The sequence below is a fragment of the Crocodylus siamensis genome, chromosome 6, assembly GCF_052110815.1.
Source record: "Crocodylus siamensis isolate JL-2025a chromosome 6, ASM5211081v1, whole genome shotgun sequence".
NCBI lineage: Eukaryota > Metazoa > Chordata > Crocodylia > Crocodylidae > Crocodylus > Crocodylus siamensis.
This window is the reverse complement of record NC_143400.1, coordinates 13,048,845-13,189,245: the sequence shown is the minus strand read 5'-3', so window position 1 is coordinate 13,189,245 and position 140,401 is coordinate 13,048,845. Positions and strand designations below refer to the sequence as shown.

General features: G+C 51.5%; 4 protein-coding genes across 7 annotated transcripts; 2 read left to right on the top strand and 2 right to left on the bottom strand.

The window, feature by feature from the left end:
- Positions 1 to 47,518: 47,518 nt before the first annotated feature.
- RHBG (Rh family B glycoprotein) lies at positions 47,519 to 61,057 on the bottom strand. The gene is made up of 10 exons (XM_090053481.1): positions 60,829 to 61,057; positions 55,052 to 55,238; positions 53,908 to 54,058; positions 52,285 to 52,432; positions 51,930 to 52,096; positions 51,366 to 51,503; positions 50,844 to 50,977; positions 49,981 to 50,102; positions 48,197 to 48,270; positions 47,519 to 48,068 (listed from the first exon to the last, which is right to left on the bottom strand). Exons 1-10 carry the CDS (start codon positions 61,016 to 61,018, stop codon positions 47,988 to 47,990), a joined length of 1,392 nt encoding a protein of 463 aa, XP_089909607.1. The 5' UTR covers positions 61,019 to 61,057; the 3' UTR covers positions 47,519 to 47,987.
- Positions 58,299 to 72,160, top strand: HAPLN2 (hyaluronan and proteoglycan link protein 2). 2 transcript variants are annotated; one of them, XM_090053484.1, is made up of 6 exons: positions 58,299 to 58,369; positions 68,153 to 68,252; positions 68,969 to 69,322; positions 69,563 to 69,679; positions 70,857 to 71,042; positions 71,478 to 72,160. In XM_090053484.1, the coding sequence occupies exons 2-6, from the start codon at positions 68,165 to 68,167 to the stop codon at positions 71,759 to 71,761; spliced, it is 1,029 nt and encodes a 342-aa protein (XP_089909610.1). In that variant the 5' UTR covers positions 58,299 to 58,369; positions 68,153 to 68,164; the 3' UTR covers positions 71,762 to 72,160. The 2 variants fall into 2 exon arrangements, with proteins under 2 accessions (XP_089909610.1, XP_089909609.1); XM_090053483.1 differs by lacking the exon at positions 58,299 to 58,369 and adding an exon at positions 67,284 to 67,499.
- A 4,262-nt stretch (positions 72,161 to 76,422) lies between these two features.
- Positions 76,423 to 111,027, bottom strand: BCAN (brevican). 3 transcript variants are annotated; one of them, XM_090054200.1, is made up of 14 exons: positions 110,815 to 111,027; positions 101,149 to 101,238; positions 99,913 to 100,305; positions 98,915 to 99,089; positions 98,405 to 98,532; positions 94,146 to 94,439; positions 88,913 to 89,344; positions 85,816 to 86,943; positions 81,510 to 81,617; positions 81,162 to 81,320; positions 80,365 to 80,447; positions 78,927 to 79,071; positions 78,013 to 78,195; positions 76,423 to 76,668 (listed from the first exon to the last, which is right to left on the bottom strand). In XM_090054200.1, the coding sequence occupies exons 2-14, from the start codon at positions 101,228 to 101,230 to the stop codon at positions 76,643 to 76,645; spliced, it is 3,336 nt and encodes a 1,111-aa protein (XP_089910326.1). In that variant the 5' UTR covers positions 101,231 to 101,238; positions 110,815 to 111,027; the 3' UTR covers positions 76,423 to 76,642. The 3 variants fall into 3 exon arrangements, with proteins under 3 accessions (XP_089910326.1, XP_089910328.1, XP_089910327.1); XM_090054202.1 differs by lacking the exon at positions 88,913 to 89,344; XM_090054201.1 differs by lacking the exon at positions 94,146 to 94,439.
- A 10,455-nt stretch (positions 111,028 to 121,482) lies between these two features.
- NES (nestin) lies at positions 121,483 to 134,347 on the top strand. The gene is made up of 4 exons (XM_090053174.1): positions 121,483 to 122,521; positions 125,252 to 125,376; positions 126,497 to 126,570; positions 127,822 to 134,347. The coding sequence occupies exons 1-4, from the start codon at positions 121,709 to 121,711 to the stop codon at positions 132,093 to 132,095; spliced, it is 5,286 nt and encodes a 1,761-aa protein (XP_089909300.1). The 5' UTR covers positions 121,483 to 121,708; the 3' UTR covers positions 132,096 to 134,347.
- Positions 134,348 to 140,401: the final 6,054 nt, after the last annotated feature.

Genomic DNA, 140,401 nt, shown 5'->3' with positions numbered 1-140,401 from the left:
CTGGTGACACCGTTAATGTACTTTCAGCTAAACAGGGTTTCTATGGCAGCCGGGGGGTGGTGGAAGGGGGAGTCGGGCAAGCCCCGCGTGGCATGTCTATGTGCCGCTTCTCCTGGCATCCATGTCGAGGGGCATAGGTGCCAGACAGGGGACGGCGCAGACCCACTAATCAAGGGTCTGACAGACAGGGGAGGGGAATGGGACCCCCCAAAGTGGATGGTTGTTGTGTTGCATAAAACAAAAGGGGCGGTGGAGTTTGCGCAGGCACTAGGCTGGCACTGGGGAGCTGTGTCTGGGAATCTGTTGTCTTAGAAAAATGGGCTGGGGAGGAAGGGCCCAGGTAGCAGCAATGATTTAGCCTGTCCTAGCAGGGGGGGGTCTGGCTATGGGGCAGGGTCAGGACTCCTCCGTTCTATTCCCAGGGCTGCGGTGAACTCCCGTGGTTTGCCTGTGTCTCCATTCCCCCCGTCCCTGGTGAGGAAGGAAGAGCAGAGGAAAACTCACAAAGGGGGAGAGGGGTTGAAAGGGGAGCCCTCAACGCCAGCTCCAGGGCAGTGGAGAATCCGCGAGGGTGCAGCCCGCAGCAGTGGTCTGTTTTGTTGGTGCATGGTGCCCTTGCTCTGGAGCCCCTTTATGCCCCTGGGCTGCCTAAAGGGGCTGGGTGGAGATGAAGGCTTTGGCTTCAGCGCAGAATGGATACACCAGGGCTGATCAGTCTCTTTAAGATACTTTCACGGCTTTGGCTGTCCCACTCTCTGAGCCCCCTGGGAAGCAATGGATTTATCCTCTGGCTTTACGGAGGGGAAACTGAGGCCCAGAGAAATTGGGTTGCAAGGGGCTCACTTGGTTTGGGGTCAGAGTAGTATCTGGACCTCCCACCCCATCTTTCCTCCTGAGAGCAAGGTCTGCACCCCGGCATGAGACCTGACAGAGAAGCTGGCATCAGGGGCTGTACCTGTCCCTCCTCTGCTCCCATCAAAGGCATGCTGAGACCCTGGGGAGCTGCAGTCAGTCTTCAAGTATGCAAAAGGTTGACCTGTAGTGGAAGGATCTCCTGTCCCCTGCGGACTGCGTGAAGAGGCATGGGCCTGAGTTGCAGCTGGGGAGATGTTGGTTAGAAAATAGGAAAACCTTTTTAGCTGGAAGCACTGGGTGAGGGCCCGGAGCGGGTGAGGCACGTGTTCATCAGGGATGGTCCAGACACCAGGGCCCAGGAAGGGCTGTGGTGGCTTCAGGAGGCTCCTTCCAGGGGCTGCTAGCAGCATCTGTGCAGCTGTCCCATCACGAGGACACTCCATGATATTTCCTTCTGGCTCCTGAATGACCCAAACAGCCCCTGGGCAGGGCAGGGAAAAGTCCTCATTCTTCTCCCAGCAACAGAGCTGAGCTCCACGAGACCTTGACCAAGGCGTATTCAGAAGGGGGAGGTGGCTTGAGGAAGGGCAAGACCATAACCCTGAGGATGAGAGTGATATTGGAGCCAGGGGCTGGACTGGCATCTCCTATTCCAGCCTAGCTGGAGGTATAGTGCTGCCTTAAAAAAAAAAAAAAAAAAAAAAAAAAGGAAAAAATTGCAAATTTCCCTTGCAGAAATTGGAAAAATGGCTACTTTATAGTGCAGTGCAGTTTTTTAAAAATTATTTTAAAATGGGAATGACCTGGTTTGAAACAGCAACCCTGCATTTCCCTCCTGAAAGGGCCAGACCCCAAGGTTTTGATGGTCGTTTTATGCTGGAGACCATCAGACACCACTCTGCAACTTCACTTTTATGCTGGGACAGTGCAGTCATTTAAAGAGTGCCAGATCCTGGGCTAGGCTTTGATTTTTCTGAGCTGCTTGGAAACCTAGTTTAGTTTCTGAGCCGGGGGTCTGGCCCATATCACCTAACAATTTATAGCATATAATCTGGGCCCATGTCTCTGTTCTCCTTGCATCACGGTTTGCACCGGAGGAGCGTGACTGCACAAAGGCTCCCGATTCAGTTTATACTCTCTCTGCAATGATATAAATGGTTTCATGAGGATCAGGACAAGCAGTTTGATTGGGACACCTGGAAGGTGCCATAAATTCATCACACCCGCAGTAAGCATCAGACAATGGGTAATCTGGCTTGGGGACTTCCTTTCTGTTCTAGCAAGAAAATTGTGTGTCAGTTCTTGGAAGAGGTGATCTCTTTTATAAGACCAACTAGATATTTGCAAACTGGTTAGCTTATTATTAATAAATAGTTTGTTTGCAAATATTTAGTTGGTCTAATAAAAAAGATCACCTCTTCCATGAATTGTTTTGATTCCTTTTGCCTTTATATTAAGATACCTGAGCCCAAGATGTGTCACTTGTATAGTGGGGGAAAGCCGGAAACATGCCAGATCCAAAAATCTCTCGCAGCGGAGCAGCAGATCTGAAAGGAGAGCTCTAAGGTGGCATGAAAGATTATTGCCAAACATTTGACTTCTTTTCCAGGACTAAGGGGGTGGGTATTATTATTATTATCTGAGTAGATAAAGTACCTACTGACCTGCATGTAGGTCTAATAAAGCCTGTCTCCCACCTCCCCCAGGTGGGCAGTTCAAAGTGTGGCTAGGAGCCTTTTCAGATGCCGGGACATGAAAATACATGAATGTCGGGCAACTGCGGCTGGCAGAAAGAGCGGATGTGACAGCCTCTGCTGGTACGAGCCTTAGAACTGCACTCCCGCCTGGCTTCCCCAGGCACAATGTGCAGGGAAGAGAGAGAAACAGCCAGCTGGTTTGTGGAAAATGCGAGAAAAATGAATGCCAGCCGCACGTGACCGAGGATGGCAGTGGGCCAGGCTTTCATTTAGGTGCGGGCCCCTCTCCACCCCTCCAGCAGCATTGGGAGGCCATAAAGCGGATGGGTATAGCATTGATGTGCTCTCTCAAAGGCATTGCCATCCTCCGAGCACTGTTGGGAGGCGGGTGGACAGTCACAGTTTGCAAAGTGAATCGGGCCAGGTAGATCCAATCCTTCTCATGCGGTGGCCTGGTGAACTCCATTGATGTCAATGGAGCTTCCTTCTGATTTACACCCAGCTCTCATTCACATTATAGCGCCTTTTGTATAGCCGGGGCAGGGCATAGGGGCTTGAAAGCAGATGTAAATGATAGCTACCCTTGCTCTCAAAACCTTTTTGCTGCCTGAGTGGGGTAAAGGAGGTGGCTTCTTAGTTTGTGCTCGCTGCCAGGGTTGTCTGCAGATTGTGGGGCTTTTTTTTTTAGCATGTTCCTAATGTTGATTGCTGATATTTCCTAGCGATGCCCTATTCAGATGAGAGGAATCTGTGCGTTTGGGGGCTGATCATCCACTCATGGATTTCTCCCTCAAAAGGGACTGGGTAAATGCTTCTGCAACAGAAGTAGCTGCAAGTTAAAACAGCAGGAAAACTGAGTCCTTATCTCATCTGTAGTGTCCAGTTCTGCTCCACAAAAAGATGGAGCCTCTTGGTGTGGACTGGCACATCAGCTCCATGGGTTTCCATACAGCTGGGTGGATTTGGCGCTAGTTAAAAAGGGGAACATTTTGCAGCATTGGACTTAGTATTTTGTTTATCTTGTTTTTATAATGAACTGATCAATGTAAGCGAGGCAGAGCTGTTTCGGACGGCAGCAGAAAGGTGGCTGGATTGGGTGGAGGAGGCGAATGCAGTGATGTTAACTACAGGAGGAGCAGCCCATTTTCACCGTGAAACAGGCAGATATTTTGTCTGAACTGGTTAGGAAAGACAGGGTTATTTCCCATGAGACTTTTTGCCTGGTTCTGCAAAAATTTTCCTTAAATATTCTTCATTTGGTGTGCATTTCCTACTGAAAAAATAATCCCTCTTTCCCTCCCCCTTCACCTCCACATTGGCAGTAAAAAGTCCACTATTTTGCTCGTTTGCTATCTTTCAATTGCAAACACTCTTTTTTTTTTTTTTCCATGAAAATACCCACTTGTGGTAGCTATTATTCAACAGAAAAACTTCACTACTTTCTGACCAGCCCATCAATCTCTCCTCTACCCAAGCACCAAAGCATTTCCAATACTAAATTTGTGAATGAGTCTTTGAAATTACACCTCGGTAGATGGATTCCTGTTCACAATAATTCATATAGAGCTAATAAATGCCTGGATATTTTTAATCAGTGGTCAGAACCAAGTATCACAGGGTTCAGCAAAATTTTGATTGACTCTAATCCCAGTGTATAACCATCTATAATGCTTTCTACTGATGTGCATGTTCATGGCATATGCCTGTAGCATGTTTTTGACATGAAACAAACCTTCTCTAAACTCTTTAACATGCCTGTCATATAAAGTATGATCAAAAGGGGGTGGGGGGGGGATGCAAACTGTTACCTAATGAGAACTAACCCACTTGCATGTTTAGAAATACTGATAATTAGGACAGACCAGCATTCTGCGGATCTAAAGTCCAGCTGTGAAGGGACCGCATCCACTTTTGATTTATTTATCGGATATCGGTGATCCAAAAGCTGAGGGCAGCAGCACTAATTGAGCTGGAAAGACAGAAGTCCATTGTGTAATGTTGGATGCCCCAGCGCAGCTGTATGGTGCTCTGACTGCTTTGCAGTTCACCTGGGCGAACATCTTCTGACCAACTGCATTCTGCTAAGAAAAGGGGGAGTTTTCCCACTGAATTCAAAAGGCTGGATCCTTATACTGGCATCCCCTCTAAAGCAGTCCGCTCCAGTGTAAACAGATTTTTATGCTCCCTTTTAAAGCCCCTCTTGGGTAAAGCAGCATAAAGGAGTCTAAGCTATAAAGACAAATCAGGCGTCACTCTTTCGGTAGCACTTTGCACTGATGATGAAGGCTTGCACAAAAGGGAGTGAGTGAGTGTGTGTAAAGGCAAATTGGGTGTTCCTCTTTTGGGAGCACTTTGCACTGATGATGAAGGCTTGCACAAAATGGGGGGGGTGTAAAGGCAAATCAGGTATCAGTCCTTTGAAAGCACTTTGCACTGATGATGGCTTGCATAAAGGGTGTGTGTGTGTGTGTGTACAGGCAAATCGGGTGTCACTTTTGATAGCACTTTGCACTGATGATGAAGGCTTGCACAAAGGTGTGTGTGTGTGTGTTTACCAAGTGTAAACTGGGGTGGGAGGAAATGAACCACAGAACGAATCTTTCTGAAGGAGAAATGGTTGGAGGGTAGTGGGGACTTTGGCTGTTATTCATAATAAAATATCAGTCAGATCGACCCCCGATCATTCAGATTCACTTCCTTTTGAGGAGTCCACCATCCTTTCTGTTGCTGCAGAAACTGGGATGAGTGATACAATGATTATGATTATAAATAGACTGGGGGGGGGAGGGTGGTTCTTTTTTAGCTCATTTCAGTAGGTCCTTTGCTTGATCTCTTTCTCTCTGAAAGCTGTTTTGTGCCTGTCCTTTTGTTCTTTGTTAATCATAACAATCTTACTTAAAGGGAGATTAATTAAAATACAGCAGCAAGCCAAAAAAAAAAAAAAAAGTTGTATTGCTTCAGAGTCATCTGACACCTGCTGACCTTTCGTCTTCATGATGCGTGCCAGAGGAGGTCCTTCTGCTTAAAGGGATGTGTCGATTTTGAAATCTGGCAAAAACAGAAGAAGACCTGAAACCACGTTTAAAGCCCTTTCACCCGCTTCTAGTCTGCTTGCCAATTTTTTTTTTTTTTTTTTGGCTTTGCAATCCCTTTTTTTAGCTTATAAAAAGAGTCTGTTTCCCCTGCTGCAGCCTGAAAAATCTACTGACATTTGGGGAAACTGATTAGCCCTCAAAACGGTGGAATTGACCCGGAGTATGAGAGAGAAATCTCATGGCAGCAACATCTCCTCGCTGTGCTCTGTCGGGCAAAAGGGGCCGCTGTGTAAAAGAGAATTGAGCCAAAAATGCATATTGCAGCAATCCAGGGGTTGTTGCATCTGCAGGAAGTGGGTTAAAGTGTGACCTGGATGGTCTGGTTCAGTTCCCTGTTCTGCTACCAGATTTTTCCCGCTTGCCCCCCCGATCTACCCATGTCAGGTCAGGTTGTGCAACAGGAGTGTGTACTTCTAGTAATATGTTAGGCAAGGATGTGTATGGGATGGTTGGATAGGGATGACCTTGCTTCAGGCAGGGGGCTGGACTCGATGACTCCAAAGGTCTTTTCTGGTCCTACGTGTCTATGATTCAGTGACCCTGGTTGAGTCACTTAACATCCCTGTGTTTTGGTTCCTTCTACAACCCTGGGGTGCCCAAATTGGGGCCACAGAAGTACCTATGTTATCCAGATTTTTCCCCCCATGTAAAAGGCAACCAAATCAAAATGACAGCACATTGTGCTCCTAAGGTTTTACCTGGTGTGAAACGCGGGGCAAAGGCAATGGGAAACCTTGCTGTAATTTTTTTTCTCTGCCACAGTTTGCACTCATGGCTTGATTCTCCTTCACACTGCACCTCTTTACACCCCAGCATCAGTACACAGATGCCTTAAAATGGGCACAGAGGCCATTTCCTCCTGCTTTGCAGCCCCACTCTGCTGCCGGAGTAGTGTAAAGAGGACTTAACTAAAGATCTCCCCTAGATCTGGCGTGCTAGCGTAAATAGGCATAACGCTATTGAATTCAGGGCCCATGCATACATACATAATTTTTCCAAGGATTTGGGGTCATTGCTGTTCTTTAGAGGATTTCCCTCTTGCCCCTCCCATGCTGGAAGTCCAGTGGCTATTACCCTGTATGTTTGTAGAAGTATAATAGGATTAGCCATCTTAGAGAACCTTGTATGCTAAATCTCATAACCACTGCTGGAATTGGGGAAGAAGGAGGAATACGGAGAGACAAATGGAGTGATCCATATTGCAGCGGGATATGGAAGATCGGGCCATTTTATTGTGAAAATTGGGTGCAAATTGTTATACCTCAAGCTGGAGGGATTTGGCCCACTGAGGTCAAGGGAGCTAGGCAGATTCACACCACCTGAGTATCCGTCTCTGCAGTGATACAGGCAAAATAGTCTGGCTGCATCTCCTGAAACGAGCCTCTTTTGCATCACTGAAGTGGTGCACAAGATAAGACTCGGGTTTGCCACTAGGCTGAATCCGAGCACAAAAATTCATGACCGATCTGGCTTCCCCCAGGGCCGCGGGCAGCCGATTCTAAGATGGGAGGATCGGGCCCTCCTGTTCCTAAGATGCAATACAATCCCCCTAGATAAAGGTTGAATAAAAGTTATCGGGATTAGGAAGAAGAGAAACGAAAAGCCCGGGCACTGTTATCACAAATTGTTTATATATAATTAAAGGGTATGTATGTGCGACTCTGTCATCTTCCGAATGATAACGTTTTTATTTTCTTCCTAATGGGGGATTAGGAAGAAATGATGTATGGAATACATAAAGAGCAATAGCAAGAAAAAAAAATAGACAATGCTTCTTTCTTTTTTTTATGTTGGCAGTTGCTTTTTGTTTCATAGGAAACAACAAAGATTCTCGTGAATCCTTTTTTTTGATTCCGCTTTTGGGGACAGGAGCTGACTTCTCCCTTTTTTGTGCTGTGTTTGAGCAGTGCCCAGGACAGCCAGGCATGGCTTAGTGTCCTTAGCCCAAGTGCAGAGGAAACATCAAATAAGCATCATTTACCAGTTGGAGCTGGACAAATGGCTGAAAGCGCTTTCATTTTTTTTCGTTTCTAGGTTTGGTGCTGAAGTGGTTTGTAAGTGTGTGCATTTGACTTCTGGAGAATTGTTTCGGCAGGGAGAGAAATTCTGAATGGTTTCATTCGGGTATTTCTCGAAAGATATTCAAACATTTCATCCTGATATTTTCTTTCCCCTTCCTCCTTTCTAAGGGATGTTCGATTTTTATTGCTGACTTTGTTCTTGCCATGTTTTAACCTACTATATTGCATATAAAAAAAGGGTAAAAATAACCCACCTGCCTGGACCCCAAACTGTTTTTTTTTTCAGTTTTCAGAAAAATTTTTTGAAACCGCTTCCTCTCAAGCCGATCGCAAATAAATTCATTATTTTTTCCATCTTTTTCACTTTGAGCGGTGGCCTGGGGAATCGGGCTTTCACACCGCGCTTGAGTTAGGCTCTCTTAAGGAATAAAACTCGTTGGCTTCAGGGTTTCATCTGATGAATTGGCTTCCCCTTTGTTCTGGGGAGACTTGGCGGGGTATAGGCATGTTGAGTCTTGGCTAGATGCTGGTGATAGCAGCACGGCTGGATCTGTGCTGGCTGCTCCGCCACCCCGGGATGGAGATTCAGTGTACGGGAAAAAGTTTCTGTTTTTTTTTTTTTCTGGTATAGTGCGAACCAGTGCCCTCAGCAGAGTAGACAGCCCTCGCAAAAGGATCCTGGCATGGATAGCATGGGCAAGACGAGAGGGTGGAATCCAGGGCCCTGCCTAACCTAGCTACGCCAGCAGATATCTTAAAAAGAGACCAAGCTTTCGTAATAATGAGAATCATGCCTGAAGCCCTCGGCTTATTCTAGGGGCTAACTTCATTTGTGGTGCAAACATCCTTGAGCCTGCTGTGCTGGCGAATGGACATGGGCCTGGTTCTCCACCGCTGAGCCTCGACTGTAATTTGGGCCCACTTTAAGGCTTGGTACGAATGAGGATTGGACTCGGTGCGCTTGCAGCCTGTGCGGTCACCGCATTACAGCCTCCCGCACTGAGATGCATTTGCACATCCCCTGCTGTGTTGCAGCACCCCAGACCCTCTGGGCAATCCCTGCTGAGCAGGCTAAATTCCCTGGATCTGACTTTGTGCTTTGCTTGTGATGAGAGGCTGCTCGTACAAACAGGGCGCGTGTAGGAGCAGCACCGCTAGGACACTTGGTGTTCCTGTTCACACTCAAATTGTAGAGAAACAGGGCAGGAAGGGATCACTTTTTACCATATGGGCAAAACCAAGTGTCATTGCAGGGCCAGCATGGTACAAAAGGGACTTCATGGAAACAAGACTCAGATTCCAGGTAGCTCCCTTTGTTGGGGGACGTGCTGGAGTGTTTAAAGAACAAATTTCACTAGCATAGGCTTATGAGGCATGTCTGATCCCAAACTGAGCCAGGATCTAGATTGTGAACCTGGATCTGGACCAGAATTTGACAGCCAATCGCTTCTGCAAATGGCCAGCCAGAAATCAGGACTCCGAATAGCTCAGCTTTTGGGGTCCATGCTGTAGGGCTTGAAAAATAAATAATACCATGGTGTTTCATATCGGGGGAGTGCTAATACAAATGCAGACGCTTGGATGTGAAGCTGGGTTCTTCTTCCAAGTAATATGTGGTGTTGGCAGTGGGACTGCTGTTAAAAAAAAATTAATATTCTTTAAAACTTTCAATATCTTCACACGACGGTATGAAAAATTAATGCATGACATACATATTAACACTCTTAACTGCAATACGTGGGATTTGCTGTGCCTTTATTCAAGCATCTTAGGCAGTTCGTTCCATCTGAGGTCCAATTGCTTGACTGTATCTATTGACTTTGCTTGATATTGTGCATTTCAATGTGTTCAGAAGTCCCCTGGAGCGGGTACTTGCTATGGCAAGAAATTGCAGGAACTCCAAGGCTACATTCTTGCTATGCCAAAGCTGGTTTACACCATTTGAAAGAGAAGACCTGGTCCAAGAGCCCCATGAATAACAAACATTTGATTGTGCCCTCACCAGTCGATAGCCAAATGCCCAGTGACCTCAAGGAGACTCGGGCTTTATAGTTTAGCAAATAAAGGGTTGCATTCTCAGCGGGTGGGAATCCAGTAGAGCTTTGCAGGTAATGGAGTTATATCACTGCAGACTGAGCAGTACAGAGTATCACAGTATTGCCCATGTTGGCCAGGTCAAGGGGCCAGGAGCTGGGAGAAAACAACTCTCTGCATCCATTTTCAGGCCTTGCTATTTTGTCAGAGGGGTCTGTGCCCACATGCCAGGAAAAGGTACTTTCCCACACTCGAGGTACAGCTGATACGCATGCACAGAAATCACTGGGACTTCTTGAGCAGTCAGGTACTGGCCCAGGCTTTAATTAACTCATGTTAGTAGTCCTAGACGATTCAATGAGGTGCCTCAACTTGGCTTCTTGGGGGACTGATGCTTGCTATATAGCAAGTTTTTGGGGAAGCAAAATCTATAGGGCTTAATTCTCCTTTGCAGTGAAACTGGGATGGTGGGAAAACGCTGTAATTTAAATGAGAATCAGATGTTATAATATGGGCCAGTCTTATCTGTTGTAAACCAATGTAGCTTCATTCACTTCAGGGTATGAAAGCAAGTGTGTGTGTGTTTGTGTGTGATGCAGAGAAATCTCCTTTGCCATGGTGCATTAAAAAGCACGCCAGCGGCTAACCTATTGCCAAATTGGGACAAGTGCTGCTTCTCCTATCCTATTTGGTTTCACTGCTTTCTAGTTCTCTCTATCCACCTGAACTGTCTGATTTTTATTCATTTATTTTAGAATATGGAGCAGGGACCTTCTTTTTGTCTGGTGTTTGTGCCACACTTGGTATAATGTGATCCTGGGTCTTGCCAGACTAGGACTTCACAATTCAAGTCAGTAATAAAAATAATTGGTGTGTGCGGGAATTTATATATCTGCATGTATATTCACACGCGTGGTGTTTTATTATGTGACACAAATGCCATCATTAGTTTCAAGAAGAGGCTAGCTATCTTAATGCATGTTTAGCTTTACTATTCTATACCATGAAATGCATTCACTTGTCTGTTTAAACCCCCCCCCATTTTAAGTTCATATGACAGCTGAAGATCCACAGAAAAAAAGAAAAGAAAAATCAACCTTTTTTTCTTTAAATATCTAACTGAAGGTACTTGATAGAAGCTGAAGTGTAAAGCAATTAATTTCACGGCTAAACATGCAGGAAGGTTGCTTGATAGGAAAGACAAGGGTTCTTTCCCGCATTATTGCTTCCCCCCAGTTTAAAAATAATAAAATAAAGTTAATATCGAGGAGAAACGTAGATGCTATTATTCAACTGTATTCACTTTCAGGATTACAGTACTACTGTGCGACTTTGGTTTCCCAGTATAACCAACCTGCTTGGCTTCAATTTTAAGAGAAGCTGCAGGTTTACTGCTGTTTTGGGGCTGAACTTTGGCTGTGAATATCAATGGATGAGTGGGTTGACTGACACAATTACTATAATGGAGAGTTTTTGTGTCATGGACTAAAAGCTGAAAATGATCAGGGTATCTATCTATCTATCTATCTATCTAAAATGTACAAGACACCTTTCTCTTTCATGCAGAGGGTTGTCTGTTAACTCTGAATATAAATATTATTTTTGTAAGAAAAATCCATCTATCGTGCTTAATATATCTTATGGGTAGCACCTTCTCCAACTTCTTTAGCTGTTGCAAACCATTGTTTTCCTGTGCAGCAGTCATATTGTCATTCACTAAAATAAATGTTTCTAGGCTGAAAAAACTCATTTGTGGGCAGCTAGTCCTTCAGATTGCTCTCTTGTTTGGGGATTTGCTTTTGTCACTTTTTTCCTGCTATGGATATACCAACAGAATGATTCAGAAAGTCAAATGTAAAAAGCTGGCTAGCTGGAATTTGATAGAAGCTGAATTTAGCTAGTTTGAATTTGGGGGACCCTGCTGGGATAATTGACTAGTTGGAATTTCTTCCTTCGCTGTAATAGCTGATGCTCCAAACCCACCATTTCACACTCCGGGTATTTTTCCTATTGCAATTTATTTCCAATAAGCCCAAAATTTGGAAGAGATGCCAGATTAAAAAAAATAATTATATAAAAGCAATTCAATTAATTTGTAATCTTATGTTTCATTACGAAATGCAAGAATAATGTTCACATCTAGCAGGTGGGGGGGAATCATAATCTGATTTTTGGAGGGGGAAGAAATCATCATTTACAAACTAAGCTTTTTGTTTTAATTCAATTAAATGATGCACGGTTAAATCCGAACAACCTGGGATTATGAGCGCTTTCAAATGAATAAAACTGGAAATGACAAAGGATTAAAAAAAAAAAATACATCTCTCTCTGTCTCTTTTAAAAAAAGAAACTTTGAATTCTCTAGAATTTTTCCCCCCAGCTCCATAAAGTGTGCAAGAAGCAAGTAGGTTGCTGTTCAGAATAATTTGTAAAAGAGACCTCCACCTCCTCAAGGTACAAGGGGAGCGACTGTCGCAACAGGGACGGCGGAACAAAATATTCGTTTACAAACATGACTCTCTGTTGCAATAGAAAAGAGCCTTTGTTTAACTTTTCAGGCGCTGAATTGCTTTACATTCTGCCATCGCCGTCTCCTCCCCCTGATCCGAAACAAGCAAAGTGACCAGGAATTGCGGGAGCGCAGCACGGCTATTTCTGATCATTAGCTCGAGCAGAAAAGCATCCCAAAGCAGAGCTTTAAAAACCCCCCAACATTTGTTATACAATAAAACACCTCTTGCCTTTCCACATTTTTTTTTTTTTTGAATAATTCAAAGGGAAAATATTTATCTCCGATCACAACTTCAGTTTCCATGTGGTTGCTTTTCTTCTGGCTCTAAATAAAACCCTGGCCACCTATATGAAAGTCTCTGTGAATTAAGGTTCTTTTTTTTCCCTCGGCTATCACTTCTGGCCGTTTTAGTTTTTCTTTCCAACTGTGGATCTGAAATAATCCAATAATACTAGCAGAATTGGGAAGTGTGAGAATGAAAAGGAGGTGGATTTTTTTTTTTTTAAATTTTAAATTGATCCTTGTTTCTTTTTTGCCAAGCCTTTCTAGTTTCGTTTTCTAAAGTTTCCAGGATCATTTTGTATAAATGCACAAGCCTGGAAATGACAAAGGATTAAAAAAAATAATACTTCTCTTTCTTTCGTAAATGGAAAAGTTTTATTTCAATAGAATTTTTTCCCCGCTCCATAAAGTGCAAAAGAAGCAAACTTGTTCATTTTGTATAAATCTACAAATTTTCTGGAGTCCCGTCCCCCCCCCCAAAATTTTGTTGCAATACAATTTTTTACCTGCATGAAGGAAAGTCAGGGTTAATATTTCATGTTTCCATATTGGAATTTACTTAAGTGAATATAAACTCCTGTGTGTCAGGATTTTAGAAGATGCCCTTTTTTTGGCAATGATTTTTTTTCCTAGATCAGGGTCCTGTTTAAGCTACTTAACGAACGTAATTCTCCCACTTCTATCCCTTGAACAAATGGAGGGGAGGGGAAAAATTTTTTTTTTGCTTGAAGCAATCTTAGCAGTGACGTGTTTGCAAAAATTAGTAGCTGAGATGCATTTAAAAATGTATATATTTGTATTGCCGGAGCACAGGATGTATTGGAAATCTGTTACTTTAAAATAGCTGCTTTATATATTTGTTTGGAAATGTAGCAATTTTAGAACCTAAAGCCAAGGTCAGGAGAGTTTCTGCTGGTATAAATCAGGTTAGTGCCACTGATTTACACCAGTTTATAATTTAATGAATGGTTCTAACCGTTCTGGTTTAACTTCCTTAAAGTGTGCATCAGATTTACTTTGTGTTTTTGCTTCTTTTAGTCTTGCAAGTGTCAACATTAAGAAAGAAAAAAAGTAACCTGCAGAATAAGACCACATATTAATATATCTATACGCACACAAACAGGTTGGTAACCGCGATCTTCAAAAACACAAGTCTTGATGATAAAAATAAAAAAGAGAAACATTTTCCCTGACCAGCTGTAAAGATGTTGGGCATTTTTCTGACTTCCTAGGTTTTTTTGTTTTGTTTTTGCCAATAATTTAATTGAACATTTTCTCTTTTTTTCCACCTCTTCTTGACAGTTGCATAGACGGTAGCATTCAAAACGATCCAACGTCTTGATAAAGCAATTGTCATTTTAGGGCTGCCTGAATTGCAGACAGTTTCTAGGAAAAGCTTGGAGCAGAGGAAGTCCCGGGGGGTCCAACGCTGTGTTTGACCAGCCTGTTCAGGGTGACATTTAGCTTTTTGGAAGTGTTCGGTTATCTGTGAATTCAGGATGCGCCTCCAATAAATTTGGTCCTTAAAGTCAAGGCAGAACTTAGCCTTTTGAGAGAGGAGATTTGAGTTGTATCTTAGTTTAGATTAGGAGCCGAATCCATCACTCTGGCACTCTTTAGGGCTTTTTAAGTGGACCCCTGGTTAAGGTGGGTTTATTCTGCCAGAATAATGTAAGAGGATCCTTGATTTCAGTGAGAATTGGGTTGTTGCTTAGAAGTGCCAGCTGAAAAGCATTCACTTGCGGGGCAGAATCCAGCAGCCATGATCCGTGTTAGGTGCGGGGAGACCTGGGCATGGAAGCTGGCATAGGAATATGTTATATTATTATCCTAAACCTTTCTAATATGATCCGTAGGTGCCGTCTGGGAGGGGATCTGGATAGAAATGGGTGTTGGGCTATTTCTTTTAGGTGGATTACATCAGGAATGAGCATGGAGCTTTTAGATGCTCTCCCCTTCCAGTTTCAGTGCCATAGGGAGTACTGGGTTAAATATTTTTTTTGAATACCCTGCCCTCCACCTTTCCATTTCTCTTAAGTAGCGTTTCTTCATTTGGGCTGGTCTGTTCCCAGAATGGAAATGGTCTAACTCAATAAGCACATTTTAAAAACTGATCCACTCAATTCCAGGTAAAAGGCTGAGTTATTTTTTTTAATACCAGTTTGAACCCCTCTTAGTTTAGTGTCAGCCGAGTTAGGATGCTAGTAGTAATACTATGGCTAGTTGTTGTTAAACCTCCTTCATCAATAGACCCCCACGGTATGATTCAAAGAGATCAGCAGGGATCCTGGTTTTCTCTGATAATTGCCCCCGCTTTTCAGATGTAAAAAAGTAACCCCAAATCCACATTTTTCCACAATTAAACTATCTATAGGTATAAATATCAGTGGCATTTCATTTTAATCGTGGAAAAATGTGGGTTTGGGGTTACTTTTTTAAATCCAAAAATTGGGGGGGTTGTTTTTTTTGTTTTTTTTACCAGAGAAAAGCAGCATCCCTGGAGATCAGTGTCCTTTCCCCCACCCCATCAATTTTCCAGTGATAAAATAAGCCATTCTTAAACCAAAATAACTGCACCCGTGCAATTGCTGTGCCTTGGTGTAAAGAAAAAAATCGGTTTTAAAGCCCATTGCCAGCTAAACGGGTTCAACGTGGCATGCAGACATTGCCCAACCTGATTTTAAGTAGGTGGGAACACGCAGGTTGAAATTTGAGTTTATGGGACTCTGTGCTCAGCACTGCACAGGTTTGACTAGATTGGTTTTAAATATAGTTAAATGAGGATTGTGCATCTGCGGAGAATCACCAAGGGAAGGTGAGGTGATGTTTTTGTCAGAGTTAAAAGCGGAGGGGATGATCTTGTTTTGGCTTGGTTTGGAAACCAGACTCAACCAATTTGAGCCGAGTCGCTTAGGGACAGGTGTAAGTTAAATGGAAATAATCTGTTTTAACTCAGTACTAGAGTGCCCATGGGTGGGGGTGGGTTGCCCATCTGCGTGTAGCTTGGCACTCTGGACCCGGAGGGATCTTTATATGTATTGCTGTAAATTATTTAAAACATAATGAATTACGGCTGTGTAGTTAACCGTACTGCAATATCCTGGTTTAACCTGATAAGATAAGAGTCCAGTTCTGTCATCCGTTGGCTTGGATTTTCCGCACCGTAAGTCCATAAACTCATCTCTGTGACTTCTCAGTTAAGACCTGCAGAACGCAGGACAGCCTTTAAATTGAGGGGGAAGTGTTTGCCTCTGGGTACTGTGAATGCAGGGCCCCGATCCTGGCACACTCCCAGTATCTGGTCAGATTGTTCATTAGTTAGGGCAGAGATTCTCAACCAGGGCACCCTGGGGTGCCATGAGATCCTTTCAAGGGTGCCATGCACTGCTAGCATTTATGCACACATGATTCACAAGATACGCCCGTAGGTGGCAAATAGGAATTTGTAGTGTTAAAAACCTCCTGACCTGCTTTGAGTTCTTTGCGACAGCAGAATTGCTGGGGGGTTTTTTCTCCCGTGGTCAAAAAACAAGTGAAAACAGAGCTGGCATTCTCCCAAGGGTCACTTGAGTCTAAAAAGATCAAAGATGCTGACTCAGAGGCTGGATTGTATCAAGGTAGAGAGTTTCCCTCAATACAGGGCAATAAAAGATGGGTGCAAGTACACACATGCTCACAGAAGTACCTAAATCACTTATCACTCTGCATCTCTTATTGCCCCATGATACAGGGCAATAAGAGATGGGTCCAGGTACACACACGCACATAGAAGTACCTAAATAAGTCACTTCTCCTTCTGCATCTCTTATTGCATCCCTCTACATTTCTTATTGGCTTGTATCCCCCGTGATACAGGGGCAATACGAGAGAGGTCCAAGTACACACATGCTCACAGAAGTACCTAAATCACTTCTCCCTCTGCATCTCTGTCAGCACTGGCCGGGGCAGCTGTGCATTCAGAAGTGCCCTTTCCAAAGTCTCCTGCATGACGGTCTGCCTCCCGACTGCTCTGAAGCCGGCTCTGCTGGGATCAGTCCGTTCCTAGCAGGAGTCTGTTGCATTGAACAGGAGCGAAATTGGCCTGTTTTACGTTCAAGAAAAAGCCAGGAGAGCTGCGGACAACTTTTTAGTGCTTGGACAGCGAAAGCACAAGCAGCAACTTTGGGAGATGTTTGGAGATCAAAAAGATGCGGAGAGATCCCTCGAGCCGAGTCTCACCGAGCTCAATCTTTGCTGGCAGAACAGAATTGGGGCCTGGGCCTGGATGCTGGAGACCTTTGCACCTGCTTGGCTTGTGGGGGCTGAAAGCTCTTGGGAAAGACTTCAGTCTCCCTCCTGTTTTTTGGGGGGGGCTCTGGGCAGCCCCCCACCAAAGCCTCCCCCTTAACGAGATGAAAGGGGGCTCGTCTCTTAGCAACTTCTTCCCCCAATTTGCTTCACCCTCTAATGTCTGCCCTTCTCTTTCAAGCGGCGGCTTGAGGATGCCGCTTGCTGCTTCCCAGGGCTCATCTGAATTCCCCCCTCCCCACGAGGTCCAGCAGCCTTTGTGTCATGGGAGGGGGTTCGCTGGCATCCGTAGACCCCGACCACCGCGGAGGCTACCGTCCCCCGTTGTGCCCCTCGGGCAGCGCCAAGGGGCCTTTCTCCCGCCAACGTGGCAAAAGCGCGCACAAAATGGCACCGGGACGTAGCAGATGCTAATACACCGAGGAGGCCCCTTTTGTGAAGGGCGGTGGGCATCGTGCCAAAGAGGGGACGGGTGAGGGGGACCGGGAGGAACAGACAAGCCACTGCTGTTCAGCGGGCACAATGACTGGCACGTAGCGGCTCCCCCCGCCCCTTCCACCGGCCTCCGCTGTGCCAGCTGTAACCCTCCTTCCCCCTCCCCGCACGTTGGCACGGAAAACCGGCCCCGCCATGCCTGCCGCTCTGAGAAGGATTAAGGCCTCAGTGTGTCTCTCTCCCTTTCTTTCCCCCTCAGTGGCTGAGAACAGGAAACAGCCAACCTATCTGAGACTAATTGACTTGCAAATTAATCGTTTGTCCCTGCGCCTGATAATTAGTGCTAACGATTTTTACACCCCCCCACCCCTTCTTTCTCCTCCTCTTTATTTTAAAGGGGCTGGTTTTTTTTTTTTTCCTTCTTCTTCGTCGTCCTCGTCGTCATCTTCTTCTCTCTCTTTTTAATCTAAGCCTTCCAGCTGCCCTCACATCGCTGCGTTTTTGAGGGCCGGGGGTGGCATTGGGGGGCTGGCAGAGGTAACAGCCTGACATTAGGACCCACAACTGTTTGTTTGCTTCCCACGACTCGGTGCCAGCTTTTGTATGCGTGTGTTTGTGTGTGCAAAGAAAATAAATGAGGATGGAGGGACGGGAGAGGTAAAAGGGCACAATGCATTGGCAGATCGCGCGGCTCTGTGAAGTAGTGTCTCTTCCGACGATCCTTATGCCTTGGGATGAACCAGGGGCATCGGGTCTGGGTGAAGGCCAGGAAAATGCGCATTGTTTCTTTGTGGTCAGTGCAGCATGGTCAAGTCCTCGGTGTTTAAAGGTCTGGCTTTGGGTCCATTCTTTGACTTGTCCAAGTTTGACCTAAAGAAATCATGAGATTAAAAAATAACCAACACCTTACCTTTGAGGCTGCATTTTGGTTTCCTTCCATGTCCCGAGCCCCCCTGACACTCAAAGTCAATTTTTTCAGGCTATTTCTTGCAGTTGAAAAAGCTAAAAATCCTTTTTTTTTCTTTTCTTTTGAAGTCTTTAACAAAAGCTGAGATCCCCGCCTATTCACTGGATTCGTGGAGCTGGGGCTTGGATAGATTTGCAGGAGAAATGTGGGCTCAGCGCCTTGAGTGAAATTGGTGCTGTGCTACGTGCTGTACACATACTTAGTAAAAGAGTCCTTAGTCTAAAATTAAATGAGAGGTGGGAGGCAAAGTGACTTGGCCAAGACTACATGGCGGGTCAGTGGCAGAGCTGGGAATAGCGCCCACTTGTCCTGAGCTGCAGTTGAATGGGGTTGTTGGTGTTGCAGCAAATTGTAAGTTGGATTAAAGAGCATGTGTGTGCATGTGTAGGTGTCCACGTGTGTGTACAATGCTCATGCGTTTGGCCAATTTTATGTGCGACCTGAGAAGGAAGTAGGTTAATCATACCATTTTGGGCAGAAGGATGTTTCCCTTGGAAAATGCAGTTTTGCCCAAATCTAAACGTTTTGTGGGGAAAGGAATCAAAACTCATGGCAGAGGTGATATCTTTTATTAGACCAACTAGATCTTTGCAAAAACCAATTCTTTATTTGGGGGAGCACATTTTAAGATGAGGACATCCACATAACTGCCTGTGACATCCGGGTAGTCTCGGCAACGGCAACGTCTACCTTTCGGTCGGGCGGAAATGTTTTGTTCCCAGCGCCCGGTTTCACTGCAGCTGTTATATGTTTTAAGGCATGTTTGAACATGATCGAGTCAAATGCCATTCACGATATTTTACATTCTGTTTCAACGTTATTGAAACAGCGCTGCTGGGTTTTGGAGCAGGGCTTTTTTACAAATCTTCCTTCTGTACAAAACTTCAGCTGCTTTTATTTTTTCCCCCCCTCATCAGAATAGAAACCAAGGCCTTCAAAATGTCAGAACTACTTGTGCAAAGAAAATATGTGAGGATGGAGGGATGGAAGAGGTAAAAGCATGTGATGTATTGGCAAACCGTGGGGCTTTACAAAATAGTGTCCTTTCAAATGATTCTCATGTCCTGGGATGAACCAGTCATTTTTTTTCTTGGGACCTGGACAGTCACCATCATAAAGCAAAATGTAAAATGATTAGACCAGATTTGGCTTTTTGCAATGGCAGGAGAATTTTATATTTCTCTCATTTTTCATTGTCCCCTCCCAACCAAAGTCCAGCCCCGCCTGGAAGTCCATGGGGATTTTAGTGCTGACTTTAGTGGAGCCAGAATTTCCCCCACTGATGTTAAGGCCAGGAGGGATCATTGATCTTTGATTGATTTTGATCCAGGAAGTCTACCTGCCTTGTCCAGTGTCAATGGGCATTGGGAGCTCCCAGTCTGTGGCTCTAAACCTGCTAGAGCTCATGCTGTTACAGGGCTGGGAACAGGACCCCAGCATGTCAGCCTTTGCTGTAGTGCATGGACTTAACCCCCTCCCTAGAGCTAGCAGGCAGAACCCAGGTGTCCTGCAGCCTCGAGCTCAGTGAATCTCGAGCAGGGCGCCCCGAGATTGTTCAGGGGTCGCCACAAGCTGTAACACACTCCGGACATGTCTCCGCATGCACTTTAATGCACATTAGCCTATTTTAATGAGCATTAAAGTGTCACTAAAAGAATCGTCCTCATTAGATAATGCCTATATTAAGACAGGCTAATGCACATTTTCCTAATACCTCACAATGGCGGGTGTCTATACACATGCTCTGGGGGGGCATTTTAATTGGAGAGGCTGTGAGAGCTGCCCGAAGTAAAGCGCCTTTGGCATCACATGTATCTGGTACCTCCAGGCACCTACATGGGATGGACCTCTGCTCCAACATGTGCTAATTAGCATGCATCAGAGCAGACTTGATTAATTGAGCCTGGTGGAGTGTGCTAATTAGCGTGCTGCAGCAGTTTCCACGTCACGTGTATTCAGTGCTCCTCGCTTTAAAAAGGCAGCGGGGGCACTCTAACTAAAGCTCTTTAACTAAAGCTCATTTGAACTTTAACTAAAGTGCCCCCGCCGCCATTTTAAAATGCAGGAACACTGAATACACATGATGCAAAGGCTGCTGGGGTGCACTAATTGGCACGCTCCAGCAGATTTGCAGCAGATTCAATTAATCTAGTCTGCTCCAATGCATGCTAATTAGCATGTGTTGAACCAGAGGTCTGTTCTGTTTAAGTGCCTGGCAGTACTAGATTTAATACGCATTAACTAAAGCACTTTAATGTTTGTGTAGACATGCCCTATTAATACCGTTAAGTGTGTGAACACGATTCACAAAATAATCCCAGAGATCTTAAATAGCGTTAAACACATTCTGACTTCTCGTGGCCTCTGTGAGGTCTTTCCATTAGAAGAATTCCTCCATTTTTCTGTAGTTAAAACTGAGTGAAAACCAAGTTGGCATTTTCCAAGGAGCGCCTTGAGTCTGAAAGGGTTGATTTAGGGTAGCCTCGGGCTTGGAGCTAACCCAGGCATCCTTGCTTCTGTTACCGCGCTCCCTTTTGTACCTTGCCCCGTTTGTAATTCAGGTCTTTCTTTGCGGCTCTTCTCCCTCCCGGTGTGTCCAACACTGCAATTTGTCAGCAATTCCTCTGCCCTAATCCCGCGCTGCGCTCTGCATCAGCATTTGCAGTCCTCATCGGTTTTCGGCTCCCGGGGCTTGGACATCTTCCCTCCTGCTGGCTCCTACCCCGGGTGAGGCAGGCGACAATATAAAACGACACTCTTAATGCCGGAGCTCATGAACTGAGTCTGTTTGGTTTGACCAGAGTTAATTGCTCACAAACTCCTGCCCATCAGCGCGCCAGGCTTTTTGTTCCAGGAAGAATCACTTGACCCCCGGGGTCGCTGCGGCTATGACCCCTTGTCCCCAGAGGGTCATGCCTCCTACATGCATGTCAATTTAAGTCACGCACCATGGCAGAGGGTGGGGAGGTGCTGGTTGTCATGGTGAGAAAGCCTTAATGGTAGAAGCCGTTGGAGCCTTTTGGACCCGAATCGTTGGAGGAACGCACTGATTAGCAGGCGTTATATTGTTCTGGGGCCAGGGGGTGGGGGAGTTAGGGAGTGAAAGAGATGTTAGGGTGGATTAACCCCAGTCAGGACCATAGAAGATGTTTCCTGGATTAAGTCATAGTTCACTGGTCTGCAAATGCACTTCTTGGCCACGGGAACAGGAGTTCATCAAAGTCTTCAGCCCACGCTCCAGTGCTGGAGAAGGAGAGCTCCATTACCCTCTGCTTCAGACACCAAAGCCTCTGATGCTTTTTTGGCTCCTGTTGCCCCCCCCAAAGTGAGGTGCCTTTAAGAACTGGGGCCCTAAATGGCCAAGTAACCAAAACTCTGGGCCCCCGGATGACGCTCTGTGGGACACCGGAGGCCAGATTTTTGGAGGCCACAATGCATTTTACCCCAGTGGCAAGCTCTTGGTGCAGACGCTCTCTCTTGTTCTGGGTTGTACAGCCCCTAGCACCACAACTGGCAGTGCTGGGGTGGTTGTGCCGTTCATTTGGGCTGCTTGTTTCACCTGACTTCGGGCAAATCCGCCCACCTTCTGTCCATCTGGTTCGCTTCAGTCTCAAGACGTCTGGGAACAAGGGACGGCCTCCATTCTGGCTGTGTGAGCAGCTCTGAGCACCCCAGGAGCAGTGTGGCAGCAGCTTCTGGGTGCTGGTGGTAGCGGAAATCAGTAGCATGGTCGTAGTTTGACTCTGGTTCATCCATGATTCCTGGTCCTGTCCAGTCTCTGGGCTGCTTCTACATGTCATCAGACCAATTGCTACTTACTCGTTCTCTCCTCCCCTGCCTTTGCCATGGCAAGCCCGCAGTCCCATAAGGCTTTTGTGTCTTGCACTGGGAGGGCAAATTCCTTGGTCTTTTGCACCCATCTGAACTAAATTATGGGATTACAATTAAAACTCATTTTGGGGGCAAAGGTGCTGCTAGCCAGCAGCAGGTGGGGAGGTGAGGGAAGCAGTGATCTAATTAGGGCCTCTGCTGGCAGCCGGGTTTTGAGATGTCCGGCTTAGTTGGACAATGAGCAAGTGGGGATGGTTGGAAATTGGGGGGCTGGGAGTGGGGGCAGGGGGGAGAAGGGCAGCCAGGTTTCAGAATGGGCATTTGTCTCTTAGTTCGGTTTCCTTCCCCCTTGGCCTTCCCTTTTTAGCTTGCAGCTCTTGTTGCATGAGGCAGGGACCTGCCGATGAACCCAGATCTCTGCTCCAGGCCTGAGAGGGAGGCTGGCCCAGTGGTTAGGGTGCTAGCTTTGAAGTTTGGGACTGCTGCATCTCAGCTGCTTGTGTCTGCAGGGGAATGTTACAGAGACCCAGACGCAGGAGGCCTCGGCCACCTTCTGACTAATGGCTTGTGATGACTCTGACCTCATAGGAAGTGGTGATGTAATGAAGAACGGCATCATAACACCTCTGCAGAAGGCGGCTGTGGTCAGGGTGTGCGGGGCTGACTTGCTTTGAGCAAATGCATCTGTTCTTTAATAGTAGCAGGACCAGGGGAGAAGGTGCCCAAGGTAGTCGTGGACCTTTCCAGCAAGTAGGAACAAAGCATCTTGCTTCGGTGCAGGGGACTTGGCTTTGGCCAGTCCTTGAGATCCCTTCCCTGGGATTCTGCAACCCTTACAACATCCTCTTCGTGCATGTGATGCATTGTGCACGCTGCGTAATTAGGGGCGTGCACGTCTACCACGGTGAGATCATCCCATTTCTTTGTCTGGACAGTATATCCTACAAATCCTGAGCTGGCATCGGCAGTAACGTGGGGGAGGAACCCACTGGGATCCGGGACCTGCTTCCACCATCGATCAGACCCGCAGCAAGAGAGAGCCCCTTGCTGCGGCGAATGTGGCCCTGATCCTGTGCATACGTAGCCCTGTTCTCCTGCGCGTGAACCAGAGCAACGCCCTGCCTGAGCTGCTGCTGCTGCTGCTTCAGGCCCCTGAAAGGCAGGAAGCGAAAGCACTTGACACTGCCGAGCGCAGAATAATCGGTGCCGGCAGCCAGTGGAGAGGCGGGCGGAGGAGCTGGCTGCCTCTCCAGCCTTGGCTGAGCCCAAGCACCTGGTACTTCTTTGTGAATGCACCCACTTGGCTAAATGTGGCCTATTGTGCCCGGGCCTCAATTCTCAGCTGATTGGGGCGATTGAGAGAATCCTCTCTGAGATTTCGGGGGGGGAAGAAGAGGGGTTATTAATCCCCATTCTGTTTTCGCAGCCCTCACCCCATCGTTATCCCTCTTCCCCTGTCTTAATTTGGCCGGTGGTGGTTGTTTTTCTTTCCCAAAAGGGGCCTTTCCTCCACCCCCTCCCTCTTGAAGAGGGTGATGGGAAAATGGCAAGACGTCCTTCTGAATGGCATCGGTGCCGAGAGGGCCATCTGAGAGGGATTAAAGGGATTACAATTAAAAACTTATTTTTGTGGGGTGCCCCGACTCTCCTGCAGCGGGTTCTGCCTGGTTTTCTTGGGTCGGAGTTTATCGGGGTAGCCACCACAAATTGAACCCCCTTCCCGCACAGTCAGGTCGATGGGAGTTGTCACAAAAGCAGGGGCAGCTGCTGGGCAAAGCTTTGCTGGCCAGAATGCAGTTGGCTGGGTTGGGCTTTCTCACGGGCTGTGGTGCTGTTTTCTTGAGGCCTGGAGCAGTCCATTATGGAGCTCTAGAGACTTCGCCAGATCATATCTGTGCGCTGTTGCCTCCTGCTGGAGGGAGCTGGGACTGCTCCACAGTGGGTGCGTCTACACGTGCACATTTACTGCACAGTAACCTAAATTACTGTGCAGTAACCAAAAATTACTGCACAGCATGGGCACACATCTACATGTACGCGCCCGTACTGCGCAGTAACTATTGTGACTTATGCTGACTTGATGCAGGTAGCAAATTTATGCCCATGCAGGTAGCAAATTTACACCCTATTCATTACTGCACAGTAATGCATGTGTAGACACGTTATGGTGCAGTAACGCTGTGTGGGTGTGTGTGGACTGACTTGGGACTAGCTTTACTCTCAAGTTAGTCCAAACACAGGATTACTGTGCTTTAATGCCTGTATGTGTAGAGGCTCTGGCCTAAATCCATTTACTGTGCAGTAACTAACAGCGCATTGAATTTAATGCGCAATAAATGCACATGTAGACACGTCCATTGTGTCTGAGATCCCATACTGCAGTGATTCTCAACCAGCAGATCCTTTCGAGGGTGCTGTGGGGTGCCATGCAGTTTTAGCACTGTTGGAGATGTGCAAACATGACTTGCAAGATAAACCCAGGGACTTCAAATTGAAATTCATACTGTTAAAAACTTTCTGAGCTTCCGTGCTCTTCTGAGTTCTTTGCAACAGGAGACTTGCTCTAGGGTTTTTTTTCTATAGTCAAAAAACCAAGTGAAAATGAAGAGCTGGCATTTTTTGAGGGAGGCCCTGAGGCTAGCAAGGGGTGATGAGGGGTGCCTTGAACATAAAAAAGGTTGAGAACCATTGCCATCCTGGCTTGGTTAAAAGAAGATTTGCCCTTTTAGTTCAAGCAGCTGTAGCCTGCACTTTGGGAGCAGGTTAGTTCAGAGCCTGTGCTTGAAAAGCAACGGATGGCTGCAAAGTCTTCACAGAGCAACGGATGTGCTTCAAAGAAGTCCAGATGATCCAAAAGTAGTGGGCAAGGTGGACTCTGGCTGCCATTGGGCCCTGACAGTTTAGGGGCTTTGTCTTTGCAGCATTTTTGTGCCTAAGAACTGCCATTTCCTGGGTCAGACCATAGGTCCGGACTCCTGTGTCACGCACACATACCGAAATCAGGGTGCAAGTGTGTATAAGTGTGTGTGTTTTGGTGCAGGATTTACTTTGGTGCGTATAGCACACTCCTGCCTGCCATCTACCCATGCTTAAATTCAGCTATAGAGGAAAGAAGGTGCAAAGCCAGGGGTCCAGTTCAACCCTGATGGCACAGAGCATCAGGCCCCCAAACTGTTTCAAAGTCATATTTGTATTTTTCTGCATTCTTCTCTGCACTGATGGGTCTGATGCTGCTCTGTTTCCCTGTAGCATGTGCAGAGGGGGTGTAGACATGATGGCGTTGCACTGGGTCACCTGCAAGTTATGAGGGGACAAGAAGAGAATTAATCTCTAGCACAGCTTATGCGAATGTTTTGCATTTCAGTAATGGTGGAGGTTCTTCAGGGTATGAGCAGATCCCAGATGGTTATACAGATCTTTTGGTGGGGTTAATCTATACCAACGGTTGCAATAGTGGCAGCAGGGGTGGTGGAGTATTTGAAATGGGGGGAACAGTATAGATAAAGCTTCAGATCTCCTCCTTTGGAGGAGAGAAGGAAAATGCATGCATATCAGATAGGAGTCCCCGTGCTCCATGCCCAGTGGAAAGTGGTCAGAGCGTACCACAAAGGCTGCAAAGTGGGAAGAGGAATGCATGGCAGGGTGGGAAATGACAAAACAAAACCAAACCAATCCGAGCTTTTTTTCTCCCTTTTTTTCCTTTTGTATTTTGGTTTCCGGGACTAAACACCCTTTGCTTTGCCGGGGAGAAGAAAAGGGCTGGAGCAGAGCTGGCATCTGGCAGGGAAAAGAACAAAATAACGGCGCCGTGTTTTGCTTGCAAGGCACAGCGGCAGGCAGATCATTCATGGTGCGTCAAGGAAGTGGGCGCCCCGCAGCATAATGAATGCCAGGGGCACACTAGCCAAACTTGTGGAGATCTCACACATGCGCTTGGAGGGGGGCATAGGGGGGACCTCCTAGCCAAGCTGGGGCAAAAGGGGTGGGTGGAATCCGGCATATTGGAAATCAGTGCGATTTCCATATTGATTTGATTTATACAGTATAAATGATCTCTATGATTTTATATGGTGTAAACAATAGAGGGGTGATCTACATCCATGTGGGGACCGGGCTTGCCAGCTTCAATCTTTAGCTCCATCAGTCCCGACTTGTGTACACGGTGTCCTGTGGCCGTGGATACGTGGCGCACGTTGCATAGAGGTCCCTCCCAGCCTGACTTTCCTAGGATCTATTTGCAGGCTATCCATGCTATTATTGCACCTGGCCACTAAATGGCAGGAGAATTGGTTTGCATGAAGCCAGATCTACCCTGGGATGAAGCAGGTGAGTGGACACGGGGCCAAAATGCCAGTGTGACTTACAGCAGCATTGCCCTCCTCTCCTCCAGAGAGCTACCTGTACCCTGGAGGGGAGTGTAAAGCCATCTGTCCACTGCACTCCTATCCCAGAGCAGAGTCCAATCACCCATGTGCTGTGTGTTTGTACCCCCTGACCCACTCTCGCAATGCACCTCTCACCCCATTATGCCACCATAGCAGTGCAAAAGGGGTTGGAGAAGAAATGAGGATCCAGCCCAGCTTCCTTCAGGCAGATGGATCTTGTTTCAAAACCCTGATGAGCAAGAGCAGGGTGAAACGCAGGGGGTTCATCTATTTAATCCCACCCTAAATGAGGGGTGGGGGTTGACTTTTGTTCGCAGTAGTGGCATCTTTACAGAAGAGAAGCTTTTAGGGTGATTTGGCTCCAGTTTTAGGTTTCTTTTCTCTGCTAGGACAATGGAAAGGGGGTCTGTGGATGAGACTCCATGAGGACAAGGACTAACTAAATTAGGAGTAAAATGCAGTGTTTTTTCTCTTAAATCCTGCTGTTCAGCCACACAATAGGGTGGTTTTAGACGCTTCCATTCTCCTTTGATCCAGTGTTTGGAGAGTACCCGAGTGCCCCCACAACGCCCCCTGAAATGGGAACACAACTCTGGGCTGCACGACATCCAGAGGAGGAAGAAGACCTGTCTGGACCTATAGGATTTTTAAAATCAAGCAAGCCACCATATAAAAGTGGGGGCTGAAAAGAAACGCTAAACACTTGAGTTGCTCGGTGCCCCTTTTGTATTGCATTAGCTTTGCACAGGGCTGTCTCTAGGTCCCCTGCCTGGTCCATGGCCCCCTCGAGAGCAAGCTGCTCTCCAGGACATCCATGTGCTTCATTGAGGTTCCCTGTCTGTGCTGGGAGCCGGGTAGTGTTCAGCATTCAGGCTTCATCCCCCCGGCTCTGCCCTACGCCACCCCTTGGCCCATCGGAGCAGGGGCTGCTTTGTGTTTGGATGCTGAATGCTGTGGCACCTTCCTGAGACTCCGGCTCAGCCTTCTGCCCACAGCACCATCTCCTGTCTGAATCTGTCTCTGTCCATGGGGGCTAAGCATGCCGGGAATTTTAGGCACTTCTTTTTTTTTGCAGCACCAGGCTACCTCCATCCGGAGCCCAACCACGCAGACAATATTTTATCGTCATATTCAAGGAAGAAGGGGGGGCGGAAATAACCCCCCAAACCCCAGCCCTGCGGTCCGAACCCGGCGATGAGACGCGAGCATTTTTTGATGGCGTTTCATTAGCTTCCAATTGAGCCGGGCTGAACAATGGTGCTCTGTCAGCCCCAGCTTTCATGTTGATTGCATCTCTTCTCCCATCCGTATGCAAAGCAGACTCCGGCCGCCTTGGGCATGCCATGGAAACAGAGGTGCGGGCTGCGAATGGGGGGTTCTCAGAACCCGGAGTGAGAAACCTCCCGTGCGGTTTTCCCATTTGCATAATGCAACTTCGGCCAGACACTGAGGCGCTTTGTTCATAGAAAACGAGGGAGAAAGGAGGGAATGTGCAGGCCGGAGGACGCGAGGGGGAGGGAGGGTCTAGGATGGGGGCAGTTGGAAGGTGAGAGCACGGCCAGCAAAAGGGGACCCAGCTGGGAGCATGGGGGTACCTCAGATCGAGTGCCTTTACGATGAAGAATGAGGCAAAACACCTCCGTGATCGTTCGAGCCCCTGCCACCCCGGTGTGGCCCCTAGCAACATCTGGGTGCAGCAGACGGGCCTCAAAAAACAAAATCGTGCCCTTTTTTTAACCAAAATAGCAATCATTCCCTCCAGTGGGGAGAGGGTCCAGTTAAAGCATCTTGCCAAATGCATGGGGAGAGTCTCTCTGTGATCGGGTCTCTGAAAACCATGGTGGGGGGGAGGATCCATGTAAATCCAGGGGTCTGGCCTGCTGGGTTTCTCTCTCAGGGCGATTTGCCCTCCTTGGCCTGTGCTGCGAGCCGGAGGTGGGAAATACCGGCCTGATTCTCCCGCATGCCAAGGTCTCTTTGTATGGCTCTGACATGATAACGGAGCCTGGAAGAGGGCGGAAACTGCGGTGGTTGCTCCAAGGGCCACAAGGGAAGTGTGAAGGAGCCTCGGACCTGTTGCTGCGGTGATGGAGGGGGGTCTCGCATCTGATGCATCGCAGTATTTTGTGTGGCTGGGATAGACGAAAGCAGAATATTAGTACTTTGGGGATTATCTTCCATAGCTTGGTTTTGCCCTCCACGATACCCACTTTAATATCCATTTTTAAAGTTGCCCAAAGGCCGCGTCACTTGTATTACGGCCAGCGTGGCTGCAACAGCTGGGATGCGCTGGGGGAAAAACCATCACAGAATCAGCAAGAAATAGGACTGAGAGAGAGACCTCAAGTGGTAACGCTCGTCCAGCCCCTACTCAAGGCAAAGGTTCCCTGTGTGGAGCGATGAGGGTTTTTTTGGTAAAGCTTCATTTTTGCCCTGATATAGAGCGACTGTGTTAGGAAGAAGTGAAGGTTTCAGGGCTAAGGATGCTAGGGCAAAGGGATGAGTGCCCTTAACTCAAGGGCCTCTTTGGTGCTGAAAGGGATCCGGTGCTGTTACAGGGGCTGTAAAAACACTGTTTGACAATGTTTGAGAAAATCTGAGTATGGAAGAGGAAAAATGAGTGGTTTGCAATGCATGAGTCAGTGCTAGAGGCATTGCAGATCATCCGTGGAGTGTGTATCGGGATGGTATGGGACCAAATCCATCCCATCCATTCTCCAGCTGAATCCAAGACTCTTCCCTCTATCAGCTCTGAATAATCTGGCGTTATCCACCTGGTGTGACTCCGGCACCCTGCTTCTTTCCCAGCTAGTGTCCCCTGCAACAGAGGCTGGGTTGGTATTCAGCGGTTGGTGCACATACAAGACTTGGGTTCCCGTTGCTTTCCAGAGCCAAGCTGCAGACCTTTCATAAAGAGTAGAGTCAGCAAGGTACATATGCGCGTGTATTTAAATAGTCCCAATGAATGTAGTGGTACACTTGCAGGGCATGCTTTAAAATAAACCACAGGCTTATATGCCCCTAGCATCCATTGCATTTCCATTTGCCTTCGCTCCTATTTCACTTGCATTTAATATTCTATTTCTAAACTATTTTTTTTTTCCTTACTGCAAGTGTTTGTTCTTGCAAACAAGTGGCTGTTCCAAACAGGAACATGTTTTATACCAAAATGGCTTTTAAAAAAAAAAAAAGGAATGAACACGGGGTGAAAGGAAAAGGAACATTAAAAACAAGAAGAGAAAAATAAGAAAAAAGAAAAGGGGGCGGGGGAAAGAACGAAAATCTTTCTCCCCCAATGATAGATATATTATCATTTCTTCTTAATCCCAGCCATTAGAAAAATGATAAAATAAAGGAAAAAGTGTAAAGTTTTATTGTAATTTTTTCATAGTTGTGGGGGAGAATGGCATTTTTGATTGAAGGTTTTTTAAAGCCATTTTAAAACCAAATTTTATTCATGCGCCCTCTATTAAATCCAGTTTTTAAATAACGTAGGTTACATCATTTTCCAAAACCTGCCAAACCAAAGGAAACTTTCATATGTTCAACCTCCGCTTTTTCCTTTTTTCCACATTTTCTGCCATTCCAAAGAGCAGGGAAATCCGTTAGACTGAGCAAAATTTCTTCACAATTCCCCTCTTTTTTTTTTTTGAGGGGGGATGTGTGCAGAAAACTGGGTTTCCACAAAATGTTTTGATGTCTTGCCTTTGAAAACTTTTATTTAGAAAAGTGGAAATGCATATATGCCAGTAACCGTTTTTGTTCAGGTTTTTTTTTTTTTTTGAGCAGTTTTCAACCCCACATTTTTTGGGTTTCAGTTTTCTGATGAAAAGTCAAAATTTTCCATTGAAAATGGTGATGCAAACAACAGAGATCAAGAGGCGTTTTGTTTTTTAACATGTACTTTTTATTGGGGGGGGTGTAAATTTTATGCAGAAGAAAATGAATAGTTCCTGATGATCCTTATTAGCAATTTTTTTGTTTTAAAAATTTTTTAAATAATAGAATAATCAAAAATTTTTAAGAACTACTCCAGCTCCATGGAGCACTGTTTCATAGTGATGCATTCACAGAGTCCTAGGCCACCTATCGAGCAGGGATCTGCCCCTTTGTCTGTACATGGTGATCACTCATTCACCATGAGTCGAGGTCAAAGCTGGAGCTCATGGCAAAACCAGGGAAAATTACCATTTTTTTCCAGCCCTTCCCTGGTGACCTCCAAAAGCTAATCGGGGAGGAGAGGAAGGATGGGTTTGTGATTAAGATGCTCGAAGAGAGACATTCTCTTCACTGCCTGCCACAGCCGTCCTGCGTGAATTGGGATAAATCCCAAGATTTTTTTTGCGCCTTGAGCACCCACCTTGTAAAATGGGAACGAACAAATTCCTTTGGTATCTCTTGTGTCGGGTATCTAGGTTGTAGCCATATTGGTCTAGAGGAAAAAGCAATCAGGACTCGCGGTAGAGGTGATTTCTCTTATTAGACCAACTAGATTTTTGCAAAAAAATGTCTTTAATTGCAAGCTTTCGGGCACAAGCACCCTTCATCGGGCATTCAAGAAAAGATTGTTCATATTTCATAGGAGAGTTGAAGGTGGTAAAATCTCCTATTTGGAAAATGAACTTTCATTTCTACCCAGGAGAATTTTTACAATCTTTTCTCGGATGCCTGATGAAGGGTGTTTGTGCCCGAAAGCTTGCAATTGAAGACATTTTTTGCAAAAATCTAGTTGGTCTAATGAAAGAGATCACCTTTACCACGAGTCCTGATTGCTTTTGGTTTCTCTTGGCAGACAAGGTTCTTTGGGTAAATCTGATATCTTTTATTAGACCAACTCAAATAGTTGGAAAACATATTTGAAAAACATGGAAACTATTGCATTTTGGGTTTCTCTAGTTTTTGTAGGCTTGTGGCCTGTCTTGTGTCCCAAGGACAGCAGGTCACACAGCCCCCCGATTTTGAGTAGGGCACCTGGCATAAAAAGTGACAGCCTGATCCTTTAATGAAGAAAAGACTGGCCTGTGTCTTCGTGCACCAGGTTTGTGGCTAGGGTGGGTTCCTACGGACATGGGAACAGGTGGCTGCTCGGAGATATTTGGGATCCAGTTCCCATGTTCGAGCACCCGTCGCCTGTAAGAAAGTCCCAGACGCCCTTTTTTTTCTGACAACTTTTGCCCACCGGTCCCTTGACAGCAGTCCAAAGCTGGGTTTGTATAACCTTAATGCTATTTTCACTCTCCACTGACATGGTCTTTTGTCCTGTGTGTAATCCCTTTTGCGAGGAGAAGCCTTGCCGTGGTTGAGCTGCCGAGGATTGCCGAACCGACTGCCCGCTATTCTCATCCTTGCCCCCGCCCCTGCCCCAGTGGCCACACCAATTTGTCACCCAGCTAGGAGCTCAATTAAGCCACAATGGGAGAGGTCAAGGTTATGCAAACACAGTGATAAAGGCCACTAGCCTGGAGGGTTTCGCTAAGGCCATTAAAGTCAGCCCCTTGCTTTACAATGTCCTGGCTGACCCTAACAAGCTGAGGCACATTGTTCCCCAGAGCTCTCCATTCAAGAGGCCGTTTGTCAATAAAATTGACCTCGGGGCCACTCCTCGGCCCCTTCCCATTCAGGCAGGCTGGAACAATTCCCAACGAGTCGTTCAGAGCCGGGAATCCCGAAGGGGTGCCCAGATGTATCGGCATTTCCAACATAGCAAGGGCCAACTCAGAAGGAGGAGAAAAGGGCCCTGGGCTGATGGGCAGGTGTATGGCTCCTGTGTGCATTGCTGTATCGCCTCCAAGTCTCAGAGGCGGGCTAGGGCTCCATGGTGCTTGGCGCTGTACACCCACATGGGCCCACAGAGTATACAATGGAAGTGTACAGCAAGTAGCAACCTGGGGGAGCTGTGCAAGGCACAGGCGTCCTGATGCACCCCAGGTCGCTAGAAAAGGCAGGAGTGGCTCAGCTCACCAGGTGCTTAACGGGAGGGTAATAACTCTGCCTCCAGGTCCCAGGTGCAGTTGGGACCGCCTCATGCTAGGCGCTGCATGTATATGCCATGAGGGACACTTTCTGCTCAGCAGGCCACTGAAAGGAAGAATTAGGATTTTTATTTCTGGGGCTTGGTAGCAATGTAGCTGATGCTTACAGTAGAAGTTACCCCCAGGAAACTCTAGGCTGGGCTTTGCTGTCAGCGGTCAGCTCCGCTGCCACGGGGACAAGCGCTAAGCCAGCGTGAGTGCATCCACCTATGCTCCGTAGCAGTTGCAGCAAGGCAGACGTGTCTATGGAATAAAGAACCTCGCCTGCCGGTCAATAAGCGCTGAGTGATCACTGAACACTCTGGCAAAGTCTCTTCTACCATTTAATTTGCCAGTTTAAATGCAACAAACCAATCCTGACACCACCCAAGTGGAACTGCAGAGACCAAACTCATTGTAGGTCTTAAAATCAAAACTACTTGGGGGGAGGGAGGGTGTCCCCCCTTATTTTGGCTGGAATTTATATACCAAGGACTTAAGAACATTATCTTAAGCGTTGCATGCATTAAATGTTATCCAAATATTGTTCTCATTTTACAGCCATTATCTATCATTCTCCCGCTGCAAGTCAAATAAACACTGTGTTTGCTAGTTGCTAATTAATGTCGTCCAGATATGATTTATCCGGTGACTTAGAGGCAATGTTTCCCACAGAAGCTAGTCTACATTTCCCGAGTGTCAACTCTGCGGTTTGGTACGCGGCACGGCTTTTACAGCAAGTGCCAGAGAAGTGCTGAGTTCAGAGATTCAAGGGCAAATGAGACCCGCCTGTTCTTTTTCACCTGACCTCCCATATCAGTGCATTTGGTAAAGCTGACTCGGGGCCAGGGGCTTCTGCTTGCATGATGAGCAGGCTGTGGTTCAAGGGAGAAAGGGGGAATTATTGTTGGGGAAAAAATGCCAGTTTGTAAAAAAGGCAGAAGAGAGAGAGGCCTAACAAGAATGCAAAGCTCCACTGATTCAAATGGGAAATAAGGTACAGGTTTTTAACCTTGGGAACAACCATCCAAGGGAAATGGTGAATTCTTCCTCTCCCCATCCCTTCCTAATGAAAACAGAAGGCTTTCTGGAAGGTTTAGCCACACATAATTAGTGGCTCAGTACAAGGGGTAACTGGCTGAAATTCCCCAACACCAGCTTAGGCTGTTTGATTAAACGGCCTTAAAATCTATGGATCTATGAGACAGGCTGAGAGGGTTTCACATAGCCGTTTCCTCCATACACTTCCCATCGCAGGGGCTCGGTGTATCCCAACCTGTTTTAGACATGCATGCTATCATCCTCGAAGAAAGCATCGGAGCTCCAAACAGCCCTTAGCTTGCACAAGGTCGAGAACTGATGTTGAAAATGGTCGATGTCCATGTGACAGGCCCAGCTAAAACATCAGCTTCAGTGCGGGGAAGAGCAGAAGTCGCTGAGCATAGGACTGTCCTGATGGAGACAAGCAAGAAAAGAGAGCAAGTCCCGGAACGGGTTACTGATGTATTGGGTCAGGGACCTCCTGAATCCACGTAGGTTGAAAAGCACGATGCATTTAGCATGCTTTGCCCCAGTGCACGTGTGTGTACGTGCACACACTTACGCACACTTAGACAGACAGACATGCCATGCTATCCTACGCATACATGCACACATAGACATGTCATGCTCTCCTACACTCGCACACGCATACATGCACGCACACAGACGGACAGACATGCCATGCTGTACTATACACATGCATGCATGCACACATGCCCCCCCACAGACACGCCATGCTGTCCTATACTCGCATACACATGCACGTGCACACACACACACTCATAGACAGACAAACAGACATGCCATGCTGTCTGGCGCACACACGCGTACACACACAGACATGCCATGCTGTCCTATGCAAGCGCATGCACACACAGACAGACAGATAGATATGCCGTGCCGTCCTGCGCACACACACAGAGACAACAGATATGCCATGCTGTCCTGTGCACGTGCATGCACACACAGACAGACAGATATGCCATGCTGTCCTACACACGCGCACACACACACGCACACACACACGCACAGACATGCCCTGCTGTCCTATGCATGCGTATGCATGCACAGACAGACAGATATGCCATGCTGTCCTGCACACACACACACACACACACACACACACACACAGAGAAAACAGATATGCCATGCTGTCCTGTGCATGTGCATGCACACACACACAGACAAACAGATATGCCATGCTGTCCTGTGCATGTGCATGCACACACACACAGACAAACAGATATGCTATGCTGTCCTGTACATGCATGCGCACATGTGTGTGCACACACACCTGCCATACTGCCCTTCTAAGCAAATGTAGCCTCTTAACCAGAGTGGCTGATTGATTCTCTTCTCAGCGCGTAGGTAGGGAAGACGGAGACGAAGATGTCTCTTAGGCTGGAAGGCCCCAGCCTGGAAGAGGGCCAACGTGCATCTGGATTGATGGATACCGAAACGCAGGTGCACTGTGCCGCACGGCTTTGAAGAAATAGCTGCTCCAAGCCAGGGAGGCCATTTCCACTGTGAGATAAATGGCACCCATGTCGTTAGTGGCAATTAGTGCTTGCAGAGGGCCTGTTCTCGCTGTCACATAACCCGCTTTGTTCCAGGGCCTTCACTTCATATTCCGTTTGTAAATAAACTTGACTCCCAGCCTCAATGAGGCCTTTTTTTTTTTTTTGAATCCCAGCAAAGAAGGAGCCAATTGTTCCTATCAAAGGGAGAGGTTTTTCCTTCCAGAGGCCTGGCCTTGGCTTCCCCGAGCAGGCCCCGACAACAGCAACACAACAGAACCCACCGCATGGCCACAATGCCCAATATTTTAATTACTCTCCCCCCCTACCCCCCGCCCCCTCGAACACTCATTACGCCGTCAAGGTCAATAGGGAGCTGAAAATAGAACGCGGTAATTGCTGTGGTCCAAGGTTGCAGCCCAAGGACTCTGCCCGTCCCTTGCGGAGGCCCCTGGGCTTGGACTGATGCCTGGTTTGGCTAATGGAGCATGGCTGTGGGGTCCCAAGGGCCACACCAAGGTGAGGGGTGTGGGCTTGAGACCCACCTTGGGCATCTCAAATGGGTCTTCTGGACATGCCTGCCTCATTGTAATCCAAGAAAAACCCAATCGGTGTCTGTCTAACCCTAGAGGGTGACCATTGACCAAGACCAACAAAGGGTGCCCTTGGCTCTTGCTCCAGCTTCATCCCACGTATCGAAGCCCGGATTCAAGATTGGAAACCAGGGGCATGGGGTTTGCCTCTGTGTGTGCAGCACTTTGCACTGCCCTGGAAGCCTTTTGCCTTCCTCCCAAATAATAGGATCAAAAGCCCATGCCTGCCTGCTGGCTGGTTTGCCTATGTGCTGGCATAGCCTGTTTCTCCCTTTGAAGGCTCCCGACAACATCAGTAGGTACAGTATAAATTCACATATACACCAGAAGTCCCACACAGCACCAGAAGCGGTGCTATCTGGAGGTTCCCTGTGTGCCGTGCTTCCAAATTGTGATAAAGGTGCTGATTATCTGCAGGTTCAAACTAGGAGGAAGCAAGGTGGTGTTTGCTGGTGCTAGGGCAACCTGAACACCATTAGAAATGGAGAGAGGTACTAGGCAGCCATGTTAGTCTCATGTCAGGTAGAGCCAGAGATGCACCTTAAAGACAAACTGAATCAGAGATGCATGAACTTTCTAGTGAAAAAAAAAATGCATAGCCTCTGCTGAAGGGAGTGCTTGTTCACAAAAGCTCCCATGTCTGATTCAGTTAGGCCATGAGAGTCATCTCTCTGCCCTGGCTTCTACCATGAGAAGTATGGCAAGGATAGTCTTTTTATTCTGCATTTGTATCATGGTGCCCATCAGGAGGGGGACCTGGGTCCTTGACTGCATCGCCTAAGTGTATTGCCATTGCAAGATGAATAACCATGATTTCTTAGTGTGTGTCTCCAGAAGGGAACCCAAGCCAATCACTTTCACTGCATTTAAATGGGATGCCTATTATATCACATTTAATTCTGGATGACACCTGGCAGGAATATCGCAGTAGGCCATGCATTGACTGAGAGACCCCCTGTGAGCCCAAAGGATGTTCTCCTGTCCCAGCTACTTTTCAACCTTGCCTTCAGTTTTGGCTGAAGAGCAGTATATTTCTCCCTGGGTTTGTGCCTCCTAAATTCATCTCTCTGCCTTTGCCATTCATTTGAAGAAGATCATGCATTAACAAGTTTCCAAACACCTTTGTAGTCCATGCTCAAAATTCAGAGGCAGACTTTCATATGGGCCCCTTTTATTACTGAGCATTATAAATGCAATATAATTGTAAAGAACTGATGTGTGTGTGTGTGTGAGTTGGCTTTCAAGGAGAGGCTGGATAAGCATTGATTTAGGGGTAGTTTAGGAGTAGTATTGGTTGGACCAGAAGACCTTTGAGGTCCCTCTGACTCTGTTTTTCTACCAAGTGGATAAACATCTATACTGCTTTACACAGTAAGTGGGTGTCTATCATTAAAATGGTACACCCCATGTGTATACAGTTATATTGATACCAAAACCTTTTTAGCTATCTGGTCTCATAAGTGATGCCATTACCAAGCTACCTTAGGCCAGTATAATTGGATTTATGCTTGAGCTTACAATGGTACAACTATAGATTTAAAAACAAGAATTGGGTTCCTGACCAACAGAGTGATATTGATACAAAATCTGTCGGTAAACCAAGTTTTAACATAAATGATAATCAGGGTGGAAAGATTGAATGCCATGTTCAGTCCTGTCAGCTGTACTGATTGATTTCTTTGCATAATTAAGTGACATTGGTGTTTAAAATATCCAAGACCCCTGGCTTGTTTTTTTTTTTTCTTTTAAAGGACTTCTTATCTTGTGGTACATTTTTTTGATGGCAAATTATCAGCCACTCCTCTTTGTTCTGCTGGGGGCAGGGAGGGATAGGAGCAAGGCACTTTCACTGCTCCCCTTTTGTTGATTTTTCTGTCCTTGCTTAACCATATGGCCCCCATTATTATAATATCACACAAACCTCCTCTAACGAGAAGCTTTACAGGTGTCATTAGAATAACGATTCACACTCTAATGAAGGTGGGAAAGAAGATTAGCTGGGTTTCTATCAAAGGAAGCCCATGACATCAGCTGTGTGAGCGAAGGGGAGGAGGGAGGAACGGGGCGGGGGTGCAAATGCTACTGTTCTGCCGCCTCCAAGGGCCAGGCCGGTGGAAAAAGAGCTGCACATCCAACCGGATCCTCCTATACTTGGGTATCTTGGCTGACACTGCAGAGGGCTCCTCTGATCCTGGATTTGGGAGCTGGATTAACTTCTTCCATTGCATTGTCTTCTAAGAAAGACACAACCGTTAAAGAGAGATGGGCTCGATGCTCTCTGCCGGAGTCCGTCAATGTGGCTTCATTACAGTCAGGAGAGCTACACCAGTTTGTACTAGCTGAGGATGGGGCCCAGGATCATGTCCCCACTGGGGTGTCTTTGAATAGATGCGACATGGGTGAGAGATGGGAGCAGGCATCTCAGGCTTGAGTTTGGGCTAGGAGATTTGTTTTTAGACCCATAGACTCATCCCATGACCTTGGGCGAGTTAGACTAGACTTGATCCTCACAAGTGATTTAGGCACCCCTCCATCATTGGCAATGATGTCTCCACAAAGGGCTGGGCAGCCATCTCTGGTGGCCAGCCTATGGTGGTGGTGTCCCTGTCATGGAGGGAAGCCCTAATGTAGACAGGACTAGCTCCCGGCCCTGCAGGAAGGAAGCAGAATTAAATGGTGTTCTCTCACACCCTGTCCTCTTTATCACAGCATTTATGACTGGAAAGGGCTTCAGATGGAGAGGTCCAGGGCCACCCCTATCCAGGTACAGTCCCTGCAGCAGAGGGAAACTGAGGCTTAACGGGAACAGAGCAGCCTGAATGCAATGAGAGGTGGCTCAGCACCCTGGCTCTGGACATTGCACTGATTCTGATGCATCCTGATGTGTGCTTTTCCCAGCTTTTCTCTGAAGATGGGGATGCCTCAATGTGGCTCCTACCTCTAATGATAACCGTGCTCCTTGATGGCTACTGCAACTATTAATAAGCTGCCTCTGTGACCCCTCTGTCCCGGGATGGCCCCCCGAACCTGTGGGTAGGGACCCAGATTGGCTATCCCTGCGCTAGGAAGGCTGGCTGGATTATCTGCTAAGCTACGCCATCTGTTCACCAAACTGCCATCATTATGTTGAACCTGGGAAGAAAAATGGCCCCTACAGAGAAGCAATTTGTTCGCTGACTAAACCTCTCAGGCTCTGCCCGTGTCTCGCTCTCCAAATCCGGCGCTGCCATTGGGCCCGGCGCAGGGACTCGTCGCTACCGATTTCACTTAAACAATCTCTCTGCGGCATGGTGGAGCGCAAGCTGGTGGGGCTGGAGAAAGGGCTGGGGCCAGAGGGGGGTATAAGGGGGAGGGGAGGGGGCTGTTTTAATCCGATTACAAAACATAACAGCTTTTCACTGGGGACAGAGGAATGGGAGCCAGGGGGGGAGGCAGGCTCAGTTTCATACCAGACCTGAGCGTCTGGGGTTTAGCAATGATCTCACTGGAAGACCTTTTCTTCCCATCCCAGGAGGTTGTTTTTGAGACCCACTGTGTGGAGATGGGGGGGGCAAAAAAAAAAAAAAAAAAGGAAAGGGTGTAGGGGGCAGGGGAGAGGTGATGGCGTGGGAAGGTGAGGAGTTGGGGACCCGCTCTTGGTCTCATGCGAGGGGGCTGCCCAGAAAGCAGGGGCCTGGATCACCACCTGGCATGAGAGGATTTGTGATCCACTGGTTTGGGAGCCAGGACCATAAGCCTGTCGTGTCCTTAGGGACAGAGGCTACGTTTGCAGCACCAAGCAGGATGGGGGCCCTGATGATAATAATAATAATAATAATAGTAATAGGATTTCCCTCCTTCAGATGTGCCTCTGAGCCCTGCCCTACATCTAGAGGTCCCAGAGGGGAGTGACACTGGCTAGGTAGGGATGCTACCTGATCCCTGTTCCACGGAGAAACAACATCCAAGCTTATCCACTGGGGCATCTTGTTCTAAGCATCATGTCCAGGGAAATCAGCGGGGCTTGAGTATCTGGAGCAGTGGTCTCCAAAGTGGGGTGCACAAGACAATCCATTGGGGTGCGGGAAGAAAATATTAGAACTTCTATTTAGATGCATATTTATATAAATATACATATATGGGGGGGTGCGTGCTCAAAAATTTTTTACTGATAGGGGTGTGCGACCAAAAAAGTTTGGAGACCAGTGATCTAGAGGAGCTGCTCTGAAGCCTGGCCTTCCTGCAGCTGGATGCTGACTTTCCCTGCTGCTTTCTGGACAGTCTCGTCCTCTCTGTTCTTCTAGAGCCTTTCAGGAGCAACTTGGAAGCTCTCCTATCTCTGGACTTGTATCCACGACAGCATTGTCAGCCCCAAACATTTCAAATGCCTGGCCAGGTTTCAGCTCCAGAGATGGACTCTGGATAGGGCAGGGGAGTGTATAATGAGATTTTATTTGCCTTCTGGTTTGAGGGGGGCTTCCTCCAGCTTTGCTCTACATCTAGTAGAGCTAAAACCTCCCTGTTCCCAACTGGCAGCAGAGATCTTTGCATGGTGCCTGGAGTTGGTGGGCCTCAAATGGTGACATTATAGAGGTGCCACTTGCAGTGTGGAGCTAAAGCTACCTTGGGTTCAGCAGTGTTATAATGTTCAGGAAGGGGGGTGTCTTGATTTAGCAAACAAATCCCTCCACTCCCTGCTGGTTTCCACAGCTCCTCTCTCTTAGATTGCACCTGGATGAGCAGAATCCATCCCGATCTGCCTGGCCTGGGGACACTGGGAGAGGGGAGGAGGAACAAGCCTTGCCTGTGTTGTTCCTGGCACAACCCACTGCTGTTAGTCTCTTGCTTCCATGAGTTTTAAATTCACTTGCACATTAAGGACGCCATCCGTGGTTCTAGCGGAGGACTAATTGCTAATTAGCATGCTGGAGCTGGGTCCCCCCCACCCCACGAAGGGACAAGGGCTGTGAATTCCTCAGCTGCTGCTTGTAAATTGTAGGAGAATCTTACTAACTAGCCGGCGCTAACACCTGCAACCGGGGCTCGTCAGCAACTGTTTGATTAAAAGGGGCCTTGTCAGCCAGCTCTTCCACATGGCTTGGTATAATACACCTAATGCATGGGGAAAGCAGTCCAGCTGGGATCCTCTCCCCCCCCCCCCATCTCCCAGTTCCCTGCCCTAAGTGATTAGCCTGGGGGCTAGTAGCACAGGGTAAATCCATTGCACCCTGTGCTTCAGGTCCCAGGTGGGGAAATTCATCCCAGTGGCCTCTGGGTCAAAAATCCTGAGGTGTCAGGAGAGTCCAAAGGCAGATCCAAGCTGGGAAGCCTTCAGGCTCTTCCCATGGATGGGGCAGAGTGATTCTTATCTCTGGGTACATCTACATGTGCATTAATGCACTTTAGTTAACATGCATTAAATCTAGTACCTCCATTGTGAGGTACTAGGAAAATGAGCATTAAGCTATATTCATGCATGTTATCTAAAGAGCATGTTTTTTTAGTGACGCTTTAATACACATTAGCCTGTTTTAATACACATTAGCTAAAGAGCACTTTTTTAAAGTGATGCTTTAATGCGCATTAAAATAACTAATGCACATTAAAGTGCATGTGTAGATGCACCCAGTCCGTTTGGGGGGTAAGGACAGAAAGGGATGATTAGATCTGGTCTGTCCCTTTCCTAATGCAAGCTGTAGAATTAGGTGCATGCTCCGGTGTCTTTCCGGGGGGGGTAGGGGAGGATGTGTTCGTGTGTGTGCGCTAAAACCCCCTTCTAGGGATGGCCATGGCTTGGAGGGGAACCAGGCACTTCCTGTTGAAACACAGAGGGTGCTCAGAATGGGATTTGTAAAGGGTTTGGGGGATAAGAGTTTCTATGAGCAACTCGGGGTCTGATCAGGGCCAGGCTGCTAGAGGGAGTGGTGCTTCCCCACAATTTGGAACCAGGTCTGCAGGATGCCGAGCTGCGAGGTTCAGGTTTGGATTGGGAATAAGACACTGAGATATTGCTAGCATTGCAGTAAGGCTGCAGGGGGGATTGGTCATCAGGTGTCCACTGTGCTGGGCGCTGTGTGGGCACATATATAAGTGCCCACCTCCAGTGCAAACAGGGAAGAAAGGGGTATTATTGTTACCTTCCAGGTGTGGAAGTTGAGGCCCCGGGGGGGGATCCAGGTTAGTTCCTGTTACAGACACAGGAACTGAACCCAAATCTCTTCAGCATGGCTGGCTGGAACTTGGAATAGATTTTCTTTGTTTGATAGGTAAAAAGAATCCCAAATGAGTGACACCAAAATATTTCACCCCACAACCTGATTCCTCTGAACTGTTTTGCTGAAGTTAAATCCTACCAAACCTACAGAAACCACCCCCCAGGTTTCATGTTTTCAGGACAGACTGTTTTGAATTGTTAACTTATGATTTCAGGTTTGAAATGCTTTTTTTTTATTTCCAAATTTCTTCCTGTTAAAAAAAATATTCAGAATTATATTGGAGGGGAGGGATGGGGGGGGGAAGGGGGGAGGACAGGTACATGGACTCCAAAGGATATGTCTGAAGGGACCTAGAACTAAATTTATGTATTGAATTTTGATTCACCAAAAATGTTAGCTTTGTGTGTGTGTGTTTCTACTGGAACCTGAATACACACACACACACACGTGCACATGCACCCCACAAATGTATATAATATTTGTGGGGGAGGGGGTGTGCAAGTGTGTATTCAGGTTCCAACAGAAGCACACAAACGTATAGATATAAATATATTTGGGGGGGATGTATCTGCTGGGAGGCAAAGGGAGCTGGAAAGAGAAAGATTGATTGACACCTATTATAGCCTGAGCTTCAAATCATCATTTCACTCCTTTTCCATGGCCACCTTGCTCTGAAAACTCAACTCAATTTACAAATATATATATAATGGCATGGGGAGGGGGACACTGAAAAATTTACTTTACATTTTTCCCCAGTTCTGGCCCCAAATACAAACCTGCTGCCTTTTCTCGCTGGCCAAGTGATCAGTGAATCAGATCTAGGTTGGACATGCAGGCTTGGGTGTTCATTTCATCCCTACATGATCACCAGAGTTCCTGGTTTTCTCTGATATGAAAAAACAATCCCCAACTTTCAGATTTAAAAAAGTAACCCAAAATCCACATTTTTTCCATGATTAAAACAAAACGCTGCTAATATATCTATATGTCCCTGGCATTTCATTTTAATCATGGAAGAATGTGGATTTTGGGTTACTTTTTTTAAATAAAAAAGAATCCCCAATTTTTGGATCTGAGAAAACCCGGATCCCTGATGATCACTCCAATTAGGAGAACCATTGGAGAGGAGCAGGGAGTGCTGCTGTTCAGCTGCTTCCCTGGTCACCCCCCCACCCCAAGATCCATGGGTGGAGGAAAGAGCTGGGCAAGTGTGAAGGCTTCCTAGTGGGGATGGCACAGGGGTGGGGGATGTGGCGAGCCTGCCTTCTGTGTGCACGCAGAGTAGCAAACCCGGGGAGACAAGTGCCATACGCTTCACACCTTGGGTGCCAGACTCTCTTGCTTGGTGTGCATGTGTCATGCTGGCACACATGTGCCCCAGATGACAGGACAGGTCCCACTGGAGCTGAAGAGTGGAGGGGGATGTGTGTGTGTGTACACACACATGCACAGGCTCTTTGAAATTGTCTGTTAAGGCCAGGGTAGAAGCAGGGCTCTTAGATGTTAGGGAGAGCTTAAACCAGGGGACTAGTGTAGTGATCATTTGATCCTTGGGTCCAATAAATGCGGCCTACAATGAATGAGAAGAATTAAACAACAATTAATGATGGAGCAGCAGGCAACCTCTGCAGACCCTTGGTTTGTTTCTAACTAGTTAGCTAACTGCTTCCTGACTGAGGGACCATCCTCCAATTCTTATTCTCCTGTTAGGGAGCATCTCTAAATTATAACTTCTGTCACTGCAGTGGGGAGGGTCTGGCAGGACATGGGCCACCCTATATGGGTGCTCCTCCTCTGGGCCATCTGCTATCTCCTGCTGTTGGAGATGGGACGCTGGGCCCGGCCTGACCCAGTACTGCGTGGCCCCTGCAGTTTGGATGCTGATGTGGGTTTAGGTCACTTGTTTCCTTCCTGGGCTTATCTCCAAAATCTGTCTGTGCATGACTCTGCCATAGGATCATAACAGATGGGGCTGAGGCATCAACCAGGACTTTAGCAGGATCCACTCTACCTAAGGCATTGGTCTCCAGCCTTTGCTGGTCCATGTTGCTCAGGGGTGACCCTATGATGTTACTCATTACTGAGAGGCCATGAGCTTGGGTGACACAGATGGTGGATTGCAAGTGGGGAAGCTTGGGCTGCAGTCCTGGCTTGGCCACAGGCTGGTGGGTTGACCTTGGGCAGCTTCCCATTCTCTCCTCCATCAGTCCTGTCTCTGCAGATCATCACATCTGCATCTGCCTCGTGTGTGTGTAAAGTGCCTGGAGCCACAGGGCTTTGTATACCACGTCTGTAGACAGTGAGCGCAACTAAATTGTGTGCAGTTGAATCCACATTCAGATAAATCACTTGTACATGCATCAAGGCCCTTTGTGATGCTGGGATCCCGTGCAACAAAACTGCCCAGACACTCACTGAGTGCTGTTGGCTGGAGAGCAGGAGGTGTTATGGGATGGCATTTTGCAGGTACCTTCAACCTGACTAGTAACTCTCAGAGGGATGTCTGCTCATGAGATTTTCAATCCAGGTCAGGGGGATGAGCAGGGCCTGCACTGAGACACCAACTTCTAACCTCCCCTCGAGCCCGAGGGGTGTTTCAAAGGTGATCAAGGGAAAACAGACCTGGTTTGGGGGCTGAGCTGTGTGAGTGGGGTGCAGGGATGTTACATTCAGTCTCCAGCCCTGCCACTGGTTTTATGTGCAAACTTCAAAGGCATTAACCTTCCCTATTAACTGCAGACTGTAACGATCACTTGTGTTGCATTGCATGAGAGAGACAGCCTTGAGTTTCCAGGACAAGGACTTGGAAAAGGAGTGAAATGATGATTCTAAGCTCAGACTATAAGTCAATCGATCTTTCTCTTTCCTTTGCCTCCCAGCACGTGTGGGGTGCAGGATACGGGACCAGCTGGAGATGAGACAATCACAAATAGCATTGTCTTCCATCATATCCCTCTTCTATTTGTTGCAGTATCTTAGCTCTGGTTGGAAATTTTTGGATCAGAAAACTTCCAGGAGAAAAGTTCCCTTTTAAAAAAACCCCCAAAACAGATTTTTTTTGTGCAGGAAAATGTGCATTTTGCCAAACAAGAAAAAAAAAGTTAAAAAAAAAAGAAGAAAAATCTCTATTTCTGTTAGGGGAAAAATGAATGACTTATTTATCCACTGGCAGACAAGGTTCTTTGGGTAGATGTGATATCTTTTCTTAGACCAACTAAATAGTTGTAAAGGGGGATTTTTTTTCTTTCTTCTTTCAAATCAAGGTGGGCATCTTTTGGGGATGGGGGAGCATGTGGTGTGCAAATCCCAAAAATCCTGAGAGTCTGGGACTGGGTCAAACCTGTGTGTTCCCATGATTTTGCCATGGCTAAGACAAGTGTTGCTAGAGCTGTTGCTAGAATTTGTTGTGTGTTTTGAAGAATCAAGAGGATGGTGGCTGCCAGGCCTGGGAAGAAAGGGGGGCTTTTGAGGAGGAAGAGAGGGTCATCACCTGGCAGACAGGACCAAAGGATGGCACTTGGGCAGAGCAGGGGGCACAACGATGGGAATGCGGAGAATAGACTCAATGAAGAGGAGGAAGGAGCTTGGATAACGGGGCTGGGGGCACCCCCAGCTTGTGCCAGCCCTGGTGAGAGCTGCTGGCACCAGCTGGGCTCTCATCCAGCAAAAGCTGCCAGCAGCTCAACTCCTCTGCATGCTTGAGAGGGAGCAAGTGAGGCCCCCAAGGAACAAAGTCTCCGTTGAGCAGGCAGGCGGTACCCACAGCATCCTCCCTTCAGCATGCACAGGCAGGGAGCCCCATCTAGCGGGGAAGCCAACCAGCCCAGAACCCAGTAGAAGAGAGAGGCATCCTCACCCCCATCCAGTCTGGATAGGAGCGCTTGCTACCCAAACTCTTTGGCTGAAAAAAGAAAAAAAAAGAGTTTTGCAGCAAAATTCAAGTGATTGGGATGGTTGGGGTGGTTTCATCAGGGATGATCCTGCCTTAAGCAGGAGGCTTCTCTAGATGTGATCTCATGAGGTCCCTTCCCGCCCTGTGATCTTAAGTTCATCCTTGCTCTGGAAAGAGATTTTCGGGGCATTTTTGGTTAGAAAGTTGGAAATGGGAAACAGGTTCAGTCCTGGAGCCAAAACCTGGAGGGGCCTGGGGGATGATTTGCCCAAGGGAGAAATTATTTGGGTTCTTCAGGGCATCTGCATTGGTAAAAAATTGGCGTCTGTGTAGCAGCATCCTCTGGTGGCTCGAAAATTAAGTACATCTTCATGGTGCTGTGAGATCTTGTAGCTGTTGCTTCTTATATCCTTCATCTTCCAGCAACAGGGACCAAAATGGAAGCTTGATGCCTTTTGCTTGAATTAAAAATGTGTCTAATATTGTAGCATTTGGGGGTGGGATCTTTTTTTCTGCTGGAGAGGGGAAAAAATGGACGAAACCGAAGTTTTTGTTGCACGTTTTTATGCTAAATTCTGAGAGATTTCAAGCAACAGGAAATTTCTTCTCCTATGGAAATATTTCTCCTACTTCCCCCTCCTCGTGCCCACAGCACATTTATAGAATAAGTCCCTGCAGTTTTCCTCCATGGACCCCAACATGTTGTTCAGTGTTGTCATGTCTTTTTATAGCTAGGAAAGACTGGGGCTCAAAGGGGCATAAGTGAAGTGACTGGGATTACCCGGCAAGTCAGTGGCAGAGTTAAGAAGAGACTCCATAACCCTTGCCCTCAGCCTTCCTCCCTGCTTAGCAAAGAGCATCATCTCTGTGTTTCACAAGGAGGTGTTTACTTGTGGTTTTGCAAAGCTGATTCTCTACTTGTAAATGCCATTAGCAACCACATAGGACATGACATTTAAATACAGAAGTAGGACCTAGCCTTTCAGCTTCGCTTTTTTGGAGATGTGCAAGTCGGAGGACATGTACCAGTACAGTCAGAGCAGCACAGCCCAGCCAGTGGGAACAGTCGGAGAAGTTGCATTTATACAGGAGCCAGAAATAAGGTGCTTAAAAGGCATCTTTGTAGTGATGCAACTGTGCACTCTTGAGATGCTACTAATAGGGCTATATCTCTTAAAACAAATCACCCCCCTCTTCTCCACCAGCCACATCACTGAGGTATATTCAGAATAGAAATCTGAGTGCAGAGCTTGATCTCAACTCTATTGCCACAGTCAGGATAAGGGGTAAAACACTCGCTGTCGCACCCTGCTGCCTTTGTGGCTGGGATGTCTCTTGGTGCCCACATCATTCCTGTGTCCAGGCACAAAATGTGATGGTAGGAACAGGTGTAGAAGCCCAAAGGGGCTACCTGATATATCATAAAATCATAGAAAATGAGGGTGGGAAGGGACCTCAGGAGGTCACATCTAATCCAACCCCCTGCTCTAAGCAGGGCCAGCCCCAACTACATCATCCCAGCCAAGGCTTTGTCTAGCCAGGGCTTAAAAACCTCCACCGATGGAGATGCCACTCTCTGGGTAACCTGTTCCAGTGCTTTACTGCCTTCCTAGTGAGAGAGTTTTTCCTAATATCTAACCTTGCTGCAACTTGAACTTCCCTTGCTGCAGCTATGCCTGTGCTGGGCGCTTCAGGGATACAGGGTGAGACTGGCTTGTCTCAAAGAGTTTGCAGTCCAGATCAGCGAGGTTGGGTTGACATCCTCGTGTGAAGGCAAGGTGAACCCATGGGTCTGTGACTGTGCAGACTGGGGGCAGTTATGGTAATACTGTGATTTGTACGTTGGTGCTAACAGTGGCATGGGTGCAGTTATTTTAGTTATGTCTTGTTAAAAGCAGGTTCAAACATAGCAGCTCCAGATGAAGCTGCTCTTAAACAGAAATAGGACAATCTAGCTGGCTGGGATTCAGCTTGTTGTGCCGGGAGCCTGTATCAGAGTCAGGGGCTGAACCCACTTCTTCCTTTCCAGCGAGTTAACCTTGCTCTTGAAAGATGCTCTTTAAAGGTGCTTGTGACCTCAGCCCTAGGTTAGGCATAGAGTACTCTTTCCTTGAATGAACACGCAGAAATGTGAATGTGGCTGCAATCCCCAGAGGAGGTGACACAGGGTGAAGATCTCATTCTGTCTCCCATCGTCCCAGGTCAGGCTGCAATGCTGTCCCAAAGTCAGACCAACCAGCCCCCAGCCAGCTAGGGAAGGCAAATGCCAGCATTGGAGAAGTAGAATCAGATGGGCTCAGACTGGGTCAAGTTTTGCTTGCTGAGCAGGTCCTTTCCATTAGGCATCTGTGCTCTTGTCTGGGTCATCTGGGGCTATGTGCGGCATGTGTCCGTAGCCATCGTGATGCGCTTCTGGGACCTGGACAAAGCCAAGGACACAGTAAGATGCCCTGAGACTACTAGGTGATGCTGTAATTGGTGACCTGCATTTCATTTCATTGCAAGCTCCCCCAAGGGTGCTTGGAAAAAGAAATATTGAGGACTCACCTCCCAATAGACCTGATCTTCAAAGCACTGCGTGTCTGGAGGGGATGCCAGGAAATTCATTTTCAGTATAGCACCTGGGAATGTAAAAAGGGGTAAAAAAGGGTTGCTCTCTTCTCTTCCCAGAAGCACTGACCCACTGCAGCTGCAGAGCAAATGCCCTGATCCTCTGAAAAAACACTGCCTATTTGCGTTACCTGTTTGCTCTCAGGCGTTTGAGCCACTTGTGGCTTCATTATAATTGAAACAGCAGCTCAGTTCCCGATGTCTTGGCTCACACTGGCATCTAGTGGCCAGACCAGGGCAGGCAGCAGTGGTTTATGGTTTATTTTATTTAGCTTATAGCTTCTGGGGGTAGGGATGGTTTTATTTTGTTTTGCATTTATACAGTACCTAGCACTAAGGGGCACAGGGCCACCAATGGTGCTTCGAGGTGCTGCTGCTATACAAATAATGGCAGTTATAAAGTATGAGATGGTGGTATGGGGAAGACCTGGGTCAGTTCTTGGCTCTGCTACCAATTTCTCATAAGACCCAGGGCAAATCACATAGTTTTTCAAAGACTTTGAGCTCTGCAGGACTTCAGGGGGGGCTAGGCTCTAAATGCCTATAAAAATCACACCCTAAGGTTCCCCATGGCCTGGTTGCTCTCAGTGAGGCAAGGATTGTGACTGTCTTGTCTCACTTCTTTGGGGCACAGACAGTCTAACATGGGGGGCCATATTAGCTTCACACCCTCCCTGAGTGCCCCTCTGGTCCCTGCCCCACCCCATCTGCTGCTCTTCTATCTGCCCCCAGGCCAGGCAAGATCCCATGGCAGCCCCACTGCCGGGAAATATGTTCATTAACGATCTGGAAGATGGGATGGGGTGCATCCTAAGCAAGTCTGTGGATGACACCAAGCTGCAGGGAATAGCAGATAGGCTGGAGGGCAGGGCTAGGATTCAGAGTGACCTAGGCAAATTGGAGGATTGGGCCACAAGAAATCTCATGAGGTTCAACAAGGACAAGTGCAAAGTCCTGCACTTAGGATGGAGCAATCCCATGCGGCAGTACAGGCTGGGGGCTGACTGGCTGAGCAGCAGCTCTGCAAAAAAGGACCTGGGGGTGACAGTGGACAATAAACTGGATGCAAATTAATGGGGTGCCCTTGTTGCCAAGAAGGTGAACAGCATCCTGGACTGCATTGGTAGAAGCGTTGCCAGCAGGTCAAGGGAAGTGATTATTCCCCTCTGTTCTGTACTGGTGATGCCAAATCTGGAGTTCTGTGTCCAGTTTTGGACACCCCCCCACTACAGAAAGGATGTGAACATACTGGAGAGAGTCCAGTGGAGGGAAGTGCAAATGGTTTGAGGGCTGAGACGCATGACTTATGAAGAGAGGCTGAGGGACCTGGGCCTATATAGTCTGGAGAAAAGAAGACTGAGAGCAGATTTAATAGCAGCCTTCAGCTCCCTGCAGGGGGTTGCAAAGGGGATGGAGCTGGATTGATCTCAGTGGGTGCAGATGGCAGAACAAGGAGCAATGGGCTCCAGTTGCAGCAAGGGAAATTGAGGTTGGAGATTAGGAAAAAACTCTCTCAGGAGGAGGGTGGTGAAGCACTGGAAGAGGTTCCCCAGAGAGGTGCTGGAGTCTCCATCCTTGGAGATTTTTAAGACCCAGCTAGACAAAGCCTTGGCGAAATGATGTAGTTGGGGCTGGTCCTGCTTGGAGCAGGGGGTTGGATTAGATATGACCTCCCGAGGTCCCTTCCCACCTTTATTTTCTATGCTTCTATGAAAACTCACCCACAATGCTTCCTCCAATCACCGCGAAGCCCAGCGTCACGAGCAACGCGCAGAGCTGGACGACGGCCTGGTAGCTGGCCGTCCAGCTTCCTTCGGCGATGAAAGGGAAGACATCGTACATCCTGCAAGGCAGGTGAGAGCTTGGTCTGACTGGGGAGACCTTGTCACCCGTGCTGGCTACACAAGGGCCTTTGTGCCCTTCCAGGGTCTGACGCATCAAGGGTCATCAGTGCCAGTTGTATTAAGGCCTTAAACACCTCCAAGATCTGGGTTTTGACCCTTTGGCTGGACTCCTGAACCGTGGGTTAGGCATATAGGCCAGTCAGACCCCACATCATGCCTTTCCATCAGTGATCAACACAAGGCACTGAATGGGCTGAGACCAGGCACTGTAAATCTCCCCCTCTTCCTGGGAGCCAGCTGCAAACAGACTACTGAGCTAATTAGCCTTGGAGCTGATATATCCATACAACAAAGGGGCACCATACCCCAGCCCACCTGAGTGAGTTAAATCAAGCTAGTAGGGGCAAGAGCAGTAAAGACCCAGCGCAGTAGGCTGTGGCACACTTTTGCAGCCTGGATGCCCTCCAACAGAGCGGGGATGCTAGCAGAGCATACACACCCTATCTACTAGCATGCTCTTGTGCCTCTCTCACTTCTGTGCTAGCTGGATTCAGCTAACACACAGACGTGCTCCCTTAGCACCTGTGGAGCAGTATGCAGGCAGCAGTGGAGATTTCCCATCTCCCCATCACTGGCTGGGGAAAGGTGCAGGAGCTGCTATTTGGAGAAGCAATCTAGGGGTGCTTCAGCCAGGGGGTTGAGCAAGGCCTCTTGCTGAAGTCGTGCCCAGTGGTCCTCACCCGTCACCGTAGACATCATGAGTTGCCACCGCTGAGACCAGCACACCAAGGAGGGCGCCCAGCACCCCTGGCATCCCATGGAGGTTGTGGACACCGCAGGTGTCCTGTATTTTCAGCCTGGAGTCCAGGAGGGGCTAGGGAGAATGCAGAACAATGGTGAGATTGGGCAGGGCTGCACGTTAAGGGCATGTCTGAGCTGGGATGTCAGTCCTACCTGCCCTCTCCCACCAAACAAGGACCAAACCATGGAGGAGGAGGTAGCATGAAGCTCCCCCTCCTGCCCTCTGTCTATCTGAGGTTGCTCTAGGGGATGCCCGAAACCCAGGTCTGTCGGGAACAACCCTGGAGTTTCTTTAGTGTTGACATCCTGGGGTGCTTGAGGGGTGCCAGGCAGGCAGCCTCGTGGCTGGAACAGTCCCCTCTAGCTGTACTTGGGGGTTTAGGGCCTTTGTGTGCTGCTCTGGTGAAACAGGCCTGTCGTGCCCATGAGGATTGGGCCCCAAGTGCTGTCAAGCCACTTACCGTGAGGAACTTGAAGCCAAGAGTAGAAATGAGGCCGGCGAGGAAACCAGCAGTCATGGCTCCGAAGGGCGTCAGCATCATCTCGCCGGCCGTGCCGACCACCACCCCTCCGGCTAGAGCTGCATTCTGGATGTGGACCTGGAGAGAGAGCTTGGAGTCAGGGGGGCTCCCACAACCCCCATCCAGTCCCGGAGAAGGAGATTTGGTGAGGTCCAAAGTGGCAGCCCATTCCACCTTGGTTGGCACCTAGCACTTCATTTAGAACTGGTGCAGATCAGGAGAATCGGACTGTTTTGATCTGTACTGCAGGTCAGCCTGCCATAGAAATGCATTGGATTGACCTGTAGCTGGGATGCAGCTCCCCAGACTACAGGTCAACCTGCCATAGGAATGCATTGGGTTGATTTGGTGCCCAGCCGCACCTCCCCAAACTACAAGTCAACTTGCATCTCTCCAGGTGTCCAGGATCAGGGCTTCTACTCTGCACCCTTATGCCCAGGCCTGGACAGTTTTTACCCAAGAGGGAACCACGGCAGTGGAACAGCGGGATGGGGATGGACTCACCATATCTAGTTTGCCCTCCCCATTGATAAGAGATGACATGCCGAAGGTGGCCAGCGTGCTGGCAGCCAGTGAGAAGTACGTGTTCACTACTGTCCGGTGCTGGTCATCACCATGGGTGGTGATGGCTGAGTTGAAACTGGGCCAGAAGATCCACAGGAAGAGCGTGCCTGCAAGGAAGGGGAAACACAAAGCCAAGGTCAACGTGTTTCCCACACTGCTGATGACCAGGGATCCTGGTTTTCTCTGATTTAAAAAAAAAAAAAATCCCCAATTTTCAGATTTAAAAGAGTAACCCAAAATCCATATTTTTCCATGACTAAAATGAAACACCACCATATATCTCCAGAGTCCTTACCAATCATGGCAAAGACATCCGAGTGGTACACAGAGCCTTCCCGCTGTCTGCTCTTGTCCAGCTGGGGCCGGTACAGGACCCGTGATACCATCAAGCCGAAGTAAGCCCCAAAGGCATGGATGGTCATGGAGCCCCCAGCATCCTTGGCCTGGATGATGCAGGAGATAAAAGGAAGTGGTGACCAGGATGGGGAGGGCAGGCTGTGCAGAAGGACAGGGCCTGTCGCAAGCCAGCAGCAGATGTGTGAACTCCAAGTCTTCTGCATCATTGCTCATAGGATCATAGACAAGTCAGGCTGGAAAGGATGTCACATGGTCATCCAGTCCAGCCTGCAGCTCAAGGCAGGATCAGCCCTGACTTATCCCTTCCAGCCCAGCATCTGCCCAACCTGCCCTTGAATATTTCCAGGGGTGGACACTCAACTACCTCTCTAGGTGCCTGTTCCAATGCTTGACCACCCTCCGAGTTAGAAAGATCCTCCTTACATCTGGAGTCCTGTGTCTAGTTTTGGGCACCCCAACTACAGAAAGAATGTGGACAACTTGGAGAGAGTCCAGTGGAGAGCAATGAGGATGGTTCAGAGGTTGGAGGACATGACTTATGAGGATTGGCTGAGGGAACTAGGCTTATTTAGAGAGAGAAGAAAAGACCAAGAGGATTTAATAGCAGCCTTCAACTCCTTGAAGGATGGTTGCAAAGACAATGGAGCTTGACTGTTCTTAGTGGTGGTGAATGACAGAACAAGGAGCAATGGGCTCAAGCTGCAGCGAGGGAAGTTGAGGTTGGGTATTAGATGAACTTGCTCACTAGGAGGGTAGTAAAACACTGGAATAGGTTACCTACAGAGACGGTGGAGTCTCCATCCCTGGAGGTTTTTAAGGCTTGACTCAACAAAGTTTTGGCTGGGATGATGTGGTTGGGGCTGGGGCTGGTCCTGCTTTGAGCTAGATGTGACCTCCTGATGTCCCTCCCAACCTTCATTTTCTATGATTCTATCTCTAAACTCCATTCCCTCTGTTGCAGCTTGAAGCCGTTGCTCCTAGTCCTGTCCCCTGCAGCCACAACAGAGAAAAGCCCGTTTCTAACCTCTCTGGAATCTCCCTTGAAGACTGTTATCAAATCCCCCCTTAGTCTTCTCTTCTCTTCTCTGCACTGACAAACCCAAGCTCTTCCAGCCTTTCCTCAGGCCTCTAACCATCCACCAGCTGCTCATGATTCCCCACTGCCCCGCCCCGGGCACTCTTGTTTGTGGCACCAAACGCATTTTAATGGCACTGCCTGGACTTCACACCAGTGCAAAAATGCATCTCCCTTCTCCAGGGAACAGGAGAGCAGCAAAGTGGGGGCAGGTGACAGAACAAGGAGCAATGGGCTCAGGCTGCAGCAAGGGAAGTTGAGGTTAGATATTAGGAAGAAAAGAACTGTCTCACTAGGATGATAGTAAAGCAAGGGAACAGGCTACTCAGAGAGGTGGTGGAGTCTCCGTCCTTGGAGGTTTTTAAGACCTGGCTCGACAAAGCCTTGACTAGGATGATGTAGCTGGGGTGGTCCTGGTTTGAGCAGGGGGTTGGACAAGATGTGACCTCCTGAGGTCCCTTCCAACCCTGATTTTCCATGACTTACCCCCAGGAGGCTGAGCAGGATGTATTCATTAAGGCCGAAGAGCGTGACCTCAAACAAGGTCATCAGGAGCAGCTGGACGGGGCTCGTCTTGCCCAGAACTGCTCCGAAGGAGATCAGAACAGCTCCGGAGCAGAAATCGGCATTGATCATGCTAGCGAGGAGACAGAGAAGGCAGGAGGGTTGGCGTGTAGCTGAGGGCAGTGGGTGCAGCCCCAGCCCCAGCCCCCACTTCCTGCCCCAAAGTGAATTCTGCAAAGCCAAGTTTCACACTCTGTTCAGTTTTAACAGGCCCTGAGGAGGCTGAGCTGGTTTGTGCCAGCTCTCGGGGCAGTCACAGGATACCCACACTAGAAAGGGGGGAAATAACTCAGCTAAGAGTGGGCACAAAATCTTTGAATGGATTAAAAAGCCATTAAAACCAGCTAGGCTGATTTGTGAGCAAATAGGGGGGGCTAGATCTTAGCTCAAGGGTTTTGCTTCCTCCTATGCAATGAAATGTTCTGGCCAAGCAGGAAAATGGTACAATGGGCTTTTTCTTGGCTTTCAAATCTATAAATAAAACCCTGTCTCCATCCAGGTCTGTATTAAATAGCTTCAGCCAAAATCAGTCCTCTATTGTGCTCAGTGCTGTACGCAGGCATCCTAGCAGAGACTCTCTGCCCCAAGGAGGTGGTAGGTTCCCTGCTCAAGAGAAATGAGCTGTTACTTTATTAAACAGGTGACACTGGGAGTCAGTAGCAGACAGAGGACTTGAACCCACCTCTTCATTGTTTCAGGGTGAACAGCAACACCAGGTTCCCTACTCCTTTTACCTACTGAATGAATTAGCAAGTTGGGCTTATAACATGCATTTCTCAGCTGCGTGGTAACCTGGAGAAGAGCTGCCTGTGACCCAGAGAAAGCTGCGTGCTAATGTATGTGGTGTGATGCCTGCCAGCCTATTTAAGATCCTCATGTGGCCCACTTTGCTATAGCTTCCAGGTGCCTTGCCATCTTGGAGGCACTCGTCCTCAAACACCCTCCACTGAGCGGGGGCAGTGCCATTACCTCCCTCCCGTTGAAAGGGGAGCGAGATGTCAAGTGCTGTAGTGCCAAGGTGGCAATTTGGAGCAAGGGTATCTGGGTCTCAAGCAAGCACCCTCACCTCTCGATTCCAACGTGAATCTTGCCGTTGTGGAAGGAGTGGAAGAAACCCTGGACCAGCGTGGACCACTGTATGGCAAAGGCCGCAATCAGGAAGTTGAAGGCGACGCTTCCGAACCCATAACGCTTCAGGAAGGTCATCAGGAACCCAAAGCCGATGAAAATCATGGTGTGGACATCCTGGAAACCTGAGGAAGGGATTAGAAGCATTGCAGACCCAGTGGAGGGAGCAGAGAAAGAGGATTTGCAAACAAGAATTTAAAGTTCTTCCTTTTCCCTCTACCCGAAACCCCTTGAAATATAGCAGCAAGGTTGATGTCTGAGCTCTTCCCCTGAAGGGTTAGGGTTAGGGTTAGGGTTAGGGGTTAGATTTCATAGATTTCATAGACATTAGGGCTGGAAGGGACCTTGGGAGATCATCGAGTCCAGCCCCCTGCCCAAAGGGCAGGAAGTCAGCTGGGGTCATAGGATCCCAGCAAGATAAGCATCCAATTTACTCTTGAAGGTGTTCAATGTAGGTGCTTGAACCACCTCCGCTGGCAGACTGTTCCAGACCTTGGGGGCTCGGACAGTAAAGAAATTCTTCCTTATGTCCAGCCTGAAACGGTCTTGCAGGAGTTTGTGACCGTTCGACCTCGTCATCCCTTGGGGCGCTCTGGTGAACAAACATCCCCCAGATCCTGGTGGTCACCCCTGATAAACTTATAGGTGGCCATCAGATCACCCCATAGCCTGCGCTTTTCCAGGCTAAAGAGTCCCATGTCTCTCAGCCTGTCATCGTAAGATCTGTTTTCCTGACCTCTGATCATGCGTGTGGCTCTCCTCTGGACTCTCTCAAGCTTCTCCACATCCTTTTTGAATTGTGGAGCCCAAAACTGGACGCAGTACTCCAGCTGCGGCCTCACCAAGGCCGAGTACAAGGGGAGAATGACGTCCCGGGATTTGCTCGAGAAGCATCTATGGATGCACGCCAGCATTTTGGTCGCTTTACTAGCCGCAGCATCGCATTGCAGGCTCATGTTCATCTTGTGGTCAATGATGACCCCCAAGTCTTTTTCTTCTGTAGTGCTATCCAACGTAGCACTGCCGAGCCTATAAGGGTGCTGCAGGTTTTTCCTCCCAAGGTGGAGAACCTAGCCAGAGAATCAGCTCCCAGGGGGTGGGTGCAGGGCAGCGCCAAGTCCTCATTTTACTGTGAGAAATTCCCATTGCAGCTCCTTGTCCCCCTGTTTCCACTGAGGCTTGGAGCCATCCCCACCTTGCTTTCACCACCCTCCAGAAGCAGCATTTGATCATTGAATGACCTTGGGCATCTCCTAAGCGCAGACACGAGCCCGCTGGGGACCCTTTTCTCTGGGTTCTCCCCAGGGGATTGTGCCCTATCCTGGGGGCTGCTGCACCCAGCTGTGTCTGCGGCCACTTTGATCCGCTGCCTTTTGAACCAAATGTACACACTGGAGGCCCTGACATCAGAGATCTTTTGCAAGAGCTGGGGACATTAGTCAAAGTGTCTGGGCAGTTGTCCAGCGTGGGGTCTCGCCACTCACTCTCTCTACCACCAGAGACTAATTTTTGCTTCTGGACGAGAAGCTGGTACATAGCATTGTGTTTCAACAAGGCAGGAGAGAGGGGAAGGGAGCGCAGTGGTGGCCTTAGGATCACTGGGGCCCTGGGCAAGAGAGTCATTTGGGGCCCCTTAGAGGCATAAGTTGAAGAAAGAACAACGTTTTTAATAAGTTGAAGAAAGAAAGAGGGGGAATTAGATAAATAATCAAGTGCTAAATGCAAATAGAGCCACTTCCTTGCAAAAACTTCACTCCCCAAAAAATGTGTTGCAAATTTTGGGGACCCCTAAAGTGTGGCGGTCACCCAGTTTGCCCTCTCCTAAGGCTGTTACTTGGTAGTGCCCTGTCTAAGCACTCTGGAATTGCTCAGGCTGCCCCAGAGGGGCAGTTGCAAGCCTAATTATTAACATTGTGCTTGTAAAAGCTGCATTTACACCTGGACCCAGACACGGTGTTATTATGGGAACATGGCCAGCAGTGCGTAGGCCTTTGTGCAGTCCCTTGCATGCATGCATCTCCAAACACTTGGCCAAAGCAGGCCATTGCTGAGCTCTCCTCCCAATTTCAGTGTGCAGTGCATGGGTTTTTGCTGTTCTTGATGAAGCCCCAGCTCCTGGAGTTGAGGTGCTGGGTGAGAATCTCAGCTTCTATTTGAAAATAAAAGGGTTTTCCAGCCCTGGGGAGGCGGGGAGGAGGAGGAGAATGGAGAAAGCAAGGAGTGAGAGAGGCCTAAAGATACAGCCGCCAGAAGGTGGTATGAAGGGGAAGCACTTTGACATCAGCCTGGGGCACGGGACCCTCAGGGTAATGAGACTGGGGCCTCCACCCTAGAGGGGCATGCATGGGGTGGTATTTGCTGCCTGTGGGGGGCAGTGGGATATGTACCTGGAAAAGCAACGAGCAAGAGAGCAGTGTCCATGTAGGGGCTACCTGTCTGGTCTCACACTCCCCTCCTGCCAGGTCCTGTGCTCCCTCCTTGTCTCCAAGCTAAATCAGCTTGCTGGGCACTGAGCTCATCTATAGGTACAAGTCAGCCGTGCTCCACTCAGGCAACTGATGCTCACTTATTCCAGCTGACTATCTAGCCCCCTTTCCCCTCCCTGCTGCCAGCCAACACTTTGTCATTTGTGACAGTCTCAGGTAGAGCCAAGCTCAGACTGAGTCTGGCTCTTCCTTGTGACTTCAGGCCCATGCTGCTGCATGTTTGAGCTTGTTCTCCGCTGTCCAGTGCCTGGGTAATTCATTCACTGCGGTGAAACACCCCACCATTTCCATATACTGGGATTGCTCTTGCAGCCCTTTAAATGGGCCAAAAGGGCCTGGCTTTGATGTCCTCTTCATGCTGCCAAAGGGGTCCAAGAAACAGGCCTGTGATCAGGTCAGTGGGCAGAACGGAGCCCCAGGAGCTGGGGGAAGTGGTGCGCTCTCATGCTCAAGGTGCGCACGCGCTCTGCTAATGGGGCCCAGGAAAGACCTCACTGTACCTTCGAGGGGAATCCCTGGGTCAGGCTGGTGGAGAGGAAGGAGGGGGTGAGTCATTCTCTGTTTCAGCTCTGGGTGGAGTTGCCCTTGGCCGGTGGAACTGGGAGAACCTGTATGGTTTTCCCCTGCCGAGCTCCCGCCCCCGGGGTGTCTTGACCTCATCAAGAGAGGCTCCGAGTTTTGCAGCCTTTGCCCCTTTCGGATTTGCAGCTGTCACTCGAAGGCAAGAAAGAGCATGTTTTGCAAGCAGCACCGCTGACCCGCACGCTCAGGTGAGCTGTGCAAAGCCCGTTTGGGTCTCTGAAGGCAACCCCAGCCCTGCTCCATGTTTTGCTGTTCCAGGGGTAAATATTTCACCAGGGTTCACGATCCCAGCTCTTGTGACAACTATCACGGGATTTCTTATCCCCACCATTGGTCAAGGCTCATTTGCAAGGGTGCTCATTGCAAACCTCTAATGCTGTGCTGGGGGATTGACTGTGTGTGGGAGTTTCTCCTTCAGGTCAGCCTGGCAAAGGAGGTGGGGAGCTCTGCTCTCCCCTATAGCACGGGCATGGGTCTCCACCTGGAGTCCCCTGAGCATAGAGGAATCGCTGACTCTTTGGCAGGGCATATCCCCTGATTTTTATCTGTGGCTCTTTACAGGGTATGTGGCCCAGCGACATGTTTTGGGGTGAAGGGTTAGAGTCCGATGGTTTTAGGCCTTTGGCTACCTTCAGAAGCAGGGGTCTGGTTTCAAGACTGTGGCTTTATGCCCCTATGAAAAGGATGACTGTAAGGTGCTGGCACAAGGACTTGCTGTTCTAGCACGGGAGTCTTGATTCACGGTCAGGTCGATATAGGGCCACAGTGAAGCTATCCAAAAGTGTGTGATGTTTGCTCCTGGCTTTAGCTCCCACCTTGCAACCCCTATTGCCATTGCAATGCAGTGGGGATGGTGAGGGATCTGATGTGATGGATCTCAGCTGGGTTAAGCACAGATTGCTAGGAGCCCCCAAGTGATCCCCAGCCTGCTCTGGCCTCTGAACAGCAGCACCAAGGCTGAGGCATCGTGCTTGGCTTCCCTGAAGACACATGTGTCTGTGGAGAGCAGCGGTACCTGTGGCCACAAGCACTGGGTCTCGAGCCACTGGCAGCTAACCAGGATCAGGACCCCATTTAAACCCAGTGAGGTCCTGCTGCCCTTACCCCAGAGAAGCTCTAGGAATAGTTATGTTGCAGGGAAAAAGCTTGCTCACCGCTGGAGTTGAAATGCTAGCGGGGTCAAGACAGACGGACTTCTATCATGGGGTAGGAAGAGGGGAGGGCCAAGATGCACCCTCCTCTGGGGACTGGAAGATGCCCCTTTGCTTTTGGAGTGGGAATGGGCTCTGCATTCCCGATCTCCCAGAGTAATGAACAGGTCTAGGTCAGCAGAGGTTAGTCCAAGGTCATAGACTAGGTGGGCAAAGCCAGGTCTCCCTTCTGATTCTCCAAGTCAAGCTGCCACTCTGCGTGGCAGACCCTATAAACCCGGGAATAACGGCGCTCAGTGCCAGATCTGCCTTCGGGTATAACTTATTTCAGCATACCAGCCAGGGATCCATCCAGCTATCTACCGTCAGCACTGGTGAGGGGCTATGGTGAGAGATGACACATACCCAGCCAACAGGCTGGGAGCAAGCTCTGCTGGATCCTAGAGCCAAGACCCAGGGCTTCTGCAGTGTTTGTATGATCAGGACTAACATGCAGGTCCCAGCCTGCGTTTCCAGCCTGGTACCTCTGCTTTGACTCTGTAGCAATAGTTCTGCAGTGTAGTCCATAGGCAAGGCCCGGTGCCTGCAGTGCCTGGGACCAGTTCTCTGGCATACGTTTGGCCCTATGGTACTAGACCGAGAAGAGGATGATCTGATCTGCAGACTGAAAACTAAGGCATGGAGAGGAGTTGAGCAGCCCAGCATCACAGGGGAGAGGAAGGATTTGCACCAGCCAGGTCCAGGCCTTGACAGTAAGACTAAGCCAAGTGGAGCTAACTCATCCCTCAGCTCCCATGAACTACCAGTGTGGGTCTCCCCACATCTCTCTATCCACCTGCCACACTCATGCACATGTGCTCTTGTACTTGATTTTCACAGAATCATGGACAATGATGGTTGGCAGGGACCTCAGGAGGTCACATCTAGTCCAACCCCTGCTCCAAGCCGGACCAGCCCCAACTAGAATGTCCCAGCCAAGGCTTTGTCTAGCTGGGTCTTCAAAACCTCCAGGGATGGAGATGCCACTCTCTGGGAAACCTGTTCCACTACCCTACTAGTGAGAAAATTTTTCCTAATATCCAACCTAAACTTCCCTTGCTGCAACTTGAAACCACTGCTCCTTGTTCTGTCATCTGTGACCACCAGCTACCATTTTGCAGGGCTGGTATTTGGCCCCTGTAGCAGCATAAGCCCCAGAGGCGGGCAGGCTGTGAATGAAGCAGTCCCCCAGCTATGTTTAATGTGAGCATGTCTTAATTTGGGCAGCTAAGATGGTGACATCCACAGAGGCTTATCTGGGATTTGAGTGACTCTTAGCATTAGGGACTGAGGACAAAGTTTCCCCTATTGCAGAGGATCCCTGCTTGATCCCTGCTCGACCCCTGCCTCCATTGCAGCATCTGAATGTGGGTGAGAGATGGCACAAAGCAATGATCCACCTGGGACTTGTGCCAGCCCAGAAAGGAATCGGCAAGGGGAAGGAGCGCTGTACTCACTTGGGTAGCGAAAGTAAAAGTCATTGTCCAGGTGGCTGCTGTTGCGATGAATCAGTTCCTGGTGCCACTGGCTGGCGCTGGCCTCCTGGTCGTAACGCACAAAGACAGCAAAGAGGAGGATGGTGAGGATCTCGAGGAGGAAGCATGTTGCTGGCAGCTTCAGCCTTAAGTTAGTGGCGTGGCTAGGCATGCCGCTCCAGGGAGGGAGAGACGAAAGTGAAACCTGGCCGGCAACAGATGGAGCGTCTGTCCCAGCCCCTAGACGATGGTTAAGTACATGCAGCAAGCTCCACCTCCTGGTGGGTGAGTCCCAGACTGGTTCCCACTCGCTGAGACAGGGCATGAGTCCAGGGGATGAGAAACTATTTGCTCATGTTTGAGTTGCTTCATGTTTTGCAAGGGGCTGTCTGCTGTGGCACGTACAAAGTGTGCCTACGCAGAAGGGTTCACCTCTAGGCCAGGGCCTTGACTCATGGGTATGCATTGTCCTTCCTGTGCAAGTGTTGTGTTTGAAGCCCACCAAAAATCCAGCCCGTTGCATCCCATTCTAGCTGCCATTCATTCAGCTGCGACTGCTGTCCAATGAGCGAGTTCAGGGAAGTTTTGTATGCTGGGAGCCACATACCCCCAGGCTGTGCCGGGCCAGTTCTAGATTTGACTGGGTGGACTGGAGCAGGAGCAAAGCAGTCAGATTGGATTGGAGAATGCAGGATGTTATATTGCATTAACTGGAGTGAATTAGAAATGAAAGAAGGTGATGAATTGAAGATGAGATTTGATGATCTCAGATGGACTTTAGATTCTTGGTTAGATCTGAGATGGGATGGTCCCTAGTAGTATTCACCAAGCGTTCATACCTTCTTAGGACAAATGATGGCTGAAATAGATAATAGATTATATGGATTAGGTTATAGGTTATATATTAGTGGTAGAGTCTATTAGGTTTTTATGTAGCTGTGCGTTGTGACAGCACAATTAATGTTGAGTTTTGCCCTTATTACGGTGATTAAACCTAATTGATTTGCATGACAGGTACAGCCCAAATGGACAGCACTTTTCCTGGAGTAAAGAATTAATTTTCCGAGAATTTACAAATGCATCCATTTATTTAATTGCCAAAAATGTGGCCCTTTAAGCAGCTTAGCATCTGGATCAATCTTTATTTCATCCCAAATGACATTAACAAAAAGAATAACGTAGGCACTTGAGGAAATTAATTGAGTGACGTGAATAATTAATTTATAATTGACATGAATGATTGCGTCTAATTGTTATGCTAGCTACAGGCACGGGTCAGGTCAACAGTTTAGTAACTTTCCAGGAGAGCTTTTGTGACACAAGTGGTAATTGAACCAGTCACCATCATTTGCTTGTTATATTTCTTGGCTGTAGTGACTCAGTTACCTAAGGGACATTAGTGACCTATACTCTGAGTTCTTCTTGATGGGTTACTTGAAACGTACATGTAAGTCATAGAGGAGGGCAATGAAATAAGGGGAATAAAAACAAATATCTGTCTTTAAAAATCAGGTTTATCCAGCAAAGGACCTCAAGTATTTATAATGATCGAATAAACATCCTGTGCTCATTACAGGACTTCACTGAAGGGCAGAGTTACGGTTGTTTGGATGTTTTAACTATGAATTTCACCGTGTCCTAGAAAATGAGGGTTGGAAGGGACCTCAGGAGGTCACAAGTAGTCCAATCCCCTGCTCAAAGCAGGACCCGCCTAGGCTAGATCATCCCAGCCAAGGCTGGAGATCATCCAAGGATGGAGAGTCCACAGCCTCCCTTTTGGGATTTTTTTAGTGGAATTTTAACGCTGTGAAGATTGTTTTGTGATCTATGGTTTGGGATCATTAATGGGTGCATCTACACATGCACTTTAATGCACAGTAGATTATTTTACTGTGCATTAAAGCATCACATAAAAACTGTGACATTCTGCTAATGCTCAGTAAAATGGTCTACTGTGCATTAAGCAGTTCTTTAAAAAGTGTGCAAATGCAGTACTGCACATTAGTACTGCCTAATGTGCATTAATTTAGTACCTCACATTGAAGGTACTAAATTTAATGCGCATTAGAAAAGGCACATTAATGCATGTGTAAACATGCCCAATATGTCTAACGCCTTCACTATTAAATTGATCGCGCTACTCAACCCTTTCTCCCTTTTAAAGCTGGAATTGTTCTTTATTTATTTGGTCTAGGAATGGATCAGGTGCTTTGGATTAGTTCTGAGATGAGATGAAGTGGATTTTAAATTACCTGGGAACAAATTTAGTCTCCAATATGGGTGAGAAGTTGAATTAGCACGTGCTGTTTCTAAATTGGTTGTTCTTTGTTCACGTTTTTATGGCCAGTCAGTGGGTGTGGAAGAAATTCAGTGCAATTTCCTTCCTCCCCCCCCCCCCGCCCCCCGCTTCTGGATTTTGGTGAGAGGTGTTTTTTGTGGGTTTTTTTGCATGCAGAGATGGTGTGAAATCAGAAAGGATGAGCATCAGAGATGAGCTGGCTCTCTAACATAAAGCATCCATTTGGAAAGTAACTGAAGTAACTCTGTCAAAGGCAACAGGCCAGATGATGAGCTCAGTTCGACCAGTCTCAATCTGGGGTCATGCCTTTAGTGGTGAAAACGGCATTTATTTTAGGTTGTCTGCTGTGTGTGAAAAATCTGGCTCGCAGGGGGATTGTCATGGGTTTTATAGCCTCATCCTCCCCCCCACCCCCCTGTGTGGGTGTGTAAGAGCTGCCTTTATTCAAGTGAAGTGTACAGAACAATTATGTTCCTGTCTGCCACCAGATTGGTGAAAAAAATATCAGCCTCCACCCAGACCACAGACATATGTCACCATACAAAGCAAAGGCACATGTCGACAGAGGGGTTTTACTGGTACTGCTTAAGCAGAGATGTGTTTGTGTGTGTTCATATGAATGCGTTTTTCTATAAAAGGGAAGCAGAGAGCTGCATCGAAGAAACCCATGCAGAGAGAAGGGAAAGAGAGGGTGTGTTTCTTGGGCAGAGTACTGCCTGGAAGAGGCTTGAAATTTCTTATTCCTTTCTTTGCTCCTGTGTTTCTTTCCTGCTGAGACTTGGTTTCACATTGTTTCACCAGTTACATTGTTCCTGGTTTATACTGTGAAAATCAGCCCCCTTGCTCTTAGTTTACTGCAAGTTCTAGGCTGGCATCAAAGGGGTATGCATCAGCATGTCTTCACTGAAGGGGCTAGAACGACGTTTATGCTAGTGCCATGTTTAACCCACTGATTTTCATTTCTTCCAACCCCCAAGCCAAAATAAACCCGCCTCTCAGAAACTAAAGCAATCAAACACCCTTTAACACTAAATATCCAGCAGGAAGTTAATTATTAAGGATGAGTTTGCCCTGCAGCAGCGTGCAGGCTGGGCAAAGGCCTCCAATTACATGCACATGTGTTCCTGACTTGGCTTATATTGTGCCAGGTTCTCATTTGTGCCCAGGGTGATTTATGCAGCCCAGAATGGTGTAAGGGGCCCTGAACATACCTGAGAATTTGCTCCCTTATCCCTACAGTTGCCCTTAAAGCAATTACCTGGTTAATCATTAAGTCTACGATTTTATTCTATTTATCTTTTATTCTTCCGCTCTTTATTTATTCTTTTGTACGGCAAGTGGCACATTATGCAATCAGCAAACTGGGGGTCCTTTAATGAGGTGGTACTCTAGAAGGGACTATTATCCAAAGCAAACCTTGGCCCTGTTCATAAGTACAATGCTGTCTTGCAAAGGGGATTCAGTGCAGTCATAAATCGTATTTCCTTTCCATTTCGGATGCCTTTATGCTGCTAGAGTGGTGCAAAGGGACCTTTTGTGTGAATGAGAATTGGACGCTCTCCGTTTTTATAGTTGTCTTCCCGGCTGTCAGGACGGATATTCCCAGGATGTAATTCTGGATGGTGCCATTAAAGTCAATGGAGCTCAACTCAATGAAAGCAGTTACTAATGTGGGCCAGGAATCTCACTGGCTGCCGAAGGTCTCTCTGAGAAATCAAGCCCCTGGCTTGTATTCATGGCTCAGTTTGAACAGGGCAGGGGGTTAGAAATGGGTTGTTCCATATGGGGCCAGATCCTCACAAGTGCCAATGTCTGATGCTTGGAAGTCAGCGGAGCCATATTGATTTATCCCAGCTGAGAGCCCACGGAAAGGAAGCTATTGCAGGGAGTGATTTGAAGTTTAGCCTGAGTTTAAGACTTGATGATCTGGCTGTGATTGGAGAGGCTGGGGGTGTCTCAGCTGTTTTATTGCTACACAGGATTTTGAGGAGGAAAATGTCTATTGTCAGCATTTTTGCCCAATAAAAACCCCACTGCAGGGGTTTAGGCACCAGTTCTTCTGCCCAGAGCTGCCACGCAGAGCAGCAGCAAGCGTAACTGAGTGGCGTAAAGGGGCCTGATGGCAACTGAGGATTGGGCCCAGAGCCTTGTTTTTCACTGGGGAGGGAAGGTTGTTTTCTGCATGTCACAGCGAGGCTGGGATCACGGTGTCCTTCACTGCCAGAGACAAACTGCTGCTTGTCTTGTGTCTCGTCCGAGCTGCATCTCCTCCTCTGTCCCTTGAGATGCATCTTCGGGGCATGGGGGGAGGAGGGAAGAGAAGGCCTGCCTGCGACCAGGCTCCAGAACACAGTCTCATTGTGTCTGCTTTTGTTTTCTCCGCATCTCCTTTGACAAGCAGAAGCTCACCCTCGTCCCCAGCCACGTGAGGAGGACAAGACCAGGGTATATCTGGACCGAGGGCCCGAATCACAGCTCAGGGAAGCCTTTCTACTGAGTGCAATGGCCTCAGGATCAGGCCTTAGGCAAAATGAGGCAGAGAAGAGAGGCTTGGCCCTGCTCCCGGGGCTGGATTAAGGCCCAGCTCTTCAATGGGCCAGTGCCTGGAGACAGGTGGGTGAGCCTTGATGGACCATGGAGAGCATCTTCCAGTGCCCCATGCGCCATGAGTTGTGGTCCCTGGCATTGGCAAGCCCTCCACTTACCTGAAGGGATCCCCCAGATCAATGCAGACCCTTGCACACAGCTTCAAGGGGCATTATCCCGTGAATGGCCTACCTAATGCTGCAGGCAAAACCCAAGGAGACAGGTACTGCCAGACACTGCAATGACAGGCAAGCAAGTAGTTCCCAGATGCTCAGAAGATCCCAGGACAAGGACCCAGGCCCAGGCTTCCAGACTGGGGACAGAGAGGAGCACTAGGACATGCCCAAGGTCCTGCAGAAAGTCAGTGGCAGAGCTGAGAGTTTGAATCCAGCCCTGCCCAGTCCATGTCCCATGCCCTCTTCTTGTTCATGCTGACGCCCTTGTCCTGGAAAGCCTCCAGTGGCTCTTTTGCCAAGAGGAGGCCAGTTGGGCTTCTCCTAGGATATAACAGACATGTTCTTCATTGCCTGTTGGCAGCTCCCTTGACTCAGTTGGCTTCTGGCAGCTGGAAAAAGCCCCTCCCTGCCTGCCTAAGAATAGCATGGGGCTCACTGCAAAAATAGCACTGAGTCTTGTCGTGATGCTGGAGAGCCCTGGGAGGAGCAGCAATAATGTGTCCTTAGCTCTTGCTTAGGGGGTCAGACTCTCAGCCGGGTAGAAATGGGCTTTGAAATGGATGGGTCAATGTTTGTTTCCATCACCTGAGGCCTCGCACCTCTGACAGGTGTCGCGCACCCTCCAGGCGCTCTGATGCAGCTACATTGCACCCTTGCAATGAGATGGATCCTCTCCTCCCACAGCCCAGTGCTCGCTGCCCTTCTCTGCAGTTGGGAGGGCACATTACCCATGCCAGCAACTCGCCCAAAGCCACTAACATTTTCCCAGCTGGAGCTGGGGGTAAGGTAGTGAGTGTATCAAGCTGATGCCACTAGCCTGCCAAAGTCTGGTGTCTGGGGATGGAATAATAGGCAGCAAGGAGCAATAATAACCTTTCAGGGTTGCTCAGTTGATGGCAATAGCTGTCAGGCCATGCGGCAGGATCCTCCTTTATTGAAACCATCGGAGTACGGCTCCTGGATGGGAGCACTGGCCTGGTGGATTGTGGGAGAATCCCTGTTCCCTAAAGCAAACAGAAGCCCCTTGGTCAGTGCCCTTTGGTCCCCAGAAAAGCCAAGGGGTAACCTTTTCCAGGGTGGCGGGTCAGCCCCATGACCGTGGCCCGAGGAAAATGATTAGTAGCCCACATTGGAATGGTGTTGACATTTTCTCTGAATTCCCGGCCTCTGTGACTGCAAATAAAGACGGGCTTGTTAGCCAGAGCCGCCCTGTTTTGCCCAGCAGAACAATACAGGGAAAGATGCTCACAATGGGAAATTGTGATTCCTTCTTTCTCGTGCATTCGGGGGGAGGTTATATAAAAAAAAAAAAAGAGAGAGAAAGGGAAAGGCAGGCGCACAAACTGTTTACTGGGCTTGCCGTGGAGGGCGGGAGCTGGAGCCAGGAGGAGTTGCAGTTCACCGGGAGCCAGGAGGCTGTTCAAGACAGAAGATAAAACCTCTCCCAGTTGAGATTAGTTTCCTTCCCTGTTCCCGAGCGGGCCAGCCTGACATGGAGCCTATGCCGCCTGATGCCAATCGATGCACTTGCTTGCCATGACGGGAGCCTGGAGCTTCCCCAGCCACTGAACCCAGCATCCCCGGAGCAGCAGGTTTGATGTTTTTATGCCTCTGCCCCCAACAAAGGGCCAGTCTGGCTCGGGCACTGGGCCACCCGGAGACCAGCGCTGTGGAGCAGGCAGTACAGGGGAGGGCAACTTGGGAAGGATGGGTTGGGTTTCCAGGTGCTGTTTGGATGGGAGTGATGGGTTGGTTGGTGATGAGGACTTGACTGTCAGCATGATGGGTCTGGGTCTAGTCATGGAGAGGGCAGCAGCGAGGAGGGCTCTGCTTGGGCATGGAGGCTTTTAGGGGCAAGAGGCAGCCTGGGGTAGTGGGTAGAGGCCAGAGCTAGGTTCTTGGAGAGGGGTTTTCCATTCCCAGCTCTGTGACCCAGGTGCAGTCTAGGTGCCTCAGTTTCCTCTCCCAACTCTTGCCGACTTGGACCATAAGAGACTGCACCTTGTCTGGCGCTGGCACCAGGGGCTGTACGAGGAGGCTGCATGCTGTTGTTATGATGGTCCTGGTGCCTGGCCAAGCCTCCTAGAGTTGAATAAAGTCTGAAGGGATCAAGGCTTTTATTCCTGGCTGGGGATGGGAAGGACACTGCCAGAAAATGAACCATGGAGCAGTCTCCGCCGGGACCGAACACGGGGGGTTTGCTGCCATGCACATGACCGAAATAACCCCCTTCTCTCTCTTTTAGGCAAGCTTCACTATGCACCAACTTGTGCTGCTGGCTTCTGCCTGTCTCTCCTCCCTGCCTGCTGCCTTCACCATTTACCAGAAGGCAACTGGGAATCCAGGTGCGTGCGTGCGCGCATACGTGTAGCTGTCTCGGAGCTGGATTTCCCTGTTGGAGATGGAGGAACTGGGGGGCTGTTTCCATCTCAGCTGGTTGATGTTTAATGACATGGGGGGTCAGCTGCAGTTTGTGCCCAAGGGCAGCCCTTTGGATCCGGGACAGAAGTTCAATAAACCCATTTAACTTAAATCAGTTATGTCTGACACTGCATCCCTCCAAGTTTAGCTTAAACCAATTTTGACCATTTTTTTGGAAGCAGTTATCTGGACTGAACTTCTGTCGTGTTACAGATTTGAACCGGTTTCCAAGCACTGATATTGGTTTATGTGTCATTTCTGTACCTAGCCTTATTGGCTCCCACCGATCTAAAACCTCCCACCATTTTCTAATACAGCCCTCTTTTTCTTTCAAGTCAAAGGTAGACAGACCCTGTTGACAACAGGGGAATGGCTGGAAGAGCAAGAGGCCTGTTGAAAGGCTGGGAGGCCCGGGCAGGCTGGGATTTGAGAGGCATCAGTGAAGAGAGACAAGGCTGGAAGGAAAGGGGATGGTGGGAGTCGGGAAAGGGAAGGGGCTGGGAGGTGTCTGGGATCTAGGGTGAGGATTGCGGGGCATCCTCCGAGCAGTGCGTGAGCAGGATGGGATGGAAAGAGCAGGATTGAGGGATGCTTCCAGGGGTGCCCCAGGGTGGTGCTCACAGCCCGTGTGCCCTTGCAGCAGCTGCCCCGCGCCTGCAGTACCTGCTGGAACCGCTGCACGAGGTGGTCCACACCCAGCGCGGTGCCACGGTCACCCTGCCCTGCGTGCTGCGCTCCCTGCCCACCAGCTACAAGGTGAAGTGGAGCAAGGTGGAGCCGGCTGACTTCCTGGAGAACATCGTCCTCATCACCAACGGGGCTCAGCACAAGAACTACGGGCACCTGGGTGCCCGGGCCCGCCTGCGCCGCGGCCACCGCCTGGATGCCTCCCTCACCATCACCAACGTGGCGCTGGAGGACGAGGGGCGCTACCGCTGCCAGCTCGTCAATGGCTTGGAGGATGAGAGCCTCTCCCTGAGTCTGCAGCTGGAGGGTGAGGAGCACGGCATCCCGGGGGCTCGATGCTGGGGAGAGCTGGTCCTTTCCTTTGTAGGAGGCCGTGCATCCCCCTCAATCAAGATAGGCTGGCCCAGATGCTGCTTGCTATTTGCCCTGGGGCAAGTCACATCTCCGCTCTGTGCCTCAGTTTCCCTTCTGGCTGTCTTCTCAGCCCACAGGCTCTTTGGAGAGCACGAGGCCCAGCCTTTCACACCCTCTCCCCCTAACTCCCCAGGTGTCGTCTTTCCCTACCAGACCGGCAACGGGCGCTACAAGTTCAACTACTTCGAGGCCAAGCGGGCATGTGAGGAGCAGGACTCCCGGCTGGCGACCTACCAGCAGCTGTACAAAGGTGATGGCGGCCTCTTCTCAGCTCACTGTTCTCTCAATCTCACCCCGCACACGCCCCACCGACTGCCCCGCTTGGGCCTGCAGCTCTAGAACAGCTGTTAAACGAGCAATTTGCTGAAACAGATCTGGGAGGGAGCGGAAAGAACGTAGCAGAACAGGCAAGAAGGACACGTGTACACATTGCGCGGTGCAGGAAAGGGAGCAAACAGCAGAGCACCAGATCGGGTTGGGAGCAGAAAGAAGAGCAGCAGATCAGGCAGGGGGAGGGTGTGGGGCTGATTTGTTGGCTCCCATCAACATAAAATATCCCACCAGTTTCTAATGCAACCCCCTTTTTCTTTTAAGTCAAACCTGTTCTCTTGGGCAAGGGTTGTCTGAAATGTTGATGGAGATTATCACTGATTTTCCCCCCCCAAACTTAGTTACGCTTTTTATTAAATGGATTTTTCCTCCCCCGGTAGTATCACTGAATTTGGCATTTTCCATTTTTCCCCCCACAACATGAAAAAGCCCCAAATCGGCCTTTTTTAAAACTAAAAAAAGCATCAAATGGCATCAACAGAATAATCCATCTGCCATCGTTTCCACTTCCTCCAGATTTGATGACAAATGTACTTTATTTTACCAAAAAGATGGATAAAAATCCCTCAAAATGTTGAAAAAAATTAAACCAACTTTTTTTTTTTAAAAGTTATGTCCTTTTTTCATGTGTTTTGACTGTCTCAACGCTGTCTCTTAGCTTGTTTGAGCCATTCTATGGCATCATTTCTTCTGTGTTAATTAACGCAGTGGTTCCTAGAGGGGCTTTGCAAGCCTCTGGTAAGCCTGTAGGCCCTGCAGTGTAGGGCAGTAGTATGTCATGTGGGTGGGTTATAACTCCCAATCCCCTCTCTGCTCTTCCCACTATGTTGCAGTCCCTCGCAGAGCTGGGTGTAGAACCCAGGAGTCCTGATGCCCTGCTCATTCCTCTAACCCTTAGCCCATGCTGCCTCTGGGAGCTGAAAGCAGCACCCCCTTTGCACCGTGCAAGATGCTGGGTAACAGAGAATCAATCCCACTTTGTATTTAAGGTGCCAACTCACCTGAAGCTGCCTCTCCGCTGCGGTAGGATGGGTAGCAATGCCCTGGCTTCCCTTGTACTGACCTTTTCTGCCCTCTCTTGCTGGCTGGACCCACAGCTTGGACCGAAGGGCTGGACTGGTGCAACGCAGGGTGGATTCTCGATGGCACAGTCCACTACCCCATCATCAACTCCCGTGAGCCTTGTGGGGGACGCCTCCTCCTCCCGGGCGTCCGGACCTATGGGGCCAAGGACAAGCAGAAGGACCGGTTCGATGCATTCTGCTTCACCTCTGCCATGAAAGGTGAGTCCAGGTTGAACACGGGGAGGGAGGAGCGATGGCTAATCTGGGCTGGCCTCTGTAGAGGTCCATGTAGCCAGGTGTTGTGTTGCTTGGTGGAGCTGGCTATTGCCACCCCCTGGTTTAGGTCAGCTTCATCTTCTAGTCTACGTCTGTGCTGTGCCGGCTTCATTCTGTGGTCTCGCTTTGAGTGCCTTGTCCCATTCTGAGCTGGCCTGTGTGTCCCATCTCAACCACCACCCCCTCCTCCTGCTCCCCATTCAGTGGTGCCAGTGCCACCCCCTTTGAGAGTTGGGATGAGCCTGCTGGTTTCCAAGCCAGGTCCAAGGCACCACGAGGACATCCCTTCCTTGGCACCTGGAGGCTGATCTGTAGCATCCTGTCCTCATGCCCTCTAGCCCTGACGCCCACCATCCCATCCCTCCTCTCATCCCCCAGGCCGGGTCTACTTCATCCGTGGCCATCTCAACTTCAAGGAGGCCGGGCAAGCCTGCCGCAATCACGGCGCCACCATCGCCAAGGTCGGGCAGCTCTACTCAGCGTGGAAGTTTTCCCAGCTGGACCGCTGTGATGGGGGCTGGCTGGCGGACGGCAGTGTGCGCTATCCCATCACCATCCCCCGGGCCCGCTGTGGGGGCCTCCCTGACCCCGGCGTCCGGAGCTTCGGTTTCCCCAACAAGGAACAGAGGACGTATGGGACCTACTGCTACTCGGTGAAGTAGGGGTTGAGGGAGGGGACAACAGGACATGCAGCAGGGGGGTCTCTGCCCTTCGTGCCTGGCTGCCCACCCAGGGCATGAGATGTGCATCTTGCATACGTACTTCTCTGTCCCAGTGGGTCTCCATTCAGTTTGCGGTTCACTCGCACTCTTCCATAAGCATCCATTTTAGCAGGACTCAAATGACTCCCCTCCGCTGCTGTGGCCAGGGTCCACGGACTCTCTGCCTTGCTCTGGGAAGAAAGTCTGGTCTCCACTGCTGGGAATCTGGCCTGAATTTCACCCCTCAGTTTGGCTCAGGGCCACTTTGCCCTGAATTTGGTGGTTTGGGGTTTTTTTGAGCATGCAGATGTTACAAATTAACGAGTTTGACTAATTGAATTTGTCCTTGTAATTTAATAAAATGATGGTAAATCTGCCCCCAAAATAGCACCTTTTTTCCCCTCCCCTCCCTGCTTTTTACTTGCGTGGAGATGTAGCCTGATCTTCCTTGAGCCCATGCTAGATTTTGAACCCAAAACAGGCAGAGTTCAGAGGACATTTGGCTGCTCAGGCTTCAGCCGCAGCGCTCGTAAACGATGGGTGACCTTTCCTGTGTGCCAGCAGCAGAGCAAGCATGCGTCTTCCCCGGCTGTGCATTTACATCCAATGTATGGGTGGAATCCAAGGCTGGGGTTGCAGCATTAGAAGAAATAGCTGCATGGATCCAGATTTTGCCCCAATTCAAACCTCCCTGAGGTTCAGACATGCTGGTTCGATCTCTCGCCAGTAGCTGGGAAAGCAAAAAATCCCAGAAGAGCCATTCTGAGCTTGCTGACAGTCCTACCCCAATTGCTTCCTTCTCTTGAACCCTTAGCACTATTGCAATAGCAGCTGGTTGCACAGACAGACCGCAGGGCTCCCTGGGGCTGGGTGCTGCACAAACACGTGCTGCTGGAAACCAAAAGGACAAACAGAGTGTCTGCTTATTCCCACATTACTGAACAGGCTCTGTTAGATCAAGTAGCTCAACCCAGGTCCTACGGGAAGCCCGTGACCATACAGAACCCAGTACTCCTACAGCTGTTACCCACAACCCCCGCCTTTCTAGAGCTGGAAAGTTTTGCTGATGGAGCTGTCAGCTAGGAGCATGTTGGGATAAAAACCACAACTTGCTGCTGAGCTCACGATGCCATGGAAACTCTTGGATCTGGGACAGAAGTTCGATTCACTTGTCTAACCTAAATCAATTAGATTTGAGTGAACATTAAACCAGGTCCATCTTAAACCTGGTTCCACCATTTTAGACCCATCTATGCACACCAAACTTCTGTATGGTTACAGATTTAGATTAGTTTCTGATCACTTAGACCAGTTTATGTGCAATGTCTGTATCTGGCCTGGATGTAGGCATGGCTGAGAGATCTGTAGCCAGCTGAGTTTATCGGGAAGGCGTTTAAGCTCTGCTCTTTGTGGTGACATGGGGATCTAGGACAGAAGTTCAGTAAACCGATTTAATCTAAATCAGTTAAGTCTGATACTGCATCCATCCAGGTTTAGTTTAAACCAGCAGTTCCCAGTCTGTGGTGCATGTATCACCAGTGGTACACAGACAACCTGTCAGTGGTACGCGTTAACAGGTTTATTATAATTACTTTGTATGACACAAATTTGCTGGTGCTACTTAAGGTTATATTGTTTTAAATTGGTGGTGCCCAATCTGTCAGAGTTTGGGAGCCTCTGGCTTAAACCAATTTTGGCCATTTTGAAAGTGGTTTATCTGTACTGAACTTCTGCGTCAGGGACAGAAGTTTCATAAACTGGTTTGGCTCAAATCAGTTAAGTCTGGCGCTACATTCAGCCAGGTTTGTTTTAAACTGGTTTCAATTGTTTTGAAATGGGTTTATGTGCGCTGCACTTCTGTTCTGTTACAGGTTTAAACCAGTTTCTGATTACTTAAACCGGTGTATGTGTAATTTCTGTCCCTACCCCTGTTGTGTTACAGATTTGAACCTGTTTCCAGTCACTTATACTGGTTTATGTGTAATTTCTGTCCCTAGTGGGTGTCTCCACTGGGAGGCACTGCTGACCTAGCTGTGCCTGCTCAACACTAGGCACTAGTGCAGAGAACAGGAGTGTATTGCTTTTCAGGGGTTCAGGGATATATTTGTTAGCCATGTTGGTCGGAGACAGAAAGAAATGCAAAACTACAACTCTTGGTTCAGAGATGATACCTTTTATTAGACCAGCTAAGAAATTAAAAAAAAAATATCTTTTTCTGCAAGCTTTTGGGCTCATGAAGGGCATGTGAGCCCAAAAGCTTGCAGAAAAAGATCTTTTTTTTGCAATGTCTTAGCTGGTCTAATAAAAGGTATCATCTCTGAACCAAGACCTGTAGAGTCTTGCTTTTAAGTGTCACTTTCCCTCACTTTTAATTGATCTTTATTCTTCCCTCCCTGCCCCTGGCTTTTACCAGGAGGTAGAGAAAGGGAGGAGAGAAAAACATGCATTTCCACATAATTTCCCAGTGAAAATTTCCCCTCCAAAGCTAAGAAATCCATGTGAGCTTGGAGAGTTTAATTTCCAAAATAAAGCATCCTGCCTATGGAAGCTGGGCTCTTGTAGGCCCGGGGTGCGTCTTGCCCCCCTGTCTGTCCCCACTCTGTTGGAGGCTCTGTGTGGGCAGCTCGGGCTGCTCAGACATCAGCATCCGCGTCCTGCAGGAACTAGATGCTGGTTTGGAGATACCCCAAGGAAGACACTGAGGCAGCAACTGAAGCTGACAACGGACCAGGTAAGGCCTTGCTGCGTGGTTAAAGCAGTTAAGAGCACTTCCAAAGCAGCCGATGAAGTAGGTTGTTGTCTACAAAAGCTTGTGCCCCTCTGAACCAGTTAGTCCGTATGGTGCCCCCCAGCGTTGCTCCTTGCCTTTGGCTTTACAAAGCATCTTCCCTAGTCAAGGCAATACTGCAAATACCACCTCTCCCACCTGTCTGCTACCAGGACCGTAAGTGTCTCGGGGCAGAGACCCACTGTCTTGTTCTCTGCTTGCCCAGTGCCTAGCACCCCCGGACGCTTGTACATGTTCATGACCTTTTCTAGATTGATATATTCTTTGGGGGTTTTTTGTGTCCTGCAGTGTATCGCGATGAGTCCTGCAACTATTTTGCACGTTACAGGTTTAACACTCACAACTCGTCAGTATGCTTTTATAAGTAAAAGAGGCTAGCGGGCACCTCATCACCATGCTACCCGCCCAACCTTCTACTACTAATTTACAGCAGGGGCCACTTTTGAGCTGTCAAATGTGTCGTACACAATACTTTTTAGTTATAAAATAATGAAGCAAGAAGCAGTCATATTGTAATAAGCATTAATATTATTAAAATATTGTTATATATTAATATATACTAATATATTCGTATTAATATATTATTATATTAATATGAATAGAATACAACTCCTGGCCAGCCCTTGGTGTCGGGGGGGGGGGGCGGAACCCAGGCTCATCGTGGCACCCTCTCACCATCCCCATTTTCGGGGAGCCCGGTGCTGCAGTTTCGGGTGATATCTCCAAATTCCCAGAAGCCTGGCTGAAGGGGTCAGGTGGGACAGGCCCAGGCACTCTGCCCTGCCTCTGCAGAGCCATCAGCGCTACTGAGATGCAGCCAGAAGACTGGAAACGGAAACAGAGAGGCTATCACCTCTGCTCTGAAACAAAGCAAACCACGGTCTTCTCCATCGGTTTATTTATTTTAATATCAGCAACAGCGTAAAAAAAAAAGTCATTCACTTTGAACAAGGGGTGGAGGAATGGGGTTTTTTGGACGTGATGGAGGGGGCGGTCCCCATCATCTGGACCAGATGCTAGCCATGCCCTTGACTCCTGGGCTGTTGGCTACTGGAACTGATGTGCCTCATCTGGGCTGGCCCTGGACCATCTCTTGACCTACCTACCCCTACTCAGAGAGCAATGGGGTAGGTGAGTCTGTCCTATCGAGCATCTATTGGGGAAGCTGTCTAGCAGAGATGTGGCCTGTGCTGGTAGAAGCTGAGCGACAGAGCTTTCTAAGTCTCTGGCTGGCATGAGCTATGCCAACCCTGAGAAAACAGGGCTGGAAGGGGCCTTGAGAAGCCATCTAGTCCATCCCCTGCTGCTGGCTGCATGGGCCCCAGGGGTTTGGCTGGCTTCGCTATCCCAGGCATATGCTTTCCCTACCTTTCCACCAGGGAAGTGGGTTTTAATGAAGCTTGGGGCCCTCTAGGGTGGTCTGGAAGTGTAAAGGGGTCTAATCAGGCATGGGAAAGACATGCTGAGCCTCTCCAGCTGGTGAAGAGCTGACCTCAGTGTCCAGCACTGTCCCTGCTTTGCACCTCCAGCACTGGGGGATGGGGAGGGTTGGGAATACCCCTTCCCTTGGCTTATTTCTAAACTGGGCCCATATTTATATGGGAAGTGTGATTTATTTTTCTACAGAGCCAAATCAATTCCAACCAACCAAAGCGTCAAGGAGCTGACTGCCAAGGTATGAAGTGCATACGTCCGCTGGCTGGCGAGATTGACTCCATACACCATCACACAGCTCTGTTCAGGGGTCAGAGCTTGCACCATCCTCGTCTCCAGCAGCCGTTACAGTTTGGGAGGCACAATACTCTTTGCGCAAAGTGAAAAGCTACGTTTTATGTTGCTGTTGATTTTTTTTCTTTTTTTTTTTTAAAAGGGAATCTTTAGTTACTAGACTTTTTTCTTTATACAGATATCAACCAAACGCACAGGGGGTGGAAGGCATCGCTGCGGTGTGGGCTGGTGCCCAGGCTGCGGGGCTGAAGCTTTCCCCACGTGGTTTGCAACCAGCCCCAGTGACAATGCCCTGGGAAGTGAGGTCTTCCCTCCTGCATCCAGGCTCAGTCCTCAGGGGTTTGAGTCACACCTGGAGAGAGAGGCAAGGAAGGAAACTGTGGGTCAGACATCACTCCTGGTGCTGGCGTAGCTAGGTGTATTATAAGGCTAGAAGAACCATTAAATCCTCTACTCTAGGGTGCAGAATTACACCGTGTTATTCCTGTAGCAAGCCCAGTAACTTCTGTTGGGAGGAATGGATCCACCAGAAACACGGCCCTCAGGAAGCTCCCGCTCTTTCAGCCTCTTACTCAAGGCAGGATCATCCTTGACTAAACCATCCCAGTCTAGTGTCTGTGTCTCATGTGCTCTTGAAAACTTCCAGGGTTTGAGATTTCAACAGTGTGTCCTGGTTTCCAAGAAGGCTAATGGCATCCTGGGTTGCATTAGTAGAAGTGCTGCCAGCAGATGGAGGGAAGTGAGTCTTCCCCTTGATTTCAGCACTAGGGAGGCCACATCTGGAGTCCTGTGTCCAGTTTTGGGCCCCCTGCTGCAGAAACGATGTGGACAAGTTGGAGAGTCCAGCGGATGGCAACAAGAGTGGATTGGGGTCTGGGGGACAGGGCTTCTGAGGAGGGGCTGAGGGAACTGGACTTATTTAGTCTAGAGAAGAGAAGACTGAGAAGAGATTTAATAGGAGCCTTCAACTCCCTGCAGGGTGGCTCCAAAGAGGCTGGAGCTGGGCTGTTCTCAGTGGTGGCAGATGACAGAACAAGGAGCAATGGGCTCAAGCTGCATCAAGGGAAGCTGAGGTTGGATATTAGGAAAAACTTTCTCCCTAGCAGGGTGGTGAAGCACTGGAACAGGTTCCCCAGAGAGGTGGTGCAATCTCCATACTCGAAGGTTTTTAAGGCTTGGCTCAACAAAGTTTTGGCTGGGATGATGTAGTTGGGGCTGGTCCTGCTTTGACCAGGGGCTTGGACTAGATGTGACCCCCTGAGGTCCCTTCCCACCCTCACTTTCTATGACTGTATGAATCCACCACCTCCCTACGCAGCCTGACTACCCCCCGCCGTCCCAGAGTGACAGACTCCTTCCTCATCACCAGCTTCATTTTCCCCTGCTGCCATTTGGGCCATTGCTCCTTCCCCAGTAGCTGCAGAGGATGGTCCGTCTACATCTTCTATGTCACTGCCCTTCAGGTGCTTGAAGACTGTGATCAAATCCCCCCTCAGCCTCATCTTCTACAGACTCACAGGCAGAGATTTGGACTGATGGAAAATCCATCACTCCCCTTTGGGAGTTGGAGTCAGGGGTTAATCCACCCTCAGCTTTTCAGCAGAATGCTTTTTTCAACCCCAAAATGCTGTTTTTCATCCCAATTCATGGGAGGGTGAAAACTGCAGGGATTTAACCCCGTGGTGCAGGCACTCACTTGGCAGGCAAGCAAGCTGGGGATGCTCCCACATCCCCTCCTCCTGGCACCGGATAATGGGTGAGTGGCGCTGGGTGAAGCCCTCCAGGCACCGGTACCGCACGATGGAGCTGATCTCGTAGCGTTGCTTTGGTTTGCCGAACATACGGGCATTGGTCACCTCTGGTGGGGAGCTGCAAGACACTGGGAGGAGGGAAAGGGAAGGCAGGCAAAGGCAAGGATATGTGCTGGGCTCATGGCAGGGATGACCTTATAATCCCTCCGAAGTCCTGGAGGAAGCAGAGTCCTCTAAGCATCCCATTGCAAGGCTGTCTCCCTGCTCAACCCACTTGGGACCCACAGACTATGTGAGAAGGAGTGGGAAATTTCCCAATTTCTACCCAGATAATATTAGGAAGATTTTTTTGTTCTACATGTCTGGCAAGATGCTTCAGCTCCTCTTTTCCACACCAGCTGTACCATTTGCACCAACTTCATCTGGTTCTCTTTGTAGGCCACTGGAAAAATGAGTCCAAGCCTACTACAGAGGGGAAAACAGCCTACTCTTGCTGGCAGTCAGCTGGATGTAAGCATCACAGAGGCCATGCTGTACAATGGAGAGAGAAGGTCCAGATGTTGCTAGAACCAATTTTGGGATTACAGCCAAAGCACAAACCCTGAAACTTGCCCTTGAATATCTTTGAGCATGTTCCATGTGGTCAGTGAGTCATAACTGTCCGGGGGGCTGAGTGAGGTCGGTAAAGCCCCTTCTTTTGCCTAGCTGGCCAGCACATAGGGTTCATGGGGCTTGGGGAGTTCAGCTTTGCCTCAAAAAGGTCAGTGAAAATGACTGCTTCTCATGGAAATGTCCCCTGGGGGGGGACCCACAGCTTCCAGTTCCATGCTTGCAGAAAAGCCCTGCATGGGATGCTTACCTAGCCCCATTTTGCATGTATAGGACAGGTGGTAGTTGCAAGGCACGTCACTCCATTGCCCCCCGTCATGCCACACGATGACCACGCAGTTCTCTCCGGATAGGAAGTAGCTGTCAGGCTGCCCGGGATGCCAATTCTCATAGAGCTGTCAAAGGGCAAGGAGGAGCGAATGAAAAAATCAGCCAGGGACTAGAGCATACAAAAAGTGCATGCATTAAATGTCAGGAGACAGGACTGGGTCTTGGGTATGGTCATGAAGGAGCAAACCCTGGTTGCAAGGCTGGTTCAATATGCAGCTCTCGCGGTGTCTGATTTGTCGGTAGCCCTGCTCCTGCTATTATCTGAGCTGGTTTGCTGAAGTTGTATTCACTGCAACATGGAGGGGCTCTGGATGATTCTCACCCAGGTGCTGGGGCTGAGCTCTGGCATTGGTTTTAGAGCAGCCTCGTTTCAGTGGATGAGGAATCCCCCATGTCCCTTGCGGAGCTGGGCCCCTGGTACAGACCTGCCCTGTGCCGGATTTACTCAGCGCACTAGCTGTGATTGCAAAGGTGCAAGAGGGGATTCTGGAAGGCACATCAGGGCTGACCCCAAGGCAACCCATGGGAGAGCGGGCACAGTCCCACTACACCCTGCCCTTCAATGCAGCCATCCCTGGGGTGGAAAAGTAACAGCAAGTACCAGCAGAGAGGGAAGGGTACTGCATCCACTGCATGGTGCAGCCGAAGGACAGCAGCCCAGCCTGGAGCATGGCGCAGCTTGGGGGGAGACACCAGGGTCTCACAACCAAGAATTCACATGAGGTCTAAGCGTTGGTGCTATGTTTTTTAATAGGCTCAGTCATATAGGGCTGCTTGGAGAGCCGTGATTACAACCCATGTGAGTCCACGCTCATGTGCACGTGCAGTCGTACCTGTGTGCACACACACGGTGCTGCAGGCTGGCGTTACACATGCACGTACACACACATATACACACACACTCTGCTGCATGTTATTATCCAGTTGTGAGTGCTGGATACTTAAAAAGCAAAGGTGAGTGGCTCTGCTCTTTCATGAAATGTGGATGCTACCAGTACCACAGCATCCAGGACTGGCACAGTTGGCCAGCACTGACTCAGAAACTCAAACCCCTGAGGCCTGGACCACTCCAGCCACAGCTTCAGGGTTCAGCATGGGCCTCCCAGCCTGGACAGATGAGGCTTAGCTTGTGCAGGGGAGCAGGGTCCCAGCTCAAGAGGGTTTGGCACTACTTAAGCAGCTTGTCCTCTGGAGCAGTGTTACCATAGACCCCTGGAAGCAGGAGCTCCAATTGAAGTGTCTCATTCACACCTACAGGTGGGGAATGGCTTCCAGGTGATGGGAAGGAATAAAGGCTGTTGATGGGGTTTCTATTCTTTACTTGGTATCCGGCGCAGTGCTGAGTGCCTGGGACTTACCAAGGGACTCCCATCCGACCACTGGAAATCACCCTCAATTGTTCGATCGTTCAGCCCAATCCACTGATACTCCCTGTACTGATCTGGAAGCCACAGGGGTTTGCAGTTAGGGAGAATAAAATAACAGGCACAGCCAGACTGGACAGGTCTGTCGGTCTTGGAAACACACACATGCATGGTTGGTAGGGAGTGATCACACATGCGTACAGGCACATGGATGGTAGGGAATGATTGCACACACGTGTGTTTGGTAGGGAAAGATCACAGGCATGCACACACACACCTGGTCGGTAGGGTGCACATGCATGCACACGTATAGTTTGTAGGGAATGATCTGTGGCTAAAGGTGTGGGCATTTAGGGGGTTCTTTTGGCTTCCTAGGCAGAGGTCTCTGCCGTCAGACAGGCTCCATATCATGGCCTCAAGAAACTGCTAGCTCTTGAGCAAATGCTCACACTCCGGACATCCAGCAACCTAGGCCTGGGGTCACAGCCGGAGATGCAAGGCCAGTACTATGAAGCCATCCATTCCTCCCAGCCATGGGCAGCTATCACTGGGGGAAGCCAGGGGGTCCCGTGGCAGAGACAGAGGCTGTGCAGCATTGGGTCCCTGGTACCTTGATTTCCCCCCAGCCACCAACACCCACCCTTGTTCACCCTGCCAGCTGCAGCCCTGGCACAGTGAAAGCATGGCCTCCTTCTGGGACCTCTCCAGACTGGCATCGAGGGTCCCTCCTGTGCCAGCCTGTGGCCCTGGCCTCTCTCCTACCCTTCAGGGACCACCTGAAGGCCACTCACTGTTGATGAAGTCCTGCTCCTCGGGAGTCAGGATGTTAGCCAGGTGGCCGCCATAGTGTCTGCACTGCATCTCTGCATCCTCCCAGCTCCGGCGGGTGGAGAAGTGCTTGTAGCAGGAGCCCTGGAAGCTGTCCCAGCCTGGGCCACACTTCTGCAGGTCTGTGGGGGAGGAAAAGAGGCAGGGGAGGGTCAGGACTACCCCTGCCACTCCCCCAAAGAGGGGAAGAAAATGGGGGTATTAGCCATCAGCTAGGCCAGCTATAAATCAGGCTCCCCCAGCAATTAACTGCTCATTAAAGGCAGGTCCTACCTCCCCCCCCACACACCTGTTCCACAGCAACAACTCACCTGTCTCACAGGTGTGTCCCCCGTAGCCCGGCAGGCAGACACAACTGATGCCCACCTCCTCCTCGCTGCAGGTCCCACCATTCAGGCAGGGGTTTGGGATGCAGTCCTCTGGAAGAACAGGCATGCAGTGACGCTGGCAGCCATGCAGCATCCCCCCCACCCCAAATCCCACCAGGGCCTTGAGTCCAGGGGTCCACAGAGGAGGTGCTAGGCAGACCGGGCGGGGTATTCAAGTTCTCTTACACATCCACCCACACATACACACTCACAGATTATGCGTGCGCTCATGGTGCTACTGTCCCAAGACTGAGGACCCCTCGAAACTACTTTGTACCTGGGCTTCTTGCAGACTTGTCACACTGTGGCTACCTCTCTTTTCATCTGCCTCGGGGCGGGGGGGCAGCTACCTTCAGTGATCACAGTCATGCTCTGGCAGGCACCTTGTTGGGCCTGATCCTGAAACCTTGGAAATAGGCACTAGGCACTACTACTAGGCACTAGGCACCAAACAGCCGTTTGCGGTAGGTTTTTTTGGAGGTTGGGGGAGGCAATGCAGTTGCCTCAGAGTGACACCCTCCACCCCTCCATGGCCCTTGCCCATTATCAACCTAGTGCCTTTGCAGTCGGGTTGCCAGGATGCCTGGGTTCCTTGCTTAACGTGCTTCCTCCCATTGTCCCCCTGAGCAAAGACAGTCTCTGTGCCTCAGTTTCCCTATTGCTGCCCCACCTCCTGCCCAGTCTTTTGCTCATCTCCAACCTTAGCCATGCCAGGATTGCTGCAGTGCCCACCCCGTCCCATCCCTATCCCTATCCCATCTGTTCCCTGTCGTGCCCCAGGCTGGGTCACTAGAGGACAAGTGACAGCGCCAGAGACAAGCTATCCCACCATAAGGCTCCAGCAGCACATAATGTCCCTCTGGCCCCTCACCGAGGAGCTCTATTAAGTCCTGCTCATGTCCTCAATGGAGCACAGCAGACACCTTGATGCTGGGTCAACTAATGGCCCATGAGCAGCCTTTGCAAGCCCGGATGCTGGCAGCTAAATGGAGCAGCGGATGTGTGCTGCATGGCTGCCTTTGCGGTCACCCCATCGTCTTGGCCTGTCTCCCCAGCCGCGGCGCCGTCATCCTCCAGGTGCAGCTGTCACCCTAGATGATGAGACATGGGGCTTGTGCTCTGAGACATTGCGGCTCCCCCTTCCCGTGTCCTACCCTTGCTGTCTGAAGCGTGCGTCCTAGCAGGCCCAGGAGGGCAGTGCTATTACCTTCATGTACAGATGGGACAAGGATGCCTACAATGGCAAAAGGCAGCTTTGGGCCCCTGAATTGTCTGGGCAGAGAGATGCCAGCACCACCCTCAAGAAGTTGAGCAAATGCAGACACAATGAACCCGTGCTGTGCTCTTTGCTACTATGACACTGCTGGTGGCAAGGCTCTAGCCATTTCAGCTTGCTTTTTAGCTTGCTTTTGGCTCTTGGCTGCCGGTGAGCTTTTAAGGCCTTCTCCAGCAAGGTGCATAATACCCCCCCCGGACTCTCCTACATTGAAGGGTTTGACCTTCATCCCCCGCCCCCAGTTTCTCAGCTCTCTGGTGGGAACAGCAGCACTATGCTACGCTGACAAGCAGCTAGCTGCTGTGCTCAGATAAAAAAATTGGCAGGGTGGCCCAAGGGGATCGGTGAAGGCTAGAAACCTGCAAGATAACATGTATGTAACATAATGTAACGTGTACAAGTGCCCTGTGATTCTACTAATAGCATGATCTGGCCCCCAAAGAAACCCACTTCGAAGCTCCTGCAATTGCTGCTGGTGTTGGACATGGTCTTGAGTCCAGGTCGTGCCTTGCAGACACAGGAAAGCACAGCAGCCTACGTCCTCAGGCACCAGCCCCTGATACAGCTGGGATTAGCTCTCAGATCAAAGCTAGGCCCGTTCCCACTAGGGTTACCCATTTCTGAGATGCCAGAATAGGATGTGAGAGGGTCTTCATAGCTCTTTTGCTTCCTTGGAAGACCTGGTCTCTTTCAGGGACAGTCCCCAAATAAAATTGCCTCCTGTGGCTAGGCACTGAGGCCAGTGTGGTCCTGCTTGGGGTGAAGGGAAGCAATGGTTTGACCCCATCTGTGTTTATCAGTGGGACAGATCTTGTGCAATGTGAGCAAAGAGCCGCGGGGCCATCGGCAGCAAGAGGCGATGAGCACACGGGACTCGGCCAGAAAGACAGAGTCTCTGTTCCTGGTCTGGTGGGGAGATAACAGCATTCAGCATCATGGCTGGGACTTCTGCCTGACTGGGGCAAAGGGGCTTCTGGAAAGCACAAGAGACTGCTGGATGGCAGAGTCACACTGGAGCCAGCTCTCAGGGTGAGGACTGCAAAGGCATCTGGTCCCACTCCCCTCCGGGAAGCCACTGGAAGGAGCAGTTCCCCCTTCAGAGCTATCTGCTGCCACGCTGAGTGATGGAGATGTCCCTCAGAGATCTGGCTATGCTCCCAGCAGTGGAGAACAGGCCTTGAAGGGGCTCAACCTACCTCTAAACATCAGCTTTTGGCTGCCTTGGAGAACCCGGTGCCCTGTGCTGCATTTCCTAGGACTATAGCAAGGAACAGCGCAGAAAGTGGTGAGAAATGCAGCCCTGGCTCTGCACAAAGAGCCTGGGAATGGGGTGAACATGGAGTTCAGGAAGGAGCAAAGTGGGGCTATGGCTCTGCTATGCCCCCATTCACAAAAAAGTGACAGCATAGAGATGCACTCCCTCCTGGCCCTTGCCCCTTCCTTTGACTGGAGAGACCACCGCACCCCGAACTGCCGCTGAAGGACGCAGCAGCCGATCAGCCCAGAGGGGTGTGCAAAGATGAACTGGGTTAGACCAGGGCTGGGGAGGGAAAGCAAAGCCTGTTTGGTGGCAATGACCAGCTGCAGAAAGCAGTGTCTGTCTGTCACATCACAGGGGAGATGGGGGCCCACCCGCAGCAGGGAGAAGGGGACTTGCAATGCCCTGCACCACTGGCATTGCTCTGTGCATGTGCCCTGAGATATGATACTGTGCCCAGACAGCTATTAAAAACTTTGGGAATAGGGGCTGTGTTGTCAACACCAACAATTTCTACTACCAGAGCATGACAGATAGGTGCCCTTAGAATAAGAGGCTCAGAATGGGGTTGGACTCCTTGGGGTCTACAGAGGTCCCTTCCGACCCTAAAAATCTATGAAATCTAGCCAAGGGATTTCCAAATGGGGTCCTGCAGTAACCTGGGGTGCCTTGAGGTCTTTTCAAGGGCACCTGCGACTCCATGCAGTGCTAGCACTCTTCAGGGCACATAGACACAAGAATTTCACATGTTAAAAACCAATTCTGAGCTCTTTGCAATAGAAAATTTGATTTTAGATCACCATTAAATGATCTAACTGGGCAATCAGAGGCGAGCAAACTGGCCAATCTTAAATGGAGAATCAAAGAGAGTGAGGGTTGTGATTTTTCATACGGTACAACACATTCTGAACGAATTGCCCAATTGCATCATTTAATGGTGATCTAAAAAAATCAATCCATGCAGCTTCCCCTGAAGCAGGCGAATGGTTATCAAAGGTAGATATTAATCTAAATTTAATCTAAATCTAAAATTAGATATTTAATTCATCTGGGTTGCTGGATGTCTGGAGTTGTACTCTTAAAATGTCATATGAAAGAAGAAGGATAGAAGACTTTCTCTATTTTGTTTCCCTGGAGTTAAAAAACACAAGTGACAATGGAGCTGGCTTCTCCCCAGATGTGCTATGGGTCTAATAATGGTTAAGAACCACTGATGCAGCCCACGGCTCTTGGAGTAAAGTAAGGTGGATTAGTTCGTCAGTGGGAGACACAGGAAATTGCAAATGACATACGCGCGCGTGCACACACACACACACACACACAAAGAGGCAACAGACCAATAAAGACAAGGGAAGCAGAGATCTAACCAAGGCAGCTTTGTTCTAGAAAGCTTTTAATTCTCTTTATTAGTATCCTGGTTAGTCGTAGTCGGTAGCTAGAGATTTAGCTTTTCTTTTCCCCTCCCCATTAAAAACACTTCATAGAAGTAGGAAAGATTTAAAGTGCATGCAGGCTTCGACCCAATTTGTTTGACAAATATGTGCTTCTCTGGACACAAACCTTCCCTGAAGAGGAGAGAGAGAAAGAAAGGAAGAAAGACAGAGACAGACGGACAGAGGAAAGCACAGCACGAAGAAAAGGCGTTTGGTTTTAGTGCCAGAGGCCAGGGGAAAGGGCTGCCCAGAGGACCAAGGCAGCGCAGCTGTACGGGTTACCTGAGATGTTCACCCCCACGCCCAGGCTGGCACGCTCGGTGGGGAGGATGGGCAAGGGATGGGCTGTGGTCAAAGGGGCATCGGTGAAGGGCATCCCCTCCAGCATGGAGCCGGACGCTGCTTCAGGCACCAGGCCGTGCTCGGGGCTGGCGGGGGGTCCGTCCCCCTCGGTTTCTCCACCTGGGGTAGCAGAAGGAGATGCTGCAGATGGAGGCCGCACTGCCACAGTCTCCCGGGCCACTGCCTGCGTGTCGCTCTCCCCCGACAGCTCCTTACTGGGTGGCCCCTGGTCAGCCCCCAAGTGTCCAGCGGGGACCGTGGTCACCTTGGGCTCAGCAGTACCTGGCTGGGACCCGGGCGATGGAGCCCCCACAGTGCCCTGCTGCTCCTCGCCCGGCTCCTGCAGGCTGGGGGACACGGACTGCAAGGTGGCCGGGCTCACCGTGGTGCCCATGGAGGCATCTCCAGAGAGCTCGGTCTCTTCAGGAGCGCCCGGGGGGCCGCCCAGGCTGGGGAAGTGCGTGCTGGTCAGCCCCGAGACCAAGCCTTGTTGGGGGGTGGCATGGGTCCAGGCAGGCTCCTCCTGCCCTGGTTCACTGGCCTTCCACAGCAGCGTGGAAGCAGCGACGGTCGAGTTTGCCAGCCCCAGCAAGTCCTGGCCACTCCCAGCACTGGTGTTTGGAGCCAGGCGCTCCGAGACATCCCACTTTTCCCCCACGGCCCCCTCTGAGGCAGGGGCTGGGCGATCCTCTGGAAGAGAGTCCCCTTCTCCGTGCTTGGAGCCAGGGAAGAAGTCCGCCTCGCCGCTCACTTCTGGCACATGGGTGATATCCAAGGAACTGCCTTCTGCTGCAGCCTCCTCTCCATGCTCCTGGGAGGTCGCCGGAGATGCCAGGGCAGGGCCAGGTAACCCGCTGCGTTGGCTCGCATCCATCAGGGATGGGGAGACAGCAGCTGGGCTGAGCGTGGGTGCAGCCGTGACCGAGCCGGCCGTGGGGGCCTCGGTGGGGCGGACGGGGTTCTGCAGGCCACCGTCCAGCGCCAGAGTCCCTTCATCTTTGGAGGCACGGGCTGTCTCCCCTTCCGACAAGGAGCCCGGGTGCCCCTGGTCTGCGCCGTGCTCCTCCCCTGCACGATCCAAATGACAGAGACAGTGAGCACAGGGCTGGATGAGCGCGGCTTAGAAGAGTATGTCCCCACCCAGGCCGAGGGGAAACACAGACGCTTCCAAGCTGGTCGCTGCTGCAATCAAGTCAAACCGTGTTCGAGCCAGGCTGACCCACCCCCTGGCTCCAGGCGGGCTCAGCCCTGACCAAACCCTCCCAGACACGCACACGTACCTCTGGTCCCCAGTCAGAAATCTGGGGACAAACTCTTGGGGCATTTGTAATGCGAAAGGATCACTGGGCCACCCCAAAAAAACTGTTCTCTCCTTCAACACAACATCCCAAGGCTGCACTGTTCCTGCCCAAGCATGCACCCCTGAAGACAGCACTGCCTGAAGGGCCTTGTTAAAAGCTACCTTCCCCCTAGCTCAGCAGGTGACCCCCATCCACAGAGCAGCTGAGCATCAGCCAAGATGAAATGCAGTTGTCCTTATACCCCCATGGGCAGCTGTTACCCTCCCCCTCCACCTGTACAATACGGATAAGTGATGTGCCCAAGGTCACACGGCATCTGTGGGAGGGGACACACTAGAACCCAAGCCTCTTGCAGGGCAAGCTGGTGCTTTCACCATGCCAACATCCTTCCTCTGTCTTGCCACCCTGAGTTCCTAAATCTCTTCTCCATCAAGGCTTTTTGCAGAAGGTGAAGGGGCTCGGGAGGGGCTGCAGATCTACAGACACAAGACCAGCATCAAAGCCCCCCCACAAAGAACTTGAGTTACTCTTGTGCCCAGCTCCCTGTGCCAACCAGAGCTGCCCTGAGGCTGCTCTAACTCGCACGCCAGCTGCCTGGGATGCTGCGGTCTTGGGAAGCAGAGAATGGACCCATGTTCCAAGAACATCCCAGTCCACCCACTATGAAGTGGTGCAGTGCTCTTATGCCAAATCCCACCAGCTGGGCACTCCTCTGTGCAGAGATGCATTTTCAGACGTCCCTTTTCACCCATATGCTGCCAGACAAGTGTCTTGACATCTCTATGCTTTGCAAGCCTGAAAAGTCTCAGCCCCCACATCACCCCCAAACCAATGGCATGACTACTCCTTAGTGACATCTCTGCAGGGCACCCTTTTCCCAGGGATGGCAGCACTCCCAGACCCAACCAGAGCCTGTCTGATCTGAGGAAGCATGAAAAAAAATGACCCTTCCCTTCCCAAACCCTCCCAAATGGCACCCAGCCTTTCTCCAGCCAGCGCAGAGTTGAGCTGTGATCCAGGGCTTGGATTACGGCTCACTCAACCCACAGCAGCATTTTCAAAAGGATGCAAGTGACTGATGAACTTCAGGCTAAAGTGATTTAGGAGCATGAGGCCTGAGTTACAGTCCTAAATCATTCCAGGTATGCTATGCTGCACCCCGGGTAAGTGAGCCTTGGGTGGTCACGGCTAGATGGCTGCTGGTACCTGAGCAAGCTCAGTTCAAGCTAACTGGGGTGTGTCTACATACCAAATCCAAGTCACTTAAGAGCCCAAGTTCCAGTGCATTTAGAAGAGACCAAAGTAAGTGCCTGAGTCACTTTGGCAAATGGGAGAAGGGACCTGCTTTGCAAAGCAGTTGTGTGCCCATTTCCACTGAAACCAAATCAGGCTTTTTGGTGAATCCCATCTGTGGGCACCTCAATAAACGTTGCAATTCTCATCAGATCCTACATCCTCAGGGCAGATTTTCCAATGGGGATCAGAGATGTCTAAACACATGACCCCTTTGGTGACTGCTACCCCCTCTGACTATGATCTCCATTTGTCTGTTCCACCTTGCAAAATTCAGCTCTGGAAGGTCAGTGATGGCTCCTACGGGAGAGGCTGGGATTTTCTAAACCTCTTTGGTTTCTTCAATACACCGCACCTGGGCATACGCCTTCCAAGCTCTACTGCCATGACCCCACAACTCAGGCACCACCTCCTGATCACGCTAACAAGGATGCTCTACCTACCAGTCCTGGGTCTCTCTTGACTGGCCTCTGTGCAATTTCCACCTCTCCCCTTTTCCCCTGGCCAGGCAGAGCTCCCTGGCAGGGCACCACAGCTTATTGGGCCCCCCAGCTCTGCCCTGGAGGTGAAGGGGGTCTCAGGGGAAGGTGTGGCTGGTGGCAGATGGAGTCCTAGATCTGAGGACACGGAGTTATCTAGTGGGGCATGCCGGGGCACGGGCACGCTCGCCTCTTCGGGGGCACTGCTTGGCTTTTCCCGCTCAGCGTCCTGAAAAAAGGGGACGGAGTATATGGCCCCTCTTGACTCATTGTCCACTTCTGCTTGGGGCAGCTGCAGCTCCTCCATCCTCTCTGTCACTGTGACAATGTCCTGGAGGCCCCTGGGCTCACTGGCTTGGTGATTTTCGGGAACCTCAGTGAAAGAGCTGGGCTCTTCTGTGGGCAGAAAGAAAGTGGGATATTACTGCCTCGTCCTGGCTCCTCAGCAGCAGGACCCCTTACCAATGATGCTCCCAGAGCAGGGCTGCCCAGGAGGGGTACAAAAGACTGTAGTCAGCCCTGGTGCCCCCAGGGATCAAACCAGCCCAACTGCCTATCCCCCGGCTCTGAGGCCAGGTACACGCAAAAGTTCCCTTGATGCCACTTGGGCGCTGTGAATGGGCTTGGAAATGGTATCCTAAAGGAGAATCAGGCCTTGAGATTTCATCAAAGAGCATGGCTAGGACCAATAGTCCATATCGCTTCCAACCAGCAAGGATTTGGGTGTGTGATATCTTTTATTGAATGAACTACATAGTTGGAAGGGATATAGACAAGTTTTCAGTTACCAAATACTGAGAAAGGGTGTATCTGGCACCCAAAAGCTTGTCTCTGTCCTTCCCAGCTATGTAGTTGGTGCAATAAAAGATATCACCCGTAGAGATCCTTGCCTCTTGCATTTTTTCAGGACCATTGCAACGACAGCAACACCCCCACTAGATGACCAGTAATTGGCTAATGTCTCCCATAGGGGCAAGTCCCAGGGCATCCCGGGGGAAACAGCTTGAGACAAGAGCAGCTTGGGGCATTTACAGCAAAAACTCTTTTTCCAGGACCATTTCCCAAGCCAGGTTTGAGGCTCAAGGAGTTGCACACCACCTGTGGCATCAGGGAGCCCTCAGGCTCTCCTGAGCCCTCACCAGGATTTCTGCGCACTCGTGGCTGCAGGCAGGTGCCAAAATTGTGCCCGTCGGTGATCTGGGCCACTGGAGCAGACTGACTCGCTCCAGTGAGGGACACGGACCATCGATTCCAATGGATTAGGGCCAGTTGACCCTGGAAATGTCTCCAGCTTGCTGTCTCCCACAGTGCAAAATGTGTCTGCCCCCAACAGGGCTCTGGCTGGGATATAAATTTGGAGGGGAATTGTGAATTAGCACCAGCCTGCGACTTCTCTTTCATTCAGGACCACTGTCTTCTCTCTCTCTCTCTCTCTCTCTCTCACACACACACACACACACACACACACACACACACACACACGGGGGAGGGGGGTTCTAGTGCAGTTCAGACTGGATCAGGAGAAAACCCACTGAGTGCGGTAAGCTCCATCCTAGAATCACAGGAAAGTCAAGGCTGGCAGGGATGTCTAGTCCAAGCCCATGCTCCAGGCAGCATCAGCCCTTTCTAAACCATCCCAGACCAGCATTTTCTTTCTTCCTGGCTCTAATACCCCAGGTCAAGGCGTGGGAAATTCTCTTGTTCCTGAGAGGGACCTCACTGCAGTGCTTGGCCCCAGTTGCAAAAGATGCTGCAAAATCTAGACCAGGCTGGTCCCCTGTCCCCCCGCCCCGAGGACAGCTCCACACTCCAGCTATGGCACATGCGGTCAGTGAGAAGAGAGTCCTGCCATCCGTGTTAAGTGACACAGCAAAGGACCATGGGGGCATGCAGTGGGAACAGCACTGACAGCAGTTAGTGAGTGACAGCTGAGGGGGAAGCACAGCTTAGTGGTTAAATCCAATTCCATTGCAGGCTTGTTCCCATGCTCCAGCTCCCATTCAGCCTCTGGAGGTCCCTTTCAGCCTGCTTCTCTATGAATCTATGCAGCCGCTTAGAGAAAGAACTTGTATCTGTACTACAGCAGGCCGAGGGGAATGACCCAGACACAAGCACGTGTAGCAGATCACTCAAACACGGGGTAAAACTCCCCCTGGAGAGACGGAGCAACTTCACTACATGGGGGAAAATAACTACTTGAGGACATATGTGCATTTACTGTGCAGTAACCCAAATTACTGTGCAGTACATGCGCACGTCTCTACATGCACACCCATACTGCACAGTAAATATGGTGACTTATGCCAACTTGAGCATAAATTTGATACCTGCATCATGCCAGTACGTGCAGATGCCTTACTGAGCAGTAACACTGTGGGTGTAGACTGACTTGGGACTAATGTTAATACAGCGTTAATGCACTTTAATGCCTCCACATGTAGATGCCAGCCTATTTCCCATTTACTGTGCAGTAAATTTAAGCCAGAGTAAATTCATGTGTAGACGCACCTAGAATGTACTGTAGGTCTCGCTGGAACTTTGATCATTATATGCTGCAAACACAAGAACTGGTCAGAGTAGGCCTGATCAGCAAAACAGAGTGATGCATGAACTCCTTATGTCTGCAAAACTTGGCTTGTGGTTCAGATGGCCTCCCCTGCCAGGAGATGGGAGCGGGGGATGGCTGTACAAGGTGTAGGATAGTCCAGGACCAGGATGAGAAGGTGAGAATGGGAACATCCAAATCAGAATGTAAAACAAGCCAGTGGTAAAGGATGGATTGAGATATTCAAGATATAGATGGAGTGCAATATGCAATTGGGTTTAATCATTGTACGAAAGGAGACTTGGAAATCCAGGGAATTTTGTAGTGGCCTTGGGAAGCCTGTGTGGTGTTGTGCCAACTATCTGGTCACATATACAAATGCCTTAACTCATGGACTGATGCACTTACTAGGTCAGGACATGGCAGGGCTGGGCTTGTAGACAATAAACCTTTGCCACTGAACTGAGCCTGTGGTCAGGCTTTAATCAGATTGATGCTGGAATCTGCTGACCACAACTTCAAACACCCCAGCTCCTGAGACTTCAACACCAACATATCAATAACACCCAATGACACACACAGTGTCCCTTGCTCAGTTTTATCCCAGGGTAACCCAAGGCAAGGCAGGTCCCCTTCCCCTCAACTGCAGACAGCCAGCTTGGGGGAACGGGGTTGTGCGTCCAGTCTTTGCCATGGATTAAACGCCAGATAAAATGACTCCACTGCACTTGGGTTACATCCTAGGTGCTGCCAAAGTGATAAAAATAATGCAGCTTCCCTGGGTAAAAGCTGGCCCCAAATACAGCTTGTAAAACTGGGAGCATCTTCACCCAGAGCACCACTCTACCGTGCCTCCAGCACCATTACTGAAACCAGTGGAAAGCATTCGAGCATCTCAGGCAGGAGAAATGAGCTCAGGTGCTTCTTCCCTGCTATTTTGTTTTAGAAGCAGGCTGGGATATAAGGCAGGGGGTGGCCAAAAAAATCTATGGGAAGACAGGAGAACAAGGCTGGTAGGGTTACAGCTAACACACCTTGGTTTGGTAACCTGCATGTCTTCCCTTTAGCTTCTTGGTCTGGTTGCCTAAACAAGCATCTCTTTGCTGGCATCATGGACCTTTTCATAACCCTTGCAGCCTCTTGCCAAGAACCTCAGAGCGCTTGAGCAATATGAATACACCAAGCCCTGTCCTTGATGGGACAGTATGGCCTCATCTGCTTTAACCATAGAGAAACTGAGGCCCAGAGGAGAGCAACTGAACCTCAGTTACTGGGTAAAGGAACCAGGAATAAAGCCCGGAAGCCTCCATAGCTCAGCTTCTGTTTTAACCTTGGAGGCACCTTCTGACCATCTCCCCACACGTCCAGTGGCCTAGGCAGATGGACCTTTATCAACCCACATATATCAGCTTTTATTGCCACATATAGATCTTTAAGTATAGTATACTGGTAAGAACCCTATTATTCTGTGTGAGTACTGGGAAGATAGAAAGAAGATAGGATCTATCCATCTTTCCATCTAGCAGACAAAACCCTGATAAACTGAATGTATCAATCAATCATGACTGCTACACAGAAATGATCTTATATAGTACCACCATATATAAATATATTTGTCTATGTCCCCATGAATCAATATATCAATCACTGCTGTTGCTACTCACAGATCTTTCTCCCTCCCCAGCCAAGAGCCCTGTTAACCTGAATACAATTGCCAGGCACAGATCTTTCTTTCTCTTTTTTTTTTTTTTGCCTATGGATATAGACAGAGACCTTCATTCTTAAAAATAAATTCTCAAGAACTAAATATAGCAGCCCCAGAAGCCCCTTGGAAGTGCACAATTTGGTCGGGATCCAAGAGCTGGGAATAGCGGCTCCAAGTAATTATTGAACCTGTCGCAGAACAGAAGTGCCCCATTTAGTCAAGCGAGACAGAAGAGTGGGATGGTGGGTAAGGGGAGACCCAGGCCAAGGGGCTGCGGCCAGGAGGGAGAGGGGGTGTTGGGGCTTTAAAGGAGACAGAGGCATGCAGGGTCCTGTCTGGAGGGAGTCAGGCTAATATCAGAGCCACAGATGCCTGGAAGAGCAATGTGGATTTCTCCTGATGGAGCTAAATTCGCCTCCCTTCCTTCATCAAAGAGGCACAAACCAAAGCTATCTATCACCGCTGCAACACCACCCCTGGGATCCAGACACAGCCTATCCCAAATGACTAGCTATCACACTGCACCCAATCCTGACAGCCACCGAACTCATGCACCAGGCCTTCCCTGACACTGCCCGAGCCCCAAGAAGTCACAGGGGTCCTACCATGCAGCAGCACCCAACTACCAGCTGTCTTAGGTACTTAGTGCCTCCAGGAAGAAACCAGACCTGCTACATCCTGCCATCTCAATGCTTCCAGCAAAGTGCGTAGGAGCATCGCGAGCCCTCGTCCAGAGACATCAGTCATTAGGCAACAGACACAGACCATCTCTCTCTCGACCCTGCCGGACAGCCCTACTACGCTGGGTGAAATTCTCCCCTGGGCAGCGGAGCAGCACCAAGCCCGGGGTCCACCGATGCTCCGGCAGGGCCTGGGGGTGGATGCCACCCCTCCCCGTGCACAGCCGCGGCCCAAGCTGTAGCGGCTGCCGGCGACGGCTGCTTTACCTCTAAAGCAGAACACATCGTATCTGCTCTGGGCATCGGGGAATCCCGTCTGATTCCGGAAGAGGAAGATGGTTTTGACTCCCGGCACACTCCCTCCGCACCGCTCCCGCGGGGTGACGATGGGGTAGCGGACGCTGCCGTCAGCCAGCCAGCCAGGGCTGCAGTGGTCTAGCCCCCGGGTCCAGGCCGCATACAGCTGACCCGTGGTTGCTATCTCTGCTCCCAGCGCCTGACAGTGAGCCTTGGCCTCTTGCCACGTGAATTTGTCTGGGGCCGTCTCCAAAAAGATTTCTCCTGCGAACACAGAGGAAGGAGGGAGGCATCAGAGCCGGGAGGGTCCCTGTGAGGGACGGGGCCTGACAGCCCCTCTCCCTCCTACCTCTTCTCCCACCCGTGGGCTACGCGACACACCCCAGCATCAGCAGCCCTGATCTCCCAGGCCTTTGTCAGAGGCTGTCACTGCAATGGGGAAGTCAGTGTTTAGACCTGAACTCGGCCCCCCAACAAGCCTGTCTGCTGCTGTCATGCAGACCCCTCACTTCCTCTAAGCCAGACAGGTACTGAGCTGGCCCTTGGGGATTCACTTGTTTCATACCAATAACACTAGTGTTAGTGCAATCGCACGTTACAAGCAAGCTGGTAGACCCTGCCACCTCCATGGCTCTCATGGAGGAAGGGTATGTGACTTGCCCAAGGTCACACAGGACATCAGTGGCAGGGAAGGGAATTTAGCCCCCAGTCTAAGTTTTAGGCAGATTGTTTTTACCACCAAGCCATCCTTCCTGACTGCCAACGAGAAGAGAAACTCTTGGCATCCAGGGCTCACCGAGGTGACTTTAGCCCTATGGAGACCGTGCCTGGGACTAACAAAGCAGCAGGGCACCAAACTCATGTAAAATGAAGACGGTTTAAGCACTCCACAGTCTGCTGAGAAAGGAAGGGAGCTGCCAGGACAACAGGACAAGACCATCACATGCAGATATAAAGGACGATGCAACGCTCAGTGCACAAGCCGGGTGACATGGAGACAAGCCTTCCCTCGCCCAGGGAGAGAGGGGAAGGACAGGGCAGCCGGACCCTCCATCTCAATGCAAACCCGCAATAAAATGCTGCATTGGATCCAGTCTGGGAATCCAGCTACAGGAGGGGATCTACTCTGCAGGGAAGAGGCTTTCCAAGCACAAGGCACTGGGCGAGGGCTGGGAGCGCCCAAATCCTTCCCAAGCTGCCATCTTTCTCACTACTGGGAGAATCACGAATGTTTTTCCTCCACAGACCTCAGCTACACCTTGGCCGGGTCTGGATTCAGAGGCACAGAAAGGGGAGGTGACCGTGCCCAAGGTCTCCCCACAGTCCTGGCTTTGCTGCCAGGCCAGACCCAGGTGTTCTGAGCCGGACGTAGCCCATCTCCACCTTTTAGAAAAGGAGAATTAGGTTCCCAGATCACTTTGGAATACGTTTCTTGAAATCACCCTCGAAAATGGGGCTTCATTTAGGTCCTCAAAAGTAAATTTAGAGCAGTGGGGGCCAGGCTTTTTGGCAGGCATGCAGTGCTCTGCTTTCTGCTCCCTACCCAATCTCCCACCTTGATCTGCAGCATGCCATGCACACAGGCTATCTGTGCCCCTTGTAGCATGGGTGCCCCAGGTTGGCCACCCCTGATTGAGAGCCGCCAGGAGTGAGGGGTCTTTGAGGACCAAGGCTGTAGGAGCCTAAATCTCTTAGGAGACCAACTGGACTTAAAGCATATAGACCCCTTTGAGAAGGCAGCCCAGAACGTGTTGGAGCTCATGGGCTATGCTGGCACTCGAGGGCTCGTCCAGACCCTTGCAGCACAGCTGTGGGGCTGTGGCAGTGGGGACAGACCACGATTGTTTTGGAAAAGCCAGTGCTTTCCCTTTCATTTCTCCATGTCTTCTCTTTTTCCTGCTGTCTGGCGAGTTTCTGTTCCAAAGGGCCCTGCCGGGCTGGGCAGACGGCGCAGGGGAAAGAATCCAAGCCTTTGATGTCTCCTCCAGCTGACCTGAACCCCCCTTTGTGCCCGATAAGTTCACATCCTGCCGTGACCGGGTGCCAACACCACTACGAGAACATTGTGACCCCAGCCAAGGCCCGCTCAGCCCTCCCAGAGCCACGCTGGAGCTCACCAGGCATCAGGGGGAAAAACCCCAATGCCTCGTGTCCACCCGGATTCAGGGCAAAGCAATTCAGCCCTCAGCAGAGCTGCCCACACCAGGCCAAGCAGGCCTTTTTGTCCTCCAAAATCATAAGACATCAGAGATTCAAGGACTTGGTGCCATCAGCTCTACAGGGTGGCAAATCACACATAACAGCTGTAATGCCGTCTGTAGCACAAACCCTTTAGCATCACTCGATGTGTGGATGAGAAGCAGGTGTCACTGAAGCCTCTGTTAGTTAAAAGCCCAGATCATCTCAGAGGCAGAAAAACACAGGCACACAGGGCTTTACAGGAGCTAAATTCATCCCGGGGGTAACTCAGTGGTAATCCGTGGTAGCACCAAGGAATGCCTGGTGCCACCATCTCACTCCTAATATTGATACCGGGATAGGGGCTTGAAAAAGGAGGTTCAGACGCATTTTCTCCTGCCCTTCAGATGACAGCGGTCTGCAGCAGCCAGGATCACTCAAGTCAGGTGATGTATAAAATGATATACACAGGCAGGAGGTGTCACAGTTCATCCCATGAACTTCATGCATGTGAAAACACATGGATGTCAGGACCCAGCAGAGCAGTGCATGCAGCAGTGATCTCAGGCATGACTTGTGTTGGGTCTCCAGGAAACATGCCAATCCCTTATGTGTGCTAACCACTAGGTAAGTGGCTGACCTGTAACAATCCACCAGACTGGTCTCCTCTGAGGCTGGACACGTGGTGACCCACCAGCTCAGCATCATACATATAATCCATCAGCTCAGAGCCACCCATAAAACGACCCCAGGCAGGACATGCAATGATGCCCTTGGACACATGTGACAACCCACCGAGTCCAAATGGACTTACAATGACACATCAGCATGAAACATGCAACAACACGACAGACCATGCAACCATCCAGCAAGAAAGTCCATGCTATAATACATAAAGAAATGCTCTCCCACTAAGGCCAGAGAGCCAGGATTTAGCACTTTTCATATGCATAACTTATGATAACCATCAATAATCATGATTTGTCTCACCCTTTGCACCATACATTAGTAATTCAAGCCATTTTCTGTTCTTCAGACACCCACCCACCAGATCCTAGACATGCACAGACTCCAAGCTATGAAGCGAGATGCATGGGCCGATCTCAGACCCTGGGAACAGAGCTGGGTGATATCACTGAATGGGCTGAAAAGTCCAATATGAACCAAAACCTTCATAAATTCTGGTAGAAGACAGTGAAAAATTGTGCCCAAGGGGGAAAAAAACACCCAGAAGGGATGATTCCAGCAGCATGACCCTCAAATGCAAGAAGACCTATAATATTGGGTTGGACCTTTCGGGCTGGTCCAGAATGAACCTCATGGGCTTTCTCTGTTTCACTGTAAAAGGTTTCTGTCCTGGTTTCATTCAACCCATGTGTTCCCTTTACTGCTTTTTTGGTTGGGCTAGCAAACAGACAACTTTATTTTGTCACCCATTTTCCCCCTGGGATGTTGCCACCGACGTGCACAATGTTTTCATGCAGTAAGATGAAATACTCAAGGCCAAGATTCTCTCTCTGAGTTTGTGATAGATGTACAAAACGGGAGGATTTTGCAAGCCACCAGAGAGACAGGGCAAAGTCCCCTGGATACACTGAATATTCATGGCTGTGGGCAGGTGTTTAGGTCTAGTGCTGTTTGCTCATGAACTCCAGGCATCCCTCAGAGCTCAAGAGAAATAACCAAAAAGGGGATACGTGCCTCTTTTGCCCCACATTTGAACATCCAAATATCTAGAGCATTCTGCTGCAGTCACTGGGACAGTTCCCAGCATCTCAGAGGATTGGGGCCATACTCCAGAACCAAGGATGTGTGGCTAAAATTGCAACCAGAACTGGGGGGAAAGGAAGGGGCCTTAAAGCAATTGCAGTCTGCAGGGCATCAGCCCAGCTCTGCCTGAAAGGAAACTTCATATATGGGCAGCTCATTCCATAATTACCCCATAGGGGATCCTCGAGACAGGCTGGGTGGGGGGGCTACACAGGTAGCTAGGGGGACCACAGGGCCAGCGCAGCCAATTAAGATACCATGCGCTTCAGGCTCGTAATTACCGTGGAGCTCTTCGGCGTAACAATACACATCATACGTGTCTTCGGGGTCCACCACCCCGTAGTTGCGGACCCCAGGGAAGCCATTCATGTCTCCATAACAGGCCTCCCGCGGGGTGTGGATGGGGTACCTGGGCGGAGGAAGCACAGGGATGGGTTTGCCGCTGGCTTTTTTGAAGGAGGAAAAGAACGGGGCAAGGTGGGAATATTTTAATCTAGCCCAGAATTTCTAGCCAGCCCCATCCAAATGGTTCATTGTGTCCCCCCCGTTCACCATCAGATACCTGCAGCAGCCCTGTGAGATCCTGCAACCTGCAAGCAGAGCTGTCTATGCTCAGGCCCTAGGCCTCGTATCAGGACCTTGCACGATAGCCAGCCCTTTAGTCCCAGGCAGCATCACTGCACACGTTCCCTCTATTCACTGCATGTCTTGCATTCCTGAATCCCACCGCAGGCCATGCCATGGGTTAGCCCCCGTGGGAGATTTGTGGTCCCTGGCAGCCGGCTGCCCACCTGACGGTCTGGTCCGCGATCCAGCCGGCGTCACACTGCTCATAGCCACCCAGGTAGGCGGCATAGAGCTGCTCGGGCGTGGCAATGCGGGCCCCGACCCTGGCACAGGCCTCCTGGGCTTCAGCAAAGGTGTAGGCGTAGCGCTGGGAGCCCTCGCGGTAGTGGAAGACAACCCCTGGGAGACAGAGGGGGGGATATGGCAGGATGGGTGCAGACTGGAGCATGGGAGGGAGCCATTTGCTTTGGGCGGCAGGGATATGAAGAGATAACATTCAGCAGCGCCATCACCTTACAGTCGTCACTGCATCTGTACTGCCACCACCTCGGCTATCACATGATATACTTTGAAGCAGGAGATCCTGGATTCAGTCCCCACTGAGGAAGACCCACCCAAGGAGAGCCTAAGCAAAGACTAGCAACCTCATCAATATGAGGTTGGCTATAGGTACCTCATCAATATGAGATATAGCTATAGAGCTATAGATGATATATCTCTCTGTCTATAGCTCTATATAGATATATATTATATTATATAGATAGAGCAATTATCTGATGCTTCTGTACAAAGTGGTTGTGGATCTGGAAATGCCCTGCCCTTTCCCTTGCTGGGATGATGTAGTTGGGGCTGGTCCTGCTTTGAGCAGGGGCACGGACTAGATAATGACTTCCTGAGGTCCCTTCCCACCCTTATTGACTATGATTCTCTTTCCATCTAGAGACAAAACCCCCTCTCCAAAGGTTTGAAGCCGAAATCCAGCAAAGGGAACACTCCTGCTGAGCTGTAACAAGCTGCTTTTAGGTTTCTGGGTCTCCTGGAAATGAGGGGATGCTCTCGTTTGGAGCTCATAACTGCTGCTTTGAATTCCCCACTTCCCGAGCCACCAGAGGATGAAGATATCCCTTTCTCACCCCGTCCTTATTAGATTTTTCTGAGCAGCCGCCAGCTCTACATCCCCTGCCATGCCCCACATGACACCCCCAAAGGCCGGCGCCGTTACCTTTGACCTTCACCTCCAGCAGGTCATGCCCATCATCGATGCCGTGCTGCACGTCGCAGCGGTAGATCCCCGAGTCGCTGGGCCGCAGCTCCCGGAGCAGCAGAGAGGCGTTGGTGCGCTGGTGCTGGAAGGTGGGCAGGGAGGCGCGGAAGCGATAGTCCTCGCTCACCTTCACCCTGTTGCCTCGGGCGACCAAGATCTCCAGCTCTCTCCCGTCGGAGATGAAGGTCCATTTGACGCGGGGGGCCCCCAGCACCGCCCGGCGCCCTGCCGTGCTGGAGGTGGGCAAGGGGCGCAGGTACGTGATGCTGCAGGGGATCAGGATGTTGCCAGCTAGCACAGCCTGCACGGACGGGTGTTGGCTGATGGAGACCTTGAGAGCCTTGAGGTCATCTGCAAGGGAGATGGATACAACACTGATCTGCCATATCAGGCTGGGATGTGGGGTCACCGTGCTGCACATGCATGCATGCACCCTCTATTTTCATTGCATTGGAAGGCAGTTTTCACTCTTCCTTCTCCCTCACTCTGCACCCCCGTCCCCTGGGTGCAGTATGCAGCCAACACCCTAAGGTGTTTGCAAGGCCCTCTCTTCATCTGGATTTCTGCAGCCCCTCCACTCCCCTGGACCTGGGTCAATTTAAAGGCTACAAGCAGAGCTCCCAGCCCCAATCACACAGGCATCAGCTGGATGGAGAGGCCTGACTGAAACAGCCTCCTTCCATGCTCCGGTCCAGCCTTTGCCACAAGCCTCTGCCTAATTCACTGCCCAGAACAGCCCGTGCTCATGCACTGGGCAGCTTTTCAGCCTCCGGCTTTGAACTTACTGTCCAGTGTGTGGCCTGGAGCCTGATTGACCGGTCTGAGGACAGAAGTAGCAACTTTCCACCCCCCCAACCCAGTGCTGTTTTATGGCTCATGCCCCCACAGATCCCAGTGCTGCGCCAACAGCAATGGGTTTTGCTTCTCCCTGTTCCCTATGTCAGAGTAGGTTGATCCTGTACCAAGGCAGGCGGACTTGTGAAAAGAAACAATATTGGCTCAAGTAATTAAAAGGCAGATTCCAGCCAGAGGCAGACACGCAGCATGGGGAGGTTTCAGCCCAAGGGCTTAAAGTTGGAGAAAGCTGCAAGTCCCTGAAAACAGAGGCTACAATGGAAACTATCAGTCAACCTTAGTAACAGGTAGTGCCACCAGCCACATGCACAATGGCAAGTGGGGTTGGGTGTGTGTTACCTGTGCTGTCTCCAGAGACAAATGCATGAGGGAAGGCCAGGGGGACAAACACACAGAGCAGCAGCAGGAAGGCATCGGCCATAGTGTCACCTGGAAATGCAGGAGAGGGGGAGAAAAAAACAACACAAGGCAAGTCAAAGGGAGTTTATATTAGTCCCCCTGCCCCAGCTCCCCCCCTCAACAGAGCACATAGAGTGCCTGAGAAGATCTGTATGAACCCATTACAGGTGCCTGGTGTACAGCAGGGTGTAAAGAGGAGAAAGAGAAAACTGGAGAAGGAAGGGGTGGATGAATGGATGGATGTGGCAGACATAATGGAAAGAGCAACCGGCATAGGAGAGGAAATGAGAGAAAGACCTGTGGATAGATGGGTAGGTACAGAGATTGATACACACTCTGATTAGATAGATGGGTGGGTAGGTGGATATAGATGAGTGTGTATGGATGGATGGGGTAAATAACTGCATGGATGAGTTACCAAGATAGATAGACAGATAGATAGATAGAGCCAAGCAAGCAAGCTGTGGAGGCAATGAGGCAGTTACAGAAAAAGAAATTACTGCGCATAGATGGACTAACAGAGGCCAGAGAAGAAGTGAAAGAGCAATGGCTAGAAAGAGGCGAAGAGAAAGATAACGGGAGAGATGAATGAAAGGATAGAGAGAAAGAGACAGTGCTGGAGGAAAGGACCAAGGTACAGCGGGATGGGGAGGGGAAGACACAGACAGCTCTGTAGACCCCATTTGCACTCCCCCCCTCAGAAAACAGATATCATGGCTGGAAACACAGAGGTGGGTGACCCTGGCCCAAGAAGGCCCCTGCCCCATGTACAACCCCCAGCCCTCTTCCTCCTCTCTTTGCTCTTCCAGATGCATCTCCGTGGAGGGCTTAGCAGGGCTCGCAAAGAGCCTCGATGTTTGTTGCACAGGGCAATAGCTGCCAGCGAGCAATTGAAACCTCCTCTTGCAAATCACCTGCTGTCGGGAGAAATGTCACCGCAGAAGAAATACGGGGCTGGCCAGGCGCTTTCCGCTCCCCTGCGTGATGGCTCTACAGAGCCCAGGCTGTTCCACTTCACTGCCCAGACACCAGGGCTCCAATCTCTCCTTACCGCCTCTTGCGTCTGTGAATATGTCTGAGCATTGTGGGCATCACAACTGCCCCCGAAGATGCCCGTGGAAGCGCTTTACCAATGACACACACAACCTCATTATAGCAAACCCTACATGAGACCAGGGGAAAAGGTCTCACAGTCACTCAGTATTTCTTCCCCTGGACCCTGCCACAGTCTGGGAAGGGGCAGTCTGCCAATACCCCTTTGTATCTTCCCTGTCCCCCGCACAGCCAAGGGCCCCATGGAGGTGCCGTGCCTTAGAGCGGAAGGAAAGAGCTTGCAGGGGTGATTCAGGGGGTCCTTGGCTATTGGCCCTGTGTTCCTAAATCATGCCCTACACCAAACCGTACACACTTAGGCATAGCTGTGGTAGCAAAGTAAGCCCCGAGTGCCTGCTACAAAGACTGAGCAAAGAAATTTGGTGCTAGCAGGCAAAGGTTTGGGCTAAGGGACTTGCCCAGCATCCCATGGGAATGCGGTGGCAGAGGCACATTCCCTCTCCAGTTCTCCAGGGCCACATGACCGCCCTCACCCCCACTATGTCTTCCTACCAAGTCCAGCCTCATTCGCCACTAAACTTTCCAAGCCGTAAAATGAAGTGACACCACCATCTTCCAGGTGACAGTTTCCCTTGCTCCTCCATTGGAATTTGTCTCCAGAGCCCTTGTCATCTGGTGCCAGAGAGGAGGTGGAGGCTCAGGGTCACACACACAAAAAAAAAAATAGCTAACACCCTTCTTAGACACTGACAGAGTCAGGAGCCCTCAAAGGGGCTGAGACTGAAAGTCATGGGGGCTTATAGCACAGCTCCAGAAGCAGATGCACAAGAGGGGATTAGGTGCCTAACTCCCATTGGCATAATTGTGAAGCGGGTAAGAATTTGGCCCCTGGCCCATAAACACCTTTTGAGTTGCTGTTTTCCCGGTGTCTCATCCCAGACTGACTCTGGAGATGCCCCCGTGAAACCAGACCCTGAATTTGCCATGCTGAGACTCTCCTGAACCTTTTGCATGTCAGAGGATGGGCAGGGAAGCAGGACATGGTGCCTAATAGATGGCCCAGAAAGACATCCATGCTGCAGATAACCCACCAGCTCAGCAACGCAGCACGGAAACTATGAGGGAAACCCCTAATATCTCCAGGGCTGGGTGAGGAGTTATTTTTGGAAATGCTGTGGTTAAAAACCCCAGGATGGGTTTTAACAGCCTGTGTTTAGCTGGAGCCGGGGTACACCAGACGGTGGGTTAGGGCTGCCGGGCCTCGGGCAGTGAGGACAGGAGACTACATGTGCGTACGCACACACGTGTGCATGTAAGTGTGTTGCCAGAGCCATAGGTTCATCCTAGAGGCTGCCGAAGAGTTTCACAGCTGTGTCTGGAGCCACGAGGGGATGGAGCCAGGGAAATTCACTTTGCGATTCCGCTCAGGCCGGCGGTTCCCGGCTCGCAGGCTGTGAATGCCGTGGTCCCACCAAAGAGCCCATTATGTCCCCGGCTTTTCTCAAGGCTGCTTGGCACAAAGCAGCTTCCCCTCCCCCCTGCCTGCTTCCAAAAGCTCTGTCTGAAAGGGTTTCCCAGGCACTTAACGCTGGCTTTGCCGGGCTGAGCCCCTCTGGGCCACCTGGCGCTGCAAGGCCCTTGGCAGCGAGAGGAGAGAAAGAGGCTGCAATGGTCCCTGCCCTGCCAGTCTCCCCAGGCAGCCTTGGGCATGTCACTTCATGAGCCTCTGCCTCTCCGGTGACTCCCAGATGCCTCCTGCCAGCCTGGCTCTTCCTCCACCCTCATTCAGCTGAGGTTGACCGGCAGGGTGTGGACCCAACGCACTCGCTGGATCTTACTCTGAAGTTTTCCTCAATCCCAAAGCCCTTTGGGGTTGTGATATCCTGAAGCTGGAAGCAGGCTCCAGGGTTGAAGCCTTAGCACGGATGCAGGACGTACGCGTTCCTACGTCAGGCCAGCCAGGCATCCTTCCAGCCCACATGTTCGTGGATGGAGCAGTCTTCCACAAACCTCTTCAGATCCATCCCTACATTGTCCTGAGTGTCCACAAGTAAATCCCATGCTGCAGCCCACGGCAGCTCCCTACTGTTCCCTGAATGCCTATGACGAATCATCCTGATCCCATGAGGGCTGTGAGCTGCCCATCCAAGCCATCTCCACCAAGATGGCTCTTTCCCAGACATCGGGAGTTAGCAGCAGGCCTCCCCTGCCAGCTTTCCAGCCCCCTGTGGACGTTGCGGACGGCCAGGCAGCCTTTGTCGCTCTCTCTGGATCATTGCAATTCAAAATCACTTCTCTGGAGGGAATCAGAACAAAGCCTTCCAGCCCCAGCCCGCGGCTGGGACTCAGCACCCAGCTGGATGAGCGCAGCCGCTCGAGGCAGACTCCTCGGGAAGCCTGTGAAAGCAGACAGCTTTTGTTGCCCAACTCCTTTTTCTGTTCCCAAGGTGCCACGGTGGCTTGAGTGATGGCTCTCCAGACGGCAAGCGCCAGAGGAAGGAGAGAAGAAAAGGAGCCATAAAAAAACCCACCGTTTCCCAAAAGGGTGTTTTTTCACCTCCTAACTCCTACCTGCGCTATCCCCTCTCCGGGGCATTGAGGGCTCTCGTGCCTCCAGACCCGTCAGCAGCAACTGTGACATGCCAAGAGGCATCATTCACTGCATTTTTAATGGTGCATCTCAAGATAATTCAAATCACCTCAAATCACCAGCTTCTGGAGCCCAGTGAGGATCTAGATGTTGTCTCAACATTTCTAGCCCTTTTTGTCATGGAAACTGTGGAAATGGATCCCCCTGGCTCCATCCTCAAAGCAAAGAGTCCCAAATGCAGGGTCTTATTTTGGGGGGGGGTTCTTTAACCCTCCCATCACAGTGGGCAGCCGGGTGCTCTGCCCCTTGCAGTATCAGGGGCTGACAAAATGCAAAGACCCTGAAGACCCTACAAATCAGCAGAGCTGGAAACTAGACCACCACCAATGCACCTTCCTGCAATGGGATGGATGTGGCCGAGGTAATGAAAAAAGCAACAGGAACAGGAAAGGAAAAGAGAGAGAGAAAAAAAACTGGATAGGAGGGGTAGGTACAGAAACTGATACACAGTCAGACAGACACAGTCAGATGGATAGACGGGGGAGGAGCCATCCCAAATGGGTCACCAAAATTCAGTGGGGAGCAGGGGCCAGATGAGCATGCTGGGTCTCCCAGCTTCAGCTCCATGCCCGTCGCTCCCATCTTGGAGATGGGATAACATCAGCCTGTAGATTGAGCAGGGGCCTGTGCCCCCCCAGGGAGCGATGCCCGAAGCCACAACCATGCTGGGCCCCAATGGCAATGCCCCACTGGCAGGAAGCTGGGGTCATCCCAGCCCCCTCCAGTCTGCTTGTCAGAGAAGAACCTGCTCCAAGCCTCCTTCCAAGCCTCCCCGGCCACGTGAGGCTTTAGTCATCCGGGATCACAAGGTGCCCTGTCGGCCCCGCAGGAAACGAAGGGAAGGAGACAGAGCAGTGGCTTTCCAGGGCTGCTCAGCTGCAGAATGAGTCAGCAGCCGCGCATCCACGGGCCTGGCGCCACGCCAGCGGGCAACGGAAGCAAGGGAGAGAGAAGGAGCCTTTGATGAGCCTGCAGAGACCGGCAGGCACGTGTCTGTCAGTGCACACCTGCACACACACACATGCACTGGGCTTGGGCTCTGCCGGCACACCTGCTCCCCGCACACAGCTTCATACGTGTGTGCAGCTCCCCCCACCCGCCTGTTTGGATGCCACGTGGCTGCACACACCTGCAGGCCCCTGCATGCATGGTCAGGAGTAAGGTCATGTGTGCACACATGCACCAACGTGTGCATACATGTGGGTCCAAAGCACACTTATGTATACATGCATGTGCTTTGGGCACACGTGCAGGCACAAACTCCTCGCATGCACATGCTAGAAGCTAGCTCCTGCAAGCATGCGCATGTCCAAGTCCCTCTACCTGCATAGAGCTGCATCTATGCACACTCCTATACCCACAGACTTGTCCACCAGTGCATAGATGCATGTACACACATGCCCCACAAAATACTTGCATGTATCCACCCTGCCTCCCTTCCCCACAACACCCCTTTAGCATGTGCTATCAATGGAAACCTCCCTCATCCCACATCTAATCCACATGGACCATCCAGTGATGAGCTTTATCCAAAGGCTTTTGACCTCTTCCAGGCCGTTCAACAAAGCATGGCCAAAATCAACACCCTTTAGCTGGAAGGATTGATTGCAAAGACAAGGCCTTTCCCAATGGGATATCAGGCCATTTTTCCACCTGCTTTACCCAGGAGTTGATGGGAGCACCCTAGATATAAGCACAGGAATCCTATACCAGCTGGGAAGCATGCACAATGCCGGCTGAGCAATGGGTGAATACCAGGTCCGTTGCAGGGAGGATTCCCAGATTCCCTTCCTGCAGCTCAGCCCCTGATCATTAAGCAAAGCAGCGGGAATGGGGTGCAGGGGCACACAGCCCTATCTTTAAGGGGAAGGGAGCTGGAGGGGGACAGTGCCCAGGAGCTGCCTTGGCAATGAAAATAACTTGGTAGAGTGGAAAAGGGAAGGGGGTGGGCATTGCTGCGAGTCAGAGCAACTTAGGGCTGGGGGAGTAGAAAGGGGCTCTCTGGGACAAGGCGGCTGAAGGCGGCGTGGAGGGGACCTAAGTGGCAGCCCCAGCCTGCCCTGATTCTTCCTTCCTCCGCAACAGAGCATAGATCTTCCATCCCTTGTAATTGCATTCATTAGCCAGCCCCTCTGGGTGGGATGAATCTGCTCTGGCTGGGGTCTGGGAGAGTGGGAAAGCGGGAGTGTAGCTCCCAGCGCTGGTATTTCAGGCTGGAAGCTCAGAAGATGGGGAAGGGGGTGAACTGGATGAACCACCACAGGAGACAAGTTGGGGAAGGGATAAGATGCTGCATCTGCTCAGCACAGGGGGAGTTTGCATTCAGATATTCACCTCGGGAGTCTGTGGGGGAAGGTAGTAAACAGAGCTCAGGAGAGACCAGCCATCGAGGCTGGTGCTAAGTGCTGTACAGGCAACCCAGCCAGAGCCAGCCCCTGCTCCCAAAGGGGCCAGAGTGGAGGGGAGGGGAAACTGAGGCAGGAAGCTTGGAAGAGCCTGGCTCACAGTCAACCAGCAGAGCTGGGCAGCAGAGGCGGAGGCTGGGTAGAGGACACCTGTTTCTGGAGCTGTGCAAGGCTCCACCTGCTCCCCTTGCCCCAGCTGTAACGTAGAGCAGCCTTGGTGCTGGCAAACTGGGCACAGGTACGCCCCTGCTCCATGATGAGCCACTGCCACATGGCTCTGCTGTCCTGAGCACGGGGCTGGGTGCACAGGACACGTGGGGCGTGTTCTCATGGCGGCACACCTGCACACACCCCTGCCCTCGGTGTGCCAGGGATGGCAGGAGTCAGCAGCTCCAGGCATGGCCAGTACCCACCTGTAGAGGGTGGGGGGAAGGAAAGGAGCAGTGATGGGTTTGGAGGGGTGGGGGTTGCAGTCAAAGGCACCAGTGGGGGTGACACACGTGCACACAGACATACCCCAACTGAATTAAAGAGAAGCAAAAGGAGGAAGCTACTGGAGCCCCTGGGATATTTAACCAGGTGGAAGATAATTACCCAGCTTGGAATCCAGCCAGGACAGAAGGACCCAGCCGTAGAGATCCATTAATGAGATCTCTTGCAGTGTGCATGCAGACGCGCACGCACGCACATGCACGCACGCACTGGCCCTCCAGCAGTCCTGCCCCTGCAGAGTGTAGGGGGGACTCGGCATCCTTCCAGCCCCATAGGCAAGGCCTGCCAGACAAGGGCTGCAGGTCCCAGCCCCAACACCCCTGAAGTGCCACAAGGCAGCAGGCCCCACCTTTGACTTGGCGGAGGGGGAAACTGAGGCACGCAGCACAGGTGACTCACAGATAAGGAGCAGAGGCTGGGAGAGATCCCTGGCATCCAGCCTCCAGACAGCCTCCTTTCTAACCACTAGGCTATATTACTCTCCTACAGCTGCACATAAAAGACAGCCTCAACAACTAGACAACCTGCTCTAACCACTAGGAAACACCCCCTAGGAATGGAGCCCAGGCATCCTGATCCGCTCTAACCGTGCTCCCCAGCAATGAACCCAGGAGTCCCGAGGTCTGGGCAGCAATACCTCCTAGTCATGACAAATCCAGGCATCGTGCTGGAGAAGGAGGGACCAGCCCTCAGAACAGGACTGGGCAGGCTGGCAAAGACCCCAGGGGTCTCGCACCCCCCGTTCCTCCCTGCGAGGCCCCTAGGGTTGTCTACTAAGCCCCAGAGCAAAAAGCCAGGGCCCGATCCTGCCTTGCAGACAGGAACCCTTGCCCTCCAGGAGACAGAGGTGCTCAGCTTGGGGGCTGGCAGCCATAAACCTGGGAAGGGAGCATGGGGGGGATTTCTTTCTACCATGCTGTCTGGGATGAAAGGGGATGAGCAATACTGGAGGAGGCATGGGTTGCACCAAAGCAGGGAGAGAAAATGCATCCCCCAAGGCAGGCATTAGGCTTCATACATGACCAGGAGCAGCCCAGAGGCCACGAGGATGGGCACAGGGAGAACAAAACGGGACCTGAGCCCCAAAGGCCAGCACCACCGGGCAGTGAGCGAAGGTTTGATCCAAACCCAGCAGCTCATACATCCCTCAACCATGTTCTTGGCCTGCACATAGGAGCTCTCGGGCTGTGTGATCTAGCAGTTCACTGCCACCTCCCCCTGCCAGTGCCTCAGTTTCCCCTCCTGCCTATTGACATGGACTGCAAGCTCCACAGGCCTGATCTTGGCATGCCAGACCTGGGGCTCTGAGCCTGGCTGGGATGGCTCTAAGTTGGCTGCATTAGCAGAAAGCCACTGGCTACAGCTGGTCAGAGATAGGAGTCTCTGAAGCGCCGCCCTCAATTCGCTAAATATGCAAAATAAATGCCTTGTTAAGGAACTTTGTGCTCTCCTGCAGCTCGGAGGCAGCCTGACAGGGCAGGGCCCAGTTCAGACATGCTCTCATCCATTCCAGCAGGATGACAGTTCTGCCTGCAGAGGCCACAGGGGCAATACTGTCCTGGGGTCAGTGGGGTATGGGATGGCAACTGGGGGTCTTTGCTGGGGATGATGACAAAGGCCTGGGAAATCCCAAGCCAGATGCAGTCACCCTTCTGCTCCAATGGAAGACAGACAGCGTTTTGCAAACCTGTGGCTTGGAGTGAGCCCTTGATGTATGGAGCTCCTAAGACACAAAAGGCAGCAGGGTTGATCCTCAGGCTGGGAGGGATCTTTGCAATTGCCCCCTCTGACCCTCCCATGTCACCCAGGCCTGAGAACCAGGTGCAGCAAAGGCTGCGTGGAGCCCAGCAGGGAAGGGCTAAGCCGGCCAGGCCTGGATTGTTCCCCGCAGTGCATCAGGACATGCAATCACCTTTCACAAATGGGGGTCTAGCTGCACCCCATCCCTCCTCCGGGAGCACTATCCCTTGTCACACAGCACAGAGGACATGGAACCAGATCCACACCCCTGCCCCATCAGATGCAACAAGTCCAGAGCTCAACCAGGACCTGAACCCAGGTCCCCCAGTTCCCAACCCAATGCCCCTGTCCTCCCTGCACAAAAGCAGCCATCGCCTCTAGTATTCAGTGTTCCTCTATGTCCTGGGGAGCTGAGCAGGAAGACCTCTGGATGAAGAAGCCAAGGAGATTGGATCCAGCATGCCCAGAGCAGCAGCAGGCTGCTAGATCCAGCTCCCAGTGCTGCTAGGATCCATCTCCCAGTGCCGCTCCCAGCCTGTCCCTGCTCGGATAGGCACACACAGCAAGCATCATCCCCAGCCCTGCTCAGCCAGAACTGCTGCCCGGTGCGCAATTCTCCCACACGCGCAACTTTAACCATGTTTCCCTCATCGCTAGAGCTGCAGATTTGAAGTAGATGTAGGGGGAAGGTTGGATTTGTAGCACAAAGCTTATCTATTAAAAATAAGAATAACAAAACTTGCACACACCGAAAAAATCATCTGATGCAGAGAGAGAGAGAAAAAAACCCTTAAAACCCCAAGCCAAGGACAAACCTCTCCAGCAAGTGACCCAACCAGAGTGACAAGCCCAGAGCCGAATATTGCAGGTCAAATATCTCCTCTGTGGTGTATCAGCTTCATCTCACTCACACAAAAGATAAATCTACCATCCAGACCCTTTCAGACTCCCTGCTGCGTCTCTTCGCTTACCTTCTGGCATTCAAGATCAAGAGCAAGGGAGGTCAAACAAAAAATCTCTTTGTACTTAAAAAAAAGAGCCCCCCAGAGCCAGCCGCACAGACCCTGGCTAGCACCCACTCCCATCAGTAGCCCCAGTGAGTCTTACTGGAGTGAGTGCTGGTCCTCAAGGGCTGGATAGGACCTGCCACTGAGCTCACAAGCAACCAGGAGGCATCACCCATCCCAACCTGGCTCTAAAGTGTCACTGGTTTCCAAAGTCTCCCTTAGATGGAAGAAAAAAAATAGCCCAAAGTCATTCACCAACCTCTTCAGGATGCTGGGAGCAGACTTGCAGAGCAGTGGAGGACCAGGCGTGTGTGTGCTGAGCTGAGAAAGGCAGAGAGAGAAAGAACTTTTCCTCTGGAGCTGAGCTGGTGCTTGCAGGGGGGGCAATGCAGAGATGAACTGCAGTTATTTCAGAAGGGAGCACAGATAAAATATACAGTCAGGAGCTGCCGGGCAGGACAGAGCTACTGGATGCACACACACATATCCTCCCCCGCTCCAGCCTTTTATATTTTCCCTCCCACTCCCCCCACCCTTCTGCAAAAAATCTATAGTGCCAAGGAAATGCACTGTATTTCTAATTCAGTGCTGCACTGGCTGCGTTCCCTCCTCCCTCCTCCTTCCCTGCCACTGGCAGAACCATCCCGAGAAGAGATGCGGGAGGAGAAAACCGAAGCAGGGCAGATTTTCAATCCAATGCAGCAAAACTTGCTGATGCCTCCGAGTTGCAAATCCAAAGTGCGGTGCCCTGGCTTGGGAGAAATGCGGCTTTTCTGAGGTCCTGGCCACTCTCTTGCACAGTTTCAGATGCACACACACACACACCCAGGTACCTGCCCTAGCTCTGGGTGCAGAAGTGAATCAATACCTGTCATGGATCAATACAGAGCACAAGTGATTCCCCCCGTCCCCTCCCCGGTCTTCTTTCAGGGTGGCCAGTTGGCCCCTGGATTGAGTTATATGCAGCACTTGGCAGCCTTGAAGGAACGGTGTGGGGGGGCTGTTGGCAGGAGGCTGGGGGTAGCCAGGGTGGCTTTGTCATGCAAATCCCCCCCAGCTCTTTGTGTGCATGGGGGGCTGGGGTGGGCATGGATCAATGGTTCTGCAGTCCTTTACGACAGAGTTAAAAAATAAAGCAATGCTGGAAGGTGGAGGAAATATCCCTGATTTTATTTCAGAATCTGCAACTTTGGAGCTTTATTTCCTGCTTATTAAAACCACGAGGTGTGGCTCAAATGTGACAGCAGGCAGCATCCAGTCCACATCACCTTAGTACTGGCAGGTGCCTTCCCCTCTCCCCTCAACCCATGGAAGTCCCTTCCCCCCCGGCCCATCCTGCTTGGAAACCTTCCAGCCTCAGTGTACTCAGCTGAGAAATGGGGCTGGGGAAAGCCCATGACAATGATGGCGATGGCTTCATAAAGGCACAGGGTTTGTTAGGGCTGTTTTTAGCTACATTGGGGTCCGCAAGGCTGTCCCTGTCAGCAGGCTGATGGGACCTCATTTGGCAACGAGTGGAGGGGAGGGGGGCAGAAAAACAGAAATCAAGAGTTGGTCCCCTGCAATAGACACGTTCTCCAGAGTTAATCGGCTCCCAGCAACCCCAGCTCAGTGCTCCGGGGGCAATAGATCCAGCTTTGGGGCTTGCTGCGCCAAACCCTTTCAAGGCTCAGATCCTCCCTGTGCTACTTGGACATTAAAACGCAAGAGGGGAGTTTTGCTTTTGCTGCTCTTAGACTGAGCCTCTCCTGCCCACAATGTTCTGCTGCACGCCAACTGGCTGCAGCCTTCCACCCCAGAGCTGGCTGCGTTTCAGCCGCGGTAAAGCCCAATCCTATGATGGAAAAGGCCAAGGCATCTCCTGCTATAATGAGGGTAGCACTGAGAAGGCTCACAACGTCCATGTGCCAGAGGCTTTAGAGACACCCAACAGCAAACCAACCCTGCTCTCATAGGGCTTATAGCCAGAAGAGAAAAAGAAAGGACTTGCCCAAAACTAGTACAAGAGCTAGGAATTTGTGCTCTAACCACTGTACCACACTGCAGTGCTGTCAAGCAACTCTCAGGCCCTACTCCACCTACACTGTAGAGCCATGGGTGTGACCCCCTTCTCCAAGCAAGGGGTCTCGAATGCCTGTTCAAAGTCATTATGTTCCACCCCAGAGGTGGTTGCACAGTGCCACCCTGCAGCTTCCTGTTAAAGCCACAGGGCTGTAGGGAGGAGGGTTTCCTCTCTTCCCATTTTGATGCCATGTCTACAGCCTGCCAGGCATTTTGCAGGACAACACCTGCCTGCAAAAGCTTGCAGGATGCCCCACTATACAGGAGAGAGCATTGCTAGCAGCAGCCTCTGTCACTTTGGCAGAGGCTCCCGAGATGCAAAACCCAGGGGTTTTAAAAAGGTCCAGAAACAGAGCAGGATGAAGACACAGGAGAATTGCTTACAGTCAAAAAAATGCCCATTTGGCAAAACCTGGATGTTTCCTAGGAGCATGCGATTTTTGTGGAAGAGGCCCCATTTCGAAGCAATGAGATCACGGTGGCTCTCAGACTGCAATCCTTTGCCTTTTATTTGTTCTCTGGAAACACTGGGTGGCAAAGGTCGGATAGCTCAGGGCAATTTCCCTCTGTGGAAGCATCCAAGATTTGGACTTTTTGGCCCCCAAAGCCCCACTTTCCAGTGCTCTGTTGGATATTCCAGTCTTCAGTGAGGGTAGCACTGAAAAGACCCACCCAGGCCCAAGACCCTCATGTGCTGGGGGCTTGATCCTCCATGCAGGGATTCAGCCAGCATCCTGGCAACCGGTCCCGATGATACCAGCCATCCTGACCCCTGCCAGCAAGTGCTCAGCTCAGGCTCTGAAAAGGACCGGGGGGTGGGGGGGTGTTATATCTATCATGCCCCATGCATCATAGCAACCATGCACTTTCTGGTAGGCCAATGTGCCATGTGCTGCTCTTTGCCAATGGGAAACTGCCAGCTCCTTTCCTTCAGAGCAAGCCACCTCCTTCTGCTCCTCAGACAGCCCCCCCAAATGCTCATTCAGGGTTCAGGGGTACCAGGTGCAAGATCCCAGCTGATCCAGGCCACTTTTAGCCTTGTCTAATTCTGCTACTGCTCAGCCTCGAGGTAGTAGTGACTCAATTTTTTCCTACAGCTGCTGAAATAGATAGGTGTCTAGTCGAGCCTGGAGGACTTCCCAGGCTAGCAGCAAAGCCTCCACTGGCAGCTTTTCCCAGCCCAAACCTCCTAACGGACTTAGAAAGGTTTTTCTTCCCTAGAACCGAAGCACTGGGCTGTGTGGTCATCAAGCAGCTGCAGCATGCAGGACTTCAAGGGTTTCCACAGCATCAAGTACTCCAAAGGGATAGATGCACAGAGTTGTTTCAGCCAGCACCAAGATGCAGCTACTTCTGTGGAGGAACACTGCAGCTTTTAACAGCCCAAAGCAACAGTGCTGAGAGGTGGCCCTCCTGGCTCCGAAATGCAGCCAGCTCTGGGGTGTAGCAGCTGCCCTACAGGAGATGAGCATATTCAGTTGATATTGCTGGCAGGGGAATCAGCCAAAGGATCCTTCTACCCTGCTCCAAACCCAGCCATGCAACTAGGCAGTGGCTTGGGGCTGCACTGGCTGCCAGACCAGAAGGAAATATCTCCTTTCCCTGAAGATTTCACCCCACATGTCACAATGGCCCATTCATTCCTCCCTGATCCTCTGCCACTGCCTGAATCAGCAACAACCTGGAGGTCTCTCCTCCCAGCCTCAACTGGCTCATGAGATCACATCCTGAGCTGGTACATTTGTGGCCGAGGGCTTGCAAGCTGCGTGCTCAGCAAGGGATGCTGCACCCTAATTAGAAACAAATGTTCCCTGCTTGGCCAGTGCATCATTCCAGGACTCCATGATTTTGGCTTCTTGGCCTCTGCAAAGGCAATGGAAAGGGGTAACACCTCTCCCCTCTGCACCCTGCCCCATCCAGGGCTCTCTCAGCAAGCAGTTCTGTACCTGTATTGATCCCACCCCTGGGGCAGGGGGTATTTGCATGGTTTTGCTTGTATCCATAGGGACCGGCTTCAGTTAGAGCAGCCTGGAGGTTGCTCTCGCTGTCACTAGAGGCAGGCCAGGAGCCTACACAGCCCCTAGGACTCTGCAGGAAAAAAGAGAGGGCTTCTTAAAAGAAGCCAGGATATCAGGAACAGAACCTAGGACACAGGCCCAGCTATTCCAGACCTCCGAAACAAGGAGATGCACTCTGTCCAGCTCTGGTTAGGTCTGCTAACTGACTAATTTGGCTAAGAACCAGGTACAGCACCATCAATGCAGTCCCTCTGCTTCTGGGCAAGAGCTAGAGGTGGGATAGCTAGGTTCACATTGTACCTGGGGTCATGCTGTGCCCACTACGCAACCTGGTGCCATCCTGGCAGGTTGATGGATTGCTTTCAGGCTCACCGCTCTGTGCACCAGAAGGGAGAAACTGAGGCACAAGCCCTATGGATCAGCTCTCCTGCCTTCTTGTGCCCTTTCCTGTCCTGGAACCAAAACTGCAAGGCCCCTGCCCTGCTGTAAACCATGGCCACCCCTATTCACTGCCACATACTCAGAGCTCAGCACCTACACCAGGACCAGCTGCAGGCAACCCAACCCAGACCCAGTGCCAAGGAAGCAGCACAGTTGCCTTGGTCCCAGTAGTGCCCTCGATAGGTCTTGTACAGCTACAGATGTCACCAGGGCTGAAGTCTGCATCCTCTTGGCAAGGGAGATACAGACCAGACTCCCTTCCCTACGCACCAGTGCAAAGCACCAGCAAGTAAGACTAAAGAGCAGCTTACACCCACCAGCGAGCGAGAAACAAGCAGCCAAGATGACTCTGGAGGCACGTGCACGCCAAACACTGACAATGCCAGCACGGTGCCCTCAAGCAGTTCTCAGCTGCCCAACTCCAAGCCAGCTGGGACCCAAGCAACCACCATCTGCCTGTTAAGAGACCCCCATGCCCCTGGCTGGCAGGACGGCTGCTTTCCTGGTGCACCCTGCCAGCTCCTCCACTGGTTTTCCTAAAAATCTCATCCCACTCCTGGTAGTAACAGGCACCTGTCTGTCTTGCGAGACCATAGCTTTATACTGAGCCTTGTTGAACTTCATCCTTGCTTGAGATTAGTGAAGCTGGAGTGACCCCTCCAGGGCACAACAGCCTGGGCAGTGTGCATGGAGACATGGAGCTGCCCACTGTCACTGTCCCTCTTAACCCTGCTGGTTTAATCCAGAGGAAGGGCAGGAGCCAGCTTGGCTGCAGGAGATGCCTGAGCAAAGGAGACCATCCACTTGTCCATCTATCGGGGCTCTGCCGCTAGCCTCAGAACCAGCATGGGTGTCCTCAAGCTGTTTGGTTGTGCTCCTATGTGAGCCATGTAAAAACATGTCCTGTAATTATGCAGACAGGACTATTAAGATATCAGCTCCTAGATGAGTTTACCCAGCACATTGCTGCTTTAAGCTGGTTTGATTGTCTTTGGCTCAAAAAGTGCCTGCTTTCTGCTGGGACAAAGTCTTTTAATGTGGGATCCTCCATTTCGAGTGCTTATGGAGGACCTCCCATAACTCTAGGGCAATGCCTTTTATCTGTGGGGCAAGCTCAGTGTATAGAGGGCTGTGCACTGCCAGGTCCTGACTCAAAGGCAATCTCTCACGAATGCAGGTGTCAGGGACATCGCTCATCCCCATTTAAAGGGGTTAAGAGTCAAGTCTGCCCAGAGGCCAAGACAACTGCTGTGTCCGAGACCTGCTGTCTAGACCAACCCCCCTGGCTTAGGGCATATCTCCCCACTCTGTGCCACTCTCCACCCACTCCCCTGTCTCCATTTCAAATAGCTGCCCTTCATCCCCCAGGCTCCCCACTGCAGGGGTGGGAGATGGTGGGTCCCCTGGGCACCACAGATAACACCAAAGTCTGGGGATGGCTACAGCACAGTACAAGGCCCCTGCTGAGTGGTTTGCACAGAGAGGGGATTTTTTTGTTTTGGTAGTCTTGGAAAAATACAGCCCAGCTGAGCTGTAATCAATAGATCAGCATCCAGAGCAAGGCAGGCCAGCCTGAGCACTGCATGCGATACCTGGCCCTGGCAGGGAGGAGGTGACTGGACTCAGGGTTACGTTCTTTGCTGAACGCTTCATAGGGCAAATAGGACCGGCCCCTCTCACCAGCACTGGTCTGGATGGTGCCCTACTCAGACACAGCAGACCAGGCCCTTCCTCCACTAGCAGACCACCACTGAGGTCAGTTGAGCAGCCACAGTCAGCCCCAAGCCAGGACTGGCCCATTCATTTGCATCACATTAGCACAGCAAGGGACTCAGGGATCTCCATCCTGCTGGGACCTGCACACAGATGAGTGGGAGAAACAAAGGTGGTGGGGGTAGGGGGTGTGAATTGTCCTCCCTGCTCTGGAGCAAGATGGGACCCCAGGCACCAGTTCAGCTCTGCCCCGGGTGTCCTGAGGCAAGTCATCTCACCCACCCAACAGCACAGGCAGCAGAGACTCACCTGAAGCCATGATCTAGCAGCAGGCTGCCTCTAGCTTCATACTGCAGTCAGGAACTCTGGGTAAGGGGCAAGAGCACTGAACTAGGTCTGGGAAGGAAGCAGGGAGCTACCCACAGCTCTGGCTTGCAGAGCCACCTTGAGCCAGTTCCGTGCCTCAGTTTCCCCATCTGTAGAACAGAGTTTAGGTCAGGTGGAAGGGAGATGGTATCATTGCACCCTCCCAACCCACCTCCACCCCAGTCTAGGCTCAGTTTGGGTGAGTCTCCACCCAAAGCATGGTCCTTTCACAGCCCTTCAAGCCCCAGGTCACCTTTTCCAGCTCCTATAGCATCAGCAGGGCCCTCAGCCCTACAAAGAAACCTCCACCCTGGCAGACTGCAGCTACTCCTGGGCCTGCTTTTATCCCCAGCCCAAATGGGGCAGGCACCCTGATTGGGTGGGCTGGTTAACCTTTTCCTTGCCAGCGCCATCATGGAGAGGATGCTCCAGGATGCTCCATTTAGATGAAGACCAGTGTTCGGACAGGCATCAGGACTAGTGTCTTGGGGTGCACCTGAGCAGATTATGCTCATATCAGTGGGGTACAACACCCTGCCCTCGTCGCTGAAAGTGTCTGAGATCTGCTGACGTAGCCCTAGAGCATCACTGGGTGTTACTCTTCTGTGCCTGGCCCATTGAGGTCCCCAGGGCTCACAGCACAGGCTCCTAGTCACTACGGGTGCTTGTCCATGTGACAGTTTGGTACTATATTGCCCTGCAGCAGCTCACAACACCCAGCCCCAGCTCCCCCCATAGCTGACCTTAGCCAACCAGTCTCTTTGCTCTCTGCCCCCAAATCTCCTCTGCTGTGGTCCTTCCAGCTGCATCCTCCTCTGAGTCCAGCGTGGATCCATCTCTCAGCGCCGCGGCCACCGGAGACACAGAGATGAATTACCAGCCTCACCTGCCCCCTGAGCTGTTGACCTCACTTAATGATATTTCAATGCAGCGTCCATGAAATAAACCAGAGACCGGGGTGCAGGGACGGGAAGGGGGGAGCCAGGCAGCCAGACAGGATGTCTGGATGGAGATTAGGTGGAAATCCAATCTGCTGGGGAGCTGGCTTCTTGGAAACCGGAGGAGCTTGCTGACAGAGCAGGGGCGCCCTGGGAACCACCTCTCCAGGCAAGACAGCAAAATGGAGAAGCACTTGGTTTATTTAAGAGTAAGAAGCTTCCCCCCCACAAAAAATTGCCTTTATCCCAACAGCCTCAGAAACAAGGAGGCAGGAGCCCATCACACAAGTACTGGCTTCGGACCCTGCAGAGAGGCCAGGTATAACCCTCCATATGTGCCCAGCCCTAGGGACTGGGCACATATGGAGCTCTCCTGCTACTGCCAGCCTGCTGCAGCTCTTAGGGGGTCAAGTCTGTGCAATCCACAGCTGTCAAGAGTCCAGAGGATGCATCAGGATCAGGACCGAGGGTGCGAGGAAGGAGGGAATCAAGCCAATGTGCTTTTGTCCTAAGAAGACTTGAATTCCCCCACTGCCCCAAATTTTGCTGGGAGATATGGCCCTTCCTCCCAAAGCATTCTGGGAAGCGGTCCAACAGGCCAGATGTCTTGAATGCCTGCAGGGAGGGAGCAGGGCAATGGGAGCGGATGGATGATACTGGCAGGGGGATATTCAGCATCGTGAATCATTTTCAGTGGGACGCTGAAGCAGCAGAGACGCGAGGTTGTAAAGAAGGGTGGAACCAGTGTCTCTATGGCCCGGTTATCAACTTTCTTTTTGCATTTCCAGGACAGCTGCAAAGGCAGCCAGGCAATTCAGTCCAGCCCCAGACTGCCTGCAAAGGCAGAAAGGGTGCACCGTGGGGGGTCAGGGCTCTGGGCCTGCTAGACCTGGAGGCCCCTTCCTTTCTGGTGTTAAATACTGGCTGCAAAGAGTTGGTGACTGTCCAGTGCTGCCGTGAGCATCCCAGCAGAGGGTGCTGCCGCCTTGCTCTTGACAAGCCGTGGTGCAAAGCCGGGACAGGCCAGCTTTCATTGCCAGGTGTAGCAGGTGCAGAAATCCCCCTCCTTGCTCCAGGAGAGTCACCCTCACTGTACACTTGAAGGCCCAGGACACGCGGGTGGGAGCAAAGAGGGCTGTGCTCACATGACTCTATCATGCTGCTTTGAAACCTGTGGCTTGGGAGGGGCAGGGAGGAAAAATCACATCAGAAAGTTTTCTGCATGGATCCAGGCGGTTTCATCAACGCAAAAACTTCCCTGGGAAACACCCCCTGGCAGCCAAAGCGGCAGGGCTCTATCGAACCCCCCCAAAAGCTCAAAAGAAGTGCCATTCCTTGGGTCAGATGGACAGTAGGTCACCTATGGAGGCTGGACTGCAGAGTGGCCTGGGCCTGACCAGATTTTTTCCCTGCTCCTTGCTCCCTGGCAGACTCCAGCATTGAAGGTCCAAATGCAGAGGTTGCATTGAAGGTCCAGGCAGTCCTGATGCAGAGGCCATGCCCCTCACTCCCCGCTCCATAGCGACTGATTCCCCTTTCCTTCAACAATGGGTCTGATCTCTGTTTGAATCTGGTTAAGCCAGGGGTGGGTAAAATGCAGCCCGTGGGCCAGATGCAGCCCGCCAAGCCATTCTATCCGACGCGCGAGGCCCCTAAAAAATTTAGAAAAGTAATATTAATCTACCCTGGGCTGTCTGTGACGCAGCCCTCGATGGCTTGCCAAAACTCAGTAAGCTGCCTTCCACCCAAAATAATGGCCCACCCCTGGGTTAAGCTGTCAGCTTCCACCGCATCGTATGAGGATGATGAGTGCCACAGTTCTGTGGTTTTCTTTCTTCAGGGAGTGAAAATCAAAAGATTTCATAGAGATAGATAGATAGACAGACAGAGATCAAATGACCAACCCACTGAGTGCTAGGTAGAATGACAGACAGATAGATCGATCAATCGATCAAGATCAAATGACCAACTGACCGACAGACAGGCGCAGATAGATAGATAGATAGATAGATAGATAGATAGATAGATGAGTCATGGATATAGATGAGTGTGTCCACAAAACAGATGATGGGGGTAAATAGCTATCTAGCTGGATGGATGGGTGAATTACAGTACAGATGAGTATATGGATGTATGGAGATAGATAGATAGATAGACAGAGATCAACTGACTGACAGACAGATAGATTGATGGACAGACTTACAGACAGACAGACAGAAGATTAAACAAAGCCTGGACTATTCTGGCCAGCTGCGTGCCCTTCTGGGGTGAAAGCCCAGGCTAATCCCTGACAGTTCTTGCTTGTCAGTTGCCCCAAATCCATTTTGTTTAAACGACACCCCTTCCCCCCCCCAAAAAAAAGGGTTCGAGACTAATGTCACTTCCCATTCATCCACCGCTTAAATGAGGCTGCCACCAGCAGAGGAAGGAGAGGGGTTTGCATCTGGGGGACTGCTAGGATGGGATGAGCTCACACGAGTGACGGGACGTCTGTTTGTCTGTCTTTCTTTACTGCAGGGCTGGCCGTGCTTCACAACCAAGAGGCATGGCAGGGGCTGGCTGGGAGTGTAGGGCCCTGCCTGCTTTGCTTCCTTGACTGGACCAGGGAGAAGCCAGCACCAAAAGAGCAGCATCCTAGCGCAAGCAGCTCGCAAGAGGTGCAGCTCCCAGGGTAGCAGGGTTCCTGGATCTTTCTCGGCATGGAAGTGAGAAACAGCTGTGTGTGTATGTATGTGTGTGTGTGTGCATGTGCGCACGTGCGTGTCTGCATGTGCATGTGTAACCCCCCTCCTCCCCCACATACCTCCTGCTGTTTCCTGCCAGTTGCATGCTTCTTGCTGTCTTCTGTGCAACAAGTTGAGCACATTCTCAGCCCAGCCCCAGGGACAAGATCCTTCTTAACACAACGTAACACTTGCACCTGCCTTAACACAGCTGACTCTCTCCATTGGGGGCTGCTGGAGGGCACCAAGTGGTCAGGCTGCTGCCCTGGGGGTGGGGGGAAGGGCATTCCTTATTAATCCCGTTATTAATCAGATATATTTGCATTGCCTGCATGCCTCTGAGTCCCACAGCGGGCCCAGGCTCCATCACCTGGAGGCCGTGTATCCTACCCAGAAACCTTGCAGTCGACATCCCCCCACCCCCCGATTGACAAGAGAAGCTCAGAGGGGGACTTTCCTCACGTCCCACTGCTGGAGGTTGGAAGAGAGCTCAGGTGTCCTGATTTCCAGTCTGCAGCCCCCTCCCTCCCTCCCCACCCCTCATGATGTGACTATGAGAGCATCCTTGCAAAGCTCTTGCAGCTGGGCAAGCCCTGCTTGACGCACAGATGAAGCTCTTCTATATTTGGCCCAAGTCCAGCCAAAAATAGCCGGGTCTGGCACCGGGCAGTTTTCTCGAGCACGGGTGAGGACCTGGCCTGGAGCACGTCCAGGCTGCCACCGCCCTGAGGCATGGAAGAGTTAAAGCCCTCACTCACTGTCTGGGGCCTCCTACTCCGCCCACTGGAGTATGAATAGCTGCGCTCGGCTGTTTCCCGGCCACTTGCTCCCTCTCCCCCTCTGGACCACACTTCCCCGCTCTCTGCCCATCCACGGACCACGGTTGTCCAGTGATGTTGAGCATGGAGGGCTTGCTGGGGGCACGTGCCCTGGAGAAAGAGTCCCTCCAGATGTGGGACCTCAACAAGCGCCTGGAAGCCTACCTAGCCCGGGTGAAGTTCCTGGAAGAGGAAAACGAGGTGCTGAGAGCGGAGATCCAGAGAGCTAAGAGCAGCCCGGCCGAGAGGTCCTGGAGGAGCAGGTACGAGGAAGAGCTGAGAGCCCTGAGGGCTACCTTGGATGATGCCTTCAAGGAGAAGTGCCGAGCGGAGCTGGCCCGGGACAGCCTGTACGAGGAGGTGGAGCAGGTGAGGAGCAGGTGCGAGAGGGAACGGGCCGCCCGGGATGAAGCCAAGAGGCAACTGGGGCTGAGCAAGAAGGAGCTGGAAGAGGAGAGGAGAGCCCAGATCTGGCTGAAGGAGAGGGCTGCCCAACTGGAGAAGGAAGTGGAGGCACTGATGGAGATACACGAGGAAGACAGAGCCCAGCTGGACCAGGAGGTCGCCCGCTTCTCCTGCAGCCTGGAGAGCTTCCGGGCTCCATCGGCTGCCTTCCAGCCCCTGGAGGTCGAAGACTACTCCAAGAGGCTGGCCGAGATCTGGAAAGGAGCCGTGGAGACCTACAAGAGTGAAGTGGCCCAGCTGGAGAGCACCCTGGGCCAAGCCAAGGAGAACCTGTGGCAGGCAGTGGAGGGCAACCGGCAGAACCAGCTGCAGCTGCAGCAGCTGGAGAAGGACCTGGCCGGGCTCAAGGCGAGGAAGGAGATGCTGGAGGAGAACCTCTCCCAGCAGTGGCAGGAGCAGAGGGGGGAGGCGGAGAAGTTTCAGGTGGGTCCAAAGGCCACGGAGGGGAGGGCATGCAGATGGGCACACAGGACTGGGATCCAGACTAGCATCCTTGTCCTGTCCCTGGGAAGGAGCATGCCTAGTGGTTAGAGCCTGGGAGACCGGGGCCCGGGACTCCAGGTTTCAAGACTGTACTCCGAGGGACAGATGCAGAGGGTGGGAGGGGAAGCGGGACTCCTGGGTTTTCTGCCTGGTTCTTGTGGTTAAATGCAGGGGGAGGCCGACTGGGCTCCTGGGTTCTCTCTGCAGCTGGGCCAGGCGCACCTGCATGCAGGAAACAGGATTTTTGGTGGGGGTTGAGGAAGTTTGCCAGTGGCAGGGCCACTTTTGGTCTGGACTGACTCATGGATTTGGACTTGATTTGGCTTGGCGCATGAAACATTTCTTTAAAAAAAAGAAGAGGATTTCCAGCCCGGGCAGGTGCAGAGAAGGGTTGTGTGAGACGGTGGCATGAGGTCTCAGAGGGGGGATGCCAGGAGCTGGGCTGGTCTGGCGGAGAGGGCTGGGCTTATCCCTGGCATTAGAGCAGGGAGGGCGTCTATCCCAAGCCCTGAGGAAAGGGTGAGGGACATGTCCTCATCCTCCTCTTCTGACATGCTGTGGTGCTTAGGGCTGGGGAGAATGGGAGCCAGGATGCCTGGCTTCTACCTCCATCAGGCATGCCCTTCCCTCGCTTTGTAAACCCGCCAGCCCCAGCAGGTTGGAGCTTGCAAGGCATTTCTGTGCCTACATGAGGGCATGACAGCCAGGGCTGCCAGGTCCTATGCCTGCTTCTGGGTCCCTTCCCCTTTCTGTGCCTCAGTTTCTCCATCTGCAGAAGCAGGATCATCATAGAGACTCCCCACCCCCTGCTTCAGGCGCTCAGTGATTTAAAATCTTAGATCAGGCATCTTGACGTGGAGTGGGGACATCCCCTGAGTCTCTGACTAGCCTGGGTGAGCTGATGACCTTGGATTCACAGCATGTGCTGGATCTGTCTCTGTCCCATGCACTGTCTTTCTGTCTCCTTTAGAAGAGACAAAAACCTTTCCAGGCTTCTGGAAATGGGAGGGTTGTCCAGTCTGGAACATAAAAATCCTCCCTCCATGACCTGCTAGTGGGGTGAAGACAGCTCCACAGCTGCCCTGACCCATTCTGGCCTTGGCCGTGTTCGGAGCGGGTGAAGGCTTTAGAAGTTTCTTAGACTCTGTGTCAATCTGGAGTGTAAATCAGGGAGGGATTTGGCCCTGGAAGGGGGTTGGACCCATGGGTGAGTTGCACCCAGGGCTCCAGTTCAGAGCTCTTGAAGAAGGAGAATTTTGCTTCAGGCCCAGTTTGAATGCCCATTTGGATACTGCAAATCCAGAGTCAAACCCTCCACCCATTAATAGTGCTGGTCTGGATCCTTGCATCCGAACCTGCCCTGTCTCCACCCAGTTCATCTCCTCTCAGAGCTCTCCTGCTTTCCCCGCAGGGCATTGCTCACCCGCTGCAGCAGAGATCCAGTTTCCCCATCTCCTCTTCCCAGCTGTCCAGCAGCTGCTCCCCTCGGTATCATCATGAACCAAGCAAACGGGGGGGGGGAAGAGCCTGACCACAGCTGTAGCTGGACAGCTGCAAAGTGGCTCCTCTGGGCAGGGCTGGTGGTGGTAGAGTAGAGGCAGGGGGCCCAGGGCACCAGGTCAAGGCAAGGCAGATAACTATGACATGGGTCTCATATGGCAGCCTGGAATTCATCCCTCCTCTTCCCGGACCAGGTGCAGGGAGAGGGGAATATGAGGAGCTAACAGGGAGGAAATCTCCAGCCTCCGGGATCGGTGTCAGGAGCAGAGCACATGGCGTCTCCCTTCGTCCTGCCTGCTTTACTTTGCAGCTTCCCTTTCCCTGCCCCCCTCCCCCCCAGACCTTCCTCCCCATCAGTGATCAGCCTCAAAGAGCTCCTTCCCCAGCTGCATTTCAGGTGCTTCCGAGATGACAGGGCCCCCTTGCTCTCTGCCAGGGCAGAAAACCCACTGAGGCAGCTGTTGGGCTCTGGGGTGTAACGGGATCGGGGGCTTGGCTGCCTCTTCCCATTCGCACCCCAGGCGGAAGCTCCCTGAATAGACCAGGCTGTGCTGCTCTTCCTTCCCCCCATCCCAGGAGGAGATGGACAGAGGCCAGGCCTGGCCAGTCCATCTGAACTCAGATGAGGAAGGAAAGCAGAGTAATTGCTTCCTGTGGGAAGGAAAGCAGGAGCAATAGGAGGGGAGCGAGAGGAAAGCCTGGCTGGGGGCTGCACCAAGGAGTGCCGGCGGAGTTGTGCGTGACGGGGGGGAAACAGAGAAGCAGACTTCCCCCCGTTGTCTCTCCACATCCCCTGCCACCTCCTTCAGGGCAGGGTGTCACAGCCCTATTACTACGCCTGCCTGAGCACCCAGGCTCTGTTCTCCCAGCATGGCCAGAAGTAAGAGTGCACTATTCCCTCCTGGGCAAACTGGGGTACAGGGAAGGGCTCAGATGGGTCTGTCTGCCAGGAGTGGGTGGGGAAGGGATAAGCCGGGGGGGGTGGCTTGTGGACTCACCACTGTTTGCCCTTATCACCTTGGGCACATCCCTTAGCCCCTTAGGGGGAAGGGTGGTCCCAGCATGGCCCTTCCTCGCCAGGGTGCTTGGGTGCTGCCTGCCAGGCTGGGAGGCTTTGGGTGCACCCCAGATGCATGTCCTGGCCCACTGACCTGGCCTTTCCCATCCTAGTTGGCCATCGAGGCCCTGGAGCAGGAGAAGCAGGCGCTGCGGGTCCAGATCGCCCAGGTCCTGGAGGACAGGCAGCAGCTCATGCACCTCAAGATGTCCCTCAGCCTGGAGGTGGCCACGTACAGGTGGGTCTTACCCCTGCCCACCACAGACATGCCACGCCACGCCACGCCACGCCACGCCATGCCATGCCATGAAGCACCGGAGCACACGGCCTCGGGGGCACTGAATGACCCGACATCCCTGCAGCAAAGGGGTTTGGGCACTTGGGATGTGCAAAGGGGCCAGTGAGAGGGGCTTCTCCAGCCTCACAGGCAGCTCCTGCTCTGAGAAAGCCCCTTTGCCAAAGGGATGGGCCAGATCGTGTCCATTGTCTGCACTTCCTTCTCCCCTCAAAGCCGTTCCCTGGGAACCTGCCCCCCCAGCCCTGCCCTGGCCCCTGCTTCCCATCCAGACAGCTCGCAGACAAGGGGCAGCCGGAGGGAGCGTGGGGAGGATTGATTAGCATGAGAATGGGGCCTCTGAGCTAGCCTTGATGTCATGGGGATACGGGGAGGGGGGCAGGATGGAGCAGGGCCAGGGAGGGTGGTGCAGGAGGTGGCATAGAAGGGATATGGGGGGTGACTGGCAGTCCCATTGCAGGCACAGTGCTCAGCAGAGCTGCTCCTGGCACTGCCAGGGGGTTACCTGCCTCCCCTGCAACCACATGTCCCTGTGACACCTTGGTCAAGTCCCCTATCACTGTCCTGGCTCAGTCATGGCAAGGCAAGGTCAGTGCAGGGGGCCGAGCCGCCAACCTGCTCCCATCTCCAGTGCTCACTGGTTGGTGCCTTTGTACCCATCAATCCCCCTCTCTATTCCTCAGTTTTCCCCCACTGCAAAGATCTGCTAAGATAGATGGACACTGGAGCTGCCCACTCAGACCCCTTGGAGCATCCTGGGCTGTCTGTTAGCAGGAACATCTCCTTATTAAAATGCACCAAGTGCTGAGTTAGCCATTCTTTTATTGTATGTTAAAGAACCAGTCTGTTCCCCACTGGCTGCCCAGGGGGTAGGGTCCTGTGACTGGAGGAGAGGGGGCAGCATCCTTATACCTCCAAAAGAGTCCTGGCGGCATTGGAGGATCTTTGGGCCGGAAGGTCTGCACTGAGCTGTATGTGCAGCACCGAGCACCACAGGGCTCTGATAGCATCTGAGGCTCACCAGAGGTCCTGGAATAACCCAGCACCCGATTCTCCATTGCAGGACACTGCTGGAAGCAGAGAGCACCAGGCTGCAGCTGCCAGCAGGGGAGTTCAAGCTGGCCAACAGCTTGCGAGGTGAGCAGGAGAGCCTGAGGGTCTGTACGTGGGTCCCTGGGGCACCCCGCTCTTTCAGCCACGATGGCAGGGATGTGCCCAGTCACTGCCGGTGCTGGACACAAGCTATGTACCCTATCCCCAGAGCAACACACTGCCTGGAGAGGGCAGATCTGACTACATGTGGCAGGGGCACAACTGGGAGGGGACAGCTCACAGCTGGGGGGGTCTGGTAACCCTGTAGAGAGGGAAAAGACAAAGGGCTGGAGCCTGGGGGACTCCATTTTACCACATCCCCTGTTGCCAACTGGAAAAATCAAGAGCCGAAGCCCCAAAAGCAAAGAGCTCCAAATCTCAGGAAATTTTACCGAAAAAAATAAAAAAGCAAACAAATGGAGGGGTCTTTGCATTGCCCTTCTGGCTCCTGAATCCTTAGAGTGCATGCTTCCCCCTGCTCCCAGGAAGGTTGCAACCCTTTGGGGTGCAAAGCAGCTGAGATTCACACCTGATCCCCTGACCCTGAAGCCAGGGCTATAAGAGAAACCAATCCAAATTCAGCAGCAGGAAGCCTAACTTGGTCTGGTGGGAGGCTACAAGATCATGTGGTGGGGCAAACACAGGGCTTCTCCCTGTAATCAGGCAGTTCCTGATTCATTTGTCTAGCGATGGGCACCACTGGCTATTAGACGACCCAAGGATGCCTGCGCTATAATTCTGGGCACTTGGAGTTTAAAGTATGCACTCAGTTGAAAAGGTCTCAGCTGTAATTTAAAACAGAAATAGCCCAGCAGGCAGGGGGAGAAGACAAGTCTTCTCTTCTGCAGGCACCAAAAAGTGCCTATGTGTACCCCCTTTCTAGCCCTGGCACCAATATCTGGCTTGAACTGCCAGCTTTGTAGCCCCATTAGACATCAGAGAGTCAGCAAGGGAGATTTTCCTGCCCTCCCACTCTGTCCCATCCCTACCTAGCCATTCTTCTGTGTTCTCACCAGCTTTCTGGTTCCACCCCAGAAGTGGCTGCATTCTGGAGGTGGAAGACCCCTGAATGGATGTAGGGTCAATCAAATGTCCCTCATCATGTTGCTCTGTCCCAACCAAAGACTTTGCGGTGATAACGGGCTGCGCCCGGGTGGTTTTCAGTCCACTTCAGGCTCTGTGTAAAGGCTCAGGGGATCAACTGGAGCAGATCTGCCTCCTCACAGCAGCTCTGAGCCCGTGTCTTCCCCTGTCTTACCCTGCCAGTGCTGACTGCATTTGCCTCTCTCTCTGCAGAGGCCAAGCTGGAAATGAGTAGCAGCAAGCTCCAAGCCATGACCCCGGAGCCCAGAAAGCTGCTGCCCTGGGACCACCGGCTGAGCCCCATGGTCTTCCAGAAGACAGAGAGCAAGATGCATCTCTTGAGGACCCCGACCGAGTCCCCCAGGCTGCAGACAGCTGCGCTGCCCCAGAGCCGGCGCCCCATCACCAGGGAGCTCCCGAAAGCCATCACCGGCTTCCAGTTCTCACCCCGGCAAAGCGTTGACACCGCAGGTCCCAGCAATGCAGCCTCCGGTCCTGTGGGTGCATCTCAGGGGCTCGCAGCCACTGAGATCAAGACAGTGGCTCGTTCTTTCTCCCGAGAGTCGCCGGAGCTGCTGAACTCTCCACGCTCTGCAATGCCGGAGCCTCTGGGACAACCCCCTTCGGACCTGGAGGGAGACAGAGAAGCGGAGCCAGGTGCCCAAAAGGAAGCTGGTGAGATGGGCAAGGAGGACGAGGACGCCATGAGGGAGGAAGGACGTGACGCCAGTGAAGAGCCTCCTGGGAAGCCGGTCCCCCGAGAGCTGCTGTACCCCGACCTGCTGGTCACTGAGGCCTTGGAAGATGCTTTGAGGGAAGTCAAGCAGGATGCAAATACCGCTGAGGGGTCCAGCCCTCTCTGCACCAATTGGGCTCCCCTGGAAGAGGTACATGGACTAGCAGTTCCTCCAGCTGCAGAAGAGCTAGATGGAGAAATAATGTGTGAGCTTGAAGGTCTGACGGACCCTGGCCAGTCCTTAGAGGCTGTCAGTGGGACCTCAAGGGAGGTCGACAGCGACCTGCAACCCCAGCCTGAAGACAGCACAGGACAGCCTGGTATGCAAAAGGAGAGTGGACAGCTCTGGAGCCCATCCAGGGAGACAAAGGACTATAGTTCCCACGCAGAAGTGCAGGACAGCGAGGCGGAAATCTGCATGGCGCAGGCTTTCTCCATGCAAAGCCTTCCAGCTGCCCCCCAAGAACCGCCTCTGAGAGGGGATGAGGAAGAGGACTGGGAGCAGGGGGTGCAGAGCCCCATTCAGCAGGACAAAGAGGTCCCCTGGGAAATGCGGGGTCCTTCCCCCAGGCAGGATGAAGAACAGCCATCTGCCGAGACCCGGGAGGATGCCAGCTCCTGGGAGCAGGATGAGAGCAAAGAGGAAGAGACGCCCCCATTGCAGAGCCCAGAGGAGCGTGAGGAAGCAGAGGCCATTTGCAGGAGTGCAGAGCCATTAGGAAACGATGTGGTAGTTTTAACAGAGCCCACGAGGGAGAGCTGGGAAGTGGGAGCACATGGCCGCAGCACCCAGGCAGGAAGCTCAGAGGAGTTTGACCGAGGGGAGGAAGACTTGGAGGTCATGAGCACAGAAGCCTTGCATCTGTCAGAGGATGAGGAGAGACGGGAGCACTGGAGCCCGTCCAGGGAGATTGAAGAATACAGTTTCCAGGCAGGAGCACAGGAAAGCGACTTTTTCCAAGCAGAGATTCAAGCAACGCAGGCTTTCTCTATGCAGAGTTGCCCAGCTTTGCCTGTGGAGAACCTCGCAGAACAGCTCCAGACCACGGAGGTGGAGGCAAAGCGACTCCAGAAGACAGAGATGGTGTTGGAAGATGAGGGGAAGGTGGAGGTGGCAACAGAAGCCCAGGATTTTGGTATCTCAGGAGATGAGGTTTCATTTGGGGCTGAAGAAGCAGAGACCCTGGATGCAGCCAGAGAGGGAGGTGATGAGCACAAGGAAAAGCTGGAAGGGGAAGTATTGGGTAGTGAGATTCTCTGTATGGGACACGAAGGCCTAAGGCAGGAGGAAGGCAGCTTGGAGGAGACTGGGGACCTGCAAGAAGGCACCTCTGGGCAAGACACGGGGCCAGGGGAGGAGGTTCTGGAGATGCCCCAGAGACAGGAGTCCTGGGGCAGGGAGGGGGATATGGAAGAGGATTACCGCAGGTCCCCTTCCTTGGAGCGGGGAGAGGAGGTAGCAGAGGGATATTCTGAGGATGGGGAAGGAGCTGAGGTCTTGGCACAGGCAGGCCACACCATGACCAGCATGGGGGCAGCCGACAGCAGAGAGGAGCAGACCCAGGGCAGTCTGGACTCAGAGGTGCAAGAAAGGAGAGAGGAAGAAGATGCTGACGTAGGTCATGGGGCTGGCCAAGAGCCCCCAACACAAGACAGCAGAGCAGAGCAGGCTGGCCCCAGCACAGAGCTGATGGGCGAAACCCAGCATACCCCAGAGAGACCGAGTGAGGACATTCAGAGCCCACCCACCCTGCCGCCTGTAGACTCCCCCCACCAGGAAATCCTTGAGGAGCCAGAAAAGGCTTGGGAAGGCTTGCAGCCCTCCCCTGAAACACAGGGGAAGGCTGCAACCAGGGGAGAACATAACGAGTACGAAGAGCCAGACAACCTGGACGTGGCCTCCAAGATGCACCCACTGGGGCAAGGGGACTTCTCAGAGTCAGAGGACTCCCTGGCATCCCAGGAGGATTTGGACCTGAAAGCAGAAGGCGCAGATGAGGAGCTGGACAGAAGCACGAGGATCCGGCTGGAGGAGACGCTGCCGGACAGCACGCCTCTGCATGTCTATGAAGGGGAGATGCTGGCCCAGAACGTGTCCAGCCAGGAGCCTCCAGCAGCTGAAGGCATGGCAGACCCAGCCCCATCGTCCTCAGTTTCCCTCGAGGGTGCAGGGCAGGTGCAGCCCGGGGCCGAGCCAACAGGCTCCCGAGACAGCAGGAGCAGTGAGGAGCACACAGCTGGGACGGGGCCTCTGGAGAGCACCGAGGAAGAAGGGTACTTCATGGTTTCGGCTGCCCCACACGAGACACCCAGCTGGGAGGAAGTCGAGGGCTCAGAGGACTTTGAGGAAATCCAAGCAGAAGCTGCAGGCGCCCTCGGAGTTGATCTGAGTTTGGGCACCGCGCAGCCCGGGATGCAGGAGAATATGGGGCACTGTGGGGAGTCTACGGATGAACCCACCGAGGGTTTGGGAGCAGACATAGCCCAGGCTGAAACCTCTAAGGATGAGGGCGATTGGGGGGTGCACGATGAGGAGCTAAGCACGGCCACAGTGCCAGAGGACCAGGCACCCCTTGAGGAGCCGACGGTGGGATCAGAGGGACTGGCTGCCGAGCTCGATGCAGGGCAAGACGGTGAGGCAGGGGAGCTGCCCCAGGAAGACAGCAAACCCTGTCCCTCTGATATGGCCCCGGAGCCAGAGGAGAGTGGTGTTTCTCCAGAAAACGTGGTGCAGGATGGGGCTCAAACGCCCAAGGCCATCAGCCCTGGCACTGGGGATGCTGCCAAGGTCTCTCCACTGACCACTGTGGCTGACCTGGGAGAGATTGTGCTGGAAGGGCAAGCGCTGGCTAGCCAGACAGCAGTGGATGGGTCTCTTCCCTCCAAGGATGTGCAAGAACTGGACATCACCCTGGCCCCTCCAGATGGTCCTAAGGCCAGCAGCCAAGGGGACAACTCTGGGCAGCGCAAGGAAGATGCAGAGAAGAGCCAGGAGGTGCTGGTGGTCTCCCCGGACACTGCAGAGATGCTCCCAGCCAGTGTCATGAAGGACTCGGACATCCTAGAGATTGTGGAGCAGGCGCTGGAGTTCAACCAAGAGCTGATGTTGGGTACGAGACTCCCAGAGCTCCCCGATGACGCCGGGCAGCCAGCTCTGGGCACAGGCGAGGCGTCAGAGCCAGCCCCAGAGGCCAGGAGTGATGGCAGTGACTCCTCATCCGGCACGGACGAGTTGAGGACTGTGCACGAAGCCCTGGAGGACTCCTCGCCTGGCACCAAGGGACTCGTGACATCAGGTCTTATCTGGGCTGAGAACCACGCCACCGCAGATCTGAACGGGGTGCACCACGAGGCCCGGCTGGCGGAGCTGGCTGAGTTCACGGAGGAGATCCTGAATGGCATCTCCGACCTGCAGGTGCCCGATGGACACAATGGGTATGAGGAGATCGCCGTCCCCCCTGCACTCCATGGGCAGGACCCTGACACCTTCCCCGTCTACCAGAGCTCCCTGCCACGGAGCGACGAGGAGGGACACCAGGATGGGGACACCCCCGTGGAGAAAGCCCCCATGCCCCTGGATCCTGACAGCTGCAAATTGGCTGACATCCTGCAGTGCGGGAAGACCCTTGAGGCTCAGCCCATCTCTGTCCCATCGGCCTTCGGAGACGAAATCCTGCACCTGAGCCCTGGGCAGCCTCTGCAGCGCCAGCCCAAAGACGCCCAGGGATCATGGTCTTCAGAAGATGACTGAACAGGACAGGGAGCCCAGACTGCGCATCCACCCAAGCTGTGACAAGTGAAAACCATGTATTTATGGGGCTGGGGGCTTCGACCCCTCTCACCACTGGCCCCCTTGCCAACTTAAAACAGGCACCGGTCTATTGACAATCGGCAGCCTCCCCTAGAGCATTTACTGCCGTAACACTGCCCATTGGGGGTTTATCATTATTATTATTATTATTATTATTATTATTATTGATTGTTTTTTAACACGTTTGTTTGGATTATCTTCCTTTTTTTTTTTTTGAAGCACACGTGAACGTAGTGGCATAGACTTAGCCCTCGGGGCTCGGTTGTGTCTCGGTGGGCGCGGAGTTGGGGGCGATGCTGTTTGCCTGGGGTGCAACATAGAGGAACGCAAACATGGGAGGGCAATTCCCCTTTCTCATTCACACCCGCACCAAATCACGCATGGAGCCTCACTCTCTGTCGTCCCCTTTGCTCTGCTGTGATTTCTACCCGCTGGAAGCATCAATAAGAACAAGGTTCCTTTCTCCCGCTCTGTGGCTGCTCTGGCGTCTTTTGTGTTTTCGGTCTCTGGGCTTGTTGGTGCAAAAGGAAATCGAAGCTGGGGTTTCACGGAGGTGCCTGCTGTCTTTAGAGCATCTGAGCTGGCGCCCACGGGCTTGGGAAGGGGGGAATAGTGATGGCTACTGTGTCTTGAGGGCCCACAAAGGTGTGATGGGGGGTTGTTAATGACAAGGCTGGTAGGACTGGGGTGATGGACACCCCCCCCCACCATAGCACAGTGAAGAGTCCTATTTCTTCCTCATCCCACTAGCTCCTCCCATCTTGTCCCCTCCTGCACCCGAGCATGGCATTTCCAGCCACATGGGATGGAGGAACTGGACATGACCCCCAAGAAGCAACAGGATAATTGAGTCTGACCCCTGTGGGATAAGGAACAGCTCCACTCTGGGCTTCTGCTTGGCCCCTTGCCTCAAGCCCCGCTTCCTTAAGGAGAGGAAGAGGAGGCAGGGACTCCACCAGCCTCTTCAAGGCTGTCTCCGTCCCTGGGTGGAACAGCTGAGGTGTCTCACGATGGGGGCAGGAGATGAGCTCAAGCCTCATCTGGACCCATGCTATTTGGCCCAGGTGTCAATGGAACCAGGCTGGGGGTGGAAGACCAGTCTTGTCACTTCCTTCTCTGTGCCAGCTCAGCTCGGGGTGGCTTTGGGGCTCTTTAATCCCTGCTGTTAGCACTGGATCCCCCAGCCCGCAGCCATCGTGACAGCCGCCTCGGCGGGTTATGGCCGTACAATGCAGCGGCTAGGGGACAAGCTGTCTGTATGGACATGGGGTGAGAGCCTCACATCCCAAACTGGCATCGCTCAGTTGTGCCTGTATCCATCCACAGAGCAGGGCCCCATGACGTGCCAGGAGGCTGAGGATCTCTCCTTCCTGTTCATCGGACACGGGTCCAGGAAGAAACACCTCAAAATGATCCATTTAGGGCCTGTCTCCATCCTCCCACCACACACAAAGAGATAGCACCTGTTCTTCACCTTGTGACATCCACGGAGGCAGTTGCCACTGAGGAGAAACCCCCCTGCACATTGCAGGCTGTGCTCAAGAGAGAGCAAAGCCACTAGAATGATTTTTCCCCCGATCCTGAGATCTCCCCAACCTGCCATTTGTGCCAGGGGAGTTATGGGGATGACACAGAGCACCCCGAAAAGAGACTTAAAAAAAATAATCATATTCCAGGTTAAATTAGCCAAGTCAGTTCCAAATCCTATCGATTGAGCAGAACTCAGTTGTTCCAAAAACCTTACTGAGTGAGCAGACAGAACTCAATCGTTCTAAATACCGCGTGTGGCGCTACAGCCGGCCAGCATCCTCCTTCCCAGACCTGTGCCCCTGGGACTTCAGATGTTCCCAAATCCATTGGCAGGCATCCTATGTGCAGGCTCAAGCCCAGAGGTCTTGGGGTTCAGATACAGCAGGCAAGCATCCTCCATCCCAGAGTCTTTAGTCCCAGACTTCAGATACTCCCTACACTTGATCTGAGGCCAAACTATACTTGATCTGAGCCAAAAGGCCAGAAGTATCCCAAAAAGAGATGCATCCCTGTCCACACAGCCTGATTGCATCATAGGATAGTTTCATATCTGACCCCCAGCCCTGGCTTTCTGATCTATGCCCAGCAGCCAGCAAGCCCAGGATGAGCTGCTAGTGGATTCCCTGGCTCATTTGTCATTCAATAAAGCAATTGACTTCCCACCTGAGCTTGGTGTGGATTCATTTTGGGCCCTGATTCTAGCTGAGTGCTAGCTGTGGTGGACAATAAGCTTTTTGGCATCCTGGGTCTGTACAGCGCCTAGCGGTGCAAGGTCCTTATCCGTGACTTGGACTTCTGGGAGCCATTGCCATTTTGAGCAGAGGCAGCTCATGACAGTCGGAAGTCAGGGTTGATTTGCACCTTATAGGCTAACTGAATCAGACATGCATCACTTGGCTGAAGTGAAAACAGAAGCAAAACCCTCCATCCTGGACAGACCTGAAGTGAAAGGGCTGCTAGCACCGGTCATGGTGATTCACTACCCTGACAATGATTTCTTGCAGCAAAGTTATTTGACTTGGCAGGCTGGGAAGAGGTGGGGGGAAGTTCCCACTTATTTCCTAAGAGGCCTGGGAAAAGTTCCCTGGCCTTGCTAACATCTGGGGTGAGGTCATTGCTTTCTCTAAAGAAGCTGCGTCTTGCAGCAGATCAAATGAGAAGCCAAGGGGTGATGATAATCCTCCCCCGCTGCCCCCAGCCCCTTCCAACTGAGATGCAAATGTCTGGCTGGCTCTCCCAAAGCCCTGGGCTTTGTCCCGGGAGCAGAGACAAGGGGCTGAGCATGGGGGACCAGGTTCCTCTGCAGTTTCCCAGCTCCTCCTGAGATGCTTCAGCTGCCAGATGGAAGCCGGCGGGATGTGAGGAAGATCGGGGGGTGCTGGAGGGACTGGAGTGGGGGCTTCTTCCATCAGCAGTGAGCCCCCTGCTATCGACTCCAGGAGCACAGGACATGGCTACTGGACTGGCTTTTTCCCAGCAGCCTGTGTCTTGCAGCTCAGCAGATGCCCTCTAAGGACCCCATGGTTTTTAAGACAGGAACCAGGCCCTGTCTACACTGCCTGGTCCCAGGGCACCCCACAAGGCACCAGTCTTGAGTGTCCAGAGCCACAGGATGCAGCTGGGAGAGCCCCAGGAGCAGCCCCTCAATGGGCATCAAGCAGGGCATCTCCAGTCCAGCCCTGTTCCTCTCTCCCTGTTAGTGCAAGGGGGGAAGAGAGCATCTCCCTAATACCCCTCTGCCTGCCAGAGGCCAAGCCCGGACGCTGGGGCTGCATAGCTCCCAGCCACATGAGAGGCATCACCCCAGACACAAACCACACAGGCCACAGGCATAGCGGCTGCAGAGAAGATTGGTAGGGTGGGAAGGGTCAGATGCCAACCCACCTATTTGCAAGCACAGCTTGGAAAACACCAGGGCAGCATGTGTTTAGCAATGAGACAGCAGAACACGGCTGCTATTTATACAGGGCTGGGGAAGGGATGCCGGTGCATCTGCTCTCCACCAGCTGATGCAACTTGATTTCCAAAGACAAGAGGAAGGCCCCAGATTCCTCCACCCCAGCCTTGCCCCTGGCAGGAGAAAAGGAGAAATCAAGGGGGTGGGGGCTTGGGGAAGGACTTGCTTCCCACAGCATGTGCTAGGAGCTTCGGGCCATATGGGATAAGAGCTGGAAGGATGCGGTTTGCAGCCACTTCCCTTGCGAGCTGGGGGGCCGTAGCTAAGGGAGCCGGGCTCAGACCTGGGAAGCGCTTTGGGCAGCTCGTGTGGGCTCCAGCTGTCATCCAGGCATACGAACACCCTTTGCGATGGCCTGGTTGAAGTAGCGGAGTTCCTTAGATCAGCCAAAATAGCCACGGCCATAGAGGCTGGACCCAAAACAGCAGAGCTCCTGCAAATGGGGAAACTGAGGCACAGCCTGGCAGAGCGATAGGCAGTCAAGGAGGGCTGGGGGAGAGCTGGGAAGGCAACCCAGGAGTCCTGGCCTTCCCTGGTCTCAGCAGAGGAGAGGCAGGGGCTGCTTTATTTAGGGCATGACAGCAGACAAGAGCAGATCTCACCCTGGCAAAACTCCCCCAGCAGCTGAGCATGAGTCGACACATTGGACCCTAGATCGCTCCTCTCAAATAGATGCTGGGTAAAGCTGCATATGACGGGGTATAAATACACTGATTACCAGGCCCTGCCATGCCTGGGCAGGAGGGGGCCAAATACAGCTCCAGCCATCCCTGCCATGAAGCGAGCCTGTGCTCAGCCAGCACTGCAGAGCACCCTGTTTGTGGATGGCACTGGGGACGGGGGTGCTGGCACCCCCTCTCCAGAGCCTCTGTGGCCTCTTTGGTGTATGCCAGCTGGGGGGCTGAGGCAGATCTGACAAAGCAGCCCCCAAAGGAGGGAGAGCGGGTGGTCACTGGGTAAAGGGACCCACTGAGGGTGGCCTAAGGGTGGCCCTGCGGTGTGCTTGGCTTTGGCATTTGCATCTTGCACTGTCTGTTCTGGGCAGTGCCCAGCAGGGGTTTTGCTCGGTCAATCAGAGCTTTGTGCTGATGTGCTGAGCCACAGCCCGGGGCCAGGCCTGGGCTGGGGGGGGTCGTATCCAGGCCAGGGAGGAGAATGGGACTCTTTGTATGTGGCCAAGGCAGGAGCCAGCCGGCTGAGTCACGGCCACAAGCTGCCAGGCCGGGCGCCACGACTGATGCTGCAGATTTGCAGAGCCGCAAAGGGCAGGGGCTGCAAGGGCAGCCTGGCTGCCTCCTTGGGACACAGCTGACAGGCCCTCTCTGCCACGGGACAGGGAGATGCCACAGCCTGGCCAGGGCTGAGAGGGGCCAACGGGGCAGCAGGCCCATGATATACCCAGGTGTGCACCTGCAAGCTGCTCCGGCAGCCAGGACCAAGCACAAGAGCAAGAGCGAGAGAGATTCATGTGCAAGACACTGTGTAACCAGCACCTGGCAAGACCCCTGTGGTAGGTGGGTGCCCATTGCTGGTGCCCTTGCAAGCCAGCTGAGGCACCAGAAGTCACCACTGTGACTCAGCCACTCGCTAGCACAGCAGGACGAGTGACAAGAGAACCCAGGTGTCCTCAGTCCCTCCCTGCTCCGCTTCCTAGACCGCCTCCACCCCTGAAGCTCCACACATGCAACCCAGGAGTCCCAGCCCCGCTTCCCCAGCATGAGCATGGAGAGCTGCTGCACCCTCGTTGCCCAGAAGACTAATGGCACCTTGGGCTGCACTGGTAGGACCGTTGCCAGTAGGTCAAGGGCAGTGATTCTTCCCCTCTATTCTGCACCGGCAAGGCCACATCTGGAGTCCTGTGTCCTGCTTTGGACCTCCCACTACAGAAAGGATGTGGACACATTGGAGAGAGTCCAGCAGAGGGCAATGAAAAGGGTTTGGGGGCTGGAGGACATGACTTGTGAGGACAGACTGAGGGAACGGGGTTTATTTAGCCTGGAGAAGAGAAGACTGATGGGGGATTTAATAGCAGCTTTCAACTCCCTGCGGGGTGGCTCCAAAGAGGCTGGAGCTGGACTGATCTCAGTGGGGGCAGATGACAGAACAAGGAGCAATGGGCTCCACTCACAGCAAGGGGAGTTGAGGTTGGATATTAGGAAGAACATTGTCACTAAGGAGGGGAGTAAAACACTGGAACAGGCTCCCCAGAGAGTTGGTGGCATCTCCATCCTTGGAGGTTTTTAAGCCCAGGGCAGACAAAGACCTAGCCAGGATGATGTAGTTGGGTCTAGTCCTGCTTGGAGCAGAGGTTGGACTAGATGTGACCCCCGAGGTCCCTTCCAACCCTCATTTTCTAGGATTCTGCAGAGCTCCTGACCCAGCCTGCACCCTGCCCTGGTGCCTGATGCCACGTCCTTATCCTGCTCCCAGGCACTGGCTGCTCAGATGCTGCCCTTGGCCACTTGCCCATGACTGGCCGCTTCCCCCCAGCCTTGCCCACGCTCCTGCGTTTAGCTTGGCAGCTGCATGCAGCCCCTTGGCCCCTTCCAGCAGCTCCGGCTGGCAGGGAGGAAACAAGCCCTGGTGATAAGGCCTGGTGTTGATCTGCCTGGTTCCAGCTTCCTTTTAAGGACAAATTCACCCACTGGGATAAAAAGCTTCTCCTTAGTGTAATTCGGCTGGAGGCCCAGGCTGAGTCACAAGCTGGCTGGGGCACTAGCATTGACTGGCCTGCCTAGTCTCAAGCAGATGCAGACCCCAGCCATTGCCTGACATGGGGTGCTGAGCACCCAGGTGCCTATCCAGGACCTCACCAAGGTGCACCAGGTTCAGCTTAGACAACTCCAACACGCCACATACAGCTCTGTGCTCAGCTGCCAGAGCAGAAATCAGAGCCAGGATGGGAGACAAGTGAGACTGGAGACTGTCAGGGTGGAATCTAGCAGGACCCCTGCAAACCCACCCCAGAGACAGTTGCATTTCTGTAGTGCATACAAGTCTCTCTATGCAGTCAGGCCAAGCTCTGCCCTCAAAACACAGCTGGGGGCTGCATTTGTAGGTGCCCACCTGGTTCCTGAAGGAGTCAAGCACAAAGGGCAGGGGGGACCTGCACTTCCAGAGCAGTTGGTCCCTCACTTTGCAAGCCTCAGGACCCAGTGCTCAAGCTAAACAGGCCCTGGGCTCAGCATCCTGGTCCCAATGCTCTTCTCTGAGTATTTCCCAGACTTCTGGGCATTTCTGATTGCTACACAGGGCCAGGAAGGAATATGTATTGTTCCCCTCTTGCTGCTACATGTGTCTGGGGTTCCCCAGCCTCAACAGCACTGGGTGTTGGTGGCAGCCAGGGCTGGTGATGGTGACTGGGTTGTGCCAATGCACCTGCTGGGACTAAAACCTGGAGCGGCCTGACAAGAGGGTCTTGCCCCTCCGCTCAGGATCAGACCAATGTTGAATTGGGGTCAGGAAGGAATTTCCCCCCCCCCCCGGCCAAGACACATTGATGTAGACTGGAAGGAGCGGGGATTGCTTTCCTCTATTGTGGAGGTGCAGCCTGATCCTGGGATCTCTGGAGCATCCGTTATCACCCTTTGCAGCACTTGGCTGTTGTCTTCCCCCTGCTTTCCCTGGGGCAGATTCGGGTGTGATGCCCTACGGTTGTGTCAGAGTTGCCTGTAATTTTGGCTACAATGGATGTCTTGGCTGGTTTGCACAGAGCTGATCCTGCCTCAGGTGGGGCGTTGGACTGGATGTGGCCCCTGGATGCTCCTTGACTTCTCCCTGATTCGAAGGGTATAAGGAAAGGCTGAGCCATGAATTCCTGAAGTGGCTTGTATACTACAGCCCGGACCTGATTTCCCCCTCCAGGGAGACCCACTGCCACATGCACAAGAACGGCATCAGCAAAACCCAGCACCACCAGATCCATCGAGCCAGAGGAATGGTTTGCTGCTGCGGATCCAGAAATCCAACCTCCCCCCAACCCTGAAGTTGGAAAGGAGCTGGAGTGGAGCAGGGCCCCTGGGAAGGGGGAGGGGAGGCAGCCACAAAGGAGGCAGGCATTCCAGGAGAAATTAAAGCACATTCCTCCAGCTCTGGCTGACAATGGAGACAAGTGGGGACAGATGGTGGAAATGGAGCCGCAGCCCCCAGGGGAGGAGGAGGAGCAGGAGGAACAGGCTAAGGGCTCAGCAGCAGGGTTGGGGCGGGAAGGAGGAGGCTGGAGAATGGGAGTTTCAGAGAATCCTAGAAAATCAGGGCTGGAAGGGACCTCAGGGGGTCTTATCTAGTCCAACCCCCTGTTCAAAGCAGGGCCAGCCCCAACTACATCATCCCAGCCAAGGCTTTGTCTAGCCAGGGCTTAAAAACTTCCAAGGATGGAGACTCCACCACCTCTCTGGGTGACCTGTTCCAGTGCTTCACCACCCTCCTAGTGCGAAAGTATTTCCTAATATCCAACCTCAACTTCCCTTGCAGCAACTTGAGCCCACTGCTCCTTCTGTCATCTGCCCTCACTGAGAACAGTCCAGCTCCATCCTCTTTGCAACCCCCCCTGCAGGGAGCTGAAGGCTGCTATTCAACACCCCCTCAGTCTTCTCTTCTCCAGATTTGCTGGGCTCTGCTGGCCCTGTCCTTCCAGGAGGCCCTGGGGATCCCCAAGGGCACAGGGGTCAGGTTTGAGATGGCTCCTTGGCTGGGGGAGCACGTGTTACCCCCGCAGCCCCCAGCCCTTTCTCCACCAAGCGGGGGGTCCGTGGAAAGT

What these genes read in the sequence shown, in the direction of transcription:
- BCAN (XM_090054200.1), bottom strand. Translation starts at nt 101,230, where the DNA reads ATGGCCGATGCCTTCCTGCTGCTGCTCTGTGTGTTTGTCCCCCTGGCC. An exon ending in GGGACACACCTGTGAGACAG is followed by an intron (nt 81,321 to 81,509) that starts GTGAGTTGTTGC and finishes CCTCCCCCACAG; the next exon opens with ACCTGCAGAAGTGTGGCCCA. An exon ending in CCAGCTTGCTTGCCTGCCAA is followed by an intron (nt 76,669 to 78,012) that starts GTGAGTGCCTGC and finishes CTCTCTCTCCAG; the next exon opens with GTGTGACTCAAACCCCTGAG.
- RHBG (XM_090053481.1), bottom strand. Translation starts at nt 61,018, where the DNA reads ATGCCTAGCCACGCCACTAACTTAAGGCTGAAGCTGCCAGCAACATGC. An exon ending in CTTTTACTTTCGCTACCCAA is followed by an intron (nt 55,239 to 60,828) that starts GTGAGTACAGCG and finishes TCCCTTCCTCAG; the next exon opens with GTTTCCAGGATGTCCACACC. An exon ending in AAGATCAGGTCTATTGGGAG is followed by an intron (nt 48,069 to 48,196) that starts GTGAGTCCTCAA and finishes GGCTTTGTCCAG; the next exon opens with GTCCCAGAAGCGCATCACGA.
- NES (XM_090053174.1), top strand. Translation starts at nt 121,709, where the DNA reads ATGTTGAGCATGGAGGGCTTGCTGGGGGCACGTGCCCTGGAGAAAGAG. An exon ending in GGGAGGCGGAGAAGTTTCAG is followed by an intron (nt 122,522 to 125,251) that starts GTGGGTCCAAAG and finishes TTCCCATCCTAG; the next exon opens with TTGGCCATCGAGGCCCTGGA. An exon ending in CTGGAGGTGGCCACGTACAG is followed by an intron (nt 125,377 to 126,496) that starts GTGGGTCTTACC and finishes TCTCCATTGCAG; the next exon opens with GACACTGCTGGAAGCAGAGA.
- HAPLN2 (XM_090053483.1), top strand. Translation starts at nt 67,419, where the DNA reads ATGCCAATCGATGCACTTGCTTGCCATGACGGGAGCCTGGAGCTTCCC. An exon ending in GAAGGCAACTGGGAATCCAG is followed by an intron (nt 68,253 to 68,968) that starts GTGCGTGCGTGC and finishes GTGCCCTTGCAG; the next exon opens with CAGCTGCCCCGCGCCTGCAG. An exon ending in CTACCAGCAGCTGTACAAAG is followed by an intron (nt 69,680 to 70,856) that starts GTGATGGCGGCC and finishes CTGGACCCACAG; the next exon opens with CTTGGACCGAAGGGCTGGAC.